Source organism: Phacochoerus africanus, chromosome 2, assembly GCF_016906955.1.
Source record: "Phacochoerus africanus isolate WHEZ1 chromosome 2, ROS_Pafr_v1, whole genome shotgun sequence".
Taxonomy (NCBI): domain Eukaryota; kingdom Metazoa; phylum Chordata; class Mammalia; order Artiodactyla; family Suidae; genus Phacochoerus; species Phacochoerus africanus.
Window position 1 is genome coordinate 185,654,768 of NC_062545.1, and position 144,179 is coordinate 185,798,946.

General features: G+C 40.0%; 1 protein-coding gene and 1 long non-coding RNA gene across 4 annotated transcripts; both read right to left on the bottom strand.

Moving 5' to 3' along the window:
• Positions 1–15,347: 15,347 nt before the first annotated feature.
• BMP4 (bone morphogenetic protein 4) lies at positions 15,348–22,196 on the bottom strand. 3 transcript variants are annotated; one of them, XM_047767366.1, is made up of 4 exons: positions 21,911–22,196; positions 18,809–18,933; positions 17,408–17,787; positions 15,348–16,469 (listed from the first exon to the last, which is right to left on the bottom strand). In XM_047767366.1, exons 3-4 carry the CDS (start codon positions 17,778–17,780, stop codon positions 15,613–15,615), a joined length of 1,230 nt encoding a protein of 409 aa, XP_047623322.1. In that variant the 5' UTR covers positions 17,781–17,787; positions 18,809–18,933; positions 21,911–22,196; the 3' UTR covers positions 15,348–15,612. The 3 variants fall into 3 exon arrangements, with proteins under 3 accessions (XP_047623322.1, XP_047623323.1, XP_047623324.1); XM_047767367.1 differs by lacking the exon at positions 21,911–22,196 and adding an exon at positions 20,042–20,379; XM_047767368.1 differs by having other exon boundaries at positions 15,359–16,469; positions 17,408–17,734; positions 22,117–22,193.
• Positions 22,197–23,812: 1,616 nt separating this feature from the next.
• Positions 23,813–96,109, bottom strand: LOC125119842 (uncharacterized). Its single transcript, XR_007133188.1, has 3 exons — positions 96,000–96,109; positions 33,192–33,335; positions 23,813–23,852 (listed from the first exon to the last, which is right to left on the bottom strand). It is a non-coding gene; the product is annotated as an uncharacterized LOC125119842 (long non-coding RNA).
• Positions 96,110–144,179: the final 48,070 nt, after the last annotated feature.

Genomic DNA, 144,179 nt, shown 5'->3' on the forward strand with positions numbered 1-144,179 from the left:
TTGGCTTAAAAAAATGTTACTTCTAGACCATCACAGAAAAATGGCAATACCAAGATTATTAAGTATTTCAGGCATCTGCAAATATCTTACCTACTTTATAGTGAAACTCACCAGTTTCATCCATAACATAAATGGTAATAACCTATCACCTGAAACTAGCAGATGAATCAGCCAGTCTGAGTCTATCTCCCTGCTATTGGAATGAAAATATCAAGAAAGGTTTCCAGTTGGCAAAAGGGCTGAATGTTAAAAGGATCACATGGAGTAGGACTTGGTTATTGTCAATTCACAACCATGTGTAATTTTAAATTAGAAGAGAATAGAGAAGATAATGGTTTTGTGATAACAGAGTCTTTTTAGGAAATAAGTCCTGGGGAAGAACTAAATGAAAAGGGGGAGAAAAGGAGGAATGGATAAAATTAATTTAGGATCATTAAACTACATTATCATAATACTATGTGGTTTTAAGATCCTAGAAAATTATGGGGTTGTTAAGAAAAATTTTTTCTTCCTGCTTAGGAGTTTAGCCAGGGTTTATAAACTTAAGTACTTCTAAGGACAAAACAGGTATTGGTGAATGTGGAGAAGAGGCAAAATTTGCCCCACCTTAAAGATATTCAGATTTAGATTTTTTAAAATGATCATGACCATAAACCAAATTCTATCTATGAATTGCCAGAGTAACACCCGCTTTATACTTCAGTAATACTGAGAATTGATGTTTGTCCTGGTCCCGAGACAAAATCTGAGGTCACAAAAAAATTTCCTTATCTCTATTATCTTACCATTGTGTCATTGTTATGGACTGAATTATGTCCCCCTAAATTCCTGTGTTGAAGCCCTAACCCCCAATACCTCAGAATGTGACCATATTTGAAGATAGGGTGTTAAAAGAGGTGATTGAATTTATATGAATCCATTATGGTGGACCCTAATCCAGCCTGACTGATGTCCCGATGAAAAGGAAATCTGGACACACAAAGAAACACCAGGGATGAACATGCGCACAGAGAAGAGACCATTACAGACACAAAGAGAAGGTGTCTATCTACAAACCAAGGAGAGAGGCCTCAGACCAAATTGGCCAACACCTTGCTCTTGGACCTCTAGATTCTGGAAATGTGAGAAAATAAATTTGTGTTATTTAAGCCACACTGTCTGCGGTAGCCCTAACGAACTAATACAGCAATTGCATAGAAAGATGCTAGTGTTGTAGAAGAGGCTGGAAGTTGTTCCAAAGCAAAGGCCAAAGCATCACTGCCAAGTACAGGGACATGTGGTTGTTATTCAACAATTATGTCTGAGTGAATAGGGGGGTGAATTTTCCACAAATTAGATAGACTTTCCAACTTGGAAGCCATGTGAGTTTGGGGTATATCCCCTTTGTAATTAAGAGAGAGAGAATGAAGCAACTTATTGGTGAACAGGCAAAAACAAAAATCCCAAGACATTTCAGGAAGATTTCTACTCAAGTTAGCAGCCAGATGAATGGTGCAAGGGAGGTAAATTGGGTCCTTTTTTCTGTTCTGAGAGATCAGCTGCTTGGGGAACTGCAACAGCAACTTTCAAGGCTCCTCATGTCAGCCCTCACCCCCAACACACCTGGAGCAGTGTTTTCTCTAATGTGGAAGGGGCCACATCCCCCCACCCCCACTATTGTAGGCAACACAAGGTCAATGTCCTCTTGGGGCCCAGGGGAGGGAATGGCCCGGAGTTTAAGTGCCCTACCATTCCCTACCAGTGAGGAAACTGTTTGAGTGCACAGGCCTAAAACTGACGCTGCAGGCCTTGGCCATTGATCTGCACTGTGCAATTACCTAGACTCTAGGCCATATTTTCCCAATTTGTTGAGAACTATATCATGTGGGAAAGAATTAAAAGGTTTACTAAGGTCAATACAAACATAATTTATTGCTTCCCCTCAGTCAACCAAGCTCATCTACTTAGGTCTGTGACTAGTTAGCTAAGTTGGTTATAGCATTGTCCGCTCAGGGGCAAGGTCAAAGTATCAGTTTACAAAATCGGTGATTTTCCCTCTGTGGCACAGTCACAGATGACTGCCGTAATAGTCAGTATTATTTTGGTCCCTTGAGGAACCTGGAGACCAAATCTGTGTGGAAAAGCAATGCAAGTCAAGGACGCTGGTGGAAAACTGCCTCAAAGTCCACATGGGGTACAGCAGGTCAGGAACTTATGAAACAACCCAATTATCAACCTTCAAGTTCTAGTTCAAATTTCACTGGCTCTATGAAACCTTATATTTTTAAGAGAATGTGTGATAACCTTGAGGACTTCCACATATTACATTGACAGTCTGATAAATTCTTTTTAAAAATACATCTTTTTTATTTAGGCATCTTGTCAGTCACCACTGAATTCTTCAGCATGTCTGTGTCACACTTCATGGTGACCTCACCCAGTAGTTCTTTGACCCTCAGGCATTATCGTCAGAACCTATCGATGTGAACGATATGAACGTGGCCAGATCAGTTACCTAGGCCTTTCTTCTTCATGCCAGTTTGCTTTTCTGCCCCCTCATCATAGGTATCCTCTGTTTTGCTTTACAGTTCACATTTTGACTAAATGTAAAATCTAAGATAAAAAACAGATAGCTTTGATAGCTACTGCGAATCAGCTTTCTACATCAAATCAAATCCCATTTCAGGTTTTTTCTTGGTTTGAGCTTATGTCTCCTCAGGCTGTTCTGATTTCATGCCTAATACACCCACATTGTCTTCATAGGCCTCCTTGGTAAGTTGGCCTATTGCCCCATTTGGAGGCATTTCAGTGATACTGCTCCAAATAAAAGATTGCTTTCATTTTGAAAATCACAAATATTTTCGATCAATGTTCTATTCAATACAAAACTGTGTGATAAAATGAGTTCCTAAGTATTCTTTGTCTCTTTCCAGATCAGTCATTTTTTAAGTACATGACAGATTCTCTGTAATGTCTTTATATTTCCCTACGTTGAAAAATTCAATAAGTTTTCTATTGAAAATGCTATTTAGTGAGTTCCCGTCGTGGCTCAGAGGAAACAAATCTGACAAGCATCCATGAGGATGCAGTTTCAATCCTTGGCCTTGCCTTGCTCAGTGGGTTAAGGATCTGGTGTTGCCGGGAGCTGACATGGCTTAGATCTGGCGTTGCTGTAACGGAGACCAAAAAAAAAAAAAAAAAGAAAACGCAATTTAAAGAAAAAACCAAGCTGCATCCCTCCGAAAGAAGTGTAAAGAACTAGCTAGTAATTCAAATCAAATGTAAAGAAAATTAAAAGGCACCACCAAAATATTTGATATCAGCAGTCTCTAGTACCCCAGTAAGTTTGCTTATTTTGTAGGTCTGCTACTAAATGTATTTAGCCTGGTGAAACACTAGGAATGAACTGCTTGAGTTAAGCATCTTTTACAAAAAAATCACAGTATAATACTAAGGCTATTCTAAGCATCTCCTTAATTACAAAGAAGGATCACTCAAATATTAAAACAATTATTCTAGCTTAATTAGAATGATGCCACCTTGATATCTAATGATCACTAGAAGACTGGAAATGCTGCTCAATAGTTAAGAATTATGTTATCACAGACTCTGCTTGGATCCCACATTGCTGTGGCCGTGGTGTAGGCTGGTGGCTACAGCTCCAATTTGACCCCTAGCCTGGGAACGTCCATATGCCTTGGGAGCGGCCCTAGAAAAAGGCAAAAAAAAGAGAATTATGTTAAACCTATATTCCACACCCTAGAACACAGGCTGATAAGCTATAAAAGTACATATCAGTTAAGAGATTCTCACATCATATTTACAATTACAGGTACTCCACTAAATAAACATTTCTATATGCTATGCCATGTAGGTGAAGCAAGGATATTACAAATAGTGTATATAATTTATTTTACCCTTGCAACTTTAACCATATTCTCTGCCTTCAGTGTTCATATAATCCTTTTAAAGGAAAACATACAAAGAATTAGCTAGCTAGCTACAATAAAATGTTTCAATTGATAACATTTAAGAAGTATTTTTTCTATCATGCTTTATCAGCTTTTTAAAGCCAAGATGAAAATTAATGTGTAAATAACAAATTTCCCACTATGTTTCTTTATACTTAGGTTAAAAAAATAAACTATTTTTACAGAGACTAGATTTGCTTATTCTGCACACCATTAAGAAGCAGTATAATGACACACATGAACTGGATAATTCTATTTATTGAAAAGGATGGCAAACTTCAGTATAATAAGCCTAGTCAAATCCCAGTTCTCCAAGTTGGTATGCTGGCAAGATACTCACTGTATTCCAAATAACAGACATGACATAAAATGAAAAAAGAATTAGATTAAACTTGGAAAATAATGAAAATGAATGTTACTTTAAAATCACCTTTCTGCTAAATCAGCTTTTCTTTTCTTTCTTTCTTTTTTTTTAAGTGTTTGCCAGAACACACTAACATACTACTATCATTTATACAGTGCTTCTCTCCCATGAATTTGAACTGGTCTTCACAAACATTAATTCTCACTATCCTTATGACGCCCACTTCCCAGTGCAAACTATTAGGCTAGGCTGAGTGGAGCCTCGGATGCGCTGGATATTGTAATTACGTAACAGTTTGGCTCCAACCAGTGCTCATCCACAGCTTGCAGACCCACCAGCAGATCTTCCTATGGTGGATCAGACAGCCTAGTCTACAAAACACTCAATGGGTGCTTTGGTATTGGTTCCTTCCTGTCTGGGGCCACAGAGCACCCTCTAACAGGGGGCAGGGCTAATGGCTGTTAGCTCGTCTTGGCATGGCCAAGCCTGTGAAAGGTTTTGCTTTTGAAAGTTTTCAATAGCAAGTGTTTGTTAACCATTTAAACCAACAAAACAAAACTAACAAATTCAAGATGTAAGAACTAGTGTCTTCCTTGTAGTTTATGTCCAAGAACTCTACTTAACCCGTCTTCTTCATAGTACATAGTAACATTCTGCTTCTCAAAGGGCTCAGAGGACAGCCAAAAGAGTTAAGTGAGAAATGCCTTTGAGATCACGGGTTCAGACTCACCTTGCAAGGCTAAGCAGGACAAATGTTCCCACCTTTAATTTGGGGTATCTGTCTTCACTTTGACCTCAGACAAACCAGGTTTCTCTCCTTTGTGCAGACAAGCTCCAATCTCTCTTCTTGTATCAACTTTTTAATCCCACAGAGGCTACAACAAACATGAAATTTAACTTGCTTTATCATAATTTATTGTCTGGCTCCATATAGTGGGTATGTACATGTTCCACATCCATGTTATTGGAGGGATATAGTTTAGTGTTCTGCTCTTTTCATTTAATATTGCTCACTAAACAAGTCTGGGTATGTGGATGTAATTTACTCTATTGTAATTTTTACCAACCATAGTAAGACTACTTCCAATCTTCTATTATAACTAGTGTTGATGTCAATTTATTAGAAAAAAATTAATGTTTTCCTCTTCAGACTATTTCTATGAAGTGTGTTCCCCAAAATGTCAAAGAATACCAACAATGTTATAGTTTTAAATTGCAGGTTACCTGTACGCCCCAGAAAAAAATTAAATGGATCCCTTTATGGAAATGTAAACAGTTGATGGGTGTAATTACATGTGCTGTTCAGAATAATCTTGGAGTTGCAATGAAAACTTTAAGTTGTAGTAATCTGCATTGTAACTTCAGGTGACATTGTGCATTTTTTCAAGTGATCATTTACAATTTGTATTCTCTTTTGGACAAAATAGTATTTCCCGAAATGTGATCTGTAAAATACTTTCTCTCCCTCTCCTTTTCCATCTCCATCTTTCTCTCTCTCAATCTTTCTGAATAAAATTATATTGTATCCATTTTATGAGCAGACACTTCTTCTGGTGACAGGATGACCAAACAAAGATGGGGGGGCAGGTTCCCACTCTCACAGAGCTTTCATTGCCATGAGGAGATGATACACATACACACAGAACTTCCTATAATATCCAGTAAAGAACACAGATTGAATCATTGCTTTAGAGGAGTTCCCTGGAGAAAGCCTTCCTGAAAAGGAGGTATTTGAGCTGAGAACTGAGTAACAAGGAGGCCAGCCCTGGGGAAGAGTAGAACCTCTTAGGTAGAGGGGACAGCAGACAGAAGACCATCCAAGGCAGGAATAAACATATGTGGTGGCTGAACAAAAGAAGGGAGGCCTCTGAGTGGCTAGAATCTAGTTAACAATAAAAAAAAGAGGCCCAAACTGCCCTCAGAGAGACAGGCAAGGGCCAAATCATGCACAAGTTCATGTAGGGTCGAAGATCTGGAACAAAAGGATGTACTATGGTCAAACAAGTTGACACATCACTGGGTTGACCAAAATTGAGCAGATTTCTTCCTGTGGAACTTCTCAAAGCCTTTCAAATGTGAGTATTAATTGTAAATTTCCAAGAGGGTAATACAGTTCCCAGAGCTTCCCAAATATATTTTGTCGGGAATTCTTTTTTCATAAAGGAACTCTTGAGACTACTGTTTCAAGGGAAATGCTTTGGCCAATGCAGTGGCCAAATGCAGAACTTGAGAATCTGCTTTTAGGCCAAATCTAGCCTGCCACCTGCTTCTGTACAATCTCTGAACTAAGAATAGTTTATACAGTGTTAAATAGTCTTTAAGAATCAAAAGAAGAAGAAGTCACATGTGAAAATCATAAATTCAAATGACTGAGTTCATAAGTAAAGTTTATTGTGACACAGCCCACGTGCTTTTGTTCACTGTTCTCTCTGGCTGCATTTGCACATCCCTGGCAGAGTTGAGTAGTTGGGTCAGAGACTATAGTCCACAAGGACTGAAATACTTCTTCTCTGGCCCTTAATTGAAAAAGTTTGCCAATCTCTGGTCTAAAGCATCTTTTTTTTTTTGTCTTTTGTCTTTTTTGTTGTTGTTGTTGTTGTTGCTATTTCTTGGGCCGCTCCCGCGGCATGTGGAGGTTCCCAGGCTAGGAGTTGAATCGGAGCTGTAGCCACCGGCCTACGCCAGAGCCACAGCAACGCGGGATCTGAGCCGCGTCTGCAACCTATACCACAGCTCACGGCAACGCTGGATCGTTAACCCACTGAGCAAGGGCAGGAGCCGAACCGGCAACCTCATGGTTCCTAGTCGGATTTGTTAACCACTGCGCCACGACGGGAACTCCCTAAAGCATCTTTTTAGTCACTTTGACTATAAATCTTCAGCTGGACCTTGGATTAGAGCCATAACTTACATCTTTTATAGTAAATATTAGGTACTTGTCCTAGTCCATACTCTATTGTTTTGCTTTTTGTATTTATTATTTTGTTCTAAATCTTTAACTATTTCTACTTGTCAAACTCAGTTTCTTTACCTTTAAATAATACCCTCAGTTTCTTAACTAGTGTGAATGTATGTTTCTTCAGTAGGTTGAATAATAAATTCAAGTTTCCTATGCTTAAAAATAAGTTAACTCTTTAATATGTTTAGACATTTCTGAAGTTTGGCATGGTTTGGTTTATACACCTATATCAAATCACTTTCACATGATATCCACTTACCCAAGTAGCCTTTCTAAATAATTGCTATGCCTACCCCTATATTGCTTCTAGTTTGTCAGATGGTAAACTCTTAACAGTATTTTAAACCTATTTCTGAACTGTTTATTCCACTGACTTGTTTCTATTGATAATATAATAACAAAGACTTCTTATAACTATCATTTTATAACATTTTTATATCTGCTAAGGCCAGTCTACTAAGCCTTGAAATTGGGGAGAATATTCTTCCCCATTCATTGACCCATCTGAATATATTTTAAGTACCATATATGTTTAAGGAGATTTTAGTTAAGTGTTGCAAACACAGGTATGCAATCAATGCTTTATAAGTTCATGTTTGTATTAATAGACACTCTTCTGTTTAAAATTCTGGGTACATTGATTATGTGCATATGATCTAAATACATTTTCATTGTGAACTATTCTAGGGAAAATAGAAGTCCCTTCCTGACCTCCCCCAGCCTGTCACGCTCCCTTCTCCAGAGCCATGCTGCTTAGGGAAGCCTAAAAACTTTGTCAGAGGATGCGGCACTGCAGAAGAGACCACAGATTATCTTGTCCTGTCCTTTTCTTCCTCCAACATTTCCTTAAATATACTTAAAGTCACCATGACTTGTCATATAACATCACTGATCTTAGGGGGACATGGTTAGATTAAGTTTGTCCTGCAAATGTTCAAAATTTAGCAGTTTCAACTCAAAATCAGTTTTGCTTCTAGCAGCATCTCTTTCAAATTTTGGTAATTGCCCCTTTTATTGACAGCCTATCAAAAGCCTGGCTTCTTCCCTTCAGGTCCCTGTGACTAAATTCTCTTTTAGGAAACAGACATGAGTAGATCTCATGCTAATTACAACCTTAGAGTGTTCAGTCTTCTAGAATGCTAAAAGTCCTTTGTGGTTGTAGGTCTCTCTAAGATGGGGCATATTTGATTAAGGACATTTTGAGCTAGCACTAGGGAATTGCTAAGTGACAAACAATAACCTACACACAGTGTTGGCCCTCAGAGACCATGATTTAAATGCACATTTGAGTTTGGGTAGAAAAAGCAGGATAGCCAAGTGAGGAGCATAATATTAAGACAAACTTGTATAATTCCCATGCAGAAGGTCATCAATCTATTAAAAATACCCTCCCTGATTATTTGGGAGTTTTATTAAAAATAAAGTGCAATTGCTCTAAAGAAGAGGAAGAGAGATGTTGGAGTTTATTTTCCTGAAGTTCTCATCTGCAAGTCTACACTAACTGGCCCAAGCAAACAATGCCGGCAGAACTGTCCCCTCAGCACCTATATGCTAAATCCTGCAGCTCTTGGACCTGGAAAAGCTGGTCGATCTCAAGATAATGAGCACAATAGTCTGAAGTATTGCATTTTAGGGGAAGGGAAAGTTTGACCAAATTCGCTTATCACACTCCTGAGTTTGGAAAGATGGTGGGAAAAGTGACTGCTTGTTAGTGGTGCTTCCCCCCACCCCCCGCCACCCCCATTCCCCCCCACTTCCAGCTAAACGGAATGCTTTGCTATGCAAATAATGAGTCTGCTCTCAGAGGAAGTGAAGGACTCAAGAGTAAAGGAACTCACCTTTTAGAAGTAAATTAACTCTTTTAAGTTACCATTGAATAAATTACTTCTCCATGCTCTAAATGTTCTCTTAGTGCCCTAAAACCCCAAATCACCTGAGATTAGTCTGCTCCATTGAAGGTCAGACCTCATAAAGAGGGAGTCCCATTGGAAAAACACCTTTTGTCTGTCCTAGTTAAGGTACACAAAAGAAGCATGTGGAAATCACTCAGCAACTGGACATCTGTGTCTGACCCCAACCAACTGGAATCTGAAGGTTGCAAGTGTCAAGGGTGGTTCCAAGCCCAGTGACCTAACTGAAAAGGTTTCAACTTGATAATTACTGTATTTAGATAATTCTGTCTCCCTTTCCCTTCACCCTCAGTTCCCAAGAAACACTGTAGGAGAAGTCAGGCAAGAAAATGAGGGACACATATAGAACCCAATAGGAAATTCTTTAACCAGAGATCTGTAGCATTTTTCTCCTTCTCTGAGTCTCAAGAAAGAGTATATTGCCAGGATGACTAAATAAGGTGGGTACAGTCCAGCAGTATAAAATTGTCTAAGCCCCAGATGTCAGATAATCCACTTTTTAAAATACTTAAAACATACAAGGAGCATTCTATTTAATACCAAGATCACAACACTTAAGTGGAGCCTTAAGAAGTCAGTAAGAATCTTAATGAGATTTGGAAGTGATGCCCACAGCTACAACTAGGCTGCTTAAAAGTACCTGGGGATGGGAGTTTCCATCACAGTTCAGTGGTTAATGAGCCCAGCCAGACTAGTATCCATGAGGACTTGGGCTTCTATCAGTGGGTTGGGGATCCAGTGTTGCTGTGAGCTGTGGTGTAGATCACAGATATGGCTTGGATCCTGCACTGCTGTGGCTGTGGTGTAGGCTGGTGGCTGCAGCTCCGATTTCAACCCCCAGCCTGGGAACCTCCATGTGGTGTGGCCCTAAAAATCAAACAAACAGACACACACAAAAAGTACCTAAGGATGACTATGTTTTATACACATCCTACTTTCATAAAGGAGGGATTTCCCCCCCACTAACATATATATAAACCATATAGTTGAGACATAAAATATGTCAAGGTTATAATATTTATCTAAATTAAGAAAAGCAGAAACCCAAATAAAAGCCTTATGAAAATTTGTAAATGGTTGAACAAGGAATGAATGCAAAAGAACATAGAAACATGAATAGTTCTAGGAACTAGCAAATTTATCTCAAATTCATTTTAATAAACCCAGGAACAATAGAGGGAGGAGAGTTGCATCTAAGCAACACTGGGGTGAGATATTACAATTGTACATTAAATACTTGAGTCTGAACTTTCTGGAGGTGAAGTTAATGATTTGTGTTATTTAGCTTTCACTGACCAATTTAAAAATGTTTATAAGTGATCAAAAGATACACTTTTTTTCTACTTCAGAATCCTAGTAAATTCAGGAGACAAAGGGAATAAACTTAACCATACCTGTTATTATCCTAGAAAGAGAGCACTTCATTGTTTTTCATAATCTTCAACAGAGTAAAGTAGATGGAATACAATTAGAAATTCTTTCTCACTCTCATATATAATGTGCATATCTTGGGCAACCCCCCTCCCCAGTCCTACCTCAATAACAAACTGCTTTGAAAAACAAATGACAAGGATTAAAAAATAAGCATGAGGCTTGAGATGAACATAGTTAGACATTTTCTCAACTGAATCATGGGCAACTGTATGCAAGATGGAGTTAGTTGCTGATGGCAGAGGGATGGAGAAACAATTTCAGGAGTAAATGATACAGTCCAGTGTTTCAAACTCTCAATCAATGTGCTTTGGATCCTGTAGAAAATCATCTGCTGGCCAAGACTTCAGTTCATAAAACTGAAAAAAAAATATATATATATATATATATTGCTAAAGCAATGGCATTGACACTATGCAAAACTAGAATCTACTTGCACCTTGGCTAAAAGGTTCAAGGGTTTAGGATGAGGGGTCTTATATTTTGTTAGAAATCAAGTTATTAAAAGTCAAGAGAGCTCAATGAGATCTATTTTTCAGGAATGTGGTGAAATCTACTGAAAGTTGGACTTAAGAAATTCTCATTAGTAATGTAACACAGCAAATTATTGTTCCATCTTATCTTTTCATTAAATTTCACATTTTTGAAGTAAGCAGTTCTATAGTAAGAACCTACAGTATTATATTTTCTGAATAGTTCTGAGATACATAATAGCATTTATATTCAGTGTTTTTAGACAATATTTTCAAAAGGGAGGAAGGCAGAGATAACTGGAACTTGCTTCAGTTAATATCTTAAGTAAGGTGACTTAAAGTAATTTCAAATCATTTTCTCAGTGAGAAAATACTCTAATTCTTTTTTCTAGAATTGACTAAATGTTGCATGCCTTGAATTTTTTCTTTATCATTCAAAATTTCCTGTGGTTTTAAAAATTATTAGAGCAATCAAAATTTTTTCCTAAAACAAGCCACTTTTCTTCATTAGTGACCATTGCAGGTTTGACCTGTTTATTTATTCTGACACTAAGTGCTGAAAGCATAGGGAAATGGGACCCTTGGAACCACTCAGGCCACGCTACTAACCACTCAGCCTACTTTCAGTTAAGTTTTCAAAATTGTGCTAGTCTATTTCAAATGGTTCACCTGAATAATTCTGCATCATTTCTAATTAACAGTCCACCAATCACCCTAAATTCCTCCAGAGGATACTAAGCTACTGTAAGTATTCTCGGGTAATGTAAGGTCACCAACGTTGTTTTTGCATTCTTTTCACTTTAAAAGAACTTATATCTTTTATACAATTTGTTCCCTGTTGAAGCAAAAGAAACATTAAGCACAAACAGTTTGGAGACTTGGGCCTTAAGCTTTTTCTCCTATATTCCCCTTAGGTGACACCATCCTGAGCGCCCCTGTTTGAGTGGCAGTGACAGCAGGGGCACTGTGAGTCCCTGATCCTGAGGCCCAGAGGAGGTCAGCTGAGGGGCTGTCAAGTATTATGGGCTTGGTGTCCCATTTCTGAAAGAAATTAGCCAACTCCGTTCTCGCACACCTGAGGCTTCCTGTACTCCCCTCCTTCCCCCAACAGCTGGGGAAGCCGCAGGGCTTCCATTCCTGAGGGGGCTGAGAAGGCAGCTGATGGGAAGTGTCTGCCCTTCAGCCTGGCTCTGCTCGCCACCCACTCGCACCCCCATTCAGTTCCTCCAAAATGCGGCCCCACGGGGACCTCCCTGACTCTGCTCTCCACTCCCACCAAAAACCAAGATCTCAACCCCTCTCACATCCCTCCACCCAGGTGCACTTTCTCCCCGGACTCCAGGGCTCACCGGCCGCTTGACCCCATTTCATTAGAAACTTGCGGATCAGCCTTTGGGCCTCGCGTGCATTACTCAGATCCGGCTGCCTTCGCAGAGCTTCACCTGAGCACGGGTCCCGAGGGCTCAGGAGCTGGATGGGCAGTCAACTCTGGAATGGGGGACCTGAAAGCTTCCATCTGGCCGGGGAGTCCACAGTGCAGCTCCTGCAGCCACCAGGTGCACAGTCCGGTCCCCGGGGCTGGGAGGACGCCCCCTGGCGCCCCCGCCACCGCCTCTGGGGGCTCCCTGAGCAGGCGGGGGCAGAGCCTGTTCGCGGACCTTGACGTCCGGCCAAGGCCGGGTGATCCCTGGGGTCTGCCAGCTCGGCAGCTGCCCTGAGCCCTCTCAGTGTGGCGCTGCCCGGCGGCAAGGGGGTGGTGGAACGAAGCACGGTCAAGACAGAAAACAAAGTCAGCAGGTCACCTGGCAGGTTCAGAGCGACTTATGCAACAAAAGTTGGGGAGTGTGTGATGTGCTCAGGGCCCACCCTACTCGCCCTCCAACCCCCAACATTTCCCACCACCACCACCACCACCACCTTAAGCTCCTAGGAAGCCAGTTCCAGTTTAAGGGTTGGGGAGGGATAGATCCAGCAGCTCCTCTGATGTGGTTACAACTTTGTTGAACTCAAGAGCGATTCTCTCTTCCCATCTTTCTTTGAGTAATAGGAACATTACCTTGGGCAAAAAAGACCCTGGGGGGTGGGGGTGAGGAGATGGTAGACTTGATCCAAATGCAACAGCAAGAATCACCCTATAACTTCCATTAGGTATAAGTAGTTGAGAATTATTATTCCAGAATATAAATAACTGAAACCTAAATTAAATCATGACACACATTCCTTCTCTTAGGACTTGAGGACTATACCTTCAAACAGAATTTAAAGAGTTAAAGCTGGCCATAGCTGCTTTTTCATGCTAACATTTGTGGCATTAGGACTATTTTGTTAACTAGGTATATGCAATTCACAGAATTTCACGGTAAATTCCCCAGACCAAATATTTGGCTGAACAAATAAACAACATTATCCATTCCTGAAAATAAGCCAGTAGAAGGTGGTGGAAGGGAGGGCAGCGTGGTTGCTAGAAAGTGACCTGAGCCCAGTCAGGCAGCCACGGAGCTCAGAATTCGCCCTCAGATAATTTGTCCAAGTGCTAGAGATGTGCGAGTTCCTCTTCAGTGACATGGACATTTCAGGAAATCGGGTAAAACAAAAGGAGGCTGCCTGAGGGGAACCCATAATAGCCTTCCCCTAAGTGATTTATTCGACCCCCTTACCATTAATCAAAGGGGCAGCGACCTGGGGGGCTAGCAGAGGGGGAAGTAGCCCTCTTTGCAGGGAGTTGTGGAGAACTGTGGAGTCTTGCTGTCTTTGCCTGGGGCTCTGATCTCCTCTCTCCACCTGCACTCTCCAGGGAGCTGGGGCTTTGGCAACAGCTCCACTTCTCTTTTTATTGGTTTCCACTAAGCTGCTCCTTTCAGAGGATTGTAGAACTTCAGTAATTAAAAACAAAAATGAGTCCTGCTTTATGCACCCCACCCCCAAGAGCACATGGAAGAGTGTGTGTACACGAATGCAGGGGGTGCACACTCAGCACCACCACAGCCACCATCCCTGCCACTCTCACCCACATCCTGACTGAGAATGAATGCCCCATGGCATCCAAAGTCACTCCTTTTCCCCAAACCTAGCCAAGCCCATGCAGAAAAAAAAACACACAGAGAAATGAGCCCACACGAGCTAAAATTCCAGGGTGTAATTTAGTTGCTGGTGGCAAGTAAGAAAAAAGCAAAGGTCTCTCCTCGGTCTCCTTAGCCCCTATATCCATGTCATTCCAGCAAGCCATTTCTCTGCCTCTCTGCAGCCCTTAACTGAGGGAGACTGCTCAAGCACATCTGAATTTTCCTTTTTTACTTTGGCCAAAAACTGAGCTTTCTCCTTGAAGAAACCCTGGCTCAGAACATCACCTCCACCAGGTCTATCACTCTCTGCCCAGTTCCAGGGAAGCAGGGAGGGGGTGGCACAGAGATGCAAGGAGGGTTGGTGTTTGACTGGAGAGGTTCTATACAGTAGAAGGAATACTCTCAGGAGCCCACTGGGAAATTCAGACCCTTAAGGATTGGACCCCACTGCCACCACCTCGCCCCCCACCCAGCTCAATCTCTTGGAATGCTGAACTCAATGAAAGCCTTCATCTGGGAAATAGGAGACAAGGGGGAAAAGTTCTGAAACACTGGAGAATTCCACCATGTGATAAGATAGCGGTCACCAAAAGTAAGGCAATTTGTTTTATTGGATAGAACCCACTTCTCAAAAAAAAAAAACAAAAAACAAAAAGCAAAAAACCCCACAACCCTCCTGTTTAAAAAACACACGTACACACACACGTTAATATGTGAGTGTGCAAATTACCTTTGGTTTGAAAGTGCAACACGAGTGCCTGTAATAACTAGAGACAGTCCAGGGTATCTTAAAAGCAGAGGTGGGAACCATTGCCCTGGAGTTGAGACTCAGCCATCACACTTTGCTGGGACACACCCCTAACAGGTGAACAAAACCAGAGGGTGTATAAGAAGGCCCAAACTGACTCTTTAATCTGGCCTACTCCTTTCATCCCAGTTTCTCCAAGGCATGTGTCATCCAGATGGGAGAGGATGCTGCATCCTTGTCCTTGTTAACATTAAATAGAAATGGAAAAACAATTCATCCTGGCAATTACCATCCTCCACCATCAGTTTACTTCCTGTTCCTCCAACTTAACCACCTCCAGTTTCCACCCTCTGACTTCCATCATGCCCCCAGCCCCACATTAAAGAAAAAGATCTCCTCCAACAGAGATGGGGCAGAAGGAAGAAAGGATTAAAGAGAAAAGGAACATAGTTTACCTTTAAAATAATGACTCATTTTATTTTTTAATATGTAGTTATAAATATATTTTGTCAAAATATATGATCAATATGGTCAAAACATTTGCACATAAAGTCATAAATAAGGTCAAGGTGAATGTTTAGGGTTTTTTTCCTTTTTTTTTTCTTAAAGATAAAAGTCCAGCTATAAGGAAGCAGTCTGTGTAGTGTGTGGGTGAGTAGTGGATGGGGTGTGTGTGTGTGTGTGTCTGTCTGTCTGTCCCCACAGAAGGCCTGATTCAGCGGCAACCACATCCCTCTACTACCATCTCCTGATAATTTTTCAGTACCACCTTGTCATACTCATCCAGGTATAGCATGGAGATGGCGCTCAGTTCAGTGGGAACACAACAGGCTTTGGGGATACTGGAATTGACAGAGTTGACTAGGGTCTGAACGATGGCATGATTGGTTGAGTTGAGGTGGTCAGCCAGTGGAAAGGGGCAGTCCCCATGGCAGTAGAAGGCCTGGTAGCCTGGTGGAGCCACAATCCAGTCATTCCAGCCCACGTCACTGAAGTCCACATAGAGCGAGTGGCGCCGGCAGTTCTTATTCTTCTTCCGAGCCCTCTGTGGGTGATGCTTGGGGCTACGCTTGGTCCTCCGGCGTCGGGTCAAGGCATGTCCCCGGCCATCATGGCCAAAGGTGACCAGGAGGGGCCGGAGCTGGGCCCAGTCCCCACTCCCTTGAGGTAACGATCGGCTAATCCTGACATGCTGGCCCTGGTGGGTCCGTGTCTGATGGAGGTGGGTCACCTCAATGGCCAGCCCATAGTTTGGCTGCTTCTCCCGGGTCCAGCGAAGGACCGCAGGGCTCACATCAAAAGTTTCCCACCGTGTCACATTGTGGTGGACCAGTCTCGTGTCCAGTAGTCGTGTGATGAGGTGCCCAGGCACCACTTCTGGCGGGGGCTTCATAACCTCATAAATGTTTATACGATGGAAGCCCTGCTCCCAGTCAGGGCCCTGGTCCACCTGCTCCCGGAAAAGTCGAAGCTCTGCAGATGAGATCACCTCGTTCTCTGGGATGCTGCTGAGGTTAAAGAGGAAACGAAAAGCAGAGTTTTCGCTGGTCCCTGGGATGTTCTCCAGATGTTCTAGGCACAGTTGGGGAGGAAAAAGAAAAGAGAAAAGAAAAAAAGCCCATGAGCTTTTTGAGAGACTGAAAGTCAAGAAACAGCTAAGAGCTGGGTGATGAGTGGGGAACTCTGCTTATACAGTGGAAGCCTACTAGGGGGAAATAAACATACCTTTTAATTTGAAAGAGCACATCAATGGGGCAGCTAGCAAACTAGTGAAGCTTAGATAGCATTCAGCAGGCACCAAAGACAATCTCCCAACCTCCTTTATACATCTAATAATTTCCATGTGTCAACTCCTACTCCACCACCATAAGACTCCCCTTTTAAAGCCCTCCTGGCTTTGTGTACACAGTTTTCTTTACAAGTGGTTTTAAAGAAAAAGAGGGGCCAACAGAGCAGAGGCAGGAGGGAACATGCACCCTCTCCCTCTTCTTCCACTTTCGAGTATGTTACCAAACATTTCCCCAGTGATCTTTGGAAACACAGAGCATGCCTTGTTGATCATGTTACAGAGAGGAAAATAAACTCCAACACAGTAATGATGCTGGTGGATTAATAACTCAGATTTACTTTGGAAAAGAAACATCCGCTAGGAAACATTCAGATCAGATTACAAGGCCCCTATTGAATAAACCTGACAAACACACAGCTGTAATATTAAATTCAGTAGGTGCTTTGGAAAAAAAAATGCGCAGAAAATCTGGCATAAAAGGCTTTGATATCACAGAAGCACACCTCTGGGGCTAGCCAGAGACTTGAGCGGTGTCATTCTCCTCCCAAACCCCTCCCCTCCGTCTCGAAAAAATAAACTGGGCCACAGCTCTGAAAATCCTTGGAGGTGAGCAGCTCCGTTCCCTAGCCTCCTGATCTGGGGCTTTGATGTAACCTGAACTCCTCTCCCCCAGAGCTGCCCTACCGGCCCTCCACAGCCCAGACCCTGAGCTGGGACTGACCTTCGTGGTGGAAGCTTCTCACGGTGTTGGCCCGACTGGCAGGGCGCTCAGGATACTCGAGACCAACGCTGTGGGTCTGCTCTTCCTCCTCCTCCTCTCCAGACTGAAGCCGGTAAAGATCCCGCATGTAATCTGGGATGACGGCGCTCTTGCTAGGCTGCGGGCGGCGACGCAGCCCGAACATCTGCAGAAGTGTAGCCTCGAAGTCCCGAAGGAGCTCATGGCTCTGCCCTGAGCGGCGTCCTCCCGCGTGGCCCTGAATCTCGGCGACTTTTTTCTTCCCCGTCTCAGGTATCAAACTAGCATGGCTCGCGCCTCCTAGCAGGACTTGGCATAATAAAACGACCATCAGCATTCGGTTACCAGGAATCATGGTGTCTCTAGGGAGGGGGAGGAGGTGGAAGGTTAAAGAATAAATAAACACCAATAACTAGAGAAAAATAGAGATGTCTCAGCAAACTCATACAGGGCTAGACAGAGAGGGTCAAGATGTAAAACAGGTCAGAAAGATCAAGTTTGTGTCTTCCCCCTCACACACACCCCACCACCAGCTGCAGCCATGCGCGGCCTGAAAGTAGGAATTGCCCTGTAATTACTTGGTCTAACTTGTTTACAGTCAAATAACCCCAAATCAGATAGCCTCCATCCTGTTAATCTTTTTTTGTCCCAACTGCTATCTGAGCCATGATCTCAGCTTGGCTTTTTCAAGGATAAACAGTTAACATTGAGGAGGTAAAAAAGGATGGGGGAGGGAGAATTAAAATACCATCTCTCTACTCTCCACTTCAGACCTTCAGCCTCTCCCCCCCCTTCCTCCTCCCCCCCTTCTTCCTCCGCCCTCCGAGCCGACTTCCACAACTTCCAGCTGGTTCGGAGCAGGAGGGAGGGAAAGCAGAGAAGCAGGGGCAGGGCGAAGACACCCGGCGGCTGGGTCTGGAAGGTTTATTTTATGGGGGCTGATGAATTTGAAATGCCCAGCAAAAAGCGTTTGATTGAGCCCGCTCACTCCCAGAGAAGGGTGTGTAGGGGGGATGATTCCAAGAGCGACGTCTGAGTTTTGACAAGCAGCTGGGAATATGCCACGGGGGCACTGGGTGATCCGCAGTCAAGTGGGAGAAGGGGATGGTAAGCACCCCTGGCTGCGGACTTTTCTTTTTTGCCCCCTTTCGCGCTCCTTCCTTGCAACGCACAGATCAGGAAGAGTGGAGCAAGCAGCACTTTAAATAGAACCGGTACGCTCAGAGCGCAGCGGCTGCGGCGCCAAGAAGAAAGCGACAGCGCTGCCAGAAAGCGGAGTGTGGACTCTGGAAGGCAGGTCCGACGGGAGGGACACAAGGCGAGCACGGGTGGGGAGGGCAGAGTGAATTCCCGGGAAGAGGGAAGGAAGAGGTGTCTACTCACTGACAGAAAACAAGGCATATAATAACAGTCCATGATTCTTGACAGCCAATCTTGAACAAACTTGCTGGAAAGGCTCAGAGGAGCTGCGGCAGTGCGTTGCTCTGGATGGCACTACAGAATGGCTCCTAAAATGAATATTTGAATATAATGAGACTGGCGCAGGCTGACTCTGTTTTTCTTCCAGCCCCTCTGAGTCACGTGAATGCGAAGACCCCGCCCCGCGCACCGAAGCGTCCGCCTTCCCCTCAGTGGACCCGCCCCATCTCCGCCCCGCCCCCTCTCTGAGAGGCCAGCCTCCCCGCCTGCTGCCCCAACCACCAGCGTCCGGGAGGAGCTCCCGGCCGAGTCCTCAGCTGGTCCCCGGGTGCAGCTGGCGGAGGACGTGGTCCTCGCCTCTACCTGCAGCCTCCGTTGTGTCGGCCTGATCCCTCCCGCCAGCTGCCTTAGGCGAGAGGATCTGGGGAGCACGGTAGGGGCTTCGCCTTTCAGTGTGAGCCTGGCTCAAATTGGGCCGGGATTGGGGGGCGGCGGAGTCTCAGCAGCTGAAAGCCGCACCACCCAGGGTCGTTTAAAAAGAAAAGCACTGAAAGACCAATATACACGTGCTGCGCGCACCCACCCCTCTTCCTCCCCAGGATCTCCGAGAGGCCAAAAATTGCTCCCAGCTACAGTCACCCCCTGGCGAACTTCTGCGAGTGTTTAGAGGAATTGAGCAGCCTCTTTAGCTCCCGACCAAAAGCTGAGGACCTGTCATAAGTGGTCGGAGGGGTAGATGGTCAGGCGGTGGCCAGTGTGGGAACGTGGTAAGGGAATGGCCGCTGGGCTCTTTCCTCCCGTTCCTTTACGGAGAGAATCTCCACACCACGGCGTGCCCACCGAGCAAAGTAAATCCCCAAAGAAAGCGGTCCTGAGGCCCTTAAAGGCGGAGGGGCGGACTCAAAAGAGAGGCGTCTCCTCGGAAGGGCTCAACACTTGTTTCAGGTCTCCAAGTCTCAGAGGTTTTACAACTCCCGAGCCGGGGCAGAAAGGAAATCACAGTGGGTTCCCAGGAGTCCAGAAAACCGTGAACAGCTTTCGGCCTACGCTCGACCTCTGCGTCTGTCTTTCCCCCCACCCCCACCCCAGCTCGTCTTTTTTAAACCACTACTCCTCTCCCGCCACTTCCTCCCCCCCTTCCTCCTTTGCACCAGCTTCAGAGTCGCAGCAAATGCTTCAAGAATTTTACCAACTCACCGCTCAAGGTATTACTGTGATATCCCGACTCTATCCAAAGATGCTGCATGCGTGGATCACTCAGTACAGGGTCCTTTCCGAAACCGTGACCCTCGAAACTGAATCTGCCCGGCCTGCGCAGGGGTCACAGTCGCGCGATCCCGGCTGCACAGCACACTGTACCCTGCCGCCCTTTCCTAAGCCTGTTCCCAGTTCCTGCCTTGGGTCTATTCAGAGCTCGAAGGCTCAGGTTCCTGGCCTCACCCCGCAAAACTCGGTTTTATCTTGGGGGCACTTGCAGGAGGGCCTGGAAGAAGTGTGAAGGATCAAACGCTTAGCCCTCCCTCCCGGCCGCGGTTGTCCCGCGCGGCCCTACCCCTCGCTGGCCTGGGTGTGCGCGGGCGCCCCTGCGCGACGATCCTTGCCCGCCCAGAGCTGCCGCCTTTTGAGCGCCTTTAAGTTTTCCCGCTACCGCGCCACCGCTGAGGCTGACTGCGAAAGGGTGGGAAGAGCAAAGTTTCGTTGAGACGTCTGGAACCCTTAAAATGCACCGTGGGGGGGGGGAGCTCCAGACATGGGAGAAGCAGAGAAGGGCAGCTCCCCGCGGGCGAAGGACAGTGGAAGGGGCGGGCGCCCGCAGTTCCTGGACAATCCTCCGACCCTAGAAATCCCAGGGCTACGGCGGGAGCGCGCTGCGCTAAAACCCAGAGGCTAGGGAAGAGCGGGTTGTTTCAATTTCGGACTCAATAGGATTCGTCTCTAATCACATTTTTTTTTCTCCTTTTTTTTTAAATTAAAAAAAAAGCTGAAAAGCACTTTCGTCTCCAGGTTCTTTCTCTTTCTTTCTTTCTTTCTTTTTTTTTTTTTTTGAGGGGTGGAGATGCAACTCATGGCGACTGTCCTTCACTTCCCTACGAGTTTTCTCCCAACGCCAAAATTTGTTCAGAGGTGACCTCAGTTTACCGAATCTGTTTTTCGGGGTTTTAACATCTCAAAAAGCCTTGAGCTCACAAAACGCGATCCTCAGAAACGTACCACGAAATCGGTGCCCGGGAAGCGTCTGAGGCCATGGGGATGGGTCTGCAAAGATTCGTGAATCCCGGTACCCTTTCGAGTTGGTTTTGGGGCCGGGAGGGTCAGTAAGAGCCACGAGTCCACGACGCATCTCCCCAGTGACTCCCCAAAGGACACGACACCTCAAGAAGCCGCGTACCCAGAGCGGCTAGCATCCTGGCCTCCCTACAGCCACTACCCGGTGAAATGATAGAGGAAAGGCTCCTTGGATGCCGCCAAGTCCAAGATAATAAATAGCTCATGGAGAAGAAGCGTCGGGCAGCGGCAGTTCGCCAGCTCTCAGGGGTTTTCGCCGGCTGAGTGCCGGGTCGGGTGACACTCCCCTAGACGCAGCCCCTCCTGCAGCGTACGCACGCCCCAGAAGCAGAACTGCGCTCCCCACTGCAGAACCAGCCTTAGTTAGTTGTACTCTCGCCGCCCATCAGCCCCCTCACTCTCTCTGGATCTCAGAGCCGTCACTCCCCCTTCACTCCTGGCCCTTTCCGTCCTGGGATTGCCAAAGCTAGTCCAAGGGCGACGTGTTCCGCTCAAGACCCCACAGTCTTTCCCAACGATCTCCAACTAAAGGCTTCTATTCTCCCCTTCTCTCCTGCCATGAACCTACCAAAGGTGGTAATCGCCCAGGGCCACCGGACGGGAAAAGTGGTCCGGGTAGAGGCTGTAGCATATACGGAAATGTCTTTCAGCGCCAGCATCCCTACCTCTAGCAACACCGCTAGGAAGGGGAAAAGGGGGCCACCTTTTGCCACAGCCAGAGCCACCCTCTCCCCCCTCCCCAGGATGCGCCTCAGCCCCTTGCCAGGTAGCTTTGCTCACCATAGGTCCCTGCGGTAGCGGGCTCCCCAGTTGCAGTTCCTGGAGACCTCTGAACGGCTGCAGTGAACCTGGGCGAGGGCCGGGAACTGGGGCGCAGCAGGCTCGAGAAGGCGCCGACGGGAATCCCATCAGGGAGAAAGGCGAGACAGCCGGGATCAGCAGCAGTGTGGCAGGCTCCCTTCCCTCGGCTGGGATGCCAAACTCACCTAGCTTCCGGGCAGAGCTCCACTCCCTTTACCTCCCTCCCTCCTCCTCTGTCCTCTTGCATCTTCTTCCTCCTCTTTCCCTCTCCCTTTCTTTCTTTCCTTCCTCCTCCTCTTCTTCTCCAGCAGCCCCTCCCTTCTTCCCTCCTCCCTCGCTGGTCTCTCTTTCTGGGATGGGAGCCCCGCCCACATCCTCCCATCCAGCCGCCGGGGCCTCGCCTCGCAGGCCCAGGTCCCGGAAACCCGGGCAGCGCCCGAGTCCCCAGCTGCCGCCCGGGCTGGGACGCCGCTGCCTCCAGCACGGGTAAGCTGCCGGGGCTCACCTGGAGACCACGTGCAGAGGTACTAGAAAGCATGCACCGACTAGTCGCCTTACCTTCCAAAAATACCCATGGGAGTCTGGGCTTCCCTGAGTTTAGAGTAACTGCTGCCCAAACTGATGATTAAAACACTGAGTAATCACCATTTACCCCGAGTAATTAGAGATAATGAAACACCTCTAAAATCAGGTTATGGAGAAAGGAGCTGTTGGATTGGTTTAAAGGGAGGCTTTCAATAAACTGTTAAAAGGATTTCCAAATGTTGAGAAACAGGCTGTGCTCAGAGCTTGTGCGCCTAAAAGAGGTACCTCTTTGGCTATTAAAAGATGACTTCCTTCCAAAACATTTCTTAAAATGCTTCTTGTGGAAAACCTTGGTGATGACCCCCAGAAAGCCCCAATAAACAGCCTGGTTTAATTCTGCCCCTCCAGAACTCTTTTGAGGGACAAGGTGGCTTAGAGACAGGCTGGGGCCAAGTTTTTACAATTTATAACTCAGAAGTTCTCTTAAGAAAAACAGCCACAGCAGTTATTTTTTGTTGTTGTTGATTTCTATTGTTTATCTGTGGTGCACCTAGGAATCCTTAACCACAGCAAACTGAGGTCTAAGGAGGTGACAACCACAGAGGCAACAACCTTTTTGGCCACAAGGACACAAGAAAAGATACCCTTTGGTCTGTTTTTAAAGGAAGAAGGGGAATAAGAAGTTGGCCCTTTCCTCCAAGAAAGTGCTATTAATCATATTAGCAGGAAGGTGGAATATGCGGCTTTAAAACCTTCCCAAATAGGAGCTAATTTCACACAGTGCCTCTGATGGGGCAGGGAAGAGGATATCAATATCATTTCTCTGTTTTACAGACACTGAAAGGGAAGGCCAGCCAGGTTAAAGGGACTTGCCCAGACTCCTGAAGTAAATCGCAGCCTCTGCTCTGGAATCCTGAGCTACTTACCTGCAGGACAGGGCTGAGGGTCACCACCCTGAGCTCCAGGTGGCAGGGGAAGTGCTAAAAGATGGAGCATTTTCTTTTCTTTTTCTTTTTTCTTTCTTTCTTTTTTTTTTTTTTTAAATGAGAGTTGCAATGTTTATTTTAGGTTCTGTTGGGGTTTGTTTGTTTTTTCTTTTTCCCCCACACGGGCAGGACGTGGGAATTCCTGGGCCAGGGATCGAACCTACGACACAGAGCAGCAACCAGAGCCACAGAGGTGAGAATGCAGGAGCCTCAACCTGCTACAACATCAGAGAACTCCCAAGATGGAGCATTTTCTGTGCTGGATTTCTTTTTCTGTGGATAGATATTACATGTCACTGTCTCAAGCACAGCATGTAGGTCCTTACCTAAAAAGATACTGGTCCAGGACAGCTCCTCTAAAAAACTTCACCTTCAAACAGCTCCAATATTCAGAAAACAGGAACTACTTCCTGTGCAGAACACAGTTTACAAAGGGTGGCAAGTGCATGAGCTCAGAAACAACTGTGAGAGCAGGGCCACAGTCTCCTGCCATCTTTTCCAAGTCAGGCCTGTGAGGTCTTTTAGCCGAATAATACATCAAACAAGAGAAAAGCTGACTAGCTTTGGGAAAGTCCTTTAATTCCCATGAGCCTCAGTTTTCTCATCTGTAGAATAAAAGAATTAGGCCATGACCCTTTCAATTTGAAAATGATTTAAATTTTAAATTGAAATTTTATTAAACATTGACTTTGTTTCATTTAAATCACCTCTGAGCCCACCTCCTCTAAGAACCTCTGATTAAAAAGGGCAGGGCAAAACCACCACCCTGAAAGGAAGACTGAAAACATACCCCTCTAGCTTCCAACGTAATCAAAATTACATTACTCATTAATAACAACAATTATCTGTGTCCATTCTGGGGCACGAAGCAGTGTGCTCCTTAAGAAAGGAGTAAGGACAGATTAAATGTTCACCGGCCCCCCTAAATCAATCACTATTGTTTTAATCATTAACAGAATGTGTTCCTTAATATTTAAACTTGAAAACAAGAGTAATAGGCTGTGCTTAAAAGCAGGGGTTTATTTTATTGTATTTTAAAGCACCAGATAATAGGGTTTTTTTTCTCCTTTTTTAAACCCAAATGTTTTTTATCTCATTTTGTGGAAGCCCAAATACTAAAGTGGTTATTGGCCCACCCATGAGTCTGTGCAGCTCATAGTCCAGGAGTTTCTAATTAAGCCATCTGACATACCTGGTTGAGACCCTGATATGAATCTTTAGGAGGGAATTCAGCTTCAGCTCTCTTAGGACAGCTATATTTCTAGCCCACATTTTAGATGGGTGCAAACCACCTATTATCAACTCACTTTATCACTCTTCTCTTTTGTTTCCCCTCTCATGCCAAAGAAGAAATCACTTGTTGGTTAGAGAGCTAACATCAATCACAGCCTAGTGATCTGAGTTGGTGAAGGCAATCAGCCCAGTTTTTTCCCCATTTCAAGCTTACCTGGGAATCTTGGTGTTTTTATAGATTATAATATGAATGGATCAAATACAAGTCTACCCTTAAAGTATATAAATTAAGAGGGGAAATCCATCATCATTCAAGAGCAGCTACTGCTCCCCTGCTGCTACTGTTGAAGGAAAGGCACTCATTTGTTGAGCTTTTCCTGAAGAACATCAGGGAAGGGTGGCTGGACAGTGAGCCCTTAGAAAAGCCTTTCTCAGTGTATGTTTGGAGGACCATAAGCTTCCGAACAGTGCTAGAGGTGGTGGAAAAATGCAGATTTCTTGGCCTGGATGCCTGAGATCTGGACCCAGAAATCTACTTATTTCACGAGGTTCCCTAATGATTCAGAGCACACTAAAGCTTGAGAACTACTGTTTTAAAAGTTATTTCACTTATGTTTTCAGGGACGATAGATACCACTGAAAGGCTGACACTCAGAAATTATTAAACAGACAAGGAATATGCTTGGCTTGTGCTTTGCAAACTGTTAAATATGGTAATTACAGTATTACTACATCCAGAACACACCAAATAGGTCTTTGCAAGTGAAAAGACCTCTAATTCTATAGCTATGGCAGTCCTTGTTCTGGGTCCTCTAACCTTCTTTCTTAATTAAGTGTCTGTTGAAGCTATGGAGGGGTACTTGGGAGAAACTCCCAGCATCATTGCTGACTTTTTTTTTTTCTTTTTTGGCTGTGCCTGCAGCATATGGAAGTTCTAAGCCAAGGATCGAACCTGCATCACAGCAGTGACTCATGGGATCCTGAGAAAGAGGAAGCAGCTCAATTTCCTATCGTAAAAGGTGTGGATGTACCAGATTTCTCACAGGTCTTTCTCAGGCCCAAGATCAGGAAACAATATATCTACTAGTTAAAATCACAGCCAAATGGCTTAACCTCCAGTCTTCTTTTCCTCATTTAAAATTTGAGAAAAATAATTTCTATTTCATAATATTCTTATAAGCATTAAATGAATTGATGTAATAAAATGGCAAAGGCAGAAGTACTCAATAAATATTGACTATTATTATGCAACCATAATGATTATACGAGCAAAGCAGGTGAAAAGCCACCCTGGTATTGAGTTTTATTTATAGTTAGAAACTTTTTAAAGGAAAAGGTTATCTCTCTCATTGATTTTGTAATTACTGGTACTGCACACCTGTCAGGTGGTGACTGAATAAAGGCTCTTTACATGAATCTGCATTCATTCATGAGTTAACATTCATTATGATTTATCTGTACAGATTTGACCCAGGAACATACCTCTGCCAAGATAACTGATATCTGTCAAAGTAGATAGTCATAACTACTGAGAGCAAGGAAATAATAGAATAGATGACATATCCAAAGCATTTTCCATCTCTGATTTTTCTCATCCCCAACACCTTTCACTTTTAATAATTTTTCCCTATATGTCTTGCTAAAATGTAAACCCATTTCCTTTTATTTGGACTGCAGAAGAAATTTAAACCTGATTGCAAGATTTTCCTTCTCCAAACATTGGAGACTGCTGCCAACTCTTGATATACCTCATTCAAAGAAAATAATACTGCTTCTAATATTTTTATCATGAGTAAGATAAAATGTAATACTACTTCAGTTATTTATGCCTTACATTGTTATCTGCTACTTTCTGGAATATGCATTTTTAAAAAATCCTTCAAAACAGACCAAAAATGGCCTGAGAACTCTAATGAAGACTCCAGAGAGCTCAGACAGATGAAGACTTTTATGTCTTAACATGTTTAACATGTGGAAGACAGAGCATGGATACTGAAATTCTTCTCTTTCCAAGGAAGGGTTATGACAAAGAAGATGGGATTCGCACACAGTGAAGGCTCTTTGGCTGCTTTCTGTTTTAGGCTTCCTTTGCTAAAAAATGGTCAGCTGCACCCATCTAACTCTACAGCAGGGATGCTGTCTGGAAGTAAATAATTATGGAATGTAGCAAGAGAGTTAAAATGTTGGAATGTCTTCATTTTCAGCACAAACATCCTTCTTTTCCTCTCTGTGTTGTACATGAACAGTGTGACCTGGATAAAATGCAGTTCCACTGTGGGATGAATTTTGGAAGCAAGAGCAGGGTCCTGCATGGACATCAGGTTGTACCACATGAGTTGTGGTTTCCCAACCAGATGTCAACTGGGTAATACCATCCAACGGTCTCTCCTCAGTGCATTCTAACATCTTTTAGTCTTTCTCAAGGAAAGCTTTGTCCATCGGGGTATGTGAGTCAAGGAATTTTTATCGTATAAATAAATGATTTTACAAATAGCCTAAATATTTAAAGGTCCTTGGGGAGGGCATCCTCTTCACCAATGTCCTCTTCAAGAATAAAAGTATATTATCTGTAATCTCCTCAGGGATTATGTATAGATGTAATATACAATGCTTGTTGATATTTATTTTGTGAAAATCCAAACTGTATACATGAGATTTGTGCACTTTTATATTTGTGTTATATTACAATGAGAGTTTACTAAAAATAGTCTATTGAAATGACTTTTTTTTATAGTTTCTTTGTCACTTAAAGCTTACTAGCAAGAGACAATATTTCTAGTCACCTCAGGTAACCAAGGGGTTGGACAGGGCAAAAGTAGAAGCAGCACAATTTGTAGTTCCCATGGCAGCCACAGCAAGGATGAAACAGACCTATGGCTTCAGGGGATCCACTCTGGGGCCTTCCAAAGAAAAGCGCTTTTCTCCAGCAGGAGAAAGGGAACAGCTGGGCCAGAAGATAAGCTCCTGAAGGCATCTGCACTTTACACAGCTCTTTCCCTCCTTCACGTCCCTGGCTGAGAGGCTTGGACTGGGCAAAGCAAAGCATCGGTCTGGGGCGGGGGGAGGGGGAGGGGGAGTGAGGGACACCAGAAGCTTATTTCTTAGGATAAAAATGCACTAGGCCCAAAGGAGAGGTAGCAGCTTCAGAGGAAGAAACAGGGTCCATCCCCAGATTACTGGAGCCCCGGCTTGGGTGATTCTGCTGGGGACTAGCAGAGTGTGGGGGGAGAGGCAGCGGGAAGGGGGCCGACCTGCGGAGCAGCAGGACACAGCCGCTCTCTCCTCCCACGGGTGGAGAAGGAGGTGCCGGTACCAGAGGTTCCAAGCCACGTCCTCCGCCCCCCGCCGCCTCCTCAATGCCCAGCCAGCCCCAGCGCCTACCCTCTCCTCGGTAGCCAGCGGCAGAGATCTCACTCCAGCTCCCCTTCCCGTGTCCTGTTGGGGCAGACTCCGGGGAGGGGAGCGCTGCCACCCTGAGGACCTCTGCGCGCGTCCCGGGATCGGGAGGTTGCGGTGCTCCGGCGGTGCGGACGCCCCTGCAAGCCGCGCGGGTGGAGACTGGCCCACTTTTTTTTTTTTTTTTTTTTACCTCGGCGGCTACACCTCCCTACCTGCAAGAGCTCGCCCCAATATCAGACTCGTTTTGCAGGATTTGTGTCCCAGGTGGCTAATCTGACCCACACTTGAATAAACAGCGAACACTCGAGCAAAAGGGGCAAGCCATCCTCATGAACTTCCATTCAGCCCCTCGGGAGGCTCCCGAGACGCCCCTGACAGTTTTCACTTCTCTTTTGTCTCCCTAGACTTGGAGACTACGGGCCATTCCTGCAGGAGAGAGGGAGGGAAGAAGGGAAGGGGTAAGGGAAGAAGGCAAACAGGGAGGAGAGGTGGGAGGGAGGGAGGAAAGTAGGTAGGTAGGTTGGTCGGAACCTAAGGCAGTTCCTCAGCCCATTTTGCTCCTCCTCCCTGCAGTTCCCCGCGTGCTTGTCCCCCCGCCCCTTAGATCTGCTGGGGCACAGGGGACCCGGGTTCCGAATATACTCACAAAAATTGTTAAATTTGGATAGTCTATATCGAGCTTCCCTCCCCAGCTAGCCATCACTACAGCTTCCTTCTTATGACAGGTCGTCCAGGCAGCAGTCTGAGTTTTCCCCTCAGGTAGGGAAAACAGTGTGCTTCCCCAGGTATCTGGGCTCAAGGGGTCTGCTCTTACTACTTGCCAAGCCTAGCAGCGGTACTAGAAAATTTATGCAACACTGGAGAGGTAAAGTTTCTAGGGCTTGGAGGGGGAGGAGGAGCCAGGATCTGACATTGTGAAGGCCACCAGGAGCTGTAAGGTTGATGGAAGGGAATTCAGGTAATCTTTGGTGGAGCAGTAGGTCATTACCAGACAACCTATGTGGCCCTAGCTTTTCCAGGAGGAGTTACAAATGAAACAGCAAAGTGCAAAGGAATGGCAGGCTGGATTTTGAAGCTTTTGTCTCAAATTCTTTCTTTGTTTCTTATGCATTAGGGTGTCAACCACAGGTAATGGGTAAATATGTCCTCAGTTTGCACCAAAATGTTCTGCCTCTCCCATGTGCCACTCCTGTATCTGACTAGATCTTTAGCTAGAACCTGAGGAGTTTGGATAGTCCGGTTTTACTTTCCCAGCTTTAGACAGAATCCAGAAAAAAAAAAATGGGGATAGAAACTGGGAGACTGAAAAATGAAAGATTTTAAGGGGAATATAAAAGTGAATGCTAGCTTTCTTTGTAGTATTTATATTAAATACCAATCTCTTTAAACTAGAGATTCTTAAGCCTGCTATGTGGCCTCATTAAAGATTTCTAGATGGACTTTAGGGGATCTGTAAAAACCGCAAAATTTATGTGCATAATTTGGGGGTGAATGTAAAAGTGCATGGAAGGAAGAATAATTTCATCAAATTTTCAAAAGGATTTAGGATCCAGGAAAGATTAAAAACCTTTAGACTATGATGTATGCAGTAAATTTTTTTATTGGGATAATGTCCCCAAGTTGCACACACACAAACCTTTACTCAATGGTGCACAGCTTTCACACCCAAGAGTAAAATGTTCTTAACTGAGACAAGAGAAATGACTCTCCATTTAGAGCCAACACATACAGGGGAAAGGTCCCTGGCAGAAGAGCAGAAGTGTTATCTGGAATCCAGTTCTCTGCTCTGCCCCATGTTAGCTGGACCCACCACCTACTCTTGAGATTCTTAATGTGTAGATCAAATGCTGGAGTATATGTGAAACTAATTTACAGATCACAAAATATATGGCTAGTGGCATTAATGAAAATAAATGCTGATGGGTTTCTACATTCTAGTTATAATTAGATGAACAATTATTTAATTATAATTATGAGTATTTGCATATTTTCTTCAACTGTAAACGTGTAAGAAAAAGCAACACACTTTAGATTCCTGACCATAGGCAAGGAAGTCAAGTTTCATTATCTCATTTAAATTTTGAAACAATGTACAGTTTATATATTACAGTTATTTGTTTCCCACTAGCCCCCCCCCAAACACTTGAAGAGAGGCTTGGAGAGGTTAAGTAAATTGCCGAAGGCCACCTAGCCAACAACTCCAGGTGAGGTCCCTGCTTTAGAGAGGGGATACTGGAAAAAGCGAAATCTTCCCAGATTTAGGTAAATGTAATTCCTATGGTACTTGTGCATTTTGTACAAAAGCATAAGAGTTTGAAATGGAGCAGCCACACTTGGGACAGTGTCTTTTCATATACTCTTTGTTGGAAAATTGTCCTTAACCCATTCACTTCCTTTTCATTTCCTCCTTAGTAAGGTTCACCAGCATCTTAATAGAAACACATAGTTCCTTATTAGTGGCATCTGTGCTTCAGCTAATTAAGCAGCCTTAGAAGAGAAAGACCACCTCTACCCTCCTCTCCTGAACTCCTTCCAGTAACTCTTTGCCATAAAAGAACTCTGGGCAGCTAACAGATGGCAAAACTGAGACACAACCCTGAAAAACAGTTAAATATCTCACCCATGGGGAATTAGCAAGAACATAGTTCTTTTTTTTTTTTTTTGTCTATACCATCAAGTTAAAGAGCTGATGAAGACAAAATAGATTCATTTTGCTTTTCCCTGAGTTAATGGCACATTAAAAGAACTACTGGAGTTCCCATCGTGGCACACTGGTTAACGAATCCTACTAGGAACCATGAGGTTGCAGGTTCGATCCCTGGCCTTGCTCAGTGGGTTAAGGATCCAGCATTGCCGTGAGCTGTGGTGTAGGTCACAGATGTGGCTCAGACCTCATGTTGCTGTGGCTGTGGTGTAAGCCGGCAGCAACAGCTCCTATTCAACCCCTAGCTTGGGAACCTCCAAATGCAATGAGAGTAGCCCCTAGAAAAGGCAAAAAGACCCCCCCCCCCAAAAAAAGAACTACCAAAGCTTTGGTCCACTTTCTTTTAAACACTTTCTTAAACCTTTAGCATTGGTAGGTGGTTTTGTTCAACAGTTAATTCTATATTTTATTTCTCTTTAGCATAAAATCCATAATACTAAACTCTACATATTTTGTGGAAGTGCCAGAGAGCAGGCAGATGTCTATCCTTGACATTTTACTTTTTAATTATGGCTTGAGAACCAGTATCACAGAAAATTAGTTTCTGGAGGGTAAGGCCCAGAAGCAAAAAAAAAAAAATGTGGATTATAGTAGGTTCTTTGCTCAAAAAAATTATGAAGTAGTATGTTTCTGTAAAGAAGTCAGATTTCTGGGGTGGAATAATATATGGAAACAGTTTCTTAGTAACATTTTGGTACTTAAATGGGGGGAACTGAGGAAAGTATTTTTAAAAGTACAGTAGTCACTGTCATATGATTTTTAAAAAACAGACTTCAAAGCAGATAGCCTGGCTTTCAGCATAAATAAAGTTCATACTACTTTGTATGAACTTGCATACGTGATTTTATTTTTAGGGGCCACCCCATTTTTTCATGAGTTATATGAGCTATATGATCTCTCAAATTTAGGTGTTGACAACCTTTTTGTGTAAAGAACCAGAGAGTAAATATTTTAGGCTTTGTAAGCCATAAGCCTATCATTGTTTCTTCTTCCTCTCCTTCCTCTTCTTCCCTCTCTCCTGCCCTACCCCTCCTCCTCCTTCACTTGTTTATAATGTACAAACCATTTGTATTAGTTTGTTAGGGTTGCTGTAAAAAGTATCACAAACTGTGTGGCTTAAACGGCAGAAGCCTATTTTCTCATGATTTTGGAAGTGAGAAGTCAGAGATCATGGTGTCAGCAGGGCTGGTTCCTCCTGAGGGCTCTGAGGGAGAAGCTTTTCTATACCTCTCTTCTAGCTGCCAGTGGTTCGCTGGCAATCTTTGGCATTCCTTGGCTTGTAGAAGCTTTATCTCAGTCTCTACCTTGAAGTTCATATGCAGTTCTTTCCATGTGTCTGTCTCCAAATTTCTCCTTTCTGTTGGGACACCAGCTATATTGGGTTAGGAGCCTACCCTACTCCAGTTGATCTTAACTATTATATCTTCAATGACCCTATTTCCAAATAAGGTCACATTCTGAGGCACTGAAGACTAGGACCTCAACATATAAAGGTGGGGGGGGGCACAATTACATTCATAAGACCTTAGTAAGGCCCCTGTCTATTCTAAAATCCTAAAATTTTCTAGTTTCTATGATTTTAGGTAACAAATTGTCTCATGATATTCATTCATTTAACAATTTTTTGAGCATCTCTGTGCTGGACCCTGTTCTAGATGCTGGCACACAGCAGTGAAAAACAAAAATCCTTGTCCTTCTGGCTCTTATAGTCTGGTAGGAAAGGCAGACCACTGACAAAGTAAACACAAACAAGCTATAACCTGTTAGATGGCAAAAGGTACTAAGAATAAAAATAATGTGAGGAAGAGAGATGGTGATGAGGTTGAATTTCAACAGGGCACTCATGGAGTGAACAAAAAGGTGATATTTGAGCAGAGACCTGAAGGAGATGAGGGAACTAACCAAATGGATATCTGGAGAAACCATGTTTTGTCAAAAGGAAGAGTAGCATAAAGTCTGAAGTGGAAGTGGGCCTGCTGTGTGTCAGGAAACACCAAGGAGGTAGGTGTGCTTGCATGGAGTGAGCCAGGCCAGGGCAGTTGGGGTGAAAGTTTAGATGGTGATGTTCTCATACCCACAGAAAGAGCCAGTGTCTAGAGTAAGGTGAGGAAGGGCCTAAGGTGCACCAATTAAGGAGGATCTTGTGCCAGGGCAGGGTGGGCCGCCCACCTCCTTAAACATGTGCCCTGAGTGCCTCCTTCATCTTCCTTGAGTTTTGGCCGCAGAAAAGGCTTTGGCTTTAATTTCAAGTGAGTAGGGAAACTTCCAGAGTGTTTTCAGCAGAGGAGCGGCATGATCAGCCTTAAAGTTTATCAAGATCACTCTGCTGTGTGTAGGGCAAGGATAGAATAAGGGAGACAAATTAGAAGACTACTGTAATAATTTCCAAAGTAAAATGGTGAAAGGTTCTTACCTGGTAACCTGCTGAAGACTGGGCCACCCCAAACATCTATCAGGCATAGCAGTGTACCTTGGTCTTTTTCTTTTGGTTCTCACTCAGCACTCTTTGTGGATCACCTACATGCTAGACTTAGATGTATGTGAAGTGCTGGGATTCCTATGATGAACAAGAAATGGTCACTGCCTCCATTAATAGTTTTTTGCCTTCCTTTCTTCCTTCCCTCTTTCCTTCTTAAAATATTTTGAAATTTTAAACAAAACAAAACAAAAAAACCTTACTTAAAAGCTTATCTTCTAGGGAATTCAGCACATATACTTGATTAAGATTTTCTGGACCAGGCCCTCCCCATTCGAAGTGGTATAGAGCATCAAGGAAGGACTTAGAAAATCAGCCATGATTATCATGGCTTCTCATGGGAATGCTATGTCTGCCTTTCAATCATAGGACCAGGAACTTCTAGGTCCAAAAGATCTGAGACACTCACACTTGACCCTCTCCTTTTACAGATGAGGAGACTGAGACCCAGAGAGATTAACCAACAGTTACACACCTACTTAGTGGTAGAGTGGGCCAGTGTTTTTTTTCAAAGCTAGCTGAAACAACGTCTTCCATTCCACATTCTCTTGAATGTGAATTTGGCACTCTCCCCATTGAGACATGGGGGTCTGTGTTTCTGCCCCTTGAATCTGGGCATATGAGTTTTCTATTGCTGCTGTAACAATCTACCACAAACTTTATGGCTTAAAACAACACAAATTTATTATCTTACAGTTCTGGAGACCAGAATTCCAAAATGGGCCTTTCTAGGCTGAAATCAAGGTATTGGTGGGGTTGCATTCCTACAGGGGGAATCTGTTTCCTTGCCTTTTCCAGCGTGTGGAGACTGCCTGCATCCCTTGGCTCCTGGCCAGCATCACTCTGTCCTCTGTTTCTGCCTCACGTTTCCTTCACTGACTCTGACCCTTCTGCCTTTTTGTTTATAAGGACACTTATGATTACACAGGGCCCACCCAGATAATCCAGGATAATCTCCCCATCTCAATGTCCTTAACTTAATCATACCCACAAAATCCCTTTTGTGAGGTAAGGTGACATAGTCACATGTTTAAGGATGAGGACATGGACATATTTAGGGGTTATTACTCTGCCTGACACACTAGGTAAGCTCATGACCACAGAAGAATTGAGCTATGTGACTTCCAAGACTAGGCCATGAAAGTAACAATGTTCCAACTGGTTGTCTTGGATCACTTGTTTTTAGAACCCAGTTGCCACTGCCATGCGGCGAGGTGGCCCAAATAGGCCCAAGCAGAGGCTACATTGGGAGGCCATGTTGTGTAGTTGTGCTGGCTGGTAGCCAGCAGGGGACTGCCAGGCTCAACCACCACCCATGTGAATGGAAAGATTTCCAGTGATTCCAGTCCCTAGCTGCTGCATTACCCCCAACTTCAAATCTTCCTAACCGAGGCCCAGACGTTATAGAGGAAAGACAAGTACCCACACTACTGTTCAAATTCCTGATCCACAGAAAATGGGTGAAAAAATAAATGAGCATTATCTTAAGCCATCAAGATTTGCAATGATTTGTTACACAGCCATACATAACTGATACAAAAGGCCATAACCCACATCTTCTGTTTCACAGGCCCAGTGCTTTTTCCATGCCAAGTATTACTTCTCAGTCAAGCAAGCAAACCAGTGAGCAAGAATCATTTATCAAGCAAGAATCGTTTATTAAGCACCTATCACAAGAAATGCTTTCTGGAAAGTCTAAAGGCCTATAGAACTTGTTCTTCATTTTTAAAGGCCACTTCCTAATCTGGTGGGAAAGATGTACAGAAAGCATCTGTTAGACATGGAATTAGGAGGCTGATTGGTGCATTAGTCATGGTAAAGATCCTGAATCCTGGGCTGAACACTGGAAAAGGAGAGAAATTAGAGACTGAGGACTTTTTTTGAGGGTTAGTTGAAAAGAATTTCCAGGTGAAGGATATGCAGAAAGAGGAAATAAGGAGGATTCCATTGCTTCTAGCCATAAACGCAGATAGGAAATCTAGAAGGAAAGTCAAGTTTGAGGGAGACTTTATGGTACATAAATTCTGTGTGCGGTCATCAGTGAGGCTAATCTAGGTTCTTAGAAGTACTTTCAGCATTAAATAAGGCTTACCTCCCCAAGATGGAGCATTTGGAGAACCAACAAGAGTGACCCAAAGAGGTACTGCCATCTATGCATGGAACTGGAATTCTTACTATTCTTTACCATGAGCATATTTGGTTTTGAGTACCACTTATCATGTAGGAAAATGCATTTTTACATAAACTTAGTTATATTTCTTTATCACAGTAAATCACAGGATAGGTACAACAGGTGGTGTTGTCACCATTTTGCTAAGAAAACATTCAGAATGTGGAAGTGGAGGGCCCTGCTCCTTCCCCCTGGGTGCTACCTCTGCAATGGAGTTTCTCTGTCTCTGTCTGGGAAAGAGGCAAGCATTTTCCCTTTCATCTTCTAATGAGTTTCAAAGCATTTTCATGTGGATCTCGGAGGTATAAGCCAACAAGAACTTGCTATCATTTACAACTTTCACAGTGGACTAGAAAGTTTGCGTCTACATCAATATAAACAGAGTATTTGCTGCCTTCTTTGGGAAACTCAGATTATAACCAAGGAATGCTTCATCTTATCAGTGTCCATGACTCTGCAAACTACCCTTCAGTGATCCGATCACCAGAAACTCTTCTAGGAATTTGCTTCAGCTATAAATGAATTACTTCTATTTTTATTTTGTTCTTTGTGTGGGCAGAAGTGCTATACTATGACTCTACCGGAGGTTGGAAAAGCTGTGACTAGAACAAATCCACATGAGACATACTGAATTCTTTGAGAAGGAATGGAAAGACTTCAATTTTGTGGTCTTGGATGGGATATATAGGAAAAAATAGGTATATCAATGCTCTAACTTAATTTTATTAAATAACATTTTTCCTGATTATAAAACTATTACACTTTTAAAGATTTTAGAAGGTGTGTGAAAGGCAGTAAAAACAAACATGTATGTTTATAACATATTAACTTCACCTGTAATACATTTATCTCTCTCAAGTGTTTATTAATTCAACAAATATTTACTGTAGACCTACTGTAAATCAAGCACTGTAGCCAGCATTGAGGATACAAAGAATAATAAAACAGATGAAATCACTGCCATCTTGGAGCATATATTTAAAAAAGGAAGGCAGGCAACAAATACACAAATATGTAATACAATGTTAGATGGTGTTAGAATATTTCTCCTGCTGTTTAAAAAAAATGGAAAGAATTACAAACGTTTTGCATATAGATTTCAATTAATCCTGATTTGTATATCTGTCATAACATCTAATTTAATGTAAAGAAGCAGCTTACAACCCTCATCTGTGGCTTGGATTTGTGTGTGTTGTAACTGAACCAGGAGCTTTCGAGAATCATGAGTGTATCGGTACTTCCTAATAACCCTAAAACAAAGTGGCTTAAAATAATAATTTACTATAATCTCTTATAGCTGCAGGTTGACTGGGCTCAGCTGGGCACTTTTTGCTTGGGTTTTACACCGTTGCAGTCAGATGATGGCTCAACCTGAAGGCTCAACTTGTCTGGATGAACAAGATGGCTGCTTCTCTACAAATCAACACTTCACCTAGATGGCTGGAATTGCTGGGGGGTGGCTGGGGTCTCTTTTTCTCATGTAGCCTCTCAACATGGACAGCTTGGCCTTCATCACAGCATGGTGGTCTTACAGTAGTTGAACTTCTTCTGTAGCAGCTAGCTTTCCCCAGAGCAAGCTTTCAAAGAACCTGAGGCAGAGGCTACTCGGCTCATTATGACCTAATCTCAGAAATCACAAATGTCACTTCTACCATATTCTATCAGTTACATAAAGCCTGCCTAGATTCAAGGAGGGAAGAGTCTACACCAAAGTGTAAATATCAAGAGGCATGGCTCATCGCAGGGCCACCTTTGGAGACTAGCTACCAAGGTAAGGAAAGCAGCTTAAAACAAAATTGCATTATACTATGGAAATATCAAAGGTTACTCCACAAAACTCAGAAAATCCTTCCCCCAAATAATTTCAAAGCCACAAACCTACTTATTCTCTGGGTCAATTAATGCTGGCAGTGGAAATGCAGACAGAGCCATTGTTCTGTTCAAAAGGTTTGACTTTCTGAAGTATGGGGTTGGTAAACCTAGGAGTCCATTTTGGGGAGAGAAACAGGACTCCTTCCATAGGGAGCCAGAAAGTAGTATTCATTTATTTTCTCCAGAAGGACCAAAGCATGTCTGAATGTCCAACTCGCCTCTGCTCAGCACACCATGTAAGTTGCCTCGGGCTACTCTATCATGGAAGTTAGTGGCAGCCCTGGCTAAGCTACCAAATACTTGGTTTGTACAGGTGCTAGGCTAGTCTTTATAGGTATACTTACTCGTTCTGTTTTCATAAAAGCCTACACAGCAACTGTTACCCCTGTTTTATGATGAGCAAACTTGAGGCACAGAAATTTTCAACAATTTGCCCCAGGTCACATGAGGATTCACGCCCAGGAAGTCTAACTCCAGAGCCCATCCTCTTAACCACTGCACGGTACTGCCTTGGGCAAGTCTCTTGACTCCTCTGGCTGCAATTTTTTCATAGGTAAAGCACAACTAACACCCCTTCCCTCACAGGCTTGTATCAAAAAATGAGGGTCTCCCCAGCCTTGCCACTTAGAAGCTATGGTACCCTGGGCAAACTACCTAATCTCACTGAGCCTTGGTTTCCTTATTTGATAAATGAGTATGTTCTTAGAGGAATCTAAAGGACAATGCATATAAAGTGCAGTGTCTGGCATAAGGGGTTTAATAAATGGTATTAATTGGTATTGATATTATTGCTGCTTATATTGTAGCACAATTTCAAAATTCTTAATTTGAGCCTAATACCCTCAGAAGACTCCTAGTAAAAGTGCTGTTATTTTGTCTAATTTTTACTGTTCGCTTACTCTCCCACCCGGGAAACAGCTGCACATTTGGGCAGAGGTGAATAAAAAGTATTGGTAGATAGTCACGTTGCAATCACAGATGTCCCTGCTTTGGCTGAGGACAGAGGACAGCAGCCAATATTCAGAGGACTGCAGATGTTCTCCTTTAACTTGAATCAGAGAGGCCATTATAGACACAGTGTGGGTATTGCAGACTTTTCTGTTCAGAATGGAATATTGAAGAATATCCATGCATTCATCCAACACTTATTGAATACCTACTCTGTGCTGAGCTGCCTTGGAAATACAAAGATGAATGGGACATGCTCCCTGTTCTCTTGGACTTCAAAATATAGACAAGAAGATGGAACACATATAATTAACCACAGTGCAGTGTGAGGATTCTAGGTACAGCAGAAATACAAACAATGGCTGATCTCAGAAGGAGACATTTTATCAGAGAGGTTTGGAGGGAGACCAGGAAGATATCTTGGAGGAAATGGTATTTTATCAGGGCTTAAACAAAATTAAAGACCGTCAATAAATAGAGATGGAACAGGGCAAAGATCATTCAAGGAGAGGAAATTATGTGAAGGCAGATGTTGAATAAGGTGAACGAGCCACCTAATTAGAGTAGGGGTGTGTGTGGCAGGTACTACTGATTAGTCAGTCCACTTCCATCCACACTCCTGCCTCCCCCCAGTCACCTTCCACCATAGGACACCCCTCTGATCACTGAGTCATAAGCAGAAGATTGCTAGGTAAGGATTCTGAAAAAGTATTCACTTTACCCATAGAAAAAGGACAGGTTCAATTACCATGAACCTTCCTTCAACTTTTGCTCTTTGCTATCTCTTCTTTCTCCTACTTGGAATATGGTAAGATGCCTGTAAGTGCATCTTGAAGTTATGAGGTAAAGCAGAAGGTCAAAAGCCATGTGATGATATGAGAGAAATAGAAGGAGCTTGGGTCCATCACTGAGTACCTGCATTAGCCCTGGACTTCAGACCTATTAATTTGTTATTCATTATATTTTTGTGAGAAAAGTAGCTCTCTATTTGTTTTAAGCCAGCATATACTGGATGCACTTGCTACTATCATTCTAAGGCATTCCAAATCAGTATAAGAAGCAAGGTTGACTTATAGGATGTAAAACCAGAAAAATGAGTGGGATCCATATTTTGAAGGGCCATAGAGTCCATTAGCAGACTGTTCTTTATTTAATAGGCAGTGAGAATCCAGTGAAGGGTTGTGAGTAGTCATAGTATTAACGCTGTGCTTTAGGAAGATTTATCCAGCAACAACAGAGGAAGTGTTTGGGGTGAAAAAAAAAACTGTTTAAGAATTCTAAGAGTTGCTGTACAAAGTAGGTTCTCTCCATCATAATCTCTATCACAAGTTTATATATGTGTAAATTATATATAATTTGATATATACAATGAACACTTCCCCAATTACATAAAACATACTTATATAAAACTTTGATATATTATTAATTTGTAATATACAATCTAAAAACTACATTTTTCTGTGTAAAGCCAGCTTTAAAACCAGTCCCCCAAACCTTCTTTACGACCAGACTATGACTGCCCCCCACCAGTTCTTTCCTATTCAAAAACTGAATAGTCATCACTCTATAGTAGGAGAGGAGCAATAGTGAAGGAAGATAAGGCATATGAGAAGCATTATACAGGAAGAATTGAAAGGTTTTGCCAACTGTGTAGATGTTAGTACCAAGGACCAGGATGAAGGAGAGGTGACTCCAAAATAAGGCCTGTGTTGCTAGAAGTTTCAGGAGAGAAGTGCACAGAAAGAACAAGTTTGAGGGCAGAGTGGTGAAGTGATGAGCTCCTCAGGCTGTTGACTGTTGGGAATGGACATTTTAAGAACTGTCCCCACCAAATGTGAACCACTCTAGCATGCACATAAAAGAGGGACTCTGATTGGAACCTGTGCCCACAGGGGTCTTCCTGGGTGAACTCTACTCCAATCCCATGCCCCAACTATGATGGTTGAATTTTATGTGTCAACTGGACTGGGCCACAAGGTACCCAGACATTTGGTCAAACATTAGTTTGTGAGGGGTCTTCTGGAGGAGAGTGACATTTGAATTGGTAGAATGATTGCCCTCCTCAATGTGGGTGGGACCCATCCAATCAGTTAAAGGCCAGAGGAGAACAAAAAGGCTGACCTTCCTCAGAGTAAGAGGGAATTACTCCTGCCTAAATGTCTTTGAGTTGAATACTGGTTTTTTCTTTTTTTTCTTGCCTTTGGACTCAAACTGAAACAATGGCTCTTCTTGAGTCTCAAGCCTGCTGACATTCAGACTGAACTATTCTATACCATAGGCTTTCCTGGTTTCCAGCTTTCTTACTGCACATCTTGGGACTTGCAGCATCCATGATAGTGTGAGCAATAATGCCTTATAATAAATTCCTTATTATATTTGGTTGTGTTTCTCTAGAAAACCCTAATTCACTCCTCCATCTTTACTTGCTCCATAGCCAACCCCCCTTTGTCCAGCTGGCCCCTAGCTGGGTTTCTTTGTTTCCAGCTTTGGCATCTCTGTCTACTGATTCTCTGCCCATGGCTTGTGATGCTCCACTGGTGTGGTCCACCAGACTGCCTCTCAGTCAGGCCGCCCTCCTGGTGTTGTAGCTTGGTTTGGGGGATATAAAGATCAATAAGACACTCTTGAGGCAGAATTTTTTTTTTTTTACAAAATTTACTGAGTGTCTACTACTTCCCAGGCTGTGTAATGAATACAAATACAACATTATTAAGATCCAGTTCTCAGACATTTGATAAAGAAGAGAAACAGATAAACTAATGATGGCAAAGTAGTAGGGGTATGCTGGGGAAATTCCAGGACTAAGTGGGGAGTTGAAGGGTATCTGGGAAGTCTTCACAGTGGAGAGGACCCATGTGAGTGCCAACTGGGCAAGGGCATACCAGACAGTGGAAATAGCATGTGACTAAGGTGACATCACACCTAACTCATCCTGCTATCACACTGCTAGGGCTGTAGTCAGGAAGGAGTATATGTAATTAAGTGGATGAATGAAGCCCAAAATGTTATCTATAGCTTACATGCACAATTTATTTAACTTCCCTGAGCCTTCTTTTGCTTCTCTGAAAATTGGAGATTATCTCATGGGATTCTTTTGAGAATTAAATGAGATAATAAATGCAAAGTGCTTAACACAATGCCAGGCACCGTGAGTGCTCAATAGCTCTTGGTATCTAGTAGGTCACAGGCCAGAAGCACTTTAGTGTTTTATAAAGACTGCAGTGGTGTGCCAAAGTAGATAGTATAGGATAGGAAGGAGAGACTGGAACCAACTACAATGGTTTAGGCAAGATAAAGCAGAATCCAGACTGGACAAGTGGTGGTGGGCTGCAGGAAGATGAGTGCATACATCTGCAGTAGGTCTAAATAGCATTTCTTTTAAAGGAAAACAGAAAAACTCTCATGTTAAGCTGGCATAGCAAATTATAAATTAAGTGCTTAAAAAAAAAAAAACCAGCAAACAGTAGGCTGGGAAAATGCTTAAACAGTTTATGAAATTAGTCCTGGAGTTGCTAGGTCTCCCTTAATTCTGGAGGATGGGGAAGCTTCACTGAATATACTTTGCCACTGAATTCTATGGTGTGGCCGTTTTTCAAGGGGGCTGGACAAACTTGCACATAACAAGTATTGCACATAACAACTATTGATTATGTGCAAAGCATTATTAAATGTGTCATAATCTTTAGCACAATATCCAAGTTTGTCCAAAAAGTTTTTTCTTGTGCTAAAGAACTCCAGGGAAAAAAGCTTATAATTTTTAAATTTGAAGATGTAAAAGAAGCTATATTTATAAATGAATGTAAATTCAACCACAGATTCTTTAAAAATGGCACAGTGCCCAAAACAAGAGGAAAAATCAAATATTTCTCACAGAATTTGTACAGGTCCCCAAACCATCCAATATGGTCTTGGAGGGCTCTGTTGAGATGTTTTGGCAGGAGAAACAAACACTATTTACTTCAGGATGGTTTGTTCTCATAAACACATAGGAATTCAAATGTTTTCCAGGGCTTTCCAGAATTAATTTGATGTTAAGTGGTACATTAAACAAAATTAATGTATAAGCCATGATTATCTTTTATTAATAAGTTATTGCATGTTATATAACTTATCATTAACCTTCACAATTATCCTGAAATATTGGCATACTAATACCCATTTAACAGAAGAAAACCTAGGCCAGGAACTTCCATACGCTGCAGGTGCAGCTGTAAAAGAGATTAAAAAACAACAACAACAGCAACAACAAAACAGAAGAAAAGGATGAATGCTGAGAGATTAAGGTTGAGTGGAAAAACTGGGATTAAAACTTGGGTCTGTTGGCTCCTGAGCTGAAGTTCTATCCATTTCACTGGTTTCTTTCTAATCTACTTGTTGCTTGATTTGACTCTTAAAATAGAACGTAGTTTACCCTCTGGCAAAGAAACTTTTCCTAAACTTTTCCCTTCTGGATTACAAAAAATAAGCACTCATTGCAGAAAATTTGGAGAAAACAGGAACATATGAGGAAGCATCATATCTACAATTTTGATAATCATTCCTAGGTTAGGTTGCCAAGCTGAAACTTCACTGCCCTCATTTAAAAAGCAATGCCTTTTCTTATAAGTTGACTTAAAAGGGAATGCAATGGTGGGGTAGTTGTCAATTTTTAGGTATATAGAATTAAAAAATAAGCACCCTCACAAGGAGAGGGTCTCCTTTTTTCTAAATAAGGATGAGAGGTGGAGATGAAAGAACCAGTTTCTTGTACACAGCAACAAGGATGCCCCTCTAAAGCACTGGAGTACAGACTCACACATTTCAGGTACCCCTGTGTGTTACATTCAAGTTTCCATAAGTAGACCCCAATCTACTGCCATAGCTTTCCACCAGCAATTGGGGAGAGTTCGTATATTAGTTTAAGCCAAGGATCCAACAATTTTCATCTTGTTTCAGTGTAAAAGAGCGGAGAAAAGCCAGGTAAGATATGAAGAGCACAGAAAGAGCAGTTACCAAGAATGCCTGGTGCCCTGGTACACCCCTGTTGATTGTACATATTGATGCTATTTAATTCTGAGATCAACCATCAGTATGGCAGACAGTCACCTGTCCCTCTTTCATCAAGGATCTCTACCTCCACTCAAAGATTATGAGGCAACTCTGCCCTTCTCACATTCTACATCAAGGGTTGCAAACTTCTGGTACATCTTGTCTGGCTTAAATAGTATTTTGAAACATTTGTATCAACATTTTAAAACCAGGAAATTTCACACAAAAATCTTAATTTTTCACTTCTCGAGTTAGAAGATCTGGCAATACTGGGGCTGGATTCTTACATGATAACAACCAGCTGGAGTGGTGGCCCCCTTCCCCTTGAGATGTGGCCCCAGCTGGTCTGCTCCCTGTGACACTGAGGCTGTAGGTCAGCCTGTTTTTCATTGCTTTAACACTGCTGTGTTTCTTACAGTAGAGAAACACCTTTCTGTGCTTAAATCTCTATCTGAAGTGAGGGAATTAAAAAAAAAAAAAGTCAAGAGTATGTTCTGAGACACATGCACCCGCATGTTCATTGTAGCACTATTCACAATAGCCAGGACGTGGAAACAACCCAAATGTCCATCAACAGATGATTGGATTATGAAGATGTGGTATATATACACAATGGAATACTACTCAGCCATAAAAAGGAACGACATAATGCCATTTGCAGCAACATGGATGGAACTAGAGAATCTCATACTGAGTGAAATGAGCCAGAAAGACAAAGACAAATACCATATGATATCACTTATAACTGGAATCTAATATCCAGCACAAATGAACATCTCCTCAGAAAAGAAAATCATGGACTTGGAGAAAAGACTTGTGGCTGCCTGATGGGAGGGGGAGGAAGTGGGAGGGATCGGGAGCTTGGGCTTATCAGACACAACTTAGAATAGATTTACAAGGAGATCCTGCTGAGTAGCATTGAGAACTTTGTCTAGATACTCATGTTGCAACAGAAGAAAGGGTGGGGGAAAAATGTAATTGTAATGTATACATGTAAGGATAACCTGACCCCCTTGCTGTACAGTGGGAAAATAAAAAAAATAAATAAAAATTTAAAAAAATAAAAAATAAAAAAAAGAGTATGTTCCTAGAAAAATCCAGACTGCTTAATGCATTAGGTGTCTGTGTGACTCCTGATATGCTTCTGTGTTTGCTGCTTTTAGTAGCCTCCATCTGTTTCATAGGTTCCAGCTGCAAGTCCAGTCTTGGTATCTAACTTCCACTCTGCCCCAAACCCTGAACAAGTCACTCCACAGCTGACTGTTATTTTCCTCCTCTGTAAAGTGATGCTGTAGGTCTCAACGTTGTGACCTCTAAGGAGTGTCACTGGTCCAGGTAGGACCTGTTTCCTCCTTCTGGCCTCTTTTTCATAACAGGTCCCAGGGTTAGACAGGTGCTCTAGTTCAAGCAGGTGACCCTGACTGAAGAATGAGGAAGGGCAGAAGATGGATGGGAAATAAGAGAAAAATGCAATCCAAGGAGAACCTCAACCCAAAGATGAGCAGAGGGATGGCAATGAGAAAGAGGTTCAAAATTTTTTTCATTTAAAACTCCCAAGAATGAAATAACATGATTGGAACCTTTTACTACTTTCAACAAAATTACATTAAGTGAAAGTAATAAACATTAATTATAGAAATTTGGAAAATTCTGAAAACTGAAAAAAGTAAGAAAAAAATCAACTATAATTTTACCACTTAAGGTCAAGGGGCTGTTTAACTCTAGGTATGTGGTCTTCCTAAAGTTTTTCTTTGCATTCTTTTTATAACTGATACTATATAAAACCTCACTTAATTTGAAAACAAAAATCATAAAATAATCAGAACTTTCTTATTAAAGCTAAAACTAGATATACTCATATACTTTTGTTTGATTTAGTTATTTTAAAAGTAGCACTTCCATCCAGCAAAATGCAAAACAAAAACAAAAAACCTGAGTGAAATCTTTCATTTTTCATTACCTTTTCAATTTACCATTATAGTTCAAGGATTTTGACATCATTACTCTGACATATGGGCTTTATTATAGAAGGGTTTAAAATAGGACCAATTTGCAGAGTCTTAATAAAGGAATAACTTTCTGCATTCTGACTTTTAGGTCTTAGCATTTTCCTACACTTTTTTTCCTTTTTTTTTTTCCCCTTTGGGAGGGGTCGGAGTGTCATTTCAGAGGTCAAGCATTCCTTGTGTCTATTATTTCTTTTCAGCCAAGAGCTATAAACTGTTGATGATAAAATCCTCTTAAAATTGATTCTACCAGTTTTTGTGACACAGCCTAGAGATGGTTATAGTTCAGTTTTAGATGACTTCTTTTTGATGCACAAACGGAAAGGTAAGAAGATATGATTTAAAATGTTTGTAAAAGTGACAGAATAACCTCATTGCTGAGAGAAGCTGGGAAGGAACCTATCTCTAACTTTTCTTGCCATTAAGTATACTCAGAGAATGCATGCCCTGGATACAAAGCCCAGCGGAGAAGAGACTGCCCCTGCCCAAGTGTGGGTACTTGTCTGCAGGTCAGATTACCTGATCTGCAGATCTCCAGTCTTATCAGAATTGAACTACCTGGCTTATTCTATTTCTGCTTTGTTGATACCTAAGCTGGTCTCCCCGTCTTTTTCTTTTTCCCTTCCTTCCTTCCTTCCTTCCTTCCCTCCTTCCTTCCCTTCCTTCCTTTTCTTTTTTCTTTTCTTTCTTCTTCTTCTTCTTTTTTTTTCTTTTTTTTTCAATTGAGAAAGTCTAAAGCCTGGGGCAAACTTCTGGGTGTTCTCAAGACTTAAATGCCACTGCTTAGAGAGTTAAAGATCTCTGTGGCAGCAGTAAAAGGATGATAAGGTAATCACTCATCCATTGGAGATGCTCCCCTTGTCCTTAACCAAAACAAGGTCTGAGAAATATGGAATGCATTCAACAGTTTAGGGAAACTCTACTGTGCAAAGCCAAAGACTAGTATTAAATTCTTAAAGTTGGAGAAGGTTCTCATTGTAATAATTTATCTTAGAGAACAAGAGTTTATTTTTCATTTATTAAGAGCTTAAAATTTCTTTCTTAGGAAAAATACTTTGAGGGAATACACCATACCTAGGAAAACACTCACTAACAACATATTTGTGAGTATCAGTTCAAGCCAAAAACTCCTCTTAGAAATAAATAAGTAAATGAAACATTTCCAGTGTGAGGGGAATCCCGTTGGAACAGGCTCTCCCCAGAGTAGAGGATTTACCCTCATTTGCATCGGCAGTAATTGCTTTAGCCTTTGACAAGAGGAAAGTTGCCCCTGAGAGGTGTTTTAAAATAAGAGTAAAAAGGATCTCCACGATATCCACTCTGCTGCCAAGAGGAATCCCAATCTATGCTTCAGTATAAGCCACCTGAGGCTTAGTGTTTGGAAACTTAGAGCAGAGAACACTGGAGAAAAAAAATGATTCAACTGAGTTTACTGAGGATCATTTTACAATTTTATTTTAGTTATACTTAATAGAAAAAGAGGAGGAGGGAAGAAGCAGAGGAACACCCTTTTTAGTAAATGTGGTCAAAAAGTAAGATACAGTTAAAATATCCTCATCCAAAAAATGTAAAAATTTAGCTCTTAAACTCCTAAATTCTACTCTCCTACCAAAGTCTCAAATTATAAGCAGGTCGACTCAAGTCTGGATGATGGAGTTTTGGTAGAACATGTTCTCTAAATAAAAGATGGTTTACCCAAAACTCTTTCTCTTTCAGAATTAAGCATGCTGAATACCTTTAGATTTTTGTGGTGTTTATTCAAATTTTAAACGAAAAACTTTTTTTTCTAATGAAACTTACTTACTATAGGTGATTGTAATGTTGGTGGGAGGCAAAAAGCTCTGTGCAAAAACATTTGAAAATGAAACACTCCGGCACATAATCCCTTCCTCCACAGTGCAAGATTTTCAAATAAGTGGGAAAGAAAAAGGAAAAATGCACTTGAGACCATGCATAGGAGAGGAAGGTATGTGCATAAGAATCCCTCACAGCAAAGTGCTGACATTTGACACCACTTTGAACCTTGCATGCAGCTGGTGTTGGACTCTGAATTCTCTCCCACCTTGTTCTTGGCCTCTCACTCATCCCTTTGGCCAAGTGTCCCACTGCCCTAAGGGCCTCTCCCACTGCGGAGATTGCAAGCAGGGCAGAGGCAGTGTTGGCATCCTTGCCAGGGTACGATTAATGTTCAATAGCAGCCATAAGAAGGCAGTTCGTCAATGACTTCCAGAGAGGCCACTTGCTGAGCAGGTGGAGATTTTCTGTTGGTGTGTAACCAGCTTATGCGAGTTTGTAAATAGCTGTAATTAATTAAATCCTGGCCACAGTGCTGGGGAGAGTTCCTTTGCATGAGGGAATAGCACCAAAGATGATGTTGTGGCTGCTGTGGTACAGTAGCTATGGAAGCATTAGGGTGTGGTGAGAGATTAGGCTGCCACCAAGCCATTGTACATTGCCAGATAGAATTATCCTTTGATGTACAGTGGGGTCTAAATTGTTTTCTTTCTTTCCTTTGATACATTTAAAATTAAGATTTCATGTTAATCTCCAATTGATTCCAAAATCAAGCTTCTATTTTAGCTCCTTGAATGAGTGATGTTGGAATGCTTTTACGGAGGTGAAGCCAGAATAAAATATTTTCCAATTACATTAAATACCTTGTGGACACGATTATTAGGCATTGCTGTATTAAGTGTGGGATTTTAAATTCAAATGTCATGATTTTAAATCAGAAATTACTTTAAGTCAGATATGGAGCACTTAGACAATAGTACTCCACGTTTAAATGGTTGTACAAAAAAAAAAAGAGGAAGATTAGAAACTATCAAAGATGAAAGTTCGACAATAAGAAAATAGGGAATCATGAGTTGTGAAATTTAAGATGATCGTATGTTATATACAAAAACAGCATAGGATAGGTAAGATGTCTATCAGCTGGGAAATGTGAAGATGGAAAAACACAAGGAAGCAAACCTGCAGTTGATCAGAACCTTTTCTAAACTGTAATTTGCAGAGAAAAGTCTACTTCCATTCACATAGGGCTTCTTATAAACCTTGACAGAGGGTCAAAGACAGCTGACCTGGACTGGATCCAGGCATAACTGTGAGAGTAGCTGGGGTTAATGAGTCACTGTGTTAGACCTCCCAGCAATCTCATCCCAGGTGTTCGCATCTGCGCCTGGAAGTAGGGAAATTCTTTATTATAAGGAAATAAAGCTTTACCGGGACAGATTTTGGGGAAAAGCACAGTAGTGACCACCAAATGATGCCTGAGATCTTGCAAGTGTATGTGTCAAGTTTCTAGGACAGTGATGATTAAAAATACTCCCTTTCTCTTCATAAATACAGGACCATAGGTCTGATATTTTAGCTGTGGGGGTGAAAGTTGTCACCATTCCTTATGAAAAGCAACTTTCTAATTAGCCCTTCTCCTTTAACTCAAGAAAAGAGTGAACTTGCATTTCTTTAGTCATCATTTTCTGTTTACCAACATTTATCCGGGAAGTTGGGTGAAAGCAGGTGATTTTCTGCTTCTCTCTCCCACCTCTAATTAGGGGCCTGGGTCCAACGTGATTAACATCTTACAGGGTGCTTTACCATTATCAGTGGGTAGGGCCAGTGAAGTGGACTGGGGTCACTTGTGTGCATCAGTTCTGAGAGGGCCTGCTCCTGTTTTACTGGGTGCTAAATACTCTTAATATCACTTGACACCAAGCCTTTGTTTTATGAGATTCTTGGTCACCCAGTGAGGGCAGCTGTGGTTTAGTAAAATACTTTCCATTTGGCACCATCAGAAGATTTTAGTTTGACCACTGGCTCTGCTAAGATAAAATGAGATACTAGGTGAGAACACCTAGAGCAGGAAAGTGAGCTTCGGTTCCTTTTCGGTATATCTGTGTATGATGACCTGTTCTTAAATATGACCCTTCTTATGATGTAGACATGGGAAGGAAAGCCTACTGGAACATCCCAGTTAGAGGCAACTAGGCTACAACTGGACTTCTTGTTGGAGTTTCCAAAGCCACTGAGGTCTCATTGGTCCAATGCTAAAACCTATCAGGCCTTGAAAAGGATCCGTGAATCATCAGAAAATCATTACTCAAAGTGTGATTTATTATGGGGCCTCTTACTGATTTGCCTGCCAAATGAAGATTATTAAGATTCTGCCCCAGACCTGCTGAGCCAGAATTCCTGAAGGTGCAGGGCCCAGGAATTTTCATTCAGTATACTCCACAGGAGATTCTGACAGACAAATATAACAATGAAACCCATTAGTTTAGGGGCCGGATACTGAAAACCACTCAGCACTACTGATGTATATAAAACCAGAAGTCAGTTTCTGGATACCCACGCTAATGGTCACTACTCAAGTGCTCTATCAATATAATTTCTGAACTAATTACCAGTAAAAGGTGTGTGTGGGAGACAGATAAAGACTTGTGCATGGCTGAGGGAGCACCTAGTGTATGTGCAAGCCCATATATGTGTTCACACTGCAGGAAAAACACCACACTTGGGCCACTCCCTCTGGATTCATGGGAATCCCACTCTTTGGATCTGGTTTTCATGACTTTGCTCAGGCATCCATAGAACAAAGCTAGACATACTCTTGTCAAATTTGACCCCTCTGAACTTAATGAACTGCTCACTGGGTTCAGTTTCTTTAGAGTACATGAATTTGCACAAGAAAAGCTGCACTAGCTGCAGCTTTACAAAGGGATCGCTGAGCTTGAGGGAGGCTAAAACTGGATGCCAGAATTCCTACAAGTTTTAGCGGGCTACCCAGTCCATATTTTGAAAAGGATTATTTGTGCCCACTTGACTTCAACAGGCTTACGTGTGCGTTTATTACTTTTCAACCAGAGCAACTTGGAATGTCTTTGGTTCAAATACTTCTGAGTGAGATAATCTAGTTTCTGCATAACAAGTGGTAGCAAACTCTCTGGCCTTCTTTCCCCTAGGTGGGACCAGTTTGCATTCCAGTTCAGTTCACTTCAATTTAACAAACATGTATTCATTCTATAAAATTGGATTGTGATGATCATTGTATAACTAGAAATGTAATAAACTCATTGAGTAATAAAATTAAAAAAAATAAGAGTAAAAGAAAAATTAAAAAATCTCTAAAAAGCATAAAAACAAAACAAAACAAAACAAACAAACAAACATGTATTCAGTTCCAGCTAAGTTCTGGGCACTTTCCTAGGTGCTATTTGTGTTTGCAGGTGATCAGGCAGGGAAGGTCAAAAGAGGCAGATGAGCCAGACCTCACTGTTGGCATCAGAGTTCCACCAAGCACAGCCCATGAGATAGTTACACAATATTCTGCTCACAGTGTAATGAAGGCTAAGTCAGTAGTTTACTCAAGGTTTAGAAAGAGAGAAGGGTTATGCTCTCAGGGAGTTTGGGAAAGTGCACTTGATCAAGGTCTCCAAGAAGGGTAAACATTTTGAGCCTCATATACTTGGGTCTTGAAATATCCCATACACATTTCAAATGCTGTGACTGAGCTGGTCATAGAATCTTAATAACTAAAAATGCATTGAACACTGATTACTACACATATATTCATTTAGCCCTCACAGTACCCCTATGTAATAATAAACACTGTTGTTATCCCTGGTTCTGAGATGAGAAAGTTGAGGCAGAGATAAAGTTAACAGACCATCAAGGTCTCATAGCCAGTAAGCAACAGAACCAGTTTTTGATCGCAGGGAGTCTAACCCCAGAGCTGGAGAACTTCAACACTGTGCTGTAATGTGCACACAGTTTATATTATATGCTATGAACTACCTGCTTTATGTTTTAACTTTTCTGCCTACACAAATATTTTACTATCCAGTTTAGCATCCTTCTGATTTTCCTTCAATATTTCTGTTGCTTGGGGAGAAGAATGACTATATATTTTTTAATATTTCATTTTATTTTAACTCTCAGTATTTAGTGGGTAATTGTAGAAGGGCCCAACTTGAAGAATACATGTCTAAAGTGAGTTTTTCCTCTGTGCTGCTGGTGTGCTACCAGGGGCCCACTAGGAAAGAGTCAAATGAGAAGGTCCACCAAAGATAGCATGGCTATGAATTTTCAATCCTAGACCTTCATTAGTGAAGGTATTATATAACTATATGTCAAAATGGTTCTGTTTTTGACTGCTGCCTTAATTCCTACTAACCCCTCTTTTGGTATTCTTAATGATCTAGATATCTGCCCAAGGAAAGCAAACACTTCTTAATCGGATATTCTCGGACTTTTATGTTTTTAGACACTCAGAAGTGCAAAGTTGACAGCCAGGTAGGGAGCACCTTCCAGCCAGGAAGTGGCACATCATGGGCATGGAGAGTCTTAGGAATCAGACAAAACAGGAGTCAAATCCTGGCTTTGCCGCTTGCCAACTGTGAGCCTGTTTAATCTCTCTGCACCTCAGTTTGTACTCTGTGGAGATAAGAATATCTCCCTGACAGGCATTTTTGTAAGGACTGAATAAAGTAATATTTGTAAAATGCTTATTAGCTTAGTACCTGCCACACAGTGAGGAAAGCATAGTTATGATTTTTTGATTTGATTATAATGGGGAAATCGTAGGAAATCACAGTATGCGATACCTTGAGGGCGAAAGGGGTAGAATCAAAAGGAAGGAGCTCAGAATTGAGTGCTCTATGCAAACTGTGCCATTTCCTTTGACTCTGTTTCCCCACTTGACCCAGAGAGGTTACTGCATTTATTAAAGCAGAACATTTAGGGGAAGAAAAGCTGGGCAGTAGTGCTGAGAACAATACCCCAATAACCCCGAAAGTTCTCTAGGTCATCTAAATCCTTACGTATTTTTCTGCTATATGTTTTACCAGTTACTGAGAGGGGGTGTTGACGTCTCCAGTTATTACTGTGTATTTGTCTACTTATTTGTCAGTTTTTGCCACAGGCATTTTGAAGCTCTACTATTAATATATACACATTTAGGATCATTATAACTTCTTGGAAAGTTGATTACTTTATCATCATAATGTCCCTCTTTATTCCCAATAATCTTTGCTATTCTTGAAGACTACTTTGTCTGAAATTAGTATAGTTACTCTAGCTTTCCTTTAGTTAGCACTTACATGTTTTATTTTTTTCCATCCTTTTATTTTTTTTTAATTAAAAAAAAATTTTTTTATTTTTGTCTTTTTGTCTTTTCTAGGGCCGTACCTGCGGCACATGGAGATTCCCAGGCCAGGGGTCTAATTGGAGCTGTAGCCACTAGCCTACGCCAGAGCCATAGCAACTCAGGATCTGAGCCCCATCTGCGACCTACACCACAGCTCATGGCAACGCCGGATCCTTAACCCACGGAGCAAGGCCAGGGTTCGAACCCACAACCTCGTGGTTCCTAGTTGGATTCGTATCCCTTTATCTTTAATCTAAGTCTTTACATTTTAAAGTAGGTCCATAATAGACAGCCGGTAAATGGGTCTTGCTATTTCATCCAATCTTACACTCTCTGTCTCTTAACTGGTGTGTTCAGATCATTCACCTTTAAAGTGATTGTTGGTATCCCTGTATTGAATTCTACCTTCTTACTGCTCTCTCTTCAGTATACTAGTTCTTGGTTTCATGTCCTCCTTTTCTTCCTTCTCTGGGTTTAATTGAGCATTTTAATGATTCCATTTTATCTGTTATACTGACTTATTATACTTCTCTCTTTTTAAAGACTTTTTAAGTGACTGACTAGAGTTCTAGTATATTTTTCAGTGATGAAAAGGTCTGATCACTTTGTATTTCCTAAGGATGAACTGGGAGGGGGCTATGGTTTTGTTTCCTTCCAAGATGAACTCTGAGATATTTTTGGTTAAAATAGCTAGAATTTAAATAGAATGCTTAAGTATGGAATAGCATTTCCATTTGAATAGAATTTTCAAATATGCATTTCATTTGTAACTAGTCCACTAATTCACACACAATTTTTTTCAAACAGAGGAAGATTAAATCTAGATGAACAAAAATAATGTTCTGTATTTTTAGACAATAAGAATTGTTCAAGAAGAAAAATGAAATGAAGTTTTTAACTGCTCAACTTAGTTCTTCTGAAAAAAAAAAAAGTAGCCAGAAATTACTGAATTTTGCTCACTGGGAAAATTCTAGAGAATTTTTCCTTTCTAGAGAAGCAGTTCTTATTTTTGAGAGGGACCACAACCCCTATGAGAATCCAATGAACCACATCCTAGAAAAACACATCTACACATCAAACACTGCATATAATTTCAGGGAATTTGCTAACTCCCTTCAGAGTCTCTAGATTGCTACTCAGGAACACCTGCCCTAGAAAAGTAGTGAATGCTGTCAACAAGTATTTTGATGTAACCATATATCTTGGTATGTAGGCCAAATAGCAGAAGTATCAGGTTTGACTTGAGCTTCTTGAGTAGGGCAATAGAAACTCTTGTCCTTTGCTTATTGTTTAAGCAGAGCCCCAGCTCCAGGTCACGCCCAGATCTAGCTCTTAAATTTGTCACCTGCCCAGTCCTGTACCTCAGTGTAACAGCACTGCAGCCTCTGCAATGACAAAGGAAGCTCAGATGGTGAAAGCCAGCTGGCTAGTCTAAATGGCCAGCATGCCCAGAATGTGCTTACCTCCTTGTATGCTATGAGGTAGAATTCTCCCGGGCACAAGGGCTTAAACAATGTCTACAGTCACCTAGATATAATTTTGTTCATGAGCAAATTTTCACATTAGTATCAAAACTATCGTGAGGAGAGAGGGATAACTTTCAAGCAACACTTTCTTATATTTTTAAAAGAAGAGTCTCCTCTTCATTCGTTAAAGAGTCAGAGTCAAAAACCATTTAATGACAACAAATTCCAAAGGATCTACCAACCCCTCTCTCATTCTGCTGGGTTGTGAAATCTCTCTCCAACTATGATACCATCCTGGATCAGTCAAAACAGAATTATTTGACTCTTCTCAGAAAAATCTCTATAAGCAAATTACACCACTGATTGTATTAATTCCTTCACTAATGCACTTGCCATTGTATAATATTTCATTCTTTTTTGTTTTCATGTATTTGTCTCTTTTAAAAATTCAATAAAATCCAGGAGTTCCCATCGTGGAACAGCAAAAACGAATCTGACTATGAACCATGAGGTTGTAGATTTGATCCCTGGCCTTGCTCAGTGGGTTAAGGATCTAGAGTTGCCATAAGCTGTGGTGTAGGTCACAGAGGTGGCTTGGATCTGGTGTTGCTGTGGCTGCGGTGTAGGCCGGCAGCTGTAGCTCCAATTAGACCCCTAGCCTGGGACCCTCCATAAGCAGCGGGTGCGGCCGAATAAAAGCAAAAAAAGACCAAAAAAAAAGAAAAAAAAAAAGATTTGGAGTTCCTGTTGTGGCACAGTGGTTAACGAATCCAACTAGGAACCATGAGGTTTTGGGTTCGATCCCTGGCCTTGCTCAGTGGGTTAAGGATCCGGCGTTGCCATGAGCTGTGGTGTAGGTTATAGACGCGGCTCGGATCCCGCATTGCTGTGGCTCTGGTGTAGGCTGGCGACTACAGCTCTGATTCAACCCCTAGCCTGGGAACCTCCATATGCCGCAGGAAGCGTCTCTAGAAAAGGCAAAAAGACAGAAAAAAAAAAGATTCAGTAAAATCCATATCTTTAAGATATTTATGTCATCTGTAAAGGAATTCTGCTTTCAACTGAACATAATGGCATACAGAAGTGTTTTTAAATACTTTTAAATAAGAGATAATGGATTATATTTTCAATTTTATTAATATGTTTACTTTCCAAACAGTAAAAATAATGGAGTATTTACATTAGCCAGATTGAATGGACCCCTGTGTAAACAACTATGAACGGGCTGGTTGACCTGGGGTCTGGAAGCTCACTCTGGTAGCTAAGAAACTGCCTTAGACATGATAGGGCTGTTCCCAAGTTCTACCTGAGACTCATCATATGACTTCTCACGCCTTAAGGCAAATCAAAATTCTATTTTTCCTAAAGCTTCCACATCCTTGGACAAAATGTATCATAAAGATATTGCCTATCATTTTGTAAATACAAATGCATGAAAACAAAACAAGTGATATTTACGACAAAAAAGAAATCTCTTTTCCAAATTTCCTAAATAAAAATGTTTTGAGAGAACTTCATTTCCCAAAATATGCTAAAGGAACCCCCAAGGAACAAAAAGGCACCCTATTTTGTATGTTTATGCTTTTTCAGTGCTCTTTGAAATAATGAGAACATCAGGACTTTGGCATTTCTAAGGCAACATTTTCAGGTACTCTAACCAGATAGCTTTAATTCCTCTCTATTCTTTGTAATAGTTTATACCCTATAAAAGATAAACTTCTCTTTCACTATAAACTTCTTTTTTCCACTTGATAAACAATGATACTTTTAATGTGTTCCCAAAGAAGCTAAAAGGAACTTAGATCAATTTCAGGGGCTTCCTTATTTGAATGTCATTCTCATTAACTATATCCTCAAAAACACCATCCAACAGAGTTCATCTATTCACCTCTGTCTCCTTTTCTATCTTGAACATATTCTCTCTAAACAGTAGCCCTTTTACAATTTCTTCGCAACATTAGTCCATCTTGAGATTTCTTTTAGTGATAAGAAAAGAAATACATTCCTGGTTTGATTCTGTTGTTCTGAATAAAATCAGAACTAGAAAGCAAACAAACATTTGAAAACTGATCCATGATTTTCTCTTTCCTGTAAAGGCTGCAGTTCTCACTCTAAAATGAGGTCTTGCATGAAATTTTTGATGATCTGAGTTTTCCAAGATTACACATTATATCATTACAGTAAAGGTGTCTCCTAATGTGCACCTAATACACTGCTTTTAGGGTAAAGCAGGCCACCTCTGCTAAGGTTAGCTACCCATGTTTTAGCCAGTGATATTAAACACTGACAACCATGCAGTGTTTGCTACTCTGATACACACTGGTCATAAGCGGCTGGGGTGCTCATTGACAGCTACTTGTATAATAGTTCTGTCAACTGCAGCAAGTTCAAGGAAAGCTATTCTTTCCCTCTAGCATTTCCACAAAGCGCCTCACTTCTTGCATGCTGAAGTCAGAGTGTAAAGGAAAATAGGAAGAAAGGAGAAAGACATACCTAGAGAGACAGAATTCAGAGAGGGAACAAGATCAAGATCCTCAGTTGAGGTGAATGAGAAAAGTACAAACGTCAGAAGGGAAAATTCTGGCCATTCTCTACTAGGGCTGGGAGGGTTTGTTCATCATCTCCTTTATTTGCATGTGCTCTTCATAAATTAAAAATGTCTGCCATAGAGAAGTTATAGATTTTTTAATGTTATCAAATATATACAGCTTTTCCTCCTTTTATAGCTTCTGGGTTTATGTTCTGTTTAGAAAGGCTGGGCTCATTTTATTCATTCCATATTGATGAATAAATTCAACCATATTTTAATATAGAGGTTAATTTTTTAATATTTCAATATTTGATCCTTCTTAATTTAGTTTGTGAAAGTTGGAGAACTTAATATAATTTTGTTTTGATAAAAATTCCATGCAGTTCACCCCTGGATCAATCAATCATCGACTGCTAACAACCCTCTATGAGCCAAGACAGAGAGGAATCCAAAAGAAATAGAAGACATAGTAGTTGATTTCAAAGACATTACACTGTATTTGGGGAAAACAATTAACATCCTGAGACAGTTTTAGAATGAGTCAGCATAAATTAAATATAAATACGAGATACTGTCTAGGATTGCTGTGGGGGCTCAAAGGAAGGAGCCATCTGCTTGGGCTACAGTTACTAGGAAAGACTTTGTAGACAAAGTTGGGCTTGAGTTGGAAATGTATTTCTCTCCAAATGCTAAAACATTTGAGTGTGTGTATGTGCGTGTGTGTGTGTGTGTGTGTGTGTGTGTGTGTGTGTGTGATTTAGGTGGATACCCAGTTTTCATGAAACAACCCATATATTTGGAAAACATACCTGACACAGCCTAAATTGGATTTAGGTGCTTAACTTCAGATTTGAGAGAGGGTTTTTTTTTTAATTTTATTATAGTTGATTTACAATGTTGCTTCAATTTCTATTGTACAGCAAAGTGACCCAGTCATACATATATGTACATTCTTTTTTTCATATCGTCCCCCATCATGTTCTATCCCAAGAGACTGGACACAGTTTTCTGTGCCATACAGCAGGAACTCACTGGCCATCCATTCTAAATGTAATTGATTGCATCTACTAACCTCAAACTCCCAGTCTATCCCACTCCCTCTCTTTCCCCTTGGCATCAGTAAGAAAATCTAGACTCTTTTTTTTTTAAGAATGTCTTTGCATCTTTCAACCAGCCCAACACATCCTCCGTAAGCAAAGAGCAGAGAACAATATTTCACTACATCACTTCTATGAGTCTGCTATGGAAGGTGTGAATAAAAGTTGGTTCAGGCTTTGCTGGAGGTTAAGGAGACAGGGATGGGTGGTTATCTACAAGTATGTTTCAGAAGTCTTACTTTTCACATACCTTTGATCCAACCACTCAACTTCTAGGAATGTCCTATTTATTTAATAAAAACATGTACTGCAGGTACTGTTTTAAGTGCTTAGAAAGTTCCATTCATTTTATCTTCCTAGCAATCTCATGAGTTAGGCACTATTCCTCTACACAGGAGGAAAATGAGACGCAGAGAGGTTAGGTTACTTGTCCAGTGCCACCAGCTAGTAGAGGCAGAGCCAGTATTTAAACTCAGGCTGTCTGATTTTAGAGTTTTGGGAGTTAACAGTATACCATACTGCCTGTGATGGTTACTCTTAGGTGTCAATTTGACTGGACACACAGGGCCCAGATTAAAAACTGTTTCTGGGTGTGTGTGTGTGCGGGTGTTTCTGGGTAAGATTAGCAGGTAAACTTGTGGACTCAGTAAAGTAGATGTCCCTCTGCAATGAGGATGGGCATCATCTAATCTAAGAACCTGAACAGAACAAAAGACAGAGGAAGGAGGAATTGCCCCCCCACCTCATTATTTTTCTTCCTCACTGATCAACCTGAGACATTTCATTTTCTCCCGCCCTTGGACTGAGACTTAGGCCATCAATTCTTCCCATTCAGGCCTTCAGACTCTGACTGAATTGTACCACTGGCTTTTCTAGGACTTTGGCTGGCATATTATAGATTGTTGGGACTTCTCATCCTCCATAATTGCATGAGCCAGCTCCTCATATTAAATCTCTATCATTTATTTATGGGATAAATACATATCCAAAAGGTGAGAAATACTTAAATCTGTTTTTCTGGAGAACTCTAATATGCTACTTAAGCAGTCAGTATGAATGCCTACTGTGTGCCAAGCACACCTCTGTTCCCATGGATTTAGTGTTTTTCAAACTGAGGGTAAAACTCATCCATGAGCCATGAAATAAATTCAGTGGATTGTGACCAGAATTTCTTTAAAACTGGTATAGAAAAGAGTAAAAATTACCAGAAAATGAGTTTTGTTTCATGGCACTTTTTCCACTTATATATATGTGCACAAGCATATAAGTATAGATGAGTGCAACATGAGCTGTAGCCAGAAAGGTTTAAAAGGTTTAAAGCAGGAAAAGACAAATATTAGATCAGTAATTATATTTGTGCAAATAGGTTTTTTTGTTTTGTTTTGTTTTGTTTATCCTTTTAGGGCCACACTTGCAGCATACAGAGGTTCCCAGGCTAGGGATCTAATCAGAGCTGTAGTTGCCAGCCTACACCAGAGCCACAGCAATGCCAGATCTGAGCCGCATCTGCGACCCATGCCACAGCTCACGGCAATGCTGGATCCTTAACCCACTGAGCAAGGCCAGGGATCGAACCTCATGGTTCCTAGTTGGATTCGTTAAACACTGAGCCACGACAGGAACTCCCTAAAATTCTTTAGCTTAGAACTTTATACTGCAAACTATTCTATTGGGTGTCATTTTACAATCTTATATTTAGGCTTTTTTTTTTTTTGGTCTATTTCTTTTTTTTTTTTTTTTGACATTTCTCCAAGGAAGATATACAGATGGCCAATAAGCACATGAAAAAAATGCTCAACATCCTTGATTATCAGAGAAATTAAAATCAAAACTACCATAAGATACCACCTCACACCAGTGAGAATGGCCATCATTAATAAGTCCACAAATAACAAGTGCTGGAGGGGACTGTGGAGAAAAGGGAATCCTCCTGCACTGTTGGTGGGAATGCAAATTATTACAACCACTATGGAAAACAGTATGGAGGTATCTTACAAAACTATACATACATATCAAATGGCCCAGCAATCCCACTCTTGGACATATATCTAGACAAAACTCTACTTAAAAGAGACACATGCACCCACATGTTCATTGCAGCACTATTCACAATAACCAAGACATGGAAACAACCCAATCGATGTCCATCGATGGGTGATTGGATCAGGAAGATATGGTATATATACACAATGGAATACTACTCAGCCATAAAAAAGAACAAAATAATACCATTTGCAGCAACATGGATGGACCTAGAGACTCTCATCCTGAGTGAAGTAAGTCAGAAAGAAAAAGGCAAATACCATATGATATCACTTATATCTGGAATCTAATATATGGCACAAATGAACCTTTCCACAGAAAAGAAAATCAGGATCTTGGAGAATAGAGTTGTGGTTGCCAAGGGAGAGGGGGAGGGAGTGTGGTGGATAAGGATTTTGGGGTTCATAGATGCAAACTATTGCCTTTGGAATGGATAAGCAATGAGATCCTGCTGTGTAGCACTGGGAATTATGTCTAGTCACTTATGATGGAGCATGATAATGTGAGAAAAAAGAATGTATACATGTAGCTGGGTCACCATGCTGTACAGTAGAAAAAAAAATTGTATTGGGGAAATAACAATAAAAAGTTTTTTTAAAAAAAGAAAAATAATTGCAAAAAATCATCTGAAAAATAGGATATATTAAATAAATTATGATACAGAGATAGAATGGAACTCAATCCAGAAACTAAAATTATGTTGTATTTAGTGACATAGAAACATTTACAAGATATATAGGTAAGGGAGAAAGTTGATTATGAGACAACATGTAAATACAAATAAATGAATATGCAAAACTGAAACAGACTTATAGAAAACAAACTTGTGATTACCAAGAGGGGAGGGAAGAATTAACGGTATGGAATCAATGGATACAAACTACTATATATAAAATAGATAGGAGTTCCCGTCGTGGCGCAGTGGTTAACGAATCCGACTAGGAACCATGAGGTTGAGGGTTCGGTCCCTGCCCTTGCTCAGTGGGTTAAGGATCCGGCGTTGCCATGAGCTGTGGTGTAGGTTGCAGACGTGGCTCGGATCCTGCGTTGCTGTGGCTCTGGTGTAGGCCGGTGGCTACAGCTCCGATTGGACCCCTAGCCTGGGAACCTCCATATGCCGCAGGAGCGGCCCAAGAAATAGCAAAAAGACAAAAAATAAAATAGATAAACAACAAGGGTATATTGTACAGGGAATTATATCCATTATATTAAAATAACCTATAATGGAGTATAACCTGCAAAAATAGTGTATAACTATGCTGTACACCTGAAACTAACATGTTATTTGACTTCAAAAACTTTTAATAAAACATGTATAATACACAGTTTATAAAAGTATATACATATATATATATTTGCATAGAAAACGGACAAAAAGGAAAGTCATCAAGATGTTCCTACCTGTGGGAGCTAATGCAAAAAATACTCTTGTTTCTCTGCATTTCCTGTAATGAACATAATTACTTTTATAGGATGTATCTTTATATAAAATAAATACATCTTTATATATGGTTATATAGTAAAGACTAGTATCAAATGCAAAGAAAATTCTTCTAATTAATAAAAATAAAGCATTCTAACAAACTATCCAATAAAAGAGATGGAAACAGATCATTCATGGCAGAGAAACATTTTTTCCCAAATAAACACATCAAGTAATGTTCAATCACACAAGTAATAGAGATGCAAATTAAAAATAAAATATCTTTTTCTTCAGTTTTACAAACAACTAACCCTGCCCTATGAAAACCACTTTAAGAAAATTCAACATCTGACAACCCAAAGTTTCAGTATGGAAATAAATGAGTCTTCTTCTTATAAAGGAGTAGGTTCACTCTAAATACAAAACTTTCCAAAGATACTTAATATGTACTTTTATTTCTGCTTCAAGTTCCAAGGGCCAGGGGTTACAGAGACTAAAACACTGGCACTGATTAGTAGCCCTACAGTATCATGAAATAAATCATTAAATGAGGTACAAAGACTTTGCCAAAGAAGTACAAAAACTTTTAATACAGATAGAGAAATAGTGTTTATAAACATAATCTATAACTGATCATTTTTCAGTGTTCATTCAACACACACACATACACACACACACACCATGTTTATCTCCTAACATACATTATTTCATTTAATCCCTACAACTTTATGAGGTTTGGTTACTACTTTAGCTCCATTTTTACTATAAGACAAGTGAGGCTACAAGAGGTTAAGTAACCTGCCTCACAGGTAAGTGGTGCAGTGGTTAACGAATCCGACTAGGAACCATGAGGTTGCGGGTTCGGTCCCTGCCCTTGCTCAGTGGGTTAACGATCCGGCGTTGCGGTGAGCTGTGGTGTAGGTTGCAGACGCGGCTCGGATCCCGCGTTGCTGTGGCTCTGTCGTAGGCCAGTGGCTACAGCTCCGATTCAACCCCTAGCCTGGGAACCTCCATATGCCGCGGGAGTGGCCCAAGAAAAGGCAAAAAGACAAAAAGACAAAAAAGAAAAAAAAAAGAGAGATGGGATTTGAATCCAAATCTCAATACCTTCACAGTCTGCAATCTCAGTCACTGGTAGTTTCACACACACTGAAACCTGGTGATTGGATGTGCACGATGTTAATGAGAATGCAGTTTTTGAGGTCAGAGGGTTTCAAAGAAAGGTCTCGGGATTTTTGCTGCTGGATATAAATCTCAATTTTCTAAGTGATTGCTTCTTAGAGTACACATTTATAATATGGTCATGACCAGATTTTCTTCCTCATGGAAAATTTGAATATCATCAAATACAGTGTGTCTTGTTCTGGTGAGGATTTTTTTTTTTTAAGGGCTGCATCTGCAGCATATATGGAAGTTCCCAGGCTGGGAGCTGCAGGGGCTGGCCTACGCCACAGCCATGGCAATGCCAGATCCAAGCTGCATCTGTAACCTAAACTGTAGCTTGAGGCAACACCAGATCCTTAACCCAGCGAGCAAGGCCAGGGATCGAACCTGAATCCTCATGGACACTATATTGCGTTTTCAACCCACTGAGCCATAAAAGGAACTCCTGGTGAGGATTTTTTGTCAATGTGTATGATAACTAGGAAGACAATTAGTGATCTCCCATGCTGATGCAATTCAAATAAGAGGACGCTGAAATCATTGTCCCAGACTCTTTCTACAGCTTCATAAAATAGGGTTAGCATAATATATTTGGCCCACAGACAACATAGTCATCAAAATTATGACAATAAGAATAGTAATGAAAATAACAACTGCATTAATAATAACAATGCACTAAGGGAAACAATTGGTAACAATCAGTATAGAGGCTGTCTACTGGAGATATATATATTTCAGAATGAAATATAAACTTTTGGTTTATTAACTTTTTAAATTTTAAGTTAATCTTATTTTTTCCACCATAGCTGGTTTACAGTGTTCTGTCAATCTTCTACTGTACGGCAAAGTGACCCAGTCACACATACATATATACATTCTTTTTCTCATGTTTATTTTTTATCATTTCTGTGAGATAAGACCTACTTCTGTCGTACCTAATAACTAGAAAACATGAATCACTTTGAATGAGATGTAAGATACAATTGTCCATTCTCAATGATTTCTCATGTGTGTTCTTTAAATATCCCATTTGCGCAGCAACTATTAGTTGCAGTAGTGGTGATAATGGATAATTGTGCTCTACAGTTAACCAATGTCTTTCATCAACCCTCATCTCTCTGACATTGTTTCTCCTAACTTCATTTTTCCTTTCACCTGATTTCTTCGTTATTTTATCTGTTTTATGAATAACCTTAAATAACTTGGGAGTAAGAGTGAGATAAACACATGCATAAAGAGTCAAATAGGTGTTCCATCCCATAACTCAGTCTGGACTTTTCTCCCCATAGACACAGAGTTTCAGGTTAAATGGCTTAGCTAATGGTTTATACAGCCTGAAAGCAGGAGTCGGGATTAAAGTCCCAGGTGTTGACATGAGGACAGTAAGCTACATCTTCACATGCCAAAGAACTGAACCTAACTGTCCTTATGGTCATTATTTTCTACTACATTCTCTCCCTAGTATAAACTGAAGTCATTTCCAATCAAGCTCAATGGAATGTGGTCATTGGAGGAAAGTTGGGAGGGTGAGAAGAGAGCATTAAAGCAGAGGCTGAATTTAGTTTATGCTCTGCGCAGAAAACTGTTTTAAACATAAAATCTCTTTTGTCCCATATTTTTATATGGGCTTCTGAAAGTAATAATGATGCATTAGTTACCTATCAGGTTAAAACACAAGATATGTTTGCCTCTAGATTTTAAACACACATCCACATCCACATGTACAGAGCTATAAGGGAATAAACATACCATTACATCAAGTTTTATTTAAAGGTTCTCCCAAGAATTAGTTCCTGACAAGTGATAAGTGATTAAGCAGTTGCTAAATATACTTGAAGTGAATTTACAAGGGCAAATGAAATATTTTAACCAACAATAACAACATAGCAGCTAAGGTGTACATAAAATAAAACAATGTAAAATGAAACAAGATAATTACTAAGATTTCTTTTCCCACAGTTTCATCAAGCCTGCTACTCATTGGGTACTGCATGGTTGAAAAAGAACCATGGTTTATGGCAACTGTTAGTGTCCCCCGGGCTGGTATTGTAGGTGGCAATACGAAATAGGAAGAACACCAGTGAGTTCAGAATGTGGTTCTGTTTCACCACCCTCACTACTGTGCTGGGACAGAAGTGAACAGTATGAATCACTGTGAGAAAAGAGATGTTTATATTCTGGGCTGGGGACTGGCTACACAGGGGAAAAGTGGCAAGAGCTAAGAAGCTCCCTTCAGCATTTCTGCTGCTTCAACTCATTTTTTAAAATCTTTTTATCCCCCTCCCTCAGAGTCCTAAGAGCCGGAGCTCAAATTCAGTTTTGAGCTAATAGAGAGAGGGAAGGCAAGAGGTTAAACCAAACTGTTAACTGTGTCTCTTCAAAACTGACATTTAATACAGGGTGTAAATCACTAGGGGAGCCTGTTATTCCTTCAGGAATGCAATTACATAGGGTCAAATAAAACATGAAAGAAACCAACAAGTTTTAAAATGTAGTATGTTCTCAAAAGTAGGCAAGAAGGAATGTGAAGCAGTCCAAATATGCTAACACTCCCTGCTGTCCTATAGGAGAGGATTACAAGAAGAGGTTTCTGCTCTTTAATGATTATGCGGTTAAGCATGGGTATGGAAGCACATCAACCAATCTGGCTGCTCCCCACTGGACTTTGGGCTTCCCAGAGCTCTCTGTATTCATTCAAAGCAGGTGTAGGCTCTGCTGTTCAGCCCCTTACCATTACAGTCCCATTACCAGCCCTGCCCTCCACTTAACACGTTTCAGAAGTGTTTATATGGCTGCACAGAATACATTGTGGATATTTTTGTTTCTCTCATTCATACTAAAAACCAAACCACCAGCAGAATTCTTACTCTGTAACCTCAAAGTCAGATAAAAATTAGTTCAACTTCTAAAAGCTTTACAATATTCATAGCTACTTGTAAATTGTGCAGGTGCTAATTTACTCCACAGGGTAGGTGGAGGGTGGGCTTATGCTTGTATTTGGGGAAGTGTCTGTTAACAGTTTGGTGCATTTCAAACAATCTGATGTGTTATAAACTTGGGTTGGATCTCCTTCAGTTTAACATTCTTGTGAACTAGGGTGACCATTCTGTACCATTTTACCTGGTACTCTGGATTTTAGACTGAAAGTCCTGTATCCCAGGAAACCTCTTATACTCCAGCAAACTAGGACAACTGACTATCCTACCTCAAACAAAAGACTCTTTCATAAAGAGTACATATTCTCTCTTTGCTCCTGTGTTTCCGGCCCTGTGTGTACCTAATGAATGTGCCCTGGGTGTGTATACAAACAGGCACACCCAAGGCAAGCACATGGATTCTGAAGCAAACCAAGAGCATCAATTTGTAATTAATAGTTTCCTCAAACTCTTGCTTTTAAGCATATGCAGCAGCATGATAGAAAGCATGATAGAAAGCATGATAGAAAGCATGGTAGATATATTGCGTGAGGAGAGGGGATGCCTGAGAAGGGACACTGGAATCCCAATTAAACTAATTATAAAATAATTCAAACAGGTCAGATTCCTGTATAACCACTGAATTTTATAAGCTAGTTTTCACTTCTCCAAGGAAAATATAGAATTTCAAAAGAGCTGTGACTCAAACTTGATTTTCCTTTTTTTCCTTACAAATTGTATCACACTATTCAGCTGCCTTCTCAGAGTCTAATCCAAACGATGCAGGTTCTTTCTATCTGGTTGGCTGAATCTTGGGTGCCTCCTCTCCCTCAACCACCCAACCCTCAACCAGGCAATGGTTGCCTCAGGCTGGTCCTTGTGAATCATGGCTCCTGTCCAAGGGGAGCTGCTGAGGGCAAGTTGGTCCACCTCCTGCTCACTGACTAGGCAGGTCTCGTGGGGTATGTCTCTAAAGTGTAAAGTTTTTTGAGGTCCTTCCCACATTGGCAGTTCTATGTGCTCTCAGGTCTTTCCAGCATCCCCCTGGCAAATCCACAGACTGCATGGCTGCCTCAGCCCACAAGATATACCATTTTGACTGCAAGCTGAGTTATGAAACTCTTGGGGCTCAGCTTAGTTCCTGAGAATAGCTTAATTCTGAGCAGACCCAAGACTAGAGTAAAATTTAGTTCATTTTACCACTTCTAAGTTGCTTTGTTCTTTCCTTGACTCTTCTCCTAACACTGAAGTAAGAAACAAATCTGTCCCAGGAGAATTCATATTCCCTCTCTCTCTTGCCCTCTCTCTGTCTCTGTCTCTCTCTCTCTGTGGCTATTTCCTTGTTCTGTTCAAAAGATGCCTAACCAATACACTCACCAGAAATAAGACAAAGTAAAGCAAAAAATTAAAATAATTATAGCTTTCCCTCCTGACTTATCATGCATGTCCCTTACTACAGAGGCTCTTCTTTCCTGTGCTTAGAACTTGTATGTCCAGATCAGACATTCTATAACCATCAGTCTCTAAACTTGGTCAAATGTAAAGAAACTGGTGATAGAACAAATCTACCTAAAGGCTCAAAGACTAAAGGAAGAGATTTGGGTGGGTAGAAAGGTGCCTCCCTGCAATTTTCAGATGAGCATAAAATATGTGCTGGGGAAAGAATACGGGCTTGGGAGGCAAACAGGTCTGGGTTTGAATTCCAGCCTAGGCAGTTATTAGCCATGTGATCTTGGACAAGATACTTCGCCACTGTAAATTTCAGCTCCTCATCTGTGCCGTGGGGATAATTCTAGCTTCAATATGAGCATGGAATTAACACCTGTAAAGCACCTAATACATAGTAGATGTTCAATAAGTAGTAGCTTTTACTGCCACGGAGAAGGATTTCTCAGGAAAAAGCAACCCCTCCAACAGTTCAGTGTATTGTGTGCCACAGTGCCCCCCATGTTTTGACTGCCGGGTTTTTTCTGTAATGGGCATCTCGAGGAACTCTATACTCTTAATCTCAGCCCTCCACCCACACTCCCTAACTGGCCTGAGGCAAAGTGCTTATCTGTCTCAATTGTTTCATCTGTAAAGAGGAGGATAATAATATTTACCTCCCTCATAGGAGTGTTGGTAGAATTAATGAATGCTTGCAAAGTACCTTGAGATCTATAGATGAAAGGCATTGTAGAATTGCAAAATATCATTATAAATATTAGTGTTATTTTGATACATTTACATACATACATGTGTGAGCAAATCTGCACCTAGAGTACTAGATGAAAGTATGTGCCTTTAAAGTATCATCCTACGAGTACCTCTGGTACCCATGGATGTTTAGTTCTGTGTAATTTATATACAATAAAACAACTGGTTCCAGAAATAAGAAATTGCCCAGAAAGGGAAGCACTGCTTTGGGTAGCAGATATAAAATCAACCATAGCCTATGTTCAAGTGCTTTCTAGAATCCTCTTTGGCCAGTGCCAGGATCCTTCCAGCTGCCTTTAGGGGCTAAGACTGGACTATGTGATCAGTTCCCTAAAAAGCACTGAGGTATAACTCTCAGACTTCTCTATTTGCCAACTTGAAAAAAATGACCTTGGGTCTAGAAGAGTTTGTTCCCAAGCTAACAATATCCACTTGGAAAACACACAATCATAAGAAGAAACACCTCTTTCAACCCATCTTACAGGCATGTTCTCTGCCTTCCACATCAGTAGTGCCAAATTCCAGCTCTTGCTGCTCTCCTCCTCTTCCCAATAAGGCTCTTGCTTCCTCCCACTTGTCCCTACTGCCCACCAACTCAATCCCCCCCACCCCCAAAGTAGTTCAAGGTAACATTACAACACCATCTGAGGCAATATCACAGCATATAACTCATAGGAGACCACTTCTACAGCCTGTGCTTTTAGGAATAAAAGAATGAGAGCAAATGGAAGCTACACAAGGAAGTTAAAATTCCCTTGTGTTTTGGGACCGAGCCCTCAGCAGCCATTCCTGCCTGTGTGAGGATGTGGCCGCCTCCTCTGATTCTGGAAACAGAGCAGCGTATGGGTGTGAGCAAGACATATGTCTGGTCTCCACTGTAAACCCTGAAGCCTGGCAAGAAACAGCAAGGATTATTCCAGACCCAAATTCTCATTCCTGCTACAGCCATCATAAACGCCTGCTGACACCAAAGAAGAATAAGCCTGTAATCCTCATAAAAGAACATTCTCGAACCCTGGAAACCAAAGATAGATACGACTGCCAGTTTTTAAACTGACATCCCCTCTGCTCCTAGGCTAGATCAGACATTGAGGAAGCAGGTGATGGCCTTCAAGGTATGCATTAAAGCCTGCATCCAGGCCTCTTTGTTACTAACATCTCTCTGCACTGGCTGGGCAGATGGCCTGAAGTTCCCACAACTTTTGGTTAAGACACTGGTCTCCAGAAGATTGTGTCCAGAATGGAAATATACAACATGAAAATTGACGTTTTCAATCATTCCAGCATTGCTCTGGAACCAGCTCATAGCAGCTCAAGAGAGCCGACTATGTGCATCTCTTCCCAACTCTGTTCACATCACACTGACACCTTGAAATCAGCCATGCAAATCATGACTCCTGCCCCCACCCTGCACCTCCAACCAAGAAAGCTGTTTTTTAAACCTCTATTGCACACCACCAATTATCAACCACTTGGAACCATTACCATTTGGTCACAGGTGGGTTTATGCCATTACCAAAGAGTGAGGTCCAGGTTGATGGCGAGTATGGAAAGCAGGTGAGCAGGTTGGGAGGCATGGGGAGTTAACCCAATGGCAGGTGAACACGGAGGGAAGGGAGCATCACTGCAAGTTGTCTGGGTTCAGCCAGAGGGTACTGGATGCCTCACTGGGAATGAACAGAATGCCTGCTTCAAAGTTTTGCTAAAGGTTGGCCTGCCTTGTAGATTTTAGCAGCAAGTAGAGGTTGTGGCAAACTTCACATTCCCTAAGGAGTTAGCAGAAAGAAATCTGGGTTTTAGGTGCTTTGTTGTCCTAACAAACTGTGTAATCTCTGAGCCTCACTTTCCTTAACTATAAAGTGGAACTAACAGTACTACTCTAAGGAGACTTGTGAAGGATTCAGTGAGATAATATACTTGCTCTTGACAGTGGTTCTAATACTGATAAACTGATGGACACTTCACTGCCCTCTTATTCTATTTCTCAACAGTATTTGTCATGTTCAATCAACCTGGACCTGAAACCCTCAACCCCTCTGAGTGCTGAAACTCCACGCTCTCTTGGTTTTCTTTCCACTTCTCTGATCCTGCCTTTACTGGGTCTTTCTTCTCTACCCCTCCTCAAAACTTAATCTCCTTCTCCTGTTTCTCCATACAGCCTCACTAGGCAACCTCATCTAGTCCCATGGATTTAAATATTATCTTCTTGCTGATGACTTCCAGACTCCTAGAATTATCCTTTGTCTAGACTAGTGGTTCTTAAAGTGAAAATCCTGTACCAACAGCATCAACATCACCTGAGAACTTGCTAGAAGTGGAAATTCACAAACTTCACCTAAACCTTCTTAATCAGAAAGGGGATAAAAACAGCAATCTGTTTTTATCAAATCCTGCAAGTACTTCTGATGCTTACTAAAGTTTGAGAACCACTGGTCCAGACTAACATCTTTAATGGCCTTACTGACCCCTCTACTGACATGTCTCATAGAAATATCAAAATTAACACATTCAACACAAAACTCTTCATTCTACAATTTCCCCTCAATTCCGCCCACCTACTATGTGCTCAGAATTGCTCATTTAATAAAAATGGCACTATCTTCCATTCATTTGCTAAACCTAGAAATATTTTCTATCCTTCCTTTCTCCCAACTTCCTCAGCACACATGTAATCTATTAGCAACTACTACTAAGTGCATCTTTAGATTATACCACAAATGTACTAGTTTCTCCACATTTCCATCACTGCTGCTATAACTGGGGCCACCACCAAATACTGCTCATTCAAGCAAGACCAATATAACATTTTCAATCTGTTTCTACTCTTGTCCCTACCCACCCATTCTCCATGTTGCAGCATGAAAGCAAGCTCTTCTTAAAACAGAATTTGGTTCACATTACTCTCCATCCTAAGACACTTTCAGTGGTTTTCCCTTAGATCTAGAACAAAATGCAAAATCTAAATACTGGTTTCCAAGGTCCTGCCTGACTTGTCTCATATCCACCCCTCTACTACCTCACCTACGTGCATTCTCTCTCTTCCTGCTGTGTCCCAAACTACTGGTTTTCTCTAAGTTTCCTTAACAGGTCTGCTTCTTTTCATAGAAGAAAGGGACTATGTTCTTCTGTGTGGAACCTTTCTCCTCACTCCTTCTCATGCTCCCATCTCAGGTTAAAGGTCACCACCCTCTGTGTTCTTTCCTTACTACCTATTTTAAGTCCTCTCTACAGCCCGTTATTCTCTCTCATCACCTTTCTTATTTCCTTTCCAGCATGTCTGCAGTTTGTTGATTTTCTACTCAGTTATCTACTCACTTGACGTTGCTTGTATTTTGTTTTTCTCTGTCCCCCCTACCCCATGCCCCTGCATGTAAACTCACAAAGGAGGGGACTCACTTATTTTCTCCATTGTCAGCATCTGGCAGTGACTGGCACAAAGCAGGTAGTTGTTGATGATACCATTATTACTAGCAGGTGGACAAGAGCTAGGTACCAAGGAGCTGGGAGGGCCACTGTGTCAGGCCTTTCAGAGCTCCAGGTGCTATACCCTAAGTCACAAGGAGCAGCAAACTTCATGCAGACCTTGTGTTCCCGTGTGCCAGCCCTGGGCTAGCATGAAGCAGTCATGGCCCTCGAGGAACATCCCATCCAGATAGGATAAGGTGAGCTGTGCACGTATGCAAGCACTGCTGAGGAAATGAAGACACGTGTAATCAAGAGTGTCTATATACCATGGAAATTTCAGGACAGGAAAGATGACAGGGCAATAGGATAGGTGAGAAAAGCTATGAGGTGAAGGAGGAAATGTGGCCTTTCAGTTTATAGTGATTTCTTCACGGTGAGCTTCTCATGGGCAAAGGATACGTAGGTCTTTTTGTTATTCAGTTAAGTATGCATTTCGTTTTGCTTAAGGGCATACTGTATCCATCCTTAAAGTGAGAAATCAGGGCCACTAGTCTATCCGGGAAGCTTCTTTTCTTTCTCCACGGAATAATCTCCAAGCACAGAGCAGACTGTGGGGGAGGGGCATTATACTGTGTGTGATGAGGAGTATATAGCTTTTGACCCAGGCTCCTTCTTTGGTTCCGTAATTTGCCAAACGTATGGTGCTGGACAAATTAACTTCTCCAAATCTCAGTTTCCTCAACCAAGAAAAAAGTGTTCTGATTAAGATTAAACATGACAGAGCATGTAAAGCACTTATTTTAGCGTACTGTTGAGGGTCAAGAAATGATAACAACTCTGTGATTCCACCTGGACGTCTATGCCATATATGCCAAAATATGTAGGGAAAGGTAGTATTGTATGGTCTTCTTTATGCCTGCCTTTGAACTGGGCATGATAAACTTTGTTTTCATTTTGCTTTAATTATCCTAACAAAATTATGAGATTAAAAAAATTATGAGGTATTAGTCAGGGTTCTCTGGAAAAAGAGAACCAATAGCAGACACACACACACACGCACACAAACACACATATATATAGTGAATATATATATAAGAATATACATAAAAGAATAATAGCTCAGCAATTTAGAGGCTGACAAATCCCAAAATCTGCAGGCAGTGAGCTAAAGATCTGATAGCACAGTTCTAGCCCAAAGGCTGGAAAACTTGAGACTTGGGAATAGGCAATGTTTCAAGTCTGAAGGCAGAAAAAAGTTAATGACCCAATTCAAAGGCTATCAGGCAAGAGGAATTCCTTCTTTCTCTTGGGAGGGTCAGCTTTCTGTTCTATTCAGGCCTTCGCCTGATTGCACAAGGCCCACCACAATACAGAAGGCAATCTGTTTTACTCAGTCTACTGATTCAAATGTGAATCTCATCCAGAAACACCCTCTTAGACACATTCAGAGTGATGTTTGACCAAATGTCTAGGTACTTGCGGCCCAGTCAGGCTGACACATAAAATTAAGCCTCATACCTGCTTACTGATAAAACTCAGAAAGATTACTTTTTCTACCAAGACTGTCTGATGGCACTTACTTGCCCATACACTTGATAATGCTGGATATTATCAGGTTGCAAATTTTTTCCAATCTACTGAGTAAAAAACGGCAAGTCATTGTTTTTCTTGCATTTCCCTCATGAGGACCAAGACTCACCATCTTTTTATATTTGTGGACCATTTGTGCTTTTCTGCTGTTAATGGACTACTCGTATTTTTTCCCCCTTTTTCAATTGGGTTGTCCTTCCTTTCTTCCTTCCTTTCTTTCCTTTCTTTCTGTACTTGTGGGTAGGACATTTTTATATTGTGGATACTATTTGTTAATTACATGTTTGACAAATATTTTCATCTCTATCATTTGTGTTTTATTTTTAACTTTTTAAATGGTGTCTTTGAGGAGAACTTTACATTTTTATGGGAAAAAAGTAATTTTTTTATTTATGGAATCTAGATTTTGTATGTTGTTTAAGACCTTACCCCAGTAAAATATTTCTCCATTTTTCTTCTTTCCCTGATTTATACCTTTTATTCCTTTTCCTTTTTTTTTTTTTTTAATACATTGGCCAAAACCTTAGTGGAGATGGTGACTATATATGTTTTGTCCCTATTAGCCTATATTATATGAAAATATTTCACCATTAAGTATGAGGCTTGCAGTCAGTTCTTAAATCTAACTCATACCTTATCAGGACATTTCCTCATATTTGTAACTTAAAAGATTTAAAAAAAATCGTAAGTGGGTACTGAATTTTGTTAAACACTTTTTTCAGCTTTTTGTTATCATGAGCTTTTTCACTTTAATTTGGTAACACAGAACTACATTAATACACTTCCTAATATCAAAAATTTCTTGCATTACTATGGTAAATCCTAATTGGTCATGACAATATTGACACAACTTTATTTTTTACTTGATAAAAATGTTTAAAGATTTATAATCAAATGAAATTGGTCTGTGATTTTTATCCTGTATTATTTTTAAGGTTGCACCTGTGGCATATGTTAATTTCCCAGGGTAGGGGTTGAATCAGAGCTGCAGCTGCAGGCCTATGCCACAGCCATAGCAACACTGGATCTGAGCTGCATCTGTGACCTACACTGCAGCTTATGGCAATGCTGGATCTTTAACCTACTGAGTGAGACCAGGGATCAAACCCACATCCTCATGGAGACTATGTTGGGTTCTTAACCCACTGAGCCACAACATGAACTCCTATTTTTTTTTTTTCACTTTATTATTTAGAGCAGTTTTAGTTTTACAGAGAAAAAATGACTGGAAGGTATAGAGATTTCCTGTATACCCTGTCCCAACATACGCACAAGTTTTACCACTATCAAAATCTAACATTGCAGTGGTACATTTGTTATAACTGATGACCCAACATTAACACATAATTATCACCCTAAGTCTGTAGTTTTTATTTGGGTTTATTCTTGGTGTTATACATTCTATGTTCTGGGACTTATGTGTAATGACATATATACATCATTATGGTATCATACAAATATGTTCACTGCCCTAAAAATCCTCTATGGTCCACCTATTCATTCCTTCCCTTGCTCCCCAGCCCCTATCAACCACTGATGTTTTAAATTATCTCTTTGATTTTGCCTTTTCTAGAAAATCACATAGTTGCACTCACATAGCATGTAGCCTTTTCAGACTGGCTGCTATGTGTTTTTTTTTTGTTTTTTTTGTCTTTTGTTTTTTTTTAGGGCCACACCCGTGGCATATGGGGATTCCCAGGCTAGGGGTCTAATTGGAGCCACAGCTGTGGGCCTATGCCACAGCCACAGCCACACCAGATTCAAGCTGCATTTGTGACCTACGCCACAGCTCACAGCAACGCCGGATCCTTAACCCAATGAGCAAGGCCAGGGATCGAACCTGCAACCTCATGGTTCCTAGTCGGATATGTTTCCACTGAGCTATAACGGGAACTCCGCTTCTAAAAAAACTTCAGCATTTTTTAACACTGATTTCTATTCCACTGTCTATATGCACAAGTTTGTCCATTCACCCACTGAAGGACATCTTATTTGCTTCCAAGTTTTGGAAATTATGAGTAAAGCTGCTATAAACATCACTGTGAAGGTTTCTGTGTGGACATAACTTTTCAATCCACTTGAGTAAATACCAAGGAGCACACTGCTAGATCATATGGTAAGAGAATGTTCAGCTTTATAAGAACGTGCCACACTGTTTTCCAAAGTGGCGATACCATTTTGTATTCCCACCAGCAATGAATGAGACTTCCTGTTGCTCTACATTCTCATCAACATTTGATGTTGTCAGTATTTTGGATTTGGCTATTTTATTAGATGTGTAGTGATAGCTTATTATTGTTTTAATTTGTAATTCTCTAATGACATATGATGCAGAACATCTTTTCAGATGCTTATTTTTCCAATTGTATATCTTCTTTAGTGTGTGTGGTATCTGCTCAAGACTTTTGCCCATTTTTAAAATTGGGTTATTTTCTTATTGCTGATTTTTAAGAATTCTTTATATATTTTGGATAACAATCCTTTATCAGATGTGTCTTTTGCAAATATTTTCTCCTAGTCTATGGCCTGTCTTATGTTTACATTGTTTTATAGTAAATTAATTTTAATGAAGTCCAGCATATCAATGAGTTCTTCATGGGTAGTGCCTTTGGTGTTTTTTTTTCTTATATGTCATTGCTTTACACAAGGTCACCTAGATTTTTTTTCCGTATTATCATCTGGGAACTTTATACTTTTGCACTTTACATTTAGGTCTATGATATGTTTTGAGTTAATTCTTGTGGAAGGTGTAAAGTCTGTGTCAACATTCTTTTTTTTTCCTATGTAAATGTCCAGCATCATTTGTGGAAAAGACACTCTGCTCCACAGTACTGCCTTTCCTCCTTTGTCAAAGATCAGTAGACTACGTTTATATGCATCTATTGTAGTCCCTTCTATTCTCTTCCATTGCTCCATTTGTCTATACTTTCACCAATACCACACTTCTTGATTACTGTAGCTTTATATTAAGATCTGAAGTCAGGTAAAGTTAGTCTTCTGACTTTGGTCTCCTTCAATATTTAGCTGACTTTTCTGAGTTTTCTGCCTCTCCATATAAGCTTCAGAATCAATATAAATAAAATAACTTTTTAGCATTTTGATTAGGATTTTATTAATCTAGAAATCAAGTAGGGAAGAACTGACATTTTGACAAAATCAAGTCTTCCTATCCATGAATATGGAATATCTCTCAATTTATTTAGTTCTTCTTTGGTATCTTTTATCAAAGCTTTGTTGTTTTTGTTTGTTTGTTTTGTTTTGTTGTTGTTGTTGTTGTTGTTTTTTAGGGCCACACTCGTGGCATATAGAAGTTCCTGGGCTAGGGGTTGAATCAGAGCTGCAGCTGCTGGCCATAGCCACAGCCACAGCAATGCCAGATCCAAGCCATGTCTGCTACCTACACCACAACTAACGGCAATAATGGATCCTTAACCCACTGAGCAAGGCCAGGGTTCAAACCTGCAACCTCATGGATACTAGTCAGATTCATTTCCACTGAGCCACAACAGGAACTCCTGTAGCTTTTTTTCATAGAGATCTTGTCCAAATTTTGTGAAACTTTTACCAAAGTATTGGGGGGGGGGTACTAATGTAAAGAGTAGTGTGCTTGTAATTTGAAACTAGTCATTGTTGGGATATAGGAAAGTGATTGATCTTTGCATATTAATTTTGTATCCTGCACCCTCCTATAATGGCTTATTAGTTCTGAATTTTTTTTGTAAATTCTTTTGTATTTTCTACATAGAAGATCAAGTCATCTGTAAAATAAGCCAGTTTCATGGCTTCCTTTGCAATCTGTATACATTTTACTTCCTTTTCTTGTTTCACAGAATTAGGGAGGATTTCTAGTATGATTCTGAAAAGCAAGGTGGGAGAGCACATCCTTGTCTTGTTCCCAATCTTAGCAGAAAAGCTCTGAGTTTCTTACTGTTAAGTATGATGTTAGCTATAGATTTTTTTGTTGTTGATGATGTTTCTTATCAAGTTGAAGAAGTTCCCCTCTGTTCCACTTTACTGAGAGGTTTTTGGGGTTCGTTTTTGTTTTTTATCAGGAATGGGTGTTGAATTCTGCCGACTGCTTTTTCTGCATCTATTGATATGATCATGTAATTTTTCTTTTCTTTTTTTTTGGCCTTTTTTTTTGTCTTTCTAGGGCTGCACCCATGGCATATGGAGGTTCCCAGGCTAGTAATTTTTCTTTTTAATCTGTTGATGTGATGAATGATTACATTAGTTGATTTTTGATTGTTGAACAACACTTGCGTACCTGCAATAAATCCCATTTGATTGTGATGTATAATTCATTTTACACATTGTTGTAGTCAATAGGCTAATAGTTTGAAGATTTTTGCATCTCTTTTCATGAGAGATACTGGTCTGTAGTTTTCTTTTCTTGTAATGCCTTTGTTTGATTTTGGTATTAAGGTAATGCTGACCTCATAGAATGAGTTAGGAAGTATTCCCTTTCCTTCATTTTTCTAGAAGAAATTTTAAAGAATTATTATAATTTCTTCCTTTAAGGTAGAATCCACTGGTGAGCTCATTTGGGTCTGGTGCTTTCTCCTTTGAAAGGTTATTAATTGCTGATTCCATTTATTTAATAGATATAAGCCTATTTGGATTATCTATTTCTTCATGAGTGAGTTTGGCAGGCTGTGTCTTTCAAGGAATTGATACAATTCATCTTGGTTATTAAGTTTATGGGCAAGGAGTTGTTCATAATATTACTTTCTTATTTTGTTAATTTCTATGATAGCTATAGTGATGTGCTCTCTTTCATCTCTGATATAATTCACTTGCATTTTCGCCTTTTTTTAAATTTTTTTTAATTTTTTTTTTTTTAGTTAGCTTGGCTAGAGGCTTATGATTATTTTGATTTTTCCAAAGAACCAGCTTTTGGTTTTGTTGATATTCTCTACTGATCTCTTGTTTTTAATTTCATTGATTTCTGCTCTAATTTTTATTATTTATTTTATTCTGCTTACATTTGATTTAAATTGCTTTTCTTTTCCTAATTGTCTAAGGCATAATCTTAGATTATTAATTTTCTAATATATGCATTTGCTGCTATAAATTTTCTTGTAAATGCTATTTTCGCTGCATCCCACAAATTTTGATAAATTGCATTTTCATTTTAATTTAGTTCAAAATATTTTAAAATTTCTCTTGAGATTTCTTCTTTGACATATGATATTGAGAAGTGTGTTGTCTAATCCCTAAGCATTTTAGAATTTTTCAATTATCTTTCTATAAATTATTTTTAGTTTAATTCCATAAGATCTGAAAGCAGACACTGTATGATTTCTATTCTTTATACTTCTTAAGATGTGTTTTTTGGCCCCAAATGCAGTATATTTTGGTGAATATTCCATATGAGCTTGATAAGAATGTGTAATCTGCTGTTTTTGGATGAAGCAGACTATAGATGTTAATTATATCCAGTTGATTGATGGTGCTGTTGAGCTCAACTATGTCCTCACTGATTTTCTGCCTGCTGGATCTATCCATTTCTGATATAAGGGTACTAAAGTTGCCAACTATAACAGCGGCTTCATCATTTCTCCTTGCATTCCTATTAGTTTCTGCCTCATGCGCTTTGATGCTCTGTTGTTAGGCACATACACATTAAGGACTGTTATGTCTTACTGGAGTACTGACCTCTTTATCATTAATTACATTACGGTTCTCTTTATCCCTGATAACTTTCTTTCTCTGAAGTATGTTCCGTATGTAATTAAAATGTAGTTATTTCCATTTTCTTTTGAAGTGTTAGCATGGTATACCTTTCTCTATCCCTTTACCTTTAATCTCTATGTGTCTTCATATTTAAAGTGGGTTTCCCATACACAATATATACTTGGGTCTTGCTTTTTATCCATTCTGACAATCTCTGTCTTTGAATTGATATATGTAGACCACTGACATTTAATGTGATGCTGACTTAGGGGAGGGACAAATTAGGAGTATGAGATCAAAAGATACACACCACTATATATAGAGTAGATAAACAACAGGATTTACTGTAGAGCATAGGAAACTATATTCCATATCTTATAATACCTTATAATGGAAAACATATGAAAAAATATATCTGAATCACTTTTCTATATACCTGAAACTAAGGCAATATTGTAAGCTGACTATACTTCAATTTAAAAAAGTAGATCCAGGAGTTCCCATCATGGCTCAGCAGAAATGAATCTGACTAACATCCATGAGGACTCAGGTTTGATCCCTGTCCTTATTCAGTGGGTTAATGATCTGGCATTGCCATGAGCTGTGGTGTAGGTCACAGACGTGGCTCAGATCCGAGTTGCTGTGGCTGTGGCATAGGCCAGTGGCTATGGCTCCAATTTGACCTCTAGCCTGGGAACTTCCATATGCCATGGGTGCGGCCCTAAAAAGACCAAAAAAAAAAAAAAAAGAAGGGAAAAATAAAGTTATTACTGATATATTTGGGTTAACATTTATCATATTTATTACTATTTTCAACTTGTTACCCTTGTTTTTTATTTGTATCTTTTTCTTCCACACTTTTTCTACCTTTTGTGATTTTCATTGAGAACCATTTTATCATTTTATTAGCCCATTTCAGACTTTCTACCACTTTTGGTCAATTTTGTAATTTATAGAGAATTATACATTTCATCAAAATTTTCAAGTTTATTTATATAGATTCCTCAAATACTTCTTTCCTTCCTGCTATTTTTTGCTTTTCTCACTCCAAGTAATATATGTGGTATCCTTTCCTTCTGTTAAACTGTAAGTGGTAGCAAATGCTTTTCTCTTTTTCATAAGTCTTTTCAATTTCTGCACTTTTGATTTTATCACTAAAATCTCTTTGTGTTTTTTATAATTTAAAAGAAAGTATTTCTGCTGTCACTTTAATTATACCTTTCTTCAATTTTTAATTTATATCCTAGTTTTTTAAGTTGAACACTTTAAGCAAGACAATTTCATACAAGACTGTCTATTCAAATGAGAATATATTCTTGGCCCCCAGAGGGACAGGAATCCAATATCATTATTCTGTCACCAAGTGGCTTGCTAGTGATACTGAGGTATGGTGACATAACAGGACTTGGTGTTCATATCTGCTATTGGTGTTGGGCACTCTGCAGTGACAGGGGTCAGATCCCAGATATAATTTCCAACCCTACCCCCATACTTTCTATGAGCTCACTGAACAATCACTACAGTGATCAAGGAAAGTGGCTGTTGACTGATATCCATACAACAGGTCATTTGGCCCATCCTTTGCCCATCTGATTATTAAGAAAGTCCTAGTTGTGAGGGCTCTTGGTGAGCATTCATGAGTATAAATATTGTCATACTCTGGGTCAAAGTCAGGACAATGGGTGTGGCTCACCAGGTGCAGGTGATAAAGGGGTGCATTGTTTGTAGAGAATTTAAAAATAATAAAGCCAACTATAAATTAGTCTTCTTTTTATTAGCATCATGTGCTGGCAATTCTAAATACTGTCAGTGATGCAATACTCCTCTTCAAAAAATCTTTTGTTTGCATCTATTAACCCCAAGCTCCCAATCCATCCCACTCCCTCCCCCTCCCCCTTGGCAACCACAAGTCTATTCTCCAAGTCCATGATTTTCTTTTCTGTGGAAAGGTTAATTTATGCTGTATATTAGATTCCAGGTATAAGTGACATCATTTAATAATGTGAGAAAAAAGAATGTATACATGTATGTGTAACTGGGTCACCATGCTGTACAGTAGAAAAAAAAATAATGTACTGGGGAAGTTAAAAAAAAAAGAATGCTTAATTCAACTAAAATTTATATTTATTATGAAAAATATAGAAAGCAGGGCAAAAATACTCATTAAAGTGAAGGAGATTATCAAAGAAATTTTCAATGTAGTAAAAAAAATCAGAATGTTAAAATAAATAAATAAATCAGATTTATATATATGTGTATATATATCCATTATTTTTCCCATATAGTTTATTATAAACTGTTGAGTAGATTTCCCTGAGCTTTACATAGCATTTTAAATATGTTTAACCCCTCAAACAGTAATATAAAACACTCAAGCAATGTGAACAACTTTGAGACCACTGACTAATCTGGTACTATCTTTTAACTAGTTTTTATGCCAACTTTAGAATCCTATTTCTGTGGCCATCTCCTAGGAAGTAAAGAATGTCCTGAGATTACAAAGTAAATTTAATAAAAAAGAAAAATCTTACCATATCCCGCTACTTAAACATCTGAATCAGAATTGTCTCCATACTCTATAACCAAAAACAAAAATTCATAAATAAAGAGAGTAGACTTGGGAAAGGAGGCTGTTATCATGTGGTGGTCATCCCTAGTTCCCAGTTCAATTTTTTTGTGTCTTCAACCAAACAGTCTCTAAATTCTCTTCAAATGCCTTTAAAATAAAGCTTAAAATTAGAGTTGCAAAAAAAAATCTTTTGTTGATTTAAGTTCTAAAAATTGCTTGCACCTGGGGTAAACTACTCCTAACAGCCACCCTTAGTATGTCAGAAGGTCCCATCCACTTACCCTGTCTCTAGATCTTCTTATTGCTAATCCTCCAGTATTATTCTCTTCTAGTCTCTGCTCTTCCAGACAACCACTAGCTACTATGAATCAATTTAGATACATAACACAGAACACCTCTCTTTCCAAGAAATATGAACAAAATTATGCACCATTTATAATTCTACCTACAAGGAGAATTTCTCTTCATTACTGTTCTATCATCACACACAACTGAGGTTAATGAGTATAGTAGTCTGCATATAGTACATATTCATTCATAAATAAAGTTTAATGTTTTCTTTCCTTATTCAACTGGTCACAGGATGCTCCTCCCATCCATGTGTGTGGGACTCAGTGGGCTGAAAGATAAGCGACTATGCCTCAAGGGCGGGAACACAGGGAGTGTGTGCACCTCCTGCTCACACAGCTAACTGGTACTTTTAGGCCTGCTTGAGCTCAGTCCAATGTGTTCACTTACCCTTGTTGAGGAAGAGTTACTGGGCACACTCAACTTTCTGGCTTGATAGATAACACCCAATTGATGATAGGCAGTCCTGTAGCAAACTAAACATCTAGAATAGTAGCTGACTGAAGTTAGTCTAATTAATTTTTTCAAGAATCCACTAATATTTCCCAATATGATTTGTTGTTTTCATAGGTCAACTGGACAGTTAGGTATAGTTAGGAGAAGTAACCATTCCTGTATCTCTCAAGTATGTGATGATATCAAAAATCTCTGCATTATTTCTAGGATAATGTATTGTTTTTAATTTGCTATTCTATGTTCTTGAAATTATTTGCATTCTTTACTATCCTTTTAATGCCTCTACAATTTATAGTGATGACCTCTTTTGTTCCTAACAATCATGATTTGTATTTTCTCTCTATTTTCACTGTCTTACTATATTTTTTATCAATTGTATTGATCATTTCAAAGAATTGATTTTGTTATTGCTTTTCTGTTGTCTGTCCATTTTCTATATCATTTATTTCATTCTTATATGAATTTTTCTACTTAATTTTAATTTCTTTTTCTGTCATTTTCAGGTATAAGTGTGGATTGTTGATTTTAAGCCTTTGCCTTTTTTAAATATAAACATATGAAGTATAAATTTTCCTCTATGTATTATCCTAAAATATTTTCTAATTTCCACTGTAATTTCTTCTTCAATCCCAAATTATTTAAAAGTTAATTGTTTAATTTCCAAATACTTGAGGATTTTGTAAACAAATTTTTATTACTGATTTTAATTGCTGTTTTTAAAAAATATATTCTGAAGAATTTTGAAGCCTCTGTGTCTTGTTTGAGACTTGTTTTATCCAAAGGGCACAAACCAAATCCATTCTCTGTACACTAGGACATGGTAAGAAGTAGGTACTCCATAAACATTTGATGAATACATAAATGAATGAAGAGTTGCCACACCCACACAGAGTAAAGTGATGCACACATTACAGAGGTCAAAAGAGAGTAGTGAAATCAAGATGGTGGCAGCATCACATAACTTTTCTATAGGTTCAAAGTCCTTGTTCTGTAACAATGGATGTTGAGAAAATAGAGAGAGAACGTGAGAAATCCTGTAGCCAAAGGATAAAAACCAGGAATAAAGCCTAAGAAACAGACAGCAAATATTGAAGACAGAAAGAAAACAAATATAAAGGAGCCAGAATCTGAAGTGAGATTCTGTATCTCTAGACAACCAAGATTTGACTTGCTTCTCAACTGTCATTTGTAAACTGCTGGTGATATAAATAGGCCTTATCTGCATTATACATGTTGTAATAATTGACATATGGGCAAAGATAATTTTAAGTAAGCCTATATATAGATTATTTTGGTCTCTAATCCAATGCCTGTTGTTTTCAATGTCCTGAATTAAGAATCTGATATTATACAGTCACCAGCAAGTTGCCCTGCAAATGCTAAAGATAATTCAGTCTAGAAGACCCCCATCTAAAAAATAATTATGCTCAGCTGGGTTACTCCCTAATTTAATGACTTAGGTTGGTCAGTCTTACAAATATTAAAGAAACAATCTCTCATTTGGGAACGCCAGCTGGCCTTACTGCAGCATAGAATTTCTTTACCAAGAAGAAATTTAAACAAGAAAGCGTTTCATGAGTAACTCCTTCCCCAGTAAGACTTCTTTCTGAACGCATTTATTTTGGAGATTATTACCTGTGCTATCTCGTCCAATCAAAAATTAGAACAAAAACAACAAATTTCCACAGGACATTTTAAAAATGGATATATAACTTTTTCTGTATGGTTATAAAATAATTCAGCAAATCCTATAATGACAGTTGCCCAGGTGGATGCCAATGTTTTGCTATTATAATAAAGTTACATACAGTGAAATCCTTTCTATGTCCATTACTGCACTCTTATGCTATTCATCCTTTCAAATAAATTTAAGTGAAATTTTATTTTTGTAGCTCTAGTATATAGCAGAAGCCAAAGCAGAATAAATATTATAATGAAATAATACTGTAACACTGTTCAAAGAAAAATTTTTTTGGTTTTACAGATTAAGTTCTTATTTAAATTTCCTTAAGAATAAAATGAACTTGATTAGTAATGAGAGATCCTGCTGTGTAGCACTGGGAACTATGTATAGTCACTTATGATGGAGCCTGATAATGTGAGAAAAAAGAATGTATACATGTATGTGTAACTGGAACAGTAGAAAATTGACAGAATACTGTAAACCAGCTATAATGGAAAAAAATAAAAATCATTATATATATTTTTAAAAAAGAAAAAAAGGAAAAAAGAAAGAAAGAAAAAACACTCTCCACCTAAGTTTGCAGCAACTAGAAGCTTCTGGGGCAACACTACTGACTCTTGTGTCTGAAACTCGCCTCTCTGTGTTTTGGGACACATAAGGCTTGGGGCATATAAGGCTTGCAAATACCCCCAAGTCTGGCTTTCTTTTTCACCTAAAAGAATGGAAAATACAGAATTAGGTAATGGACATGTTTCCTCTATTTGACTTTCCTTGGATTAAGGTACTTAACTGTATTTTCTAATTGTTTTCCTCCCATCCAATAGCTGTCTCTCTTTGTGAGACAGCAGGGAGAAAGCTTATTTTATCTCTGCTTCTGAGGCTTGGTGACCCCATGTGCTTGCTGCATCTTTGCCGTGAGCTTTTTGTGTGTTCGACATGCTTAATTTTATCAATCAGACCTTAGATTTTGAGGAGGTGTTCATACTGTTCCAGAATCCAATATGGGGGACTATTAGACTATTAGGACCAAATGCTCTATTATTCATACACAACGTTTTAAAGTTAAGTGCTTATTAAACAAAATATTTTATGAGAATATGCTGTTTGTATTCCCCTAACATCAGATTGTAAAATATTAAATACAGGGAAAAATGCTTCTGGAATAATTACTGTGGCTTTTTGCAGTGTGGTTGGGAAGAGCAATGGAAAGATAAAAAAATACATTTCAGCTTAATTTAAGCACTCAAATAAATAATATTTTTATCTACATATTTAAATTAATATTAAAGTATAAAATATTTTGATACACTTTCTTGCCATCAAGTTTCAAATTTTTTATGAAAATTCAGATTTTTCAAGAAAAAGTTAATTTCAGATGACATTATGGAAGGATTCATAATAGCCCCCTGCCCAAGGTTGCATACAGTCAATTATTCTCCCTGGGTCTTGGGTTCCTCATCAACAAATGTTGAACTAGGCAGTTTCTAAATAACCCTCTCACCCCAAATTCCATGATTCTGTGTATCTGGAATGAACTGATTCATTACTCTAGAGGTCATATATCTCCCTAAGGAATGCAAGAAGTTAACCAAAAAAATCTCAAGGTATAAATATGGATTTTTTAAATGAATTTCCAATAATCTATTATTTATTTGCAAACACTCCACAAATAGTTTATTGGTGTAGTTCCTCCTTAAGAGCTTCAATTTAAGAGGAAATCTCTATTCTATCTGTATGTATTTAGCATGGCAGGGTTGAGAGGAAACTTTCATAAATTTTATTCAAAATTGAAAAGAGTTATAACTGGAATCTAATATCCAGCACAAATGAACATCTCCTCAGAAAAGAAAATCATGGACTTGGAAAATAGACTCATGGCTGCCTGATGGGAGAGGGAGGGAGTGGGAGGGATCAGGAGCTTGGGATTATCAGACACAACTTAGAATAGATTTATAAGGAGATCCTGCTGAGTAGCATTGAGAACTATGTCTAGATACTCATGTTGCAATAGAACAAAGGGTGGGGGAAAAAATGTAAATGTAATGTATACATGTAAGGATAACTTGATCCCCTTGCTGTACAGTGGGAAAATTTTTTAAAAAATTGAAAAAAGTAAGGACAACAATTTGTAAGATTGGAGAAATCTGCACTTTGGATAATGGACGGAAAAACTTAAGTTTAGTCAAGCACAAGGTTATGTCAAATGTAGGCTATTTAATTTCTTCGGCTTTAACATAATACATTTGTTTTAAATTCTAAATTAATGAAACCACTTATTCATTGATTTTCCTCTTTTCCATGATGCTAATGAATTCTGAACATTACATCTAGCTGCTTTATGACCCAGTCTGACTGTTTTAGACCCAGAATCAAGGTAGCATGATATAGTGAATGAATATCAGATAAAGCCAGGGAGATCTGTAACCGTGGACCAACGGATTAAAATTTTGGGTCTCAGTTTTCTCTTTTGTAAAATGAGAATGCTGAATTGCTTAGGTCTCTTCCTTCTTTAAGATTATATGGTTCTATGAATGATCTGGCCAACAGTTCTTCTACTGACTTTCAAGTTTTGAATTCACCTCTGATTCTAATTCAAGAGGACTGATTTACAACTGGAATTTCTTGTTTTCACCTTAATAATGACAGTAACAACAACAATTCATCACTTTCTATCTCTTGTGGCTTTTGAATGTCCCATTCTCTAGTACAAGAACTAAATCCAGAAATGTGAAGGCTCATAAATGGAAAGAAAGGATAGAGAATCTTTTAAAAAAATTCAAGAACAGATTCTCACACCCAGGGTTAAGAAAGGGGAATAGACATATTAATGAAGATTCTTCATTGTAGGTAATATTAACCTAACTCAATAATGTACGCAAATGAAGGAAATCTATTAACTCTCATAAATAGAAGGCTAAGAGATTCATCTGGCTTTAGGTGCACCTGCATCAAGGATCATAAACGACAATATCAGGGCTTTGTCTCACTCACTAATTCTTTGACAGGTCCTTTTCAGATCACCAAAAAAAATGAGACCTAGAAGCTGAAGACTCAAATTCTATATTAGCTTAATAACTCCAAAAGAGAGAAACATGTTATGTTTTCCCAAATAATTCCAGGAGAAAGTCCCAGAAAAGAAAAATGTACTAATCTGAGTTGATCATATATGATCCCTTTACCTATCAGGGTAAATTACAGGATGGGTTCTCTGATTTACTGGGGTAACCTGGATGATGCTGCCACTTCTTTCACTGAAGGAGAAAATGTAGCCAGGCCTACGAAACTACTATGAAATAGGTTACTCATAGGAAAGAAGAGTTTTGCATTCTGTAAAGGTGGGGAAAGGGTGCTAGAAAGATCACTAACAGAAGGCCACTACAATAGATTTCATTTGGCATGTGCACTCAAGGATGAATGGTAGTTACCTGGAAGACGTAAAAATGATTCTAAGCTATATGAGCTCATATATAGCTAAGAAAGTGGGAAAGTTGATTAGCAATGTTTGCAATGGACAGCACAGTGGGCAATAGAGGTATGCAAACCATATAGATAGATAGCTACTATCCCTGTCTAGTGTGAAATCAAGATTAATTTCCTACCTAGTCAATTCAACTATTAACTCTTTAGAATATCATGTGGATAGGCCCTTTTGGAAACTTTCATTTATGTACACTTATAAAGCTTCCCAGATTCTTGGAGATGAGGAACTCTCTCTGTGACAGAAAATTTTTAATTTTATTTGAGATCATGTTTGCATTTAGGACCCAGAATATAATCCAGTTAACATTGTTTTTTAAAAAGGAATGTACCTCAGAATCACACGGGCAGTTATTTTAAAATATATGCCTACCTCTATCCCCAAACTTTCTGACTCAATAGGTCTCAGTAAAGGTCAAAAAAGGGAATTATGATTATTATATATGAAAGTTATACATGCTCATAATAAAAACACATAAACAAAACAAAGGTGTATAACATGAAAAGTAAAAAGTCCCTCCTGAAGGAAAAATTGGGGTGGGAAATGGGGAAAGGGGAAACTTTCCTTTGTCTTATATAAATATCTATATTGTTTGAAATGCTTTCATACAATGAACCTGAACTGATTTTGTATTTTACAATGAGTCTGACAACCTAAAACACCTATTTCAGTCAGTAACTACAATGTTTATCCTAGCCAAAGTGTCTTTGCTGAGACAATTTTGGTTGCAGGTAACAAAAACAGCATAAGGAAACAACCTAAATGTCCTACCCACAGCTGACTGGATTAGGAAGATGTGGTATATATACACAATGGAATAGTACTCAGCCATAAAAAGAACAAAATAATGCCACTTGCAGCAACATGGATGGAACTAGAGACTCATACTAAGTGAAGTAAGTCAGAAAGAGAAAGACAAATGCCACACGATATCACTTACATCTGGAACCTAACATATGGCACAAACGAAACTTTCCACAGAAAAGAAAATCATGGACATGGAGAATAGACTTGTGGTTGCCAAGGGGGAGGGGGAGGGAGTGGGATGGATTGGTAACTTGGGGTTGATAGATGTACACAATGGCCTGAAGTAATCCTCCTGCCAGCTTATATATTCCTTCAGCTTCCTATGCATAAAATTATATATCTGTATCACAAAGGAGACACAAACCCATAAGCATGTGCATATCTCTCCTTTTATTAATATTTTAAACATAAATAGAATTATATTAATTATACACATTCCGTTCTGCAATTTGTTTTCTTCACTTAGCTATTCTGGCTCCCTTTCTATAAGATCTACCTGTATTACATAAACTTTACCTCTGGTGGCTTTATTTATTTTATTTTATTTTTTGTCTTTTTAGGGCCGCACCTGCAGCATATGGAGGTTCCCAGGCTAGGGGTCAAATCAGAGCTACAGCTGCCGGCCTTCACCACAGGACCATGGGATCGGAGCCACATCTGCAACCTACACCACAGCTCACAGCAACGCCGGATCCTTAACCCACTGAGCAAGGCCAGGGATCAAACCCACAACCTCATGGTTCCTAGTCGGATTAGTTTCTGCAGCACCACAATGGGAACTACTCTAGTGGCTTTATTAATAGTCCAAGTTTTTCTTCCATTTACTAATAGTACTTCAAACATTCTTTTAAATATATATTATTGTCTTACTTAAGTCAGATTACTACACCTGTACATTTAAATTTTTGATGGACTCTATTGAATTGCCCTCCAAAGAGATTACACCAATTTACATGCCCACCCACACTGTATGAGAACAACTCTCTCTCAGATGGCAAGTGTATTTTAAGGAAAGCTTCCCAGGTTACCTTAAAACATATTCCTGATTAAGAACCACTGTGTCTGAAGGCAGCTTCTTTAAAGACAAAAACAAAATATGCATGTAATATATTTTTAGAATATTTTTAAGTCTTAAGACACCTCTTGGAATAAGAAATCACATGCAGAATGACCTAAGTTCTAAGGATCATATCCATTTATATCTCTTTCTATCCTACTCATGGTATTGAAAACTGGGGGTCCTTTAGGACTTTGGATGAATATTCCAAGACCTTCCTCTGTCATCTGAATCAGACTCTCTGACCATGGGAGCCAGAGAGAAATGCAACTCAGAGACTACAGAATGGAGCTTCTCTTTATCTGGACTTCTTTCTAGAGTATGATTCTGAATGCTCAGTGATGGCACAGGTAAGGCTGAGCACATACAGAGGGACTAAGTATTCAGAAATTTATGGAAGAGAGATTCCCACAGGAATCGAACACAACCCTAGGTATTTACATACATACACACACACACACATAATCAGATTTAGATATTTTGTATATTCTTAACTTTGCTGATTTAGCAACTGACACGGAAAAGCAGGAACTCTCTCAAGTGTATGTTAGGTACCTCAGTTAAATTCATAGCATGGGATAGATCAACTCCCAATCTATGGGAGTAAAGAGTATAAGGTCTCCAAACAACCTAAAACACTTATTTCAGTCAGTAAATCCAATGTCTATCCCAATCAAATGGTTGTCACTGATACTGTTTTGGTTTCTGGTGACAAAAACCAACTTAAGCTAGCTAACAACAACAACAAAAAGATAAGAGTTAATTATTATAAGGATATAGGGTTTCTCACAAGTACCTAAGGCAGGGATTTCAAGGGATACTAGAACCATGACTTGAGAAGCCACACTTCCCAGGCAGTACCTGCCTGCACCTCTCACTTCTTGCCTCTGCTTCGCTTTTCTTATGTCCTTCATTCTCCTCTCTACAGGGCAGCATTCCATAACTTTCCCAATCCTTGCATTGAGATGGATATTTCACTGCTCTTAAATTTCCATTAAGTCGGTTCCAAAGACATGCTGCATCTACTGGGCTATCTCAAAATCTAATTTTCAAATTCTTGAGAGAATCCAATTGACCCAGCTTGGGTCAGGTATCCATTCAACCGTGAGCAGAGAAGGTGGGTTCATGTAACAATATAGTATTAGCTAAAATTTACTTGGTTCTAAATACACTTCATAATCAGACTTTACATAGCCTTTGGGGCCTCCTTTATCAGGACCCTGAAACAGTTTTCAGAAAAAAATTTTGATTTTGAGTTGTGTAGATGTCCTAAAAGATGTCTATGATTCAAATCTTTCCCTCAGAGCATTAGAAAATTATACACAGGGAAATAGATGTGCACATTAATAGCTAATTTAAGCTTTACAACTCAATTCAATAGTCCCATAATGGGAATAAGTGCAGACCTTAGAACCCAAAATACATGAGTTCTAAATCTAATCCAACAAATTTACTAACTGTGCAGCCCAGACAAGTTCCTTCACCTCTTTGCCCAATTTCCTTTTACATATTGCATAATACAGGGTACACAGAGTGGAGTACTACTACCTCTGAAGCATACAAAGATTAACAAGTGTTTATGAGTGCTTCCTCTGTAATAGAGTAATGTCCAAAAGGGACAGTCATCAGCAGGAAGGGAAAGATGAAGAAGCAAAGAATCTGCTTGGCTCAATGGCATTACCATTATATAATACCATTATACAATAACAATAACAAGAGTTAATAGTTATTAATTATTGCATATAATGTGATGGGAAAATTATCTATCTATCTATCTATCTATCTATCTATCTATCTATCTATCTATCTATCTATCTACATTAGCTGAGTACTATTACTGTCCCATTTGGAGAGTGTGAGTAACCTGTCCTAGGTCACACAGCTAGAAAGCTGTAGAAGTAGGACTTGAGCTTGACAGTCTGGCTCCAGAACTCACATCTTAAACAAAACTCCATACTGCCCTTAAGCCAACTGTATCATAGCATACCCTGCCACATGAGTTCCTGAACCAGATAGCTGTTTGTGGACATATCACCACAGGAAGACAGTGTGGCTTCAAGTTTTCACACTTGCTAAGATCTCCCTGGTTTATTCCACATGCCCCCTTTAAGAAGGTTACCTCACCAGAATTAATGGATTGTTATTCTTCTTGGTTTGTTGTGAACTCTGAGATAGTTTGTCTACCACGCTTAGTTTAAGATTTGGAAGGTTTACTTGCAAAAGCTCTTAGAAGCACCCATGAATAAACAAGAGTGAAAAATTAAACCAAGGACAGACATTTTTGTTTGCACTTTTTTCAAAGCTATCTAAACAACCAGATTCAAAACCTGACACCATAGGCAAGTGCTTCTTCCTGGGCGCAGAATGGCCTATAGGGGACAACACAGGTACATTGCTGTGGTAATTGAGGAAATTTATAAATGATGTACAACTTCATATTTCTGCCAGATTTATTTTAAAAGAGTCCTAAAGAGCAAGATGTTGATAAATGATGGTGAAGTGTGATGACTTCTAAAAGAATTAAAAACACACATGTAGCAGAAGCCATTGGTTGGTTAGCCCAACTCCCATTCTCAAATCTATCTTTGCTTCAGCATCCTCCATAATAGGGGCTAGAAAAGCCAAATACTTGCTTCCCTGCTCTTTCAGCTAGGGCTGGTCATTGAGGCAGTTTGGGTCCCAATGAGGGGGTAAGTAGAAAGGTTTTTTGGAAAACCTTTGCTTTCTTGATATAAAGGACAGATGTCATCCTTCTGCCACCCTCTTCTTCCTGTCCTGGATATACACACTAGTGCCTAGACCTATAGTAGCCATATTGCAACCACAAGAGAAGGGCCAAAAGAATTGGAAAAACACTGGTATTTTTTGCGCTATTACCAACCACCAACAGCTGTTTACCTCTAGAATGCTTGTTATATGAGTAAAATAGTTTAATTCACTCAGGTTAGGTTTTCTCTCAATGCCAAAAGCATTCTTATTGATATAATGCGACTGCAGATATTTTATCCCAGCAATTTTTTTTTTTTGTCTTTTTGCCATTTCTTGGGCCACTCCTGCGGCATAAGGAGGTTCCCAGGCTAGGGGTCTAATTGGAGCTGTAGCTGCCAGCCTACGCCAGAGCCACAGTTCACGGCAACACCGGATCCTTAACCCACTGAGCAAGGCCAGGGATCGAACCTGCAACCTCATGGTTCCTAGTTGGATTCGTTAACCATTGCGCCACGACGGGAACTCCTTTATCCCAGCAATTTATCAACTTTCAATTCTATACTGATTTGTATATTCCTCAAAAATAACCCAGGAGTTGGGTTAAAGAAACATTATTTAATCAAGTCACTGATATGACTTATAGGGCACAGTATAATCAAATTGTGTCCTCATGCTAGTTTATCCCCTAATTATAATAACTATTTTAATGTAACTCTGGTATCACATAATTAATAGTATAAGGAAGGGGGTTTATTTAGTGCATTATTAATCCACTAAAAACCATCTTTTATTTTAGGCTCAAGTTACATATTTCAGCTTTAGAGAGTTCACAGTTGAGAAAAATGGTTGTAGTCGTTTGTTCTACCTCACCCTTCTCCACTCTCAGACAGGGCCTTCCAAATAGGCCCTAAATGTCACCCACATGGCCACCTCCTTATGGGCACCAGGAAATCTAACTCCTCTTCTTTGGACACTATCCTCTCTTTCCTAACATGTAGTGAGGAGCTCCATTTTTTTCATGGAGAAAAATGACCCCATTAATTAATACCATTGAGCATATAATATGTACTCACATTTTCATTAAGTGAGTAAAACAAAAGCAGTATCTACTATACAACAGGGGCTTTCAGAGAGGCTTTTGGGGGGATGTGGTCCTAGTTTGGGTATCTATAACAAGACACCATAAACTGGAAGGCTTATAAACAACAGAAATTTATTTCTACCAGTCCCAGAGATAAGGAAGCCCAAGATCATGGCACTAGCAGATCTGCTGTCTGGTGCAAGTTAACTTCCTCACTGATGTATTCTCACTATAATCTCACATTGCAAAAGGGACAGGGATCTCTCTGAGGCCTCTTTTACAAAAGCACTAATTTCACTCACAAGGGCTCTGTCTCATGATCTAGTCACCTCCCAAAGGCATCACCTCCCAAAGGTTCCTCCTGATACCATCACCTTGAAGGTTAAGATTTCAACATATGAGTTTTGAGGGGGGCACATTCACTCCAAGCATGGTCTACACATTCTTAAATATTGTTATAAGATTCAGCCAAGTGGGGAAGTGATAGGGAGAGCAAGCCAGAAAGAACTGACAGCATGAAATAAAGTGTTGTACATGAATACAAGAGTGGTGCATTGGGAGAAGAAGAAATAATTTCATGCTGCAGTAGTGGAGTGTAAAGTGAAGTTGGCAGGGATCGGGATCGAATCAGCATGGCCTTTGGCAAATGGGAAATGCTGAAGGGTTTTAAGAAGGAAATTGGCATTGCTTTGCATTTCAGAAAAATCACTTTGGGGACAGTTAGGGGGGTGGATTCAAGACAAGGGACTGAATTCAAGGAAAAGAAGCTCATTATGAGTTCCTGGAGAAACAAGAGGCATGAGATTTAAACTAGTTAATCCATTCCCAAATGTATTAAGTACAAATTTCAACATTTCAAAGTATTCTACCATGTTGAATTCAAGTCAGCCATGTGCTGAGTTGTGTACCAGTCAGGCAGTGTAACCAAAGGATGACCCCAAGGCCCCTGTCCTCTCATTGAAAGGGAGGTGGCAACACAGACTAGGGAGCGGATTGACTACAGGATGGGTAAGACCTAACTCTGCTTCTAGATCACCCACCTGGTGCTCTGAGGGGAGGACACCTGGCACTTTCCCAAGTGCTCACCCCTCTCCGTTCCTACCATTCTAAAGCCCAGAAGGTAAGGACTTTAACTAAGGTCACACAGTAACCAGCAAGGAATAGTCCCAGTGGCTCCTGAACCCAATTCCATGCCCTAAATTCTAGATGACAAAACCTGCTACATAAAAATAGTTCAATTAAAATCTATAATAAAATGGTGACTTGCTCTCAAAAAGAAAACAAGCACAGTATTTCAGAAAAATGTCATGACCAGCATGAAACTGTAATTTAGGAAGATGTAAAAATTTGGCCGCATAACCTCACTGGCCAACGCCTGTCACATGACTATGAAACTTGGGCTCCGCCCTGGGCTTCTGCCTTGCTTGGTTTGTGTGAGGCTGCGTGCGGGTGAAACTAGAGTGGGAGGTCAGCTACACAAGATGGTCCATTTAACAGCTGATCTGCTGGGACCAGTGCCTAAGAAGTTAATTTCTAGCTTTGAGATGGTTTCTGGTAATTGTAGGTAATTTAAAATATAATTGCAATTTAGTTGGAAAAAAAAAACTCTCTTTGCAGTGTTTATACTCATCACTCTAATTTAAGGTCTAGAATGTTGGATGAACTATACTTCAATACACGCCCATTTTGCATCTTCCTGATTTTACCACCAGTGATTATAAAAACAGCCTCAGCAAACCTCAGTCTGCATTTTAAGACAGATGCTGCAAAGCTCAGATATAAAGTTTCACATTGCTGGAAGGTTAACTGTTGTGCATGTTAATGATTATCAAATAGATGAAGAAAACCACAAGGCTCCAAAATGCAAAAGCCCCTCAAAAAAATCCAGCTTGCCGTTGTTTATAATAAGGCCACTTTATTTTTTATTTTTTTCCTCAAAGAAGGATGACTATGGCTGAGCTCAGTGTGGTCTGCATGCAGGCTTAATGGAGGAGTAATTACACAAGGATGCTTGTGAGGGGCCAATGAGCTTCTCTCTGGGTTGTTGTTTCAAAATTCTCTGTGCTGAGCCAGAGCATCTAAAGCTTTGCAGGGATTTCTTTCACAGTGAGAGCGAGTGTTTTGAATGTACCAGTTTATTTTTAGTGAGGAAGAAATTTTAGGATACAATGTGTATAGATTTATAGAAAAAAAAACTTGTTTTAACAGTCTGAAATGTGAAAGGGAGAGCTACTCAATAGCCGGCACCCTGGCAATTATTTAGATTCCAGAGCACTATCACCAACCAACTCAGCTATCCATACTCACCAAGGATACGTGCAGCCAAATGAATGAGAAGTTAGCTGAAATAAGCACTTGATGTAATAATTTTGCACACAGTCTCTCCCCTCTACCAGCCTGTAAAACTTTCTAGAACGATGCTTAGGGTGGAAGCAGCACTGCATTGCCATACCTTGACAATTACACTGCATTAACACTGGCACTGAAAATCACAGTCTAAGAACTGAGGTCAGGGGTCAAAATTGGCAGTGCTGGTTTCCAAAGCCTCCTTTCAAAAACAGACCCAAACTAAGGGTAATCATCAAGCAATACCACATAGATAGTGAATCTTATTTGCCTGGAAAGCTTTCACATAGAGCTGGGAAGTTTAATAACTGGGAAAACAAAATATGTTCCCCAGTAGCAGACCCAAATTAATTTGGCTTTGCTAATAATAATAGGCAAGAAACAAAAAATTTTTTAAAAATTGGTAATTTATTACATATACCTGATTTTTAAAAATTCAAATATTAGAAAAGGGAAAATTTCTGTCAATCTCAACTCCTGTCCCCCCACTTTCCTTCTCTCAAAGTAGCTGTCAGTTTTTTGTGCACTATAATCTATTCATATCTAAGTATCTACATGTATGTCCCCCCCCACACACAGTAGTGGCCACAGAATTTCTACATAGAAGGGACTGAATGGCTGTAATATCATTGGATGTGGGTAAACTGCCTAAAGCTACATTTGCTTGGTATTTTACATAAGAATATGCAACTTTGTGTACCCAAAGAAATAAGTACATCAATGAATTATAAACCACTAAAATGGTAATTCAGAAGTACATACCAATAATAAATAGTTAGTAAATAATAATTAAATGGAGGGAGTCCTCAGCTATAGTGAAATTCAGTGGCTGATTGGTGAGTGGGGGAGTATGGGAACTAGAGGACCATTCTTTTGCAACCATGATAATGAAGACTGCATCAGGTAAGATTAATCAGTGGATGCTACATCTAGGAGAAAATTTTGATGAGGACCAAGATAAGTGCGTCATCTTAAAGCATCTCTCCATGGGCTGCTCATAAGTTGCAAAGTGAGGAGAAAAGGCACTAATTACATAATGGAGAATCTGAACAACACATTGACCAGGTCATCAAAATAAACACTACCAATGCGAACCGACATGGTACCCCGAGAAGGACACAGTATCACCTATGCGGTACTTTAGCCTAGAAAGCATCATTTCAATCTAATCACAAGGAAATATCAGAGAGGCCTAAAATAAGGAACATTCTATTTTTAGCAGTGTTTCTTTTAAAAGTGCTAATGTCATAAAAGAGTGTAGAAATGTTATATATTAAAGAAGGTGAAAGATGAAAATGTTCTGAGTGTAATCAAATATAATAAAATGTTGTCAAAAAAGGCAAAACATAAAAAATAAAGTTAAAGAGACATGACAGCCAAATGCAAGAGACCAAACTTGCAGAAGGAAAAATATCATAAAGATTATTATATCACCTGAGAGAATGAGAATACTAATAGTAGAATAGATTAAAAAGTCAGTTTTAGGGTTGATACTTCTGCATCTATCAGACAACAATCCTACAAGCTCAACCCTTACCTGGCATCTCCGAGTCACCAAGCCCTTCAGGAGCACTTAAGCCTCTGTCCACAAAGCTCTTTCTTTGCCCAGGTAAGTAGGGGGTGGGAAATATCCGATGCTGGGTAGGTTGTACCTGCAGCAGAAACAAGGGGGTGTATTCAGTTTTGCTTTGTGACCTGAAATTTTAGACTATGTCAATGATGCAGACTCAAAGGTGAAGCTCTCATAGAAATTGGCTCATAAATTTCTTTCTGGATCCCTTTGACCAGCTTGTGCTGATCTCACTGAAGCCTACCTCTTCCCATCCTTTCTCCTAAGTTCATTTAAAAGTCAAACAATCTCCATTTAAGGAAAGAAGAGTGTAAGACAAATACAGGTAGCTAATAATTTCTTGGTAAATAAATGAAAATGAATGAATGAGTTAATAAGTGGATGAATAAACACTGAAGGTATTTGAGTAATGCTCTGATAATGAAGACTATTACTATGGTTTGTGTAGGAATAACAGAAAAATGTGTTTTTTCTAACCTTAGCTCTTGCTAAGCTATGCTTAGGAAATGTAGTCATTTCCTGATATTGGCTTTTAAATGTAAACATCCCTGTATTTGAACCAATATTAAGTCTGGGAATATAAAACAGCATAAAAAGGAGAAAAAATCCTTTAAAGGAGACATGGAAACATAAGACTTTCATTGCGGGCCTCCCCATCAGGTGAATGAAAATGGAAAATGAAACTTTTAAAAAAACTGAAAGAATTTTACACTCAAATGAAACCTTGAGATAAATGCGCCTGTGAGGAATGGGGAGTAGAAATTGATGATGATTAGGTAAAGAAAATAAAGTGTTGGGCAAAACAGAATCTTCAGTTCAGCTTGATAGAGAAAAAAGGAAGCTAACTCCAAACTCATCAGGCCCTTTGGGATCACTCTCTTGCCTGGGATGCAGGAGGAAGCCCAGGTGTGGACCAGGACCTTCAGGCACAAGCTAAGCATCTATGACCAGGCTCCACCTAAGCTCTAGAGTGGTGGGAATATGGTGGAAGTTAATATTCTTTATCCCAGTAATTTGGACACTTGGAAATTTTCTCCAAAATCAAGAAAAAGATCAGAGAGTTGTTAATGTTTCTTAAAAAAGAACAAGCATATAAATGTCTATGCTCCTAAGGGAACTCATCCTATAGGGCTTTTTGGCATTAGTGAACACGTGGCAACCTTTCCCATTCCTCTGCCAATAACACTTTGATTTTTACATTGGAGGGATGATGCTTCCCTCCACCCCCCACAAATGCATTGTGCTGAGGCTGTCAGCCAAGCTGTTATTTCAGGTGCCACATGTGTAGTAACAGTGATTAACAGATCTATTTGTTGAATGAATAAATGAGTCCAGTTTTCTGCCAGAGATTTGGGTCTTAAGTAAAATGTCATAGACTAAAAAAAGGTCAGAAGCAGATTCAACCCAGCAGAGATGTTTTAAAGAGAAACCATTTATTTTTGTTTCCTAGTTCCTGAGATTCCTCCATCATGATTACTGTTCTTTCCAAGCCAGGTGCCTGAGCTTTCTCTTTTATTCTAAGAACTATCATATATCCTTCCAGTAAACTCTCCCTCTTATCTTTAGATTAATTTCAAAGGGTCCATTTTCAATGGACCAATTCAAAAGCCCTACCTCAGCTACCACAAATTTCCCAATTTTTCATGTGCAATCAGGAATAGCTTAAAGCAGGAACAGGGTACCACTTTTGCTGCTAATGTTTCAACTTTCCAAGTTTAACTAGCTATGTAAATAACTAATTTAAACAAGTTCTAGCATCCTTTTTAAAAAATACAGTTTAAACATCAGGTTTCATTTAGCAGCCTAGGTGCTTTATTGAAAAGCCTGGGGGAAATGGTTATTGCTATCTTGTTTTCAACTAGTTGTTTTTTAAGAAGTTTAAAAACCTCCACTGATAGTTCTTATTATTCTGGCCATGAATAGCTAGTGCTTACTACAGTTATAAGCAGATGTTTAAGAAATAGTAAATTCATGAACAAATAAATGCTGTGTTTTCAACTGTGGGGCAATTTTGGTTTGATTCATCATTAAGAGTTGGTTAAAGAGAATCTACTGCATAGCCATTTTAAAGTTAGTGGACACAGACATCACAGCAAACAGCTATTTCTGATTGTTCTGCAAACTTTCCACAAAAGTTTTAGAGTCCTAAAGCTGTGCCATTACAGAATGAAAGTCTGAACTGCTGCCTGGGATGATCCTGTGGTAGGATTTATACTCCACCGATTCCCGCCCCCCCACAGGCTCCCCACTCTTTCTTGCTCCAGCATCAAGCTATAAGGCTTGACTTGATCTGAAACCACATCTTTTATTGGCTCCTTCCCCTCCCTATCCTGTTTCCTTCATTAACTTATAAATTCTTAGCAAAGAGCAGCTTAATCCCTATCTCAGGCTCTGCTTCTAGTGAATCCAACTGAAGACGACATGCTAAAATCTTAAAGGTATTGTATAAAAAACCTATAAACTTCTTTGCCAATGAAATTTCAAATTCTACAAAATGCGTAGATGACTGCAAAGATATATTATCATTGTATAAAATCAACACAGATAAATAACAATTTATTGAGGACTTTCTATGTAAATGCTAGTTCCTTGAATTATTTCCACAGTCTTTTTAGGTAGTCATAACCACTCATATTTCCAAAATTAAAAAACTGAGTCAGATGGATCGAGATGGCAAAGAAGTAAGACATCACGCTCACCTTCTACAAACACATCAGAAAAACACATCTACATGTAAAATGACTCACACAGAACATCTACTGAATGTTGGCAAAAGAACTTAAACCTCCAAAAGGGGCAAGAAAGTCTTGACATAACTGGGTAGAACAAAAGAAAAACAAAAGAAAAAGAGAGAGAGAAAAGGAATCAGGACAGGACTAGCATTCCTGAGAGGGAGCTGTGAAAAAGAAAAGGAACCCACACCCTGGGAAGCCACCTAATCTATGGAGAGATCAACTGAGACGGAGGGACCTCAAAGTCACCAAGAAAAGCACAGCAGCTGGACTGAGGAGGGAAAAGTAGAGTGAGAGCTGCACAGATCATCTGCATCACGTGCCAGGACACCACAAACTGAGATGCTTGGACAGGGGCTGGGCACTGACACTTAGGCTCTGGATGTCATTCCAGGGAGAGGACTGGGGTTGGCTGTGTGGGGACAGCCTAAGGGGCTAAGGAGCAGTGTGCCATGGGCAGGAGTGTGGAACGCCATGGGAGAGGGAATCCGGGAGAAGGTCTGGGCCTGCAGGAGAGCAAGGCTCGATTGTTGGGGAGGGCGAGAGGAGGTGGGGCAGACCACCATAGGAATCTCCCTGCACACGCATGCATGGGCTCCCAGAGGGCGGGGTGCCTCTGGTGCAGGTTTCAGGTGGCAAGAAGCCACTTGCTCAGGTTACAGGAGACCTGGCGCTTCTTGTACAGGCCACAGGTGGCCAGGAACCTCTTGTGTGGGCTAAGGGCAGCAGGGGGCTAAGTGCAACATGATGCCTCTTGTGTGAACTACAGGCATCAGGGACAGACCATGGCAGTCATCTTGGAGGCCAGAAGGAGGCATGGCCTGCCACCACTGGGGGCCTGTGGGTGTGCTCCACCTGCGGCCCCAGTCACCTCAGGGTCGGCAAAAAAAAAAAAAAAAAAAAAAAGAGGGCACTGCAACCAAGCACCACACATTATTGCTCTCACCCCCATGGGAATACACCCGCCCTGCAGCTGCCACTGCCAAATGCTTTGTGCAGGGCCCAAATGCTTGATCACTGTCCCTCCTCAGGAGCCTACAACTAAGAGCAACTGGTGCAGCACCTCCTATGGGGACTAAGCAGGATGAGAAGCTTCTTGCATGGTCTACAGGTGGCAGGGCAAACCCAGTTATCTCTGACTCCAGAGGTGGGCCTGGCCCACTACCACTAGAGGTCCGTGAACAGGCACCACTTGCGGCCCCAAGCACCTCAAGGGTACCACAGAGGACAGCATTGTGACTGAACATTACCTATTGTTGCTCTCACACCCCTGGGAGCACACCAGCTGTTTCTGCCACTACTGAACACTCTGGGAAGTGCCCACACGCTTGATCTCTGTCACTTCACAGGATCCTGCAACTAGAAGCAGCTTGTGCAGCAACCCCTATGTGGGCTAAGTGGGACAGGGTGCTTCTTGCATAGTCTGCAGGTGGTGGGGGCAAACCACAGTAGTTATCACTGACTCTAGAGGTGGGTGTGACCTACTACCACTAGGGGTCCCTGAACAGGCACCACTTGTGGCTCCAGTCACCTCAAAGGAGGGTACTGCAATTGAACACAACCTGTTGTTGCTCTCACTCCCCTGGGAACTCACACACCCTGCTGCTGCCACTGCCAAATGCTCTGGGCAACTTGTAATTCTGCCTAGGATCATTACCACTTCCCAGGGCCCTGCAACTAGGAGTAGCCTGTGCCATGTTCCTGCAGGTACTTGCCACTGTTAACAGCCCAGCAACCAGGCACTGACTACCAGCCCTACCCATTGCCTCTTTCTCCCAAGAAACACACTCAGCACCCTGGGAATAAAAGGCTACTCACACACACAAAAAAGAGACAGCAAATATTCAAACTCCCATACCAAAAATAAATAGTAACCCCCATAAAATACAAAGGGGCACTCTTGCATAGAAGTAGCCCACGAAGACTATGCTTTGGCTTCCCTAAACTCACAGAAAAAGAAAAACATAAGCAAGATGAAGAAACTTAGGAACCATTCCCAGTTAAAAGAACAGGAGAATTCACCTGAAGCAGCAAACAATAAAACAGACCTCTGAAGTCTGACAGACACTGAGTTCAAAAGGGAGGTAGTAAAAACACTAAAGAAATTAAGGCTAAATATCAAGGAATTAGGAGCTGATATGAACAGTGATGCAGATTCCTTTAGAAATGAACTAGAAAATATAAGGAGGAACATAGAAAAATTAGAAAATTTATTTGCAGAGCTAAGACACTAAAGAGCAGAATGAATAATGCAGAGGAACGAATCAGTGACTTGGAAGACAGAATAATGGAAATCACACAATCAGGACAGCAGACAGAAAAACAAATGAAAAAACACAAAAACAATATAAGAGATCTATGGGATAATATAAAGCAGGCCAATCTATGCATAATAGAAATTCCAGAAGGAGAAGAAAAAAAAGGGTATTTAAATATATTTGAAGAAATTATGTCTGAAAACTTTCCAAATCTAAAGGAAACTGATATCAAGATACAGGAAGCATAGAGGGCCCCAAACAAGTTGAACCCAAACAGGACCACACCAACACATACTATAATAAAAACAGCAAAAGTTAAAGATAAAGAGAGGATTCTAAAGGCAGCAAGAGAAAAGCAAAGCATTAATTACAAGGGAACCCCCATTAGGCTATCAGCTGATTAGTTTGCAGAAACACTTCAGGCCAGAAGAGACTGGCAAGATATATTTAAAGTTCTGAAAGGAAAAAATTTGCAGCCTAAAATACGCTACCCAGCAAGAATATCATTTAAAATAGAAGAGGAAATAAAGAATTTCTCAAACAGACAAAAGCTAAGAGTAGAGCAATACTAAACCCATTCTTAAAGAAATACTGAAAAGGCTTCTCTAAATTAAAAAAAAAGAAATAAGAAGAAATAGGATGGAGGAAACCACAACTGGGAAGCAATCAATTAAATAAGTCAGCATGCATATCTAAAAGAGGAAAACAAATGAAAAACAAACAAACAAAACAACAACAACCAAAAAACCTACTATTAAAGTGATGATAAACACAAAGAAGAGCAAAAGGACAAACATAAAGATATTTTAAAAAAAAGACTTCAAAATCAAAGAATGTGGGGAAGGAAAGTAAGAAACTATAGATTCTTTTTTTTAAAATTTTAATAATACGTTTGAGCCTATATGACTATCAGGCTAAAGCCAGCAGATACAGGAAAGGGTTAACATACTTAAAAAACAGTGCAACCACAAATCAAAACCAAACACTACATTCATAAAAACTAAAAAGAAAAGGACATAAGCATAAAATAAATGGAAATCATCCAACCAAAAAAAAGAAGGAAGAAAAGAGAAAAATAGAATCAACTTGAAAACAAGGTTTAAAATGGCAATAAATACATATCCATCAGTAATCATCCTAAATGTCAATGTACTGAATATTCCAATCAAAAGACACAGAGTGGCAGATTGGATTAAAAGGCAAAAAAATTCAATCTGCTGTCTACAAGAGATCCACCTGAAGGCAAATGACACATATAGATTGAAAGTGAGGGAATGGGAAAAGATATTTCATGCCAATGGACAAGACAGGAAAGCAGGAGCAGCAATACTCATATCAGACAAAATAGACTTTAAAATGAAGGCCATAAAGAAAGACAAAGAAGGACACTATTTAATGGTTAAAGGATCCATTCAAGAAGAGGATATTACAGGAGTTTCCGTCATGGCGCAGTGGTTAATGAATCCAACTAAGAGCCATGAGGTTGCGGGTTCGATCCCTGGCCTTGCTCAGTGGGTTAAGGATCCGGCGTTGCCGTGAGCTGTAGTGTAGGTTGCAGACGTGGCTTGGATCCCGCATTGCTGTGGCTCTGGTGTAGGCCAGTGGCTACAGCTCTGATTCGACCCCTAGCCTGGGAATCTCCATATGCCGAGGGAGCGGCCCAAGAAATGGCAAAAAAGACAAAAAAAAAAAAAGCGTATTACAATTGTCAATGTATATGCCCCTAATGTAGGAGCACTCAGATACTGACAACAAATACTAATGGACATAAAAGGAGAAACTGATGGGAATACAATCATAGTAGGAGACTTTAACACCCCACTCACATGAATGGACAGATCCTCTAGACAGAAAATCAATAAGGCAACAGAGATCCTAGATGACACAATAGGAAAGGTAGACCTAATTGACATTTTCAGGACATTACATCCAAAAAAAAAATCAGAATATATATTTTTCTCAAGTGCACATGGAACATTCTCAAGGATCAATCACATACTGGGGCAGAAAGCTAACCTCAACAAATTTAAGAGTATAGAAATTATTCGAAGTATCTTCTCTGACCACAACAGCATGAAACTGGAAATCAACCACAGGAAAAGAAATGAGAAAAACTGACTACACAGAGACTAAGCAACATGCCATGAAAAAACCAATTGGTCAATGAGGAAATCAAGAAGGAAATTAAAAAATACCTCGAGACAAATGATGAGGAAGACTCAATCAGTCAAGATCTATGGGATGCCTCAAAAGCAGTGCTCAGAGGGAAATTCATAATAATACAGGCCTTTCATAAAAAAGAAGAAAAATCTCAAATTGGCAACTAAACCCACCACCTAAATGAATTAGAAAAAGTATTACAAACAAAACTTAAAGTCAGCGGAAGGAAGGAAATCATAAAGATCAGAGAGGAAATCAATAAAATAGAGATTCCAAAAGCAATACAAAAAATCAATAAAACCAAGACCTGGTTCCTTGAAAAGGTAAACAAAATTGACAAAACTCTGGCTAGACTCACTAAGAAGAGGAGAGAAAAACCCCAAAGAAACAAAATAAGAAATGAAAAAGGAGAAGTCACAATGGATACTGCAGAAATACAAAAAGCCATAAGGGAATACTACGAACAATTGTATACCAACAAATTTGACAACCTAGAAGAAATGGACAACTTTCTAGAGATTTACAGTCTGCCAAAACTGAATCAAGAAGAAATAGACCAACTGAATAGATGGATCACTAGAAATGAAATTGAATATGTAATAAAAACACTCTCTACAAATAAAAGTCCAGGACGAGATGGCTTCACAGGTGAATTCTACCAAACATACAAAGAGGAACTTATACCCATCCTCCTTAAACTTTTCCAAAAGTTTGAATAAGAAGGAAAACTCCCAAAGACATTCTGTGATGCCACCATCACTCTAATACCAAAACCAGATAAAGATACCACCAAAAAAAGAAAAGTACAGGCCAATATCTTTGATGAATATTGACACAAAAATTCTCAACAAAATTTTAGCCAACCGAATCCAACAACACCTAAAAAATATCATACACCACGACAAAATGGGATTCATCCCAGGTTCATGAGGATGGTTCAACATATGCAAATGAATCAACATCATACACCACATTAACTAGAGAAAAGTCAAAAACCGCATGATCATCTCAGTAGTTGCAGAACAAGCATTTGACAAACTCCAACATCCATTCATGATCAAAACTACTACCAAAGTGGGTATAGAGGGAACATACCTTAACATAGTAAAAGCCATTTATGACAGACCCACAGCAGATATAATACTCAATGGAGAAAATGTGAAAGCCTTCCCACTAAAATCTGGAACAAGACAAGGATGCCCACTCTCACCACTTTTATTCAACATAGTGCTGGAAGTCCTAGCCACAGCAATCAGACAAATAAAAGAAATGAAAGGTATCCAAATTGGAAGAGAAGAGGTAAAAGTGTCACTCTATGCAGATGACATGATACTATATATAGAAAACCCTAAGGACTCAACCCAGAAACTACTCGAACTGATCAATAAATTCAGCAAAGTAGCAGGATATAAGATTAACATTCAGAAATCAGTCATATGTCTGTATACTAACAATGAAATATTTAAAAAGGAATGTAAAAATACAATACCTTTTAAAATTGCACCCCAAAAAATCAGATACCTGGGAATACACCTGACCAAGGAGGTGAAAGACTATATGCTGAGAACTATAAAACATTAATCAAGGAAATTAAAGAGGATTCAAAGAAACAGGAAGATATTCCATCCTCCTGGGTTGGAAGAACTAAATTGTAAAAATGGCCAGACTACCCAAAGCAATCTACAGATTCCATGCAATCCCTATCAAATTACCCATGACATTTTTCACAGAACTAGAACAAACAATATAAAATGTGAAAAAGACAGTCTTTGCAGCAAATGGTGCTGGGAAAACTGGACAGCTGCTTGCAAATCAATGAAACTGGGACACACCCTCACACCATGCACAAAAATCAACTCAAAATGGTTTAAACACTTAAGTAAGAAAGACACCATAAAACTCCTAGAAGAGAACATTGGCAAAACATTCTCTGACATCAGCCTTACAAATGTTTTCTCAGGTCAGCCTCCCAAAGCAACCAAAATAAAAGCAAAAATAAACCAATGGGACCTAATCATTGATTTTTTGTATTGTATTGACAAGCTTTTGCACAGCAAAAGAAACCACACACACACACACACACACACACACACACAAGACAACTCACAGAATGGGAGACAATAGTTTCAAACAATGCAACTGACAAGGGCTTAATCTCCAAAATATACAAACAGCTTATACAACTCAACAGCAAAAAAGCCAACAACCCAACTGAAAAATGGGCAAAAGACCTGAATAGACATTTCTCCAAGGAGTATATACAGAGGGCCAACAAGCACATGAAAAAATGCTCGACAACACTGAGTATTAGAGAAATGCAAATCAAAACTACCATGAGATACCACCTCACACCAGTTAGAATAGCCATCATTAATAAGTCCACAAATAACAAATGCTGGAGAGGGTGTGGAGAAAAGGCAACCCTCGTGCACTGTTGGTGAGAATGTAAATTGGTACAACCACTATGGAGAACAGTATGGAGGTACCTTACAAAACTATACATAGACCTACCATACGACCCAGCAATCCCACTCTTGGGCATATATCCAGACAAAACATTCCTTGAAAAGGACACATGCACCCACATATTCATTGCAGCACTATTCACAGTAGCCAAGACATGGAAACAACCCTAATGTCCACTGACAGAGGATTGGATTAGGAAGATGTGGTATATATACACAATGGAATACTGCTCAGCCATAGAAAAGAACAAAATAATGTCATTTGCAGCAACATGGATGGAACTAGAGACTCTCATCCTGAGTGAAGTAAGTCAGAAAGAGAAAGGCAAAAACCATATGATACCCCTTATATATGGAATTTAATATACGGCACAAATGAACCTTTCCACAGAAAAGAAAATCAGGGACTTGGAGAAGAGACTTGTGGTTGCCAAGGGGGAGCAGGAGGGAGTGGGAGGGATGGGGAGCTTGGGCTTAACAGACGCAAACTACTGCCTTTGGAATGGATTAGCAATGCGATCCTGCTGTGTAGCACTGGGAACTATGTCTAGTCACTTATGATGGAGCATGATAATGTGAGAAAAAAGAATGTATACATGTATGTGTAACTGGGTCACCTTGGTGTACAATAGAAAACTGACAGAACACTGTAAACCAGCCATAATGGAAAAAATTAAAATCACTATTAAAAATAAATAAAATAGCTGCTTTTTTGCATATACATGTCAAAGTATTCCCTTTTATTTATTTATTTATTTATTTATTTATTTATTTATTTATTTATTTATTTTGGTTACCCAGCATCTGAAGCTCCATCCTATCTTTGGGAAAGACGCTATGTAACCTCCCAAATTCCCAGATTCTCACTTTCAATCTCCTCTTGTCAGCCTGGGTATGGACATGAGACCCAGACTTTACCCAGTCAGACAGTCCTACCTAAAATCTGAACACAGAGGAATAAGGAAAGTGGAGGACTCATCCTTGGCCAGAGGAGAAGGCAGCACTGCCAGAGGCACCAGCATCAAAAACCAGCAGCAGCTGTCACATTATATATACAGACTGTTTCTGGGCATAATTTCAGCTGAGGCTCCCACTGCAATTCTTCCTTATTGTGTGAGTTTCCTAGGGCTGTCATAACAAAGTATCACAAACTAGATAGCTTAAAGCAAGAGAAATCCATACCCTCATAGTTCTAAAGGATAGAAGTCTGAAATCAAGGCTTGGGCAGGGCCATGCTCTCTCTGAAAGCTCTAGGGAAGAATACTTCCAGGCTTCTTCTGGCTTCTTGTTGAATGCTGGAAATATTTGCTGTTCCTTGGCTTGTAGTAGCATCACTCCAATCCCCACAGCTCTCTCCCCATGGCCTTCTTGCTTCTGTCTTCTTCTGTCTCTTCGTATAAACCTCCCATTGCTTTCGCTTAAAAAGATGTCAGTCACTCGATCAGAGACAATCCTAACCCAGTGTGACCACATTTTTAACTTGATTATATCTACAATGACCCTATTTCCAAATAAGGTCATCTTCACAGGTACCGGGGATTAGGACTTTAACGTGTTCTCAGGGAACACAATTCAATTCACAAAATCTTTGCGTCTTCCAATTTTCTGTGCCTGAATCCCCAGCCATTCCAGTATTCTCGTGGGTCACCCGATATTTTCTTATAAACTCCTTTCCTATTTAAGTCAGCAGTATTATTTTAGGAAGCTCCAACTTTAAACCTTGATCTGTCTTGTGTCTCCCTCTAGTTCTTTCACCTAAATCTGAAAGTCTCCACCCAGAGCTCACTAGGGATGAACAGAACAGTGACTTTATGATGACAAAGGCAATCTGCTTTAAGGATAAGGCTAAGATTCCCATTCCACTCCCTGGATCAAGCACATGGAGGAAAGGACAGCCCAGGACCAGTTAACATAAGCATTCAGACCAACCAGCCTTGAACCAGTGACTAGAATGCCTGTAGAATTTACTGCTTTAAGCTATGAGTTTGTTCTCAAGCTGCATCTCACTTTGGAGAAGAATTTTACTAATGTTTGCCTCTGGCCAAGGGTGGTATTTTGGTGGCAAGGACCACACGGCTTGCATCAGATCCCATAGACATTGCCCCAGTATGTATAATTTTCATCAGGTCATGACAACAGCACCAAAGGGGCTAACTAGCATTTCAATTGTGTTTGGTCTAAAGTTTCCAAAGCCTCATCAATGCTATTAGGAACAATAATGTTATGCCAGAAAGAGTTGCAGAGGAAACAAAACATGGGGTTCTAAGAAACATGGTAATCAAAGACAGCTGAATCTAAAATGACAAATCTGTGTCAATGACTTCAAGGAAAGAAAAATACATTTAAAACTTCTGAATAAATCAGTTTCACAAATGCCCATTGGGAGAAGAGTAGCAATGTTACTTTTTGATTTGCTCTGATTTGCTTCCTTTTATGGCCGGCCCCTTGCCAACTTCATGGAATTGCGGTAGGGCTGGGGACCACATAAGCTTGGAACTAAATGCCTAAGGCTATCTTCGCCATCATTTGTAGAGAGCCTGTTTGAGAATGAAGCCAACCCAATAAGGAAGAATCCAAGAGATATATACAAAGTTATTATTTCATTTCATTTCCACAATTCAGCTATACCTAAAAATACCCATTAAACTTACAAGTTATGTGAACCAACATGTCCTCCCACCCCCGCCTTTGGCTGCGTGCACAGCATGTGGAAGTTCCCAGGCCAGGAATCAAACCTGTGCCTCGGCAGTGACAATGCCGGGTCCTTAACCACTAGGCTACCAGGAACTCCAATATATCGCTTTTTTTTTTTTTTGTCCTTTGTCTTTTTGTTGTTGTTGTTGTTGTTGTTGTTGCTGTTGTTGCTATTTCTTGGGCTGCTCCTGCGGCATATGGAGTTCCCCAGGCTAGGGGTCCAATCGGAGCTGTAGCCACCGGCCTACGCCACAGCCACAGCAACGCGGGATCCGAGCCGCGTCTGCAACCTACACCACAGCTCACGGCAACGCCGGATCATTAACCCACTGAGCAAGGGCAGGGACCGAACCCGCAACCTCATGGTTCCTAGTCGGATTCGTTAACCACCACGCCATGACGGGAACTCCATATCGCTTTTTTGTTTGTTTGTTCAAACCAGTTTGAATTGGAGAGCTAGCCTTACAAATGACAATGTGCTATAAAGAGTACATATCTGATTTTACCCCTAATTCCCTTGTATTGCTGTTGGTCATGGATTTCCATTGGGATGGTGGTTTCTGAATTTCTGTCATCTGGCATGCTATTGGGAACACACATAGGCTAACGGAGAGGCATCTGCATAAGGCAATCTTTTGGCAAGTTCCTATTACTAAATTATGATTAGAATGAAGGGCCTGGCCAAATAAATCAACCAACCCGAGTAGACAAGTCTTCTATTTCAACTGACACAAGCTCTAACCATGACTGTATCACCATATCTAGTCAACAAAATGAGAATTTACCTCCCTGAGTTTCAGCAATGTCTTGTTTCCTAGCTAAGCTCTGCCATTTCACACCTGACTCAGCATAGTTTTAGATGATATATGGGTAACATGGCTCCCAGCTGGGACAAGACCCTAAATCACCCTTCCTACATCTCCCAATTCAGTTTCTCCAAAACCCATGGGACTGACCTGAACATTCCCATTCATTCACATGTTTACTCAACAAATCAGTATTGGGCACTTACTACATGCCAAGCCCAGGTGCAGGCACTGGGAACTCGGCAATGAAAAGGACAAACCTCTGCCCTTGAGAAGTTTCCACTCTATAAGGAACAACAGGCAACAGAAACACTTTAAAGTAGATTTATGTCAGATGGTAATAAAACGTTATGGTGAAAGATTAAATAGGGCAAAAAGATGAGAGTGCAGGGTGACTGTCTATTTCATATGAGATGGAATAATGAGCCCTGTAGTTTTCCTCAGAAAGACATTGCCAAGCTAAGGGAACAAGAGGTGCAAAGGCACTGAAGCAGGAACACGTAAGACGCCAATGTGGCTAAAGTGGAGGGAATGAGGGACAGTGAGGTAGGAGATGATGTGAGAGAAGCATCCACAGGGAAAGGTGTGATGGAGAAAATATAGAGGTCACAGGTTACTGTAAGAACTCTGGGTTTTACATTATGAACCAGATTTGAACCCCTAGGGTGGTTATAAGCAAAAGAGTCAAAGTTTTAATGATTGATCTATCTGCTGTGTTGAGAATATAATTGGTGGTAGGAATAGAAGCAAAGAGGCCAATCAAGAAGGCCATGAGAATAGGAGTGGCAGTTGTAAGAAATGGTTGGATTCTGAATGTATTTTGAGCATAGATCTTCTAGCAGAATAGAGTATAAGCAGAAGTTTTCATAAACATCTCTAGGAGTTTTGGTCTAAGTGACTAGAGATATGGAGATGCCAAGTACTTTGAGGCAACAGCTATATGAGAAGCACAGATTTAGAACAAGGAAAGAATCAGGAGTGTGGTTTTAGATATATTAAGTTTGAGGTGGCTATCAGATACCTATATAGACTAGAGAGTTAACTAAATGAGCCTGAAGGTAAGAGGAAGTTTGTGGGCTAGACAACTTTGGGGGAGCCATCTGAGTACATAAAAATTTAAAGTCATGAGGCTAGGTTAGATCACCTAAAAAGTGAGTCCATATAGAAGAGAAGAGGTCTCATAAGGACTATACCTTTGATCAGTCCAATGCTGAGAGGTTGACGAGATAAGGAGGAACCAACCAACAAAGGCAAAAGACAGACAGCTATTAAGGTAGGATGAGAACTGAAAGGTGAGAGCTAAATGGATAAAAAAGAGAGTGGCTAATTTGATCAAATGCTGAGATAAGTCAAGTAAGACAAGGACTAATAATTGACTACTGGATATAGCTACACAAAAGTCACTGGAGTGGGTCCAAAAAAGAACAGGAGGGACTAAATTGTAAACAGTGAGTAGAGACAACTTTTTCAAGGGCTTTACCATATACAACAAAAGAAACTGGAGCAACACTTGGGAGAAATATGGAAACAAGGGAGAATTTTCATTTAAGCTTGATGGTATTTCAGCATATGTGTATGTTATGAAATGATCCATTACAGAGGGAAAAATTGATGATGTGAGTGGAGAGAAGGGAAAATTGCTAGAGCAATGTTCTTGAGTAGGTAAGAGGAGTTACAGCAGGCATGAGAGTTAGCCTTAGATTAACATATAGATCATTCATGTATCCTAACAGGAGGAGAGGCAGAATATAGAGGCAAAGGTACAGTTAAGTGAGTAAATGAGGCAGTGGGATCTTGTATAAATCTTCTCCTGCTTCTATTTTCTTAGGAAAATAGGGTGCAGATTTATCAGCTGAGAGTCAGGATGAAGAAAAAGATTTGGACCATTTGAAGGAAGATGAAAAGATGTGAAATATAAAGAAAGAAAGTAGGGGAAAGACTGGAATAGGGAAATGCAACAGGACCCCTGGGCAGAAATGACAGCCTGACTGAAGTCAAGGCTGTGCTGTGCATTTTGAACACTGCAGTAAAGAGGGTGATGCCAATGGGGGTTCAGAGTAAAGAAGAGAGAGAGAGAGAAGTGGACAATAATTTTAAAGTCAGCTAACTCATTAAGATTTAAGACAAAGCAAACACAGGGCCACAGTTCAAATATGGTAAGTACTTGACATCTTAAAGGCAACTAGATACAATTTGAATGTAGTCTTAGAAATAAAATTAGAGAATCTTAGAGCTTAAAATGAAAATCACCCTAGTGATTTTCTTGTCTGAATCCTTCATTTTACAACATTTAAAGCCAAGGCCCCAGAAAATTAAATCACTTGCCCAAGACCACACTGCTAGTTAGAGGCAGAGACAAGTCTAGATGTCAGTTCTCCTCTGTCTTCACCTACTGGTTTTCCCGTCCTCATTTACTGGGAGGACACAGTGAAATCTCAGCCTGGTCCCTTTTGCTCATTGCATGTGCAGGCCTGCCTTTCCTGGACATTTCTGAGCCCTGTTCCCTAACTCCTGTCTTCTGTAACAAATCCCCCTTGCTGTCTGTGAGTCACCCAGCTCCTCCCAGTCCCTCAGCCAAGTGCTCACTTCAGTGAAGCTGTCAAGCTTGGTGCATTAGGCTGGATCAAGAGCCCAGTTTCAGGAAACCATTCACAGAGCTTTACCTGGGAGGGAGGAGGGGGAAATCAGAATAAGCCTCCCTGAAATCCTGCAACTGATTTCCTCAAATTCACCAGGCAGTACCATGGATTTCAGGTACCACAGACAAGGGTGTGGCATTCTCTTAACCCTGTTTTCCTTCTGTCTAAAGAGGAGCTGGAGACTTTTCAAGCTACAAACTGTATCACTCACTGGACCGACAAACAGTAAGTTTTTACATTAGGAAGAAAATATTTGAACCAACAAGCTTGGGGATAGCCTGCAGTCTGTGTCCCATCTGAATACCATTTGAACATAAGTGGTTAAAGTTCTTCCAATGATGGCTTTTGTTATCTATAAAATTAAGACTAAACCAGAGATCAAGGAATTTCAACTGGAAGTTATATCCTGTCTCCAGTCTCCCATCTTGGTGTAATTTAAGTGAGTTATAGGCCTCTTTAAATTCACTTATTTAAAACAGATACTCATCCAAAGAGGCACTCTATAAACATTTGGCACATCTTGATGAGCCCTTCAATTGTCCTTTAAAGGCAGTGGAAACAACCTCAAAACCAATTGCTTATGCTCTCCTCCAAGAAGTTCATTAATTGGAATGAGAGCTCTGCCTCTGGCTGAGGGTACCCTCTCCACTCTTTAATGTCTCACAATTGTCCCTTCTGGGGAACAGTAGTGTAGTTCCAGGCAATTCTTTTCAACTTCAGAAATTATTTAAATATAGAGGTAAAGGCTATGGAAAGGGACTGGAAGTTAACATATGTTACAAAAGGATAGGGTCTTAAATCTGCCCCTCTTCTCCCAGTTAAAACAAACAATTGAAAAATGGAGAGAGGAGTTCCCATCGTGGTGCAGTGGTTAACGAATCTGACTAGGAACCATGAGGTTGCGGGTTCGGTCCCTGCCCTTGCTCAGTGGGTTAACGATCCAGCGTTGCCATGAGCTGTGGTGTAGGTTGCAGATGCGGCTCGGATCCCGCATTGCTATGGCTCTGGCGTAGGCCAGTGGCTAACAGCTCCGATTCGACCCCTAGCCTGGGGAACTCCATATGCCGCGGGAGCGGCCCAAAGAAATAACAAAAAGACAAAAAAAAAGAAAAATGGAGAGAAATCTAAACATCTTGGTATCCCCACACGCTGGGTGAGATATTAGGAATAAAATGCCCGAGATAAACCTACATATATAAAATGGGGCTTACACACTCTTAAAAAGATTAAAAAGAATAAATCTGTAGCAAAATCATCTTTGTCAACATATTTCATGCCAATACTAGAGGACGGAGAATCAAGACAGCATATTTTTAAAAACTGATCATGTAGTCTACTTGGAGGATAATATTTATTTTATATAGCAATCAGCAATTCTTCATTTATATATAAGGAAAATAACTATGGGTAGGAAAAGATTAGCTTTAAATATCATGATTTCAGTATTATTTATAATAATGAAAAATCAGAAAACAAAATAAAATATTGGCACATCCATATTATGAATTATGCAGAGTGGTGGTATTATAGAAGAGGGATATAAGGTATTCATACCATATTAATTAAAAGGTAAGGTATAGGGGAGTTCCCATCATGGTTCAGCAGAAACAAATCTGACTAGCATCCATGAAGATGAGGTTCAATCCCTGTCCTCTCTCAGTGGGCTAAGGATCAAGCGTTGCCATGAGCTGTGGTGTAGGTCACAGATGAGGCTTGGATCTGATATTGCTATAACTATGGTGTAGACCAGCCCTGCGGCTATAGCTCCCATTAGACCCCTAGCCTGGGAACCTGCATATGCGTGGGTGTGGCCCTAAAAAAGACAAAAAATAAATAAATAAAGGTAAGGTATAAAAAAGAGTATGCATGGTAAAAAGAACTTATAAAGTATATACATGTATATACATTCATAGAAAAGAGACTAGAGGGACATGCACTAAGGTATTAATGGCAGGGTGACAGAATTATAGAAAAATTTTAATCTTCTTTTGTTTATCTCTGTCTTATCTTTCCTCTGATTTGGGAAACAGTTTCCAAGGTAGAGATTTTCATACTCTTGGTAACAGCTTCCACAGAAAATTCTCTCGGAAACAACACCTATAAGAAATGAAGGAAGCAGGGCCAAGTAGAAGGGGAAGTTGAGGAATAGCAGCAACAGAGATCCCAACAAATTCCATGAGGTGGTCCTGAACTGAGACTACAAAGCTGTGCTTTTGAATCCCTTACAGACAAGCAAGCCATCGAATGTGTGCTTCCCTAGGGAGGAGTGTAACCTAGGAGAGGCAGTGCTCTTCAGCTGAGAACAATGCCTGGTGAAGAACTCAGCTCTCAGCTACTTGCAGGAAGCACTGAAGCAGCTAGGAAAATGAGTGACTAAATCTCTAAGGGGAAGTGAGAAATCTAGGTGGCACATTATAGAATCTACTAGAGTACAACTTGTACTACTCAGATCCACTCATTTAATTAAATGTACCCCATCTGGGAACATCTCCTTTCTATTTCTAGGGAAACACAGCATGAGGGTTGAACAGGCAAACAATAGCCCTGTCCACTGCAGCTGATTATGGGGGTCTGACTGCTATTTCCACTTTCTTCCTCTATTTCCCATATTAGTTTCCCCTTGCTCTCAGCTAGCATCTCTGATGATTTAAGTGGCTTACCAGGCAGAGGGTAGGAGGGGCTACATCGTCAACCCTAGAAGTCTTAGTCACCATGCCCTTCTAGGCCACGATGGCAGAATGTGTACCTCTACTAACAAATTTGAGCAGAGAAGTATCAATAGACAACTTAGAGAATCAAAAGGTATTCTTCCTTGTACCCTCTACCTACTGACTAGGGTCAATTAACCCTGCCACTGAGGAGCATTAATAGGTAATGCAAATACCTCCTCACTTAGTGCTCACCTCCATAGGTCCATCCACATTACTCTTCTCCATATCTGCTTGCCCTTAATATCCTAATTGTTATTCTTCAGACTCCTGACTATTCAGTCAATCCATTTGCAACTGCCCACACGTAGGTATATGTTCTTCCTACAGCCACTTCTTGTGCTATACTGCTCAAAGCTGTGTTTACTGGGTGAATTTTTTCTCATATATCTACATACCATATCAACACATCCACACCTAAGCTTCACCTTTTGCCTTCTTTGTCAGCTGAAGTCGTAAGAGACGATGCATGTGGCCATAAGTACAAGATGAGGGAGAGGAAACTGCCACAGCAATGGATAACATGAGAGTCTGGGCCACTTGGTCATGCAGTCTAGTTGTGCCCTCTGATCATGATCATGCCCAATTTCCTATGTACCAATTCCATTTTATGATGTATTGGTACTGGGATATCCTAACTTATGACTTAAAGTCTAAATATACATTCAAGGTTTAGGCAAATGGCTACTGGGGGAGTCCACATTCCCAGTGAACTGAGAGAATGTGGGTAATGGTGGACAAGTTCTGGTGACACTGCCATGCAAAGTTGCATGTTTAAGTGCTCTGTCTCTACCAGAACACAGAAGCATATCAGGATCTGATTTTTCAATTAGCATACAATTCTCCACTGTAGATGACATGGCATTGCTTTAAGTGTCTACACTGTGATTCTCCTGAAACTTGCCATAAATTCTATACAGTATAATTCTTCACTGTAGATAATACCATAGCATCTTTCAGATTGTGTGGTCAAGAGGCAGGGCTGTTTGCACCACAGCCTGGATGTGTTACATATCCTTTCCCTACACCGGGCCCCACTCAAAGCTGGAAACCTTTCACACCACCTGTTCCCAGCCATGGAATGTGCTTATCTCCAGAATCTGAAGAAACTACCAGGCATCCTATTTCCTTATTAGTGGTAGAAAGTGAAATTTGTCTAGATCACTGGATTCCTGAAAATTTTACTGATATGCCAGACCCCTGAACATTCATGAGATTTATCTCTCATCCTTTGTTGTAAATGTGCCACAAAGTCCTTCAACATATTCTCTACTTTACAATCATCTAGTCTGATTAATACAATGTCAATAATATCAGAGACCAATATAATGTCCTATGGAATATCTAGAGAGTCCAGGGCTCTTCAGACTATGTTATGACAGACGACTGATGGCAGAGTTAACACAGCAATAGGATAAGACTCTAAGTGTATACTAATGATAATCCCATGTGAATGCAAACTGCTTCTGGTCCTCCTTCCTGATGAAGATGAAACAAATACATCTGCCAGATGAGTGGTTGAATGCCAAGTACTTGAGACCACGTTAATCTGTTCTAGTGAAAATATCCCATCTGGCACAGCAGCTGCAATTGGGACTACTACTTATGATAGTTTACCCTTATCCTCCAGGATCAGTCTGGCTTTGTAGGGACAGGACTGGTAAACTAAGCAGAGATATGTGGAGACCACGACCCCTGCATGCTTTAGATCTTTAAGATTGGCACTAATCTCTACTATTCCCTCTGGTATGCAGTGGCTTTTACTTACTGCCTTGACTGGGAGCAGGGCTTTTAGAGGTTTCTACTTGGTCTACCCCATTGCAACAGTTCTTACCCAGAGGCCAAGGAACCAATACAGGGTTCAGCCAACTACATATATGTACGTGCCAAATAAGCACTCAGGGTTTAGGGAAGTGGCTACTGGGTGAGTCCACAGTCCCAGTGAATTCACTGTGAGTGAAATACGGGCCAGGCCTCCACTGATCTTCATATGCCACCTCTCTGATAGAGTGATCATGATGACCCTTCAGGTTCCAACTATCAGCCTCAATTCAAATCCTTAGTTCAACAGTCTTCCAATGTCCATGAACTACTGTTTCCTCACTGTATAATTACTCAATGAAATAGCCACAGATCTGCCTGGAGAAAGATTACAGGAATCATACCATTTACCTTTGTAAAGATATGGGCTATGGGATTCTTCTTCCTGGGACCAGGCTTTTCCTTATGGCTGTAAATTCTAGGGCTATACACTGACTCATAAATTTTACATTTCTAATATAGCATTTTTAATCAGCTTTAATTGAGATAAACTTTATTAAAGTTCACTCATTTTCAGTGTTGATAAGTCAATGAGTTGTGAAAAATGTATATAGTCACGTAACCATAATTGCAATGAAAATAAAGAACATTTCTATCATCAGCAAAATTTCCCTTGTGCCCTTTGTAATCAATTCCTTCCTCCTATTCCCCATTTCCTTCAATCCCTTATCTGCATTCTGTCGTTAGAACTTTGCCTTTCCTAGAATGTCAAATAAATGGAATTACACAGTATGTAATCTTTTGTGTCTTCTTCTTAACATAATGATTCCATGTTTTTGGATATATCAGTACTTCATTTTACTGCAGCGTAAGGTTCTACTATATAGATATACCACAATACGTTAACCATTTCACCAGCTGGTAGGCATTTGGGTTGTTTTCAGTTTGGAGTTATTACGAATATACTTTCTATGATCATTTGCATGCAGGTCTTTTTGTGGACAGATGTCTTTATTTCTGTTTGGCAAATACCCAACAGTAGATTACTGAGTTTATACTAAGTAGATGTTTAACTAGTAAAAGAAACTGCCAATTGTTTTCCAAAGTGACTGTACCATGTTACTTTTCCCATTAGCAGTGCATGACAGTTCCAGTTGTGACACATCCTTGACAGCACTTCATATGGTCAATCTTTTCTGAATTTTAGATATTTTAATGATGTGTAATGGCTATTTATTATGATTTTAATGTTTCCTTAATGACTAATGATGGTGAGCACATTTACATGTATTTATTTGCCATCTGAATATGTTCTTTGCTGAAGTGATTGCTCAATCTCTTGTCCATTTTTTATATTACATTGTTTCCCTTTGTTACCTACAATATTGCATCAGTTTGTTACACCACATAGTGATTTGATATTTCTATACATTTCAAAATGATCACAATAGGTCTAGTCACGATGCCATCATACAAAAATATTACATGATTTTTTACTATTCTCCCCTCCACTTTACAATTCACACCCACCATTCATTTATATTTTGCAACTGTTAGTTGTACCTTTTAATCTCCCTCACCTATTTCTCTTCTCCCTTCTCCCTTCTAGCAAATACTTGTTTGTTCTTTTTAACTATTACTCTGTTTCTACTTTTTTATGCTTGTTCATTTGTTTTGTTTTTAACTTGTACATGTAAGATGAAATCATACATTATGTATCTTTTTCTATCTGATTTATTTCCCTTAGGGTAACAAACACTCCAGGTCCAAACATGTTGTCGCAAATGCAAGATTTCATTATTTTCTAAGTTTGAATAATATTTCATTATATATATCTAAGTTTGAGTAATAGCCATATATATATGAACATATATATCACATCTTCTGTATTTATTCGTTTATTGATGGGCACTTAGGTTTGCTTGCATTATCTTGGCTATTGCAAAATAATGCTGCAATGAACATAGGGGTGCATATATACTTTCAACTTAGTATTTTCATTTTCGTTGGATAAATATCCAGGAGTAGAATTGCTGGATCATATGGTAGTTCTATTTTTAATGTTTTCAAAAATCTCCTTACTGTTTTTCATAATGGCTATACCAGTTTACATTCCCACCAACAGTGCATGAGAGTTCTATTTTCGGCACACTGTTGCCAATATTTATTTGTTATTTGCTGTCCTGTTTGCTAATAGCCATTCTGACCAGTGTGAGGTAATATGTCATTGTAGTTTGATTTGCATTTCTGTAATATTAGTAATGCTAATCTCTGAGCATCTTTTTCATGTTATTGGCCATCTCTATGTCTTCTTTGGAAAAAATGTCTATTCAGGTCTTCTCATTTTTAAATTACATTGCTTGTTTTTCTGATATTGTTTGAGTTATTTGCGTATTTTGGATATTAACTTTTTATTGGATAAGTCATTTGCAAATATCTTCTCCCATTTGGCAGGAAGCCTTTTGGTTTTGTTAATAGTTTCCTTTGCTGTGTAAAATCTTTTCAGTTTGATAGTCCCATTTATTTATTTTTGCTTTTGTTTTCCTTGTCTGCAGTGACATAACTAACATAATATTACTAAGACCAATGTCAAAGAGTGTACTGTCTATGTTTTCTTCTAGAAGTTTATGGCTTCAGGCCTTATACTTAAATCATTAATCTCTTTCGAATTATTTTTGTGCATGGTATGAGAAAGTAGTCCAGTCTGATTCTTTTGCATGAAGCTGTACAGTTTTCCCAAAACCATTTATTGAAGAGGTTGTCTTTTCCCTATTGTATATTCCTGCCTACTTTGTCATAGATTAATTGTCCAATAAGGGTGAGTTAATTTCTGAGTCTGTCTTTTTTTGAGTAGTAAGAATGCTTTCTATATTCTGATATAAATCTTCTATCACATTTGTGTTTTGCAAATGTTTTCTCCCAGGCTAGCTTTCTTTATACTTTCTCATTAGTATTTCTTTGAAGATCAAGAGCTTCTAATTTGATAAAGCCAAGTTACCAGTTATTTCTTCTTTTATGGCTCATGCTTTGTGTGTTTTACCTGATTCAAGGTCACAAAGATTTCCTTTTATTTATTTATTTCTGTCTAGAAATTTGATAGCTTTTGCTTTTGTGTTTAGGGCTGTGATCCATTTCAAGTTAATTTTTAAATGGCATGAGATAAAGGTCAAGTATAATTTTTTCTTTCATATGACTATTTGATTGCTCCAGCACAATTTCTTTAAAAGAATTGTGACTTTTGATTGAGGTAGCTACTCTCAACTTTCCGATTCTCCATCTTTTATTTGTTTTAATTCTACAAATTGAGCAATTCCTCTTTTAACAGCCCAATTACTTTCAAGGGATGCTGTGTCTGCCCAAGTCCATAGTTCATTGTGTGTCACGTTCCTGTGACACACTCTCATGGAAACTGTACTCACCTGCTTCTGATAGGTGAGTACCACCACATAGTCTCTATTTATCTAAGGGACCTATTATTCCCATTGCTATCAGTGAGCCTAGTTCTGAAATGACAACTTCTTTGTCAGAAGCAACAAGGGAAAAGCAATAAATAACAAATAAGGGAATCCCCATAGATTACCAGTTGATTTTTCGGCAGAAATTCTGCAGGCTAGAAGGGAGTGGCATGACATACTTAAAGTGATGAAAGGGAAAAACCTAAAACCAGAATACTCTACTCAGCAAGACTCATTTAGAATCAAAAGAGAAATCAAAAGCTTTGCAGACAGGCAAAACTAAGAGAATTCAGCACCACCAAATCAGCTTTACAACATATGCAAAAGAAACTTCTCTAGGCAGAAAAGAAAAGGTCACGATTAGAAACAAAATTAAGACTAGGAAAGCTACCAGTAAATGTAAACATATAGTAAAGGCAGGAAATCATCCACATACAAACATGATAACAAAACCAGTAATCATGAGAAAAGGAGAATAAAAATGCAGGATACTGGAAATGCATTTCAAATTAAGAGATCAGCAAATTAAAATGATCTTAAATATATCAAATCGTCATAGTTAACTACAAACTAAAAACGTAGAATAGGTACACACACAAAAAGAAATAGCAATCCAAATACAACACTAAAGAGAGCCATCAAATCACAGACAAGAGAACAAAAGTGGGAGGGAGGAAAAAATACCTACAAAAACAAATCCAAAACAATTTTAAAAAACGGCAGTAAAGGGAGATGGGATTAAGATGGTGGAATAGCAGGATTCCAGCTCAACTTCTTTCCTAAAAAAAACAAAATTTACAACCAAATGCTTATCAATCTTCGACCAAATGGACCGGAAACTTTCAAAAAGATAACCTACTCCAGAAGACAAACAGGAGGCCACATCAAGAGGTAGGAGGGGTGATTACATGATATAAGCAACCCCATACCTCCTGGGTGGGAAGCCCCACAGACTGGAAACTAACTGGTTCATAGAGACTCACCTACAGGAGTGAAAGTTCTGGGCCCCACATCAAATCCCCACACATGGTGATCTGGCACTAGGAGAAAGAGCCCCCAGAGCATCTGACATTGAAGGCCAGTGGGGTTTGTGTGCAGGACCTCCTTGGGACTGGGGGAAAAAGAGACCCAATTCTTGAAAGGCACACACAGACTTTCACATGCACTGGGTCCCAGGGCAAAGAAACATCTCCAGAGGAATCTGGGTCAGACCTGACTGCAGTTCTTGGAGGACCTCCTGGGAAAACAGGGGTGAATGTGGCTTATTGTCGGGAAAGGACATTGGAAGCAAAGCTCTTGGAAATATTCATCAGAGAGCCTTTTTTTGGAGGTAGCCAATTCTGGGAAAATCTGGCTGAAACCATCAGGGCTGAGAAGCCCCAGGCCAAACAATAATCCAGGTGGAATCACAGCCCCGCCCCTCAGTAAACAGGCTGTCTAAAGACCCCCCAGGCACAAAGTCACCTCTAACCTCACCCAGAGACAAAGCCCCACCCACCAGAGGGATTAGAATCAGCTCTACCTACCAGTTGGCAGGCATAAGTCCCTCCCATCAGGAAGCCTACAGCAAACCCTCATACCAATTTCAGCCACAAGGGGGGCAGACATCAGAAGTAAGAGAGGCGGGAGTTCCCGTCGTGGCGCAGTGGTTAACGAATCTGACTAGGAACCATGAGGTTGTGGGTTAGATCCCTGCCCTTGCTCAGTGGGTTAATGATCTGGCGTTGCCGTGAGCTGTGGTGTAGGTTGCAGACGTGGCTCGGATCCCGTGTTGCTGTGGCTCTGGCGTAGGCTGGCGGCTACAGCTCCGATTAGACCCCTAGCCTGGGAACCTCCCATATGCCACAGGAGCGGCCTAAGAAATGGCAGAAAGACAAAAAAAAAAGGAAAAAAAAAAGAAGTAAGAGAGGTTACAACGCTATTGTTTGCAAAAAGGTCACCACACCAAAAACCTATAAAAATGAAAAGACAGAGAACTATAAGTCAGATAAAGGGGAAAGAAGAAACCCCAGAAAAACAGCTAAGTGATCAGGAGATTCCCAGCCTCCAGGAAAAAGACTTGAGACTGTTGATGCTGAAGATGATGCAAGATATTGGAAATAAACTGGAGGCAAAGATGGATAATTTACAGGAAACAATGACCAAAGAGATACAAGATATAAAACTTATTAAACAAGAAGAGATGCAAAATACAATAACTGAAATTAAAAAATTCATTAGAAGCAGCCAACAGCAGAGTACAGGAGGCAGAAGAATGAATAAGCAAGGTGGAGAACAGATTAGTGGAAATCATGGAAGCAGAACAAAAAGAAAAAAAAAGATAGAAAACAAATGAAGAGAGTCTCAGAGAACTCTGGGACAATGTTAAATGCACCAACATCTGTATTATAGGGGTGCCAGGAGGAGATGAGAGAGAGAAAGGGACAGAAAAAAATATTTGAAGAGATAATAGCCGAAAACCTCCCTGACATGGGAAAGGAACTACTCACTCAAACCCAGGAAGTGGAATGAGTACCATATAAAATAAACCCAAGAAGGAATACCCCAAGACACATATTAATCAAACTGACCAAAATTAAAGACAAAGAGAAAATATTGAAAGCAGCTAGGGAAAAGAAACAATTAACATACAAGGGAACCCCAATAAGCTTATCAGCAGATTTTTCAGCAGAAACTCTGCAGGCCAGAAGGGAGTGGCATGACATACCTAACATGATGAAAGGAAAAAACCTCCGACCAAGATTACTTTACCCAGCAAGGCTCTCATTCAGATTTGAAGGAGAAATCAAAAGCTTTACAGATAAGCAAAAGCTAAGAGAACTCAGCAACACTAAACCAGCCTTACAACAAATACTAAAGGAACTTCTCTAGGCAGAAAAGAAAAGGTTGCAACCAGAAACAAAAATACTGCAAATGACAAGGCTCACCAGTAAAGGTACATATACAGTAAAGATACGAAATCATCCATGCACAATTATGCCACCAAAATCAGAAATTGTGAGAAGAGGAGCATACAAATGCAGAACATTGGAGATGCACTTGGAATTAAGAGACCAACAACTTAAAACAATCATATATATATATATATACTCTTTTATCAAAACTTCAGAATAACTGCAAACCAAAAATCTGCAATTGATACACAAACAAATAAGAAAAATCAACTCAAATACAACACCAAAGATAGTCATCAAACCAAAAAAGGAGAGAACAAGAGAAGAAAGGAAGAAAAAAAGAACAACACAAACAAATCCAAAGTAATTAATAAAATGGCAATAAGAACATACATATCAATAATTACCTTAAGTGTGAATGGTCTAAATGCCCCAACCAAAAGACACAGACTGGCTGAATGGATACAAAAACAAGACCCATACATATGCTGTCTTCAAGAGACCCACTTCTAGGGACACACACAAACTGAAAGTGAGAGGATGGAAGAAAATATTCCATGCAAACAGATATCTAAAGAAAGCTGGAGTAGCAATATTCATATCAGACAAAATAGATTTTAAAATGAAGAATATTTTAAGGCACAAGGAAGGTCACTACATAATGATCAAAGGATCAATCCAAGAAGAATCCAATTTTAAATATCTCTGCACCCAACATAGGTTCACCACAGTATATAAGGCAACTGGTAACAACCTTAAAAGGAGAAATCGACAATAACATAATCATAGTGGGGGACTTTAACACCCCACTTACAGCAATGGACAGATCATCCAAACAATAAGGAAACACAGGCCCTGAATGAAGCATTAGACCAGAGGGACTTAACAGATATTTATACGACATTCCATTCAAAAACAACAGAATATACATTCTTCTCAAGTGCACATGGAACATTCTCTAAGATTGATCACATCCTGGGCTACAAATCCAATCTTGGTAACTTTAAGAAAATTGAATTCATATCACGCATCCTTTCTGACCACAATGTTACACGACTGGAAATCGACAACAAGAAAAAAACTGCAAAAAACACAAACACGTGGAGACTCAACAACATGCTACTAAACAACCAATGGATCACTGAAGAAATCAAAGAGGAAATTAAAAAATACCTAGAAGCAAATGACAACGAAGATACAACACTCCAAACCCTATGGGATGCAGCAAAAGCTATTCTAAGAGGAAAGTTTATAGCAATACAAGCCCACCTCAGGAAACAAGAAAAAGCTCAAATAAACAAGCTAACTTTACATCTAAAGCAGCTCGAGAGAGAAAAACAGAGAAGACCTAAAGTTAGTAGAAGGAAAGAAATCATAAAGATCAGGGCAGAAATCAATGAAATAGAAACAAAGAAAACCATAGAAAAGATCAATGGTTTAAAAGATACTTCTTTGAAAAGATCAACAAAATTGATAAACCCTTACCCAGACTCATCAGGAAAAAAAGAGAGAGGACTCACATCAATAAAATTAGAAGTGAAAAAGGAGATGTTACAACAGACATCACAGAAATACAAAGGATCCTAAGAGACTACTATATGCAACTATACGCCAATAAAATGGAAAACCTAGAAGAAATGGACAAATTCTTAGAAAAGTATAATCTTCCAAGACTAAACCAAGATGAAATAGAAAAAAATGAACGGACCCATCGCAAGTACTGAAATTGAAACTGTGATTAAAAAGCTTCCAACAAACAAAAGTCCAGGACCAGATGGCTTCACAGGTGAATTCTATCAAACATTTAGAGAAGAGCCCACATGTGTCCTTCTGAAACTATTCCAAAAAATTGCAGAGAAGGGGATACTCTCAAACTCATTCTATGAGGCGACCATCACCCCATACCAAAACCAGACAAAGATACCACAAAAAATAGAAAATTCAGGCCAATTTCACTGATGAACATCAATGCAAAAATCCTCAACAAAATACTAGCAAATGGAATCCAACAATACACTGAAAGATTGTACATCATGATCACGTGGAATTTATCCCAGGAATGCAAGGGTTCTTCAATATCTGCAAATCCATCAGTGTGATACACCACATTAACAAACTGAAGAATAAAAACCATATGATCCTATCTATAGACACGGAAAAAGCCTCTGACAAAATCCAACACCCATTTCTGATAAAAACCCTTCAGAAAGTGGGCATAACGGGAACCTACCTCAACATGATAAAGGCCGTATATGACAAACCCACAGCAAACATCATTCTCAATGGTGAAAACCTGAAAGAATTCCCGCTGAGATCAGGAACAAGACAAGGATGTCCGCTCTCGCCACTCCTCTTCAACATAGTTCTGGAAGTCCTAGCCACAGCAATCAGAGAAGTAAAAGAAATACAAGGAATCCAAATTGGAAAGGAAGAAGTAAAACTATCCCTATTTGCAGATGACATGATACTATACCAAGAGAATCCTAAAGATTCTACCAGAAAACTGTTAGAGCTCATCCATGAATTTGGCAAAGTTGCAGGATACAAAATTAATACACAGAAATCGATGGCATTTCTATACACTAACAATGAAAGAGCAGAAAGAGAAATTAAGGAAGCCATCCCATTTACCATCACATCCAAAAGAACAAAATACCTAAGAGTAAACCTACCTAAAGAGACAAAAGACCTGTACTCTGAAAGCTATAAGACACTGATGAAAGAAATCAAAAATGACACAAATAGATGGAAAGACATACCATGCTCTTAGATTGGAAGAGTCAATATTATCAAAATGACTATACCACCCAAGGCAATCTACAGATTCAATGCAATCCCTATCAAATTACCAAGGACATTTTTCACAGAACTTGAACAAAATATTTTAAAGTTGGTTTGGAAGCACAAAAGACCCAGAATAGCCAAAAACATCCTGAAAAAGAAAAATGGAGCTGGAGGAATCAGGCTCCCTGATTCAGACCATACTACAAAGCAATAGTCATGAAAGCCATATGGTATTGGCACAAAGACAGAAATACAGATCAGTGGAACAGGATAGAAAGCCCAGAATGAAACCCACACACCTGCAATCAACTCACCTATGACAAAAGAGGCAAGAATATACAATGGAGAAAAGACAGCCTGTTCAATAAGTGGTGCTGGGAAAACCGGACAGCCACATGGAAAAGAATGAAATCAGAACACTCCCTAACACCATACACAAAAATAAACTCAGAATGGATTAAATACCTAGATATAAGTTTAGACACTATAAAACTCTTAGAGGAAAACATAGGCCAAACATTCTCTGACATAAACCACAGCAACATCTTCTCAGATCCACCTCTAATAGTAATGACAGTAAAAACAAAAATAAACAAGTAGGATTTAATTAAACTTAAAAGTTTCTGCACAGAAAAGGAAACCCTAAACAAAACAAAAAGACAACCCACAGAACAGGAGAAAATATTTACAAAGGAATCAACTGACAAGGGGTTAATCTCAAAAATTTATAAATACCTCCTACTGTTCAATACCAAAAAAACAAACAACCACATCAAAAAATGGGCAGAAGATCTAAGCAGACAATTCTCCAAAGAAGACATATGGATGGCCAAAAAACATATGAAATGATGCTCAACATCACTCATTATTAGAGAAATGCAAATCAAACCCACTATTAGGTACCACCTTATACCAGCCAGAATGGCCATTATCAAAAAGTCTACAAACAACAAATGCTGGAGAGGGTGTGGAGAAAAATGAACCCTATTACACTGTTGGTGGGATTGTAAATTGGTGCAACCACTGTGGAAAACAGTGTGGAGATTCCTCAGAAAACTAAAAATAGAACTATCATTTGACCCAGCAATCCCACTCCTGGGCATCTATCCAAAGAAAACCATGACTCAAAAAGACACATGTACTCCAATGTTCATTGCAGCATTATTTGCATTAGCCAAGACATGGAAACAACCTAAATGCCCATTGACAGAGAAATGGGTCAAGAAGATGTGGTACATATACACAATGGAATATTACTCAGCCATTAAAAGGAAAGAAATAATGGCATTTGCAGCAACATGGATGGACCTAGAAACTATCATGCTAAGTGAAGTCAGTCAGACAATGAGACTCCAACATTAAATGCTATCACTTACATGTGGAATCTGAATAAAGGACACAATGAATTTCTTTGCAGAACAGATACTGACTCACAGACCTTGAAAAACTTATGGTTTCCAAAGGAGAGAGGTTGTGGGGTGGGAGGATGTGCTGGGGGTGTGGGATGGAAATACTATAAAACTGGATTGTGATGATCATTGCACAACTATAAATGTAATAAATTCATTGAGTAATAAAAAAGATAAATAAATTTTTTAAATGGCAGTAAAAAGATACATATTGATAATTATCTTAAATGTAAATGGATTAAATGCTCTGATTAAAAGGAACAGACTGGCTGAATGCATACAAAAGAATACCTGTATATATACATAGTATATATATATATATATAGTATATATATACTGTCTACAAGAAACCCACTTCAGACCTGGGGACACATACAGACTGAAAGTGAGGGGAAGGAAAAAGGTTTTCCATGCAAATGGAAATCAAAAGAAAGCTGGAGTAGTAATACTTACATTGGACAAAATACATTTTAAAATAAATACTGTTACAAGAGACAAAGGATGCTACATAATGATCAAGCAATCAATCTGAGAAGATGATATAACAACTGTAAATATATATGCACCCAACACGGGAGCACCTCAATATATAAAGCAAATGCTAAGAGCCATAAAAGGAGAAACTGACAGTAACACAATAACTGTGGGGGACTTTAACATCCCCCTTATATTAATGAACAGATCATCCAGACAGAAAATCAATAAGGAAACACAGGCCTTAGATGACACACTGGACCAGATAGATCTAATTGATATTTATCAAACATTTCTTCTGAAAGCAGCACAATACACCTTCTTCTCCAAAGCATACTCTCTAGGATAGATCACATGCTGGGCCACAAATCAAGGCTTGGCAAATTTAAGAAAACTGAAATCATATCAAGCATCTTTTCTAACACAACACTGAGATTAGAAATCCCAACCTCAAGAAAAAAAACTATATAAAACACAAACATGTGGAGGCTAAACAATATGTTACTAAACAACTAATGAATCACTGAAGAAATAAAAGAGGAAATAAAAAAATACCTAGGGAGGAGTTTCCGCCCTAACTCAGTGGACATGAATCTGACTAGTACCTATGAGGATGCAGGTTCAATCCCTGGCCTTGCTCAGTAGGTTAAGGATCCAGCACTGCTGTAAGCTGTGGTGTAGGTCACAGACATGGCTCAGATCCCATGTTGCTGTGGCTGCAGCAAAGGCTGGTGGCTACAGCTCCAATTTGACCCTTGGCCTGGGAACTTACATATGCCTCATGCATGGCCCTAAAAAGACACACAAAAAAATACCTAGAGAAAGATGAAAATGAAAACATGATGATCCAAAACCTATGGGAAGGAGCAAAAGCAGTTCTAAAAGGGAAGTTTATATCAATACAAGCTTATTACCTCAATAAACAAGGAAAATCTCAAACAACCCCTAACCATTCATCTAAAGCATCTAGAGAAATAAGGACAAACAAAATCCAAAGTTAGTAGAAGGAAAGAAATCACAAAGATCAAAGCAGAAATAAATGAAAAAGTGGTGAAGAAAACAATGTAAGGTATCAGTGAAACTAAAAGACGCTTCTTTGAAAAGATAAACAAAATTGATAAATCCTTAGCCTGATTCATCAAGAAAAAGTCAGAATTCTCAAATCAATAAAATTGATACCACAGAAATACATAGGATTATAAACAACTACTACAAGCAACTACATGCCAATAAAATGGACAACCTAGAAGAAAAGGACAAATTCTTAGAAAGGTACTATCTCCCAAGAGTGAATCAGGAAGAAATAGAAAATATGAACAGGGATTTCCACCATTGCTCAGCAGAAACGAATCTGACTAGGATCCATGAGGATGCTTCGATCCTTAGCGTCGCTCAGTGTGTTAAGGCTCCAGCATTGCAATGAGCTGTGGTGTGGGTCGCAGATGCAGCTCAGATCTGGTGTTGCTGTGCCTGTGGCACAGGCCAACAGCCATAGCTCGGATTCAACTCCTAGTCTGGGAACCTCCATATGCCCCCCTAAAAAAGCCAAAAAGAAAAGAAGAGAAAAGAAAATATGAACAGACCAATAATAAGCATTGAAATTGAAAGTGTGATTTAAAAACTTTCAACAAACAGAAGTCTAGAACCAGATGGCTTCACAAGCAAATTCTATCAAACATATAGAGAAGAATTAATACTATCCTTCTAAACTATTCCCCAAAAAATTACAGAGGAAAGAACACTCTCAAACTCATTCTATGAGGCCACCATTACCCTGATACCAAAACCAGACAAAGATCCACAAAAAGCTCTTCTATATATAATATCTAATAATTTGTTCCACTCCCTATCTGATCCCGCACTCTCAATATCCAGTCCCAGGCAAGTGTCTGGCTCTTGAACTAATCAGTGCATGCTGTTAAATTCCTATGGCTGTTTCCTTCCTTAGCAAGCCCAGCATTTTTTCCTGGCTAGACTGGACTATGACCTAGCCTCAAGTAGAGGTATGCATAGATACTAGGGGGGATACAAGTCTTTCAAGACAGAGACCTCTGGCTCAGTTTTTAAGCAAGGGAATAGTTCTAGGCTTAATACAGCAGACTGAGCCATATTTACAGGCCCAGAGGACACAAAAGGACCTCTGTTTAAGATTCCTGAGTGTATCAACCTAGAATCCTACCCCTTCCCAGCCAAAGCCCTGACGCTGGTATAGCAGAATTGCCAAGGTTGAGAATTCTACCTTCTCTGGAGCTCTGCTGTCCTGATAGTTAAGTCCTGAGCCAGATCCTAAGTTTTTCTATCCTCTGGCTGCAGAAAATGAGCCATTTTATATTCTATGAGGAGGCTCTCTGACTTTCACACTTATATTTATGGCTAATGCCCCTGAGCCTTTCACTGTTTTTCTCCAATGCAGTGATAGCCCTCAACAAGAGATATGCAATACCATTGCTCCTATAATTACTATTTCCTCCAAACCTCTTAAATGCTTAAGATATCACACTACCATTTCTTTCCTAGTCATCATTTCATCCCAGTATACCACTAGCGAAATTTTTAATAACTGTACTACAACAGCATGCCAGGGACTATCCATAATCCCTACCACTGAAGAATGGGTCCTCATTGTTAACCAGCCAAGAGTGATTTCACTTCCAAATTTCATTTTAGAGTTTGCTTCCTAAAGCCATTCCTGATACTAACTGCCACAGGTTAATTTCCCTAGGAAAGGTCTTCTGAGATTTTTGTGCAGGAAGTTTTCTGCAGAACTCTCTCAAAGACAACACCTCCAAGAGAGTGAGGTTTGGGCAGGAAAAGGAATTGAAACTCAGGGGTCTCAGCAAATACTACAAGGGTGCTCTGAGCTGGAGTGGCCATCAGAGCTATCCCAAGCTGAGGCTAGGGGCTCTGGGCATTATACTTCTGCATTGACCAGTCCCTGGGTGCAGGCTGCCCCTACTGGAGTAAAACGTTCAGTGAAGCAACACTGCATTACTTTGCTAGGGTTCACATAACAAAGAAGCATAGACTGGGTGGCTTAAATAACACAAATTCATTTTCTTGCATCTGGAGGTCCAGGATCAAGTTGCCAGCAGGGTTGGTTTCTCCTGAGCTCTCTCCCCTTGACTTGTAAATGGCTGCGCTCTTAACTGCCTCTTCACAGCACCCTCAGAGTCTAGTCTCAGGCAACTTTCCTGTCCCTCTATGCAGGCATGCATGTCCTTGGTGTCTCTCTGTATGTCCTAATCACTTTGTATAAAGGCACCAGTCACACTGGATTAGCGCCCACCCTAATGGCCTCATTTTCACCTCTTTACCTCTTTAACAGCCCTATCTCCAAATACAGTCACATTCTGAGATGATGGAGATTAAGGTTTCAACATCTGAATTTGGGGGGAGACACAAGTAAGTCAGTAACAAGCTCCTTTTAACCAAAGTCAATTTCTGGAGACAGAATCATCTCTGAGCTAGTCAACCTTCCCGGCACATGGGGGAATCAGTGTTCTCATCCTTTAGGGAAGATCTGTGTGGAGCACCACAGCACCCACAACAGCAATGATATTAATATCTCTAATAAGACCACATACACAACCAGCTAACACTCTTTGGGCATTATATTGTTTCAGGCCCAAGACCATTTGTTCAAATGTCTTATTCTATTTAATCCTAATCTAGAAAAATGTTATTTCTTCCCTGAAATTTCTGTAGTTACAATCAACAACCTCAAAATCCCCAAAACACAGAACTCACTATATAGCAATTCTCCATTTTTAAAATTCTAGTGCAGGAGTTCCCGTCGTGGCACAGTGGTTAACGAATCCAACTAGGAACCATGAGGTTGCCGGTTCGGTCCCTGCCCTTGCTCAGTGGGGTAACGATCGGCATTGCGGTGAGCTGTGGTGTAGGTTGCAGACGCGGCTCGGATCCCATGTTGCTGTGGCTCTGGCGTAGGCCGGTGGCTGCAGCTCCGATTCGACCCCTAGCCTGGGAACCTCCATATGCCGCAGGAGCGGCCCAAAGAAATAGCAAAAAGACAAAAAAAAAAAATTCTAGTGCATATCACTTACCCCTTCTTGAAGAAATGTTAATCAAGAAATAAGAGCTGTTGAATTTAAGTCACTCTTTTACTAGAGAAGGAATACCTTTATTTAGGCTTTACATTTGTTGACAACATATAAATAAAACTATTGACTCCATTTCAGTAATTCTGATGACCAGAAAAGTATTATGTGCTTGAGTGAGTTCTCAAGATGCAAAGTTGAAAATGACAGATAATGCTGAGGAAAAGGTGCTCTGCATAGTTCTGAGGGTATCAAGTCACTAGGAAAAGTATCTTTCAGCTGATTAACATGGCAAGGTCATATCAGGCCCCTCTGGCTCCTCTGTACTCTAATACAACAGAGCTCCTAAGAACTCCCTACAGCAATCTTTTGTTCAACTCTGTATCCTCTAGCAGTATCTATTCATTTTTCATATTTTCATTGAATATCTACTATGTACCAGACCCTGTGATTGGCATTGTAGACACAGTAAAGGACAAAACATAGTCTCTATCCTTGTTAAGTTTGCAGTCATTTTACCACCAAGTAGAATCCATTAGAGTTGTCTATTGTTCTCACAGTTTCAATGAAAGTCAAACTTAAAATGTTGCAGGCAAACCTAAAATATTATCCAATCAGAAGTTCAGCCTCGTTCTGATGGTTTACCTGTTCTAATATACCAAGTTCTAAGAACCCTGGAAGGTCTTACAGATCACTCTCTTCCACCATCTACTTCAGAACATAGCTAGATGTCTATACCAAACAGACTGACCATTTTCTTGAGGATGAAAAGGATTAGGGATAATGGGTAATTTAATGAGATATTTCCAGATGGTTTACTTATTTTTTATAATGATTTTTATTTTTCCCATTATAGGTGGTTTACAGAGTTGTCAATTTCTACTGTACAGCAAAGTGACCCAGTCACACACATATATACATTCTTTTTCTCACATTATCCTACATCATGTTCCATCACAAGTGACTAGATATAGTTCCCTGCGTTATACAGCAGGATCTCATTGCTTCTCCATTCCAAATGCGATAGTTTGCATCTATAAACCCCAGATTCCCAGTCCATCCCACTCCCTTCCACAAGTCTATTCTCCAAGTCCATGAGTTTTTTTCTGTGGAAAGATTCATTTGTGCCATATATTAGATTCCAGATATGTGATATCATGTGATATTTGTCTTTCTCTTTCTGACTTAACTTGGTATGAGAGTCTCTAGTCTCATCCATGTTGCTGCAAATGGCATTATTTTGTTCTTTTTTTTATAGCTGAGTAGTATTCCTTTGTGTATATATACCACATCTTCTTAATCCATTCATCTGTGGATGGACATTTAGGTTGTTTCCATGTCTTCTATTGTGAGTAGTGCTGCAGTGAACATATAGGTGCATGTATGTTTTTCAAGGAAAGTTTTGTCTGGATATATGCCCAAGAGTGGGATTGCTGGGTCATATGGTAGTTCTATATTTAGTTTTCTGAAGTACCTCCATACTGTTTTCCATAGTGGTTGTACCAAGTTATATTCCTACCAACAGTGTAGGAGGGTATCCTTTTCTCCACACCCTCTCCAGCATTTGTTATTTGTTGACTTGTTAATGATGGCCATTCTGATAGGTGTGAGGTGGTACCTCATAGTAGTTTTGATTTGCATTCCCCTAATAACTGGTGATGTCAAGCATATTTTCATGTGCCTGTTGGCCATCTGTATATCTTCTTCAGAGAAACGTCTATTCAGGTCTTTTGCCCATTTTTCAATTGAGTTGTTGGTTTTTTGTTGTTGAATTGTGTAAGTTGCTTGCATATTTATTAATACCTTGTCAGTTGCATCATTTGAAACTATTTTCTCCCATTCCATTGGTTGCCTTTTGGGGTTCGTTTTTATGGTTTCCTTTGTTGTCCAAAAGCTTGTCAGTTTGATTAGGTCCCACTGATTTATTTTTACTTTTATTCCCAGATGATTTAAACTCAATAGCACATTAGTGGAAATAATTATGTCTGGCAATCTAGATAGGACAAACATCCCAAAACATGAGTTGGTGATGGAAACAGAAGTATTTTTGAGATATTTCAGAAAGTATAGATTGTAATTAATAACAATGACAGCAATATAGCAATAAAATAGCCATACTCATTAATTGAGCCATGTTATAAACATAAAAAACAAATCTGATTAGGATCCATGAGGACACAGGTTCGATCCCTGGCCTCACTCAATGGGTTAAGGATCCAGTGTTGCCGTGAGCTGTGGTGTAGGTCACAGACATGGCTCAATTCTGGGATTGCTGTGGCTGTGGTGTAAGCCAGGAGCTACAGCTCCAATTCGAACCCTAACCTGGGAACTTCCATATGCCATGGGTGGGCCCTAAAAAAGCAAAAAAAAAAAAAAAAATTACTTTTATCTAATGTTCACAATGATCCATGTATGAAATAGGTGTCATTTCCTCATTCTTATAAATAAGGAATGGTAAGACATAGAAATACAAAATAATTTCCCCAATTCATAAAGAAAAAGTGGCATACCATGCATTTAAAAGCAAAATCATCTGACTCTAAGAGCTGATTTCTTTCCCATGGTATAACCACTCCCCAAATTATGACGTTATCGCCATTAAATATTCTTTCAATATTGCTATAAATTCTTAATTATCTCCCAGGGAAAACAAATAATTTGGAAAGTTCAATTAAGTTATATGGAATATTTAACATTTCTTTATAGCATTTCCAGATCAGAATCAATTTCAGACATTTAAACCTTTTTTCTAGCCAATGTTATTTTGTGACCAATACCTAGCATGTCAAGACAATGTAATGTCTATCTTAGACAATGTTGTGGATGTTTTATGAACAATGTTAAAATTTCACTATAGAATGCACTTTATTATGCATATATTTTAGTGCCAGCTAAAGTATTAGGACAAGCTAAATATTATAACAAATAATTCCCAAATCTCAGTGGCTTAACATATTAAAAGTTTATCTCTTAATCAATTTTCTTTTTTCTTTTTGGCCATGCCCACAGCATGTGGAAGTTCCTAGGCCAGGGACTGAACCCATGCCACAGCAGGGACCCAAGCCACTGCAGTGACAATGCCAGATCCTTAACCTGCTAAACCACAAGAAAACTCCTCTTACTCAATTTTTTAAGAGGGTATTTATTGATAGGCATCTCCCCTGAGCGGCTGTCCTCCAAGTGATGACTCACGTATCTGGTCTACTTTAATCCTGTGAAGGTGCCATCTTCATGCAGTCTCACTAAGGTTACCATGAAAGGCAAAGAAAATGTGTGCAAGGCATATGGAACACTTAACCATCCTAGCCTAGAAGTGTATGCCTAATTTTTATTCATAGCCTATTGGCCAGAACTTGTCACATAGACACACTAAAATTCAAAGGAGCTGGATAATGGAATTCCCAGGTAGGCAACTGCAACTTACCCCAAACTCTACATTGTACAAGGAGATCTCATGGTTTTGCTTGGTCAGGGAGCTCTTTCTGCCACAGTTAGTGTCAGCTGACTTGGGCTTGTAAAAAGCTTTTTAAAAATAAGATTTCTCAAATAGTTTCCTTATGGGACACTGTTATCATATCTAGCTATGATATAAATAAATATTTTGTCTCATTCACTTGACTGGATGAATCAATCTGCCTGTAGTGGGCTGAATGTTGACTATCCCCCTCCTCCCAAAAAAAAGGTATATCTACCTGGAATCTGTGACTGTGACCTTATCTGAAGAAGGGTCATTATAGGTGTAAATGAACTAAATATCTTAAGATGAGATCAATGTGGAATAATTGGGTGAACCCTAAATCCAATGACACTTGTCATGAGAGGAGAACAGATGAAGAAGAGGGAAGAAAAGACGACCATGTGAGGATGAAGGCAGAAATTAGACTTAGGCCACATAAGCAAAGGAATGCCTGAAGCTACTACAACCTAGCAGAGACAAGAAAAGATTCTCCCCAAGAGCCTTCTGAGGGAACATGCCCCTGCTGACATCTCAATTTTAGACATCTGGTCTCCAGACTGTAAGAGAATGCATATCTGTTGTTTTAAGCCACCAAGTGTGTGGTCATTTGTAATGGCAACTCTAGGAAACTAATACACAGTCCGAAGAGGTAAGTTATGGGCTGAACTATGTCCCTCCCACCACCAAATTCTTATGCTGAAGCCCTAATTGAATAGGACTGGTGTCCTTATAAGAAGAGGAAGAGATACCAGGGATGCCTTTGATCAGAGGAAAGGCCATGTGAGGACACAGCGGAAGGTGGCCAGATGCAAGTCAAAGAGAGAGGCCTCAAGAGAAGCCAACTCTACAGAAACCTTAATATTGGACTTTCAGCCTCTAGAACTGTGAGACATAAATTTCTGTTGTTTAAGCTATGCAGTCTGTGATGTTTTTATTATAGTGGCCCTAGTAGATTAATACAAGGTGTGACAAAGAGACCTTCTACAGATGCAAATTCTAATGAAATAGCTAAAAGCCCAGGGTATTAGCATTTGATAGACTACTTCTAATTTAATATGCAAACAAGTATAGTCATTAGTCAAGAGCAATGATGTGTGGGTTTCTCATCTACAATAAATCCTTTAGCATAGTGCCTACTGAAAAGTAAATACTATCTACTCAATGCTAAGACAAAGGTTTTTTTTTTTTAATTTTTTTCAATAGGCTATGTACAACTAACAAACTTTTTTTTTTTTTTGTCTTTTGTTCTTTTAGGGCCACACTCGTGGCATATGGAGATTAACAGGTTAGGGGTCTAATCGGAGCTATGGCCATGGGCCTACGCCAGAGCCACAGCAATGCCAGATCCAAGCTGCATCTGTGACCTACAACACAGCTCACAGCAATGCCGGATCCTGAACCAACTGAGCGAGGCCAGGGATCAAACCTGCAACCTCATGGTTCCTAGTCGGATTCGTTTCTGCCCTGCCATGACAAGAACTCCCCAATAAACATTTTTCATTAAAATCTATTTAAATTTTTTTCCCCTTAAAATTTGCAGCATCTTAGAATCAAGGAAATAAAGTATATACAAGCACAATATTAAGTACTTCACATGCTGTCTCTCATTTGATATTCCCAACAACCCTAAGGTTTGGGTGCTGTTAGTGGACTGGTAACGATGGCCGGCACCAGCTCATGAGAACTGATTGTGCTGACCTATGCCAACAGTTGGCAACTTGAAATCAATCAAGTGGGAATATTCATACTGTGGAAGCCGGCTATTACCAACATATCACTGGACTGGGCACTATTATTATTCCTATTATATCAATGAGGAAAGAGAGACTCAGTAACTTGCCCCAGTTAGTGCTAAATAGATTTCAACTCGGGTTGTACAGTTCCACAGCAGAAGTTCTCGATGCTTATCCTGGGCTGCCACCCACTAGAATAGTATTTAACATAAAGCCAGAGCTACAGTGGTAATTCTGGAACGTCTTAAGTGCCATAATAGCAGCTAGGTCTCCCTTGCCCTATTACTTCAGTTTTTCAGATTATATTGGTCTTCTACCATCTGGCAAACATAACAAAAAGTAAAGGCATTACTACACAAAATAGAAATGAATTTGCCAAATTGCATAGGTGCCTGATTGTCATATCATTAAAATCAATACATGTCATGTTACTGAGATACTTTATAAAAGGTTTACTATTATCAAAACTTGATAACTTAACCCAAGCATGTAAATCCCTTAAATCTTTAAATAAGAATCTTGTTTAAGGTTACACAATACATAATCAACAGTAATGCATCCTTTAAATGAGATATTTCTCTTCATGTTCCTACAAAGTTTAGATTATGGTTGTTATTCAGGAATGCATAAACTAAGGACTGGGGAGGGAGTTATCTATTCTTTTTCTGGTGGTGGGGGAGACAGGATATAATCTAACTTTATTTCTACTTCCAAAGATCAGCAAGTTTACAACTGTAAGCAAGGAAGGAATCTGGTCCCACTTAAGATGTCTGCAACTACTGATTTTGACTAAAAGCAAGGAAAAAAAAGTTTCTGTGAGAGGAAAAAAACAAAACAAAACAATAAGACCAGAAAATAGTGCATTTATTTTTCTTGCAGCTCACAAATATTCACAGTTTCAAGAGTATTTGATAAAGAAAAGGGGGGGGTAGAATACTAGACTCCTTTTCCCTATTCCCTGAAGTCAGTGGGATAAACAGTTCCCAGCCACTCATTCACTTTCATGAACGTAAGAAAAACAGCTAGATCTTTAAAACAAAAGAAAGAAAAGGCAAAGTCTAAAATCACATGAATGACGGAGTTCCTATGGTGGCACAGTGGTTAATGAATCCGACTAGGAACCGTGAGGCTGCAGGTTCCATCCCTCGCCTTGCTCAGTGGGTTAAGGATCCGGCATTGAGCTGTGGTGTAGGTTGCAGACGTGGCTCAGATCTCGAGTTGCTGTGGCTCTGGCGTAGGTCCATGGCTATAGCTCCGATTCGACCCCTAGCCTGGGAACCTCCATGTGCCGCAGGAACAGCTCAAGAAATGGCAAAAAGACAAAAATAAATAAATAAATAAATAATAAAATCACATGAGTGTCCCTTCATGAAACCCTTGCAGATTCCAACTTGTTTTCAAATCCCTGGTTGTGGGGCAAAAGGAAAACACTATATTCCTTTTCAAAAAAATAATTTAGGGAGGCCAGTAAGTGGGATAAATGGGGGGAAATACTGCTTGTCACTATTCAATGGACCAAAATTAATGCTATAAACAGGACAGAGAGCTTAGGGTCATCTGCACTCCTTGCTAATTACTCATCTTTTCTTTTTCCCCCATTCTGCATTCTTAAGGGTTACTTGAAACGAAAACAAAGGAATCCAACCAAAACCAACATTTTGATGAGTAAAGTGTAAATGAATGAGAAGCAGATGGGCTTGGTTTTCCCAGGAGTCTATAAATGAAGGGCAAGGTGCTTGGGGGCAAAATGCATCGGGAGCTTCACTGGCAAGTGCTTTGTACTGTTAACGAATCCAGAATGTAGCTAAAGTTCTCCTGCCATACCTCCACAAGCTGGCAGGGCTCAACATGAAAGGATCTTGACGCCAAAGAAGCAGGCTTTGGAGAACCACTGGGACACTGTTAAGCACCTCAAAAATCATATTTTGTAGGTGCCAAAGGCAGTTGCAAATCTCACATGAGCAGCCAGAAGTTTTCATTCAAGAATGCAGAAATTTTGGCTTTGATCAGAAACCACAGATTGGTGTAAACATTTCTCTTGTGTGTTTTACGATATTTACACTTTGCATGGATCCTCCCAGTCTGATGATCACAAAGTATTCTGAAGGCATCTGTTCCAGTCATCCCCACCTCAGCCTTCAGGTGGAGAAACGGCTTCAGGGCAGGGAGAGTGACCAGCAGAAGTCAATCCCAAATCAGAGGGGGTGAACTCTTTGTGCATCCAGGCCAAGCCTCTCTCTCTTTTGGATTAGAGTGTCTCCTCACTGTCTTCAAATCATGTATATATCAAGTTACAGCCTCAGAAAGAATTCATTTTCAGTTTTTCATGGGGCAACATGGGGGGGTGGGGGTGGGCAGGGAGGGAGTATAAGCTCCAAACCACAGATTATTTGAAAACCATCCAAGCTCCAGGCTGAGTTTGAGATTTCTGAAAATAATTTATTTGGCAATTCCAAGAGCCATATTGGCCATTTGGCCAAGGTAACATGCCCTTCAGTGCAAAGACTACAATTAATGGGCCACATCGTTCTCTGCTCTCAAACAACAGAAGCGGCCAGCTGCTGGGGAACGAGAATGCTGTGCGGTCTCCCAGTGTAAACGCCACTGATATCATCACCATCAGAAGGTCATAAAACTGATTGATTATAAACACAGCTCTCATTTGTTTACAGCTTACATTTTTGGGTCTGGAGTAATTAGCACATTAGCCATCTCTCTGGGGTGAGGGCTCACAGGTGCTGGGAGAAAGCTTTCCAAGCCATGGGGGAATCACAAAACCTTTCCCAAAGCAGCTGCTGGCCTTTCCCAGAAACAGACTAGGGAATCCTAATTCTTCTGAGAGAGGGGTACTTGATACAGCCACACAGGGTCATGCATATAGGAGGACATTAGACTCTCAGTGTAATTTCTTCTCATACAAGGTAAGGTTGGAAAAATCCAAGATGTGTCAGTAATGTGCGGGAGATGTTCAGTGCTGAGGCTGCAGCTGCTGGAGCTTTTTAAGATTCCTTCCCTTTCTCCCAGGCCAACAAAGACAGATAAAGATCACCCTTGGTAGTGGTGACTAATACTTAGTTTCTTTTGGTTAGAGTGAAAATAAACTCTGTTAGTCTTATAAAGATGTTGCTTCTCAGATGCTTGCTTAGGGAAGCTGCCAGCCGGGCTGTCTTCCTAGATGCAATTCTTGTCCCAAATCCTGCCCCTTTCAGCCTTGCTCTGGGTCTTCCACAACCAAGGTAGGTTTAATCTTAACTGCTAAAACCATCGAATTAATGCAGACTGTCTAATTAGTTACTCATGCCACTGGGTAAGTGAGTTTTTCCTATCAGCTTCAGTAAGAACTCTAGGGAGCCTGAAAAACTTCCTAAATGATTAAAAGGTTGTTCTTTTAAAGGATTTGGGCAGATGCTCACAATCTGGGTTGTAAGGCTAATCAGAGGACTAGCTTTTCAGTGTTTTAACTGTTTTACCCAATTCCTAAATCTCCTGCCCAGCATGAGATACTTTTCCATATCTTAAGTGATGAACTGCAAACAGGTCAAAGGCTCTAGAACTGAATATGGAACATTAAAGATTGTTCTTCACAAGCCACATTCATAGTTAAGTAATTTGAATTCTATTTTCCATTCATAACACTATTTTAATAATTAACACTCATATTGCTTTTTACAGTTTTCAAAGTTCCTTCACTTATATGATCTCTTTTGAACTTCACAGCAATTCCATGAGGTCAGGCAATATCATGATACCTGCAGTTCACAGATTAAGAACCAAGCTCAGAAAGATTAACTGACCTACCCCAGATCACAAAGCTACTGGTCAGTCTTCTCATTTGAAATTCATTTTCCTTGCTCCAAATCACACTATTTGTATGAGTTTTAATACGAGGATATTCCTTTGAAGCCATTTGTTTTGTCTGTTTTTCAAACATTAGCCACTAAAATAGAGCTGGCAGCTCATTTCTTTATGGCACACAAAAGTGGCTGCAAATAATAATCAAGTGATTCTTAGGTAATGAACTATCTGTAAATACAGTTAACTGTATTTAACTGTAAATACACAGTTAAAACACTAGACGCATTCTAAAAGAGCTTAAATAGTAGCATATACTTACTTCCTTGAAATGTTAAGGCTCAAATTATATTGTACTGCAATGTTTCTATTGATGTGATATATTAGTTTTTCCCCAATTTTTAAAAGATATATTCAATATCTTCCTTGACATTTCACTGACTTTCATTATTTGAGAGTTCATACTTAAATTTTGATATTCATGAATGTTTAAGGGCAAATAAATGTCAAATTAATTAATCAGTGTTTCAAGATATGTTTATTATTTTCTCATAAGGAAACTCTAAGAATCAAAGACCAGGATTTGTGACAGTATCTCCCACTGGGATTATTTCCATAACAAGCAAGTGATGTAAAAATGGCTTTTGATTAATTCAATTATTCCACTTATTTTTATTGAGCTTCTATTATGTATTGGGCATTGTGCTAGGTTTTAGGGATGTTAGAATGAACAAGAGTGATAAGGTACTGTTGTCCTAGAGATTCCAGCCTAATAGGCAGCCTTGCTTGTGGACCCTTTCTTAGCTGTGAATTCTGGCTTTTCCTCTTTGCTCCTATAATACCCTGTGCATACTGCATTTCCTCATACTCACTACATTGGATAATAACTGACTGTCAGTTTGGTATCAGCCACCTCTCTATCCATCTAACTTACAGTCATGTCCCCAGTTCCTGGTACCCCCAACTTGCAAACTTTAAATCTTATATTTGAGTTCAATAAACATTTGAATGAGTAAATCAAAATTACTTCATGCTGGGTTAGAAACACAAATTAACAGAAAAAGTACCTTAGCTAGGAGTTCCCATCATGGCGCAGCAGAAACAAATCTGACAGGAGCCATGAGGTTGCGGGTTCGACCCTGGCCTTGCTCAGTGAGTTAAGGATCTGGTGTTGCCGTCAGCTGTGGTGTAGGTCGTAGATGTGGCCTGGATCTGGCGTTGCTGTGGCTGTGGTGTAGGCCAGCAGCTACAGCTCCGATTGGACCCCTAGCCTGGGAACCTCCATATGCCATAGGTGCGGGCCTAAAAAGCCAAAAAAAAAAAAAGTTCCTTAGCTATACTGCCAGTCTGATGCCATTAGCAGAAGGGCTCCCTTGTCAAAACTCACTTTCAGTATTTGTTAGGGTTTTAGAGAACATACTTTGTAGCTGGTGGGAAACTGGGAAAGGAGCATTGATTCTGTATTTTCTTGTAATTCTTCTCCATCCCCACTCATCCTCCTCTTCTTCTTAGGATCTCTCTACTCTTTTGACCATTATTGTCATTAGCTACCTTTCACAAACTGCCTAATAATAACTTTACTTTCTGGCCGTCAAATGTTTAATTATTTCCCTTTTTCATTATCCTTTTAACTTATTTTCACATTTCCTTCTAACTTTGGGAGGGCTCATTCTCAACAATAACAACTGCTAGAGAAGTGCCAATCTTCCATTCGAAAACGTCTGCCGAAGAGATCACAGATAATTCCAGTAATAATATTAGGCAGAACTCAAACGAGCCCAAGGCTTTCCTGCTAAGTTCTTAGATAAAAACACAATATAAATGCTTTAGTTAGCAAGTCTCATGATGAACATAAGGTGTGGCTTGGGTTTGGGACAGGCAGCCTACATGATCAGGTGGCAAGGAGAGACCCTGCTCCAGATCTGAGCTTAGTTCTACAGACCAAACCAGTTTTGTCAGGATGTCTAGAGGTGATAAGACCTAGGGAGGTCAGCTCATTCTAATCAAATCAACAGAGGTCAAATGCCAATTACTTCCTTCCCAATGAGAATTATAACTTCTCAACAGACTGGATTCTCAGTTTTTCTAATTAGCCTATTTTCATTTGTATGTTTGTATGTGTAGGCAGATAAATACATAAGTGAAATCATAATCTGCCAACTTTGCTCAGCACAGAATTAGAGCAACGGGAACTGGTTGGATGCAAGAGGCATCTATCCCTTTCTCTTGAAAATTCTAGAGTATTAATGTTGAATAGAATCGGTGAAAGAAAAAAAAAATCTCTTAATGCTCTGGCTAATATTCCCCTCCTTTACCTTAAAACTGAACTCCTCAAAGAATAGCTACACATCCTTTGCCTGCTTGCCTATTCACTCTTCAGTCTGCTAACATGAGCCTCTGTCTATGGGATTCTATTAAAACCACTTTCTCAAAGGTAACCTCTTTATGGCAAAATCCAGCAGGGTCTTTCCCAGTTCCATGATCTCCTTCAGATTATTTAATATGATTTATTCATTAATTATTAATTCAAATATAATGGGCCTCTGTCAAAGTTGTTTCTAATCCTTTTCTGTTTTGTTTTCATCTATCTTGTCTATTATACAGCAAGTGCCAGGTTGGTTTCATTCACCATTGTATCCCTAGCTCCTAACACAACAACAGACACATAAGTAATACTCAATAAAACTGGGTGAATGAATGAGAGAATGAAAGAATTAATGTATAAGATTCTACTTCTAGCATGACAGTGTACGAAGCTCTGCAGAGCCATTCCCCAGTGAAACTGGTAAAAGTTATAATAAGGGAAAACAAAAAACAAAACCCACTTAAAACCTCTAGAAATGGTCTGAAGGGCATAGAGCAATGAAGAAACATTTATTCAAGAAAATCTACTAAAATTCAGTAAGAAATAAAAGAATCTATGGGATTTGAATGAAGAAATATTATCTTCCCTCCCCATTCCCAGCAGTGAGACAGAAACTCTGCTCCAGACTGTTACAGCCAAGAATCCAGGGCTCCCTTTCTCCCAAGCTCCCAGAGGGCTCTCCTCACAAGAGAGGAAAAAAATACCATCCGCTGTCATCCTAACCCCAGCTACCTACTGCTGAGAATAAGTTCTGGGAGAGTGTATCCAAGAGTGGGGGGAGTCACATCTTCTGCCCAGCCTCCACATAGTGAGATGGAGGCTCTGGTTTAGGCACACTGCCACTGAGAATACTGGGGTCCTAAATGCCCTTGCTGCAGTTTGCAGGGCAAGGGATACTATGCTAAAGGAGGCAAACTGAGGACATATGGGACTGCTACCCCCACTCACTGAGTACTTAGCTCCAAAATGGGGTTGGGGGGGTGTTGCTGTTCATAAGAGAAGTGTGTCATTGTTCCTGCTCCCAGCACTGCCATGGCTCAGAAATTTGCCCTGGGAGGAGAAGAAGAGTAGTCTATAGAACAGAGAACTCCAAATCTCTCCTTCATTTGCAATGCTAAATGGAGAAATTCAATCCTAAGAGACTGCTCCAAAACAGTGGAAGCTGTGGTGAAAGGAAACTGGGAGAGTATTGACACATCCGTTGGAGATATACACTAAGCTGTAGGCTGGTTAAATTACTGGGAAAAGGGACAACTGGGGAAAACAAATGGGGTCAGAACAAATCTCAAATACTGACCTCTGCAATTATATCATCAAAGAAGCCTGAATTTGATTGGATTAGTTTATAAAGTTATTTATTCCCCCAGTACATTGTTTAAAACATTATAGAAATCAGCTGGCAATTAGTGGCATTTAACAGATAAGTGTGGTCAGGGAAGGAAACCACCTAAAAGAGCTCTGGCAAAATTATTTTTATCCCGAGATAACTGGGCATATCCAAAG

What these genes read in the sequence shown, in the direction of transcription:
- BMP4 (XM_047767368.1), bottom strand. Translation starts at nt 22,178, where the DNA reads ATGCAAGAGGACAGAGGAGGAGGGAGGGAGGTAAAGGGAGTGGAGCTC. An exon ending in GAGCTCTGCCCGGAAGCTAG is followed by an intron (nt 18,934 to 22,116) that starts GTGAGTTTGGCA and finishes TATTCATTTTAG; the next exon opens with GAGCCATTCTGTAGTGCCAT. An exon ending in GAGAAGCTTCCACCACGAAG is followed by an intron (nt 16,470 to 17,407) that starts GTCAGTCCCAGC and finishes AACTGTGCCTAG; the next exon opens with AACATCTGGAGAACATCCCA.